At 42.6% G+C, this 136,536-nt stretch overlaps 1 protein-coding gene across 6 annotated transcripts; it reads left to right on the top strand.

Moving 5' to 3' along the window:
• Nucleotides 1-32,443: 32,443 nt before the first annotated feature.
• Nucleotides 32,444-132,653, top strand: cluha (clustered mitochondria (cluA/CLU1) homolog a). Of its 6 annotated transcripts, none has more exons than XM_063031653.1 (26): nucleotides 32,444-32,794; nucleotides 62,556-62,746; nucleotides 69,678-69,849; nucleotides 71,052-71,195; nucleotides 73,162-73,289; nucleotides 75,274-75,428; nucleotides 77,306-77,431; nucleotides 79,112-79,259; nucleotides 83,491-83,583; nucleotides 84,258-84,952; nucleotides 86,834-87,057; nucleotides 87,467-87,571; nucleotides 88,805-88,905; nucleotides 91,156-91,308; nucleotides 92,543-92,605; nucleotides 97,445-97,689; nucleotides 98,411-98,495; nucleotides 102,189-102,342; nucleotides 104,602-104,741; nucleotides 107,737-107,817; nucleotides 111,571-111,696; nucleotides 114,197-114,318; nucleotides 114,461-114,554; nucleotides 120,758-120,892; nucleotides 127,194-127,267; nucleotides 130,945-132,653. In XM_063031653.1, exons 1-26 carry the CDS (start codon nucleotides 32,701-32,703, stop codon nucleotides 131,114-131,116), a joined length of 4,020 nt encoding a protein of 1,339 aa, XP_062887723.1. In that variant the 5' UTR covers nucleotides 32,444-32,700; the 3' UTR covers nucleotides 131,117-132,653. The 6 variants fall into 6 exon arrangements, with proteins under 6 accessions (XP_062887723.1, XP_062887722.1, XP_062887724.1 ...); XM_063031652.1 differs by lacking the exon at nucleotides 32,444-32,794 and adding an exon at nucleotides 33,661-33,817; XM_063031654.1 differs by lacking the exon at nucleotides 32,444-32,794 and adding an exon at nucleotides 34,174-34,297.
• Nucleotides 132,654-136,536: the final 3,883 nt, after the last annotated feature.

Raw genomic sequence — 136,536 nt, 5'->3', positions numbered from 1 at the left:
GTGGTATTCACTGCTCACAGTGTAGAGTCGTCCACACTGGGAAGACCAAGAGTGCAGCAATCACTCCTGAAATAGAGGGCTGACAAGAGGGCCTGAAACAAAATCACAGTGAGCCGTGCGGCATATTGGTAATCGGTGTATTACTGTCACACGTGCAGAGGTACAGTGAAAAGCTTTGTTCTGCATGCCACTTTATTCCAAACGGCCTTTGTTGTTCATTTGTCATCAAGCACGACAAATCTTTGTACATACGAGTCCAAGATAGTGGCACGCCCAGGTGCCGCGGCCACACCGGCTCCAATTCACGGTGTACTAGATTGTCAGATATTTATCAGGAGAACCGTGTACTCAGGGCCCTTAGCATTGTCAATGATCCCTCCCGTCCATCCAACAATCTCTTTGACCCCCTACCAGCAGGCAGGAGGTACTGGTGTACTAAGGCCAGGAACTATTAGGATCCGAACAGCTCTTTCTCCCAGGCTGTGAGACTATTGAACCTCTTGCCACCACACAGGTGTCGTCTCTTATGAAGTGCCAGACGTGTAAACAGCTTACATTTTGGCTTGCATTGTAAATGCATCTTATTATTAGATAATTTATTTGTGGTAAATTGTGCGCTGCAGGTGAGTTACACGTACTGTATTGTGCACCTTGATTTGGAGAATTGCTGCTATTCAACATGTACACAATTGAATAACAATAAATTTGGATTTGACTAAAAACTGGATGTGTTCATCATGGTATTACAAAGGGGAAAGCAGTAACAGATAAACAGGATATATTGCTACCGTTACAGGAAAGTGCAGTGCAGGTAGACAAACAAAGGCGTAAGGGCCATGCGAGATCAGGAGTTTGTCTTTATCGGACAAGCAGTCGGTTCAAGACTCTCATAACAGTGGTAGAAAGGATGAAATTATTAGGACTTCATTCCCTGGCGTGCAGGAGAATAAGGGGAGATTTGATATACAAAATTTTGAGGGGTATAGATAGGGTAAATGCAAGCTGGCTTTTTCCACTGAGGGTGGGTGAGACTAGAACTAGAGGTCACGGGTTAAGGGTGAAAGGTGAAATGGTTAAGGGAAAGATGAGGGGGAACTTCTTCACTCAGAGGGTGATGAGAGTGTGGAACGAGCTACCAGCTGAAGTGGTGGATGCGAGTTTGATTTCAACATTTAAGAGGAATTTGGATAGGTACAATACTGTATAAAAGTCTTGGGCACATATATGTAGCTAGGGTACCTGAGACTTCTACACAGTACTGTAGTAATTTTATGTATTGCTCTGTAGTGCTGCTACAAAAAAATCCACAACAAATTTCATGACATATATGAGTGATAATAAACCTGATAGAACCATAGAACATTACAGCACAGAAACAGGCCCTTTGGCCCTTCTTGGCTGTGCCAAACCATTTTTCTGCCTAGTCCCACTGACCTGCACCTGGACCATATCCCTCCATACACCTCTCATCCATGTACCTGTCCAAGTTTTTCTTAAATGTTAAAAGTGAGCCCGCACTTACCACGTCATCTGGCAGCTCATTCCATATTCCACCACCCTCCGCATGAAGAAGCCCCTCCAATGTTCCCTTTAAACTTTTCCCCCCTCACCCCCAACCCATGTCCCCCAGTTTTTTTCTCCCCTTGCCTCAGTGGAAAAAGCCTGCCTGCATTCACCCTATCTATACCCATCATAATCTTATATACCTCTATCAAATCTCCCCTCATTCTTTTACACTCCAGGGAATAAAGTCCTAACCTATTCAACCTTTCTCTGTAACTGAGTTTCTCAAGTCCCGGCAACATCCTTGTAAACCTTCTCTGCACTCTTTCAACCTTATTAATATCCTTCCTGTAATTTGGTGACCAAAACTGCACACACATTTCGATAGGTACATGGATGAGAGATATATGAAGAGCCATGGTCCAGGCACAGGTCAATGGGGCTAGGCGGAATAATAGTTAGTCACAGACTGGATGGACAGAATGGCCTGTATCTGTGCTGTAGTGTTCTGTGACTCTGACTCTATGTCCTATGTTCAAAGTTCAAAGTAAATGTAAGTTGATTGTCAAAGTACATATATGAGGGGTGATTGATAGGTTTGTGGCCTAAGGTAGAAGGAGTTAATTTTTAGAAAACCTAGCGTGTTTGTTTTTCAACATATTTCCCTCCTACATTTACACACTTAGTCCAGCGGTCGTGGAGCATACGGATCCCTTCTTTGTAGAAGTGGTCCACGGCAGGGGTGATTGATTAGTTTGTGGCCTAGGGTAGAAGGAGATGAGTTATTAACTTCAAACTTTCTGCATTATCACTCAAAGAGCTGAACTGCACGTGCATGTAACGAGAGGTCCACAGCAGGGGTGATTGATAAGTTCGTGGCCCAAGGTAGAAGGAGATGAGTTATACAGCTCTCGTTACATGCACATGCAGTTCAACTCTTTGAGTGAAAATGCAGAAAGTTTAAAGTTAATAACTCATCTCCTTCTACCTTAGGCCACAAACCTATCAATCACCCCTGCTGTGGACCACCTGGAGGTCCAAGATGCCGACTTCTACAAAGAAGGGACCTATATGCTCCACGACCGCTGGACTAAGTGTGTAAATGTAGGAAAAATAAATGTGCCTAGGTTTTCTAAAACTGATTCCTTCTACCTTAGGCCATGAATTTATCAATCACCCCTGGTATGTGGCTATATACAAACCTAAGATTCAATTTTGTGATTCAATAAATTTATAGAATAGTAACCATAATAGAATCAATAAAAGACCACCCAATTAAAACGTTCAGCCAGAGTGCAAAAGACAACAAACTATGCAAATATAAAAAGAAGAAATAATAAATAAATGAATAAGCAATAAATATCAAGAACATGAGATGAAGAGTCCTTCAAAATGAGTCCTTCATAGGTTGTGGGAACATTTCAATGATGGGGCAAGTGAAGTTGAGTGAAGTTATCCCCTTTGGTTCAAGAGCTTGCCAGTTGAGGGGTAGCAACTGTTCCTGAACCTGGTGGTGTGAGCCCTGAAGCTCTTGAACCTTCTTCCTGAAGGCAGGTATATGTTGTTGTAGCGTGGATAAAATCACTGGAGAGACAGAGTCACTGGTAGATACAAAGCAGCTTCTTTATTCGACGTAACAAGGTACAGCAGGCATCTTACGGACGGAGACACTTTCGGTAGAAAGGTCTTCTAGCCCAATGTGGGCTCGATATTTATATGCTAAACACAAAGGCAATCGCTACTTAAAAAGTTATAGACAATGCTTCCTGTTGAAGCTACATACAAACATCACACCTTCAGACTTCATCCTTTCCTCCCGACGCCAACATGTCTGGGTTGGTATCCACAGCCTTTAGTTAAATCCACAATACATTTATTTGGCATTTTTACATGCTAACTTAGAAGACAATTAATATTTATAATGTATAGATAATACTGTCTTTGAAACTACAGCATCAGGTCGAACTACGGCACCAGAAGCATCTGGTAGTCACACCTTTTTAGGAAGCCCATTGTTGTGGACTCAATCCACAATACTTTGTCAAATAGAAGTCTGGTGGCCAAAGTCATTTAAGTGTAAACAAATCATCTACCCAAAAAAACTCACTCTAACATATGTATGTAGATATATGTGATGATGCTGTAAGAGAGGAAGCAAATAATTAGGATGTATGGCATTGAACAGAATTTCAGCCTTCATTGCAAAAGACGCAGAGTATAGAAGTCTGGAAGTGTTGGTACAACTCCACAGGATGGTGGTGAGACTGCACTTGCAATACTATGTAGAGTCCTGCTCTCGCAGTTAAGGAAAGGTGTGTTTGCATTGGAGGCAGTGCAATGAAAGTTCACTTGGTTGATTCTTGGGATGGAGGAGTCATATTCAGAAAAAGACTGAGAACTTTGGGCAGTGAGCATAGAAGAATTAAATCTTCTGTAGAATGAAACAAAATCTCTGACTGAGATTTATGAGATTACGGGAGTGTACACTGAGGCTATGTTTTTACCAGTGAAGGTATGGCTATGAGGCACAGTTTACGAATAAGGAGTCACCCATTTCAGATGGAGATGAGGAGGAATTTCCCCTCTAATAGGGTTGTGAACTATGCACATCTACATTCACACCTTTCTACAGATGTGCAGTAGAGAGCATCCCAGCATGTTGCATCACTGTATGGTGTGGAAACTGCACTGTGGTGGATAGAAAGACTCTACAACGGGTAGTCAGAATTGCTCAATGCATCACCACCCCAGCCTACCCACCATCAAGGACGTCTATACAAAAAGGTGCCGGGAAAAGGCCAGTAACATCCCAACCGTCCTGCTAATGAACTGTCTGTCCCACTCCCATCAGGGAGGAGGCTAGGTAACATCCACGCAAGGACCAGCAGACTCAAAAACAGTTGCTTTCCCTAGGCAGTAAGGCTGATCAACACCTCCACCCACTGACCCCACCACCACTACTTTAATACGAGGAATTCTGCAGATGCTGGAAATTCAAGCAACACACATCAAAGTTGCTAGTGAACACAGCAGGCCAGGCAGCGTCTCTAGGAAGAGGTACAGTCAACGTTTTGGGCCGAGACCCTTCATCAGGACTAACTGAAGGAAGAGCTAGTAAGAGATTTGAAAGTGGGAGGGGAGGGGGCCTGTCATCATTTCCTGTCAGTCACCTATATACAGACTCTGTAAGGGGTCACTTTATGGACAAACCCCGTTGCTGGGGCTTCAGGACTGGCTGTTGTTCGGCACGCCCAGGGTTTGGCCCAAGAGTCTGGCTCGAATTCGGAAGCCTAAGATCTCAGGGCTCTGGAGACGGGTGGACCGAGGGTTGGCGTAGCAGCAGGAGACCGGTGTGTCATCGGGGGAGTCGAGATATCTGCTGTGGGCCCGAAGACCCGGGATCTTTGCGATCTTCGGGCACAGGGCTTGAAAAAAGCGGCGTAATGGACTTTTAACATTGTAAACCAGCGAGTTGTTTGTGGTGCCTCCCCGCTTGCTGAGAAAATGGAGACACCTTTTTCTCCCTAATTAGGGAGAGGGAGAGCCTGTGGTATGTTGAATACCGGGTGTAACGCAAAGTCTTTGGGGCAACTGCAAGTCTGTGTCCTTGCTATTGCTTTGCGCACGCTTGAGTGCTCAGTGATGCTGCTGATGCTTGCTCTTTTTTTGCCAGTGGGAGGAGGGGTGGTTGTTGCTCACTGCCACTTACGCATGGGAGGGAGGGGAGCTGGGGGAGGGGACTTTGGGGTTCTTACGTTTATCTGTCGTTCATTCTTTGGGGCACTTCTCTGGTTTCGAGGATGTTTGCAAAGAAAAAGCATTTCAGGATGTATATTGTATACATTTCTCTGACGTGAAATTGTACCTTTGAACCTTTGAACTATTATTTCATTCTTTACACTTGCATTCTGGAAATGACATTGAACAATCTTGAATCTTGAATCCGTAATCCAGGTAGCAATTGAGGCAGAATCATTAAATACATTCAAAGTGGAGAATAAGAGACAAGTCAACAACAGGGGACTTGGGGAGAGTAGGAAAGTGGAATTGTGGGCAAAATTAGATCAGTCATGATGCCATTCAATGGTGGAACAAGCATGAAGGGGCAGAATGGCCCACTCCAGCTCCTCTTAATGTGAAGATACTTTCACCTCTGTTCTGGAGTCACGTTCCGGTAAGGAAGGCTGATTTCCTTTCCTGAGAGACTAGACTATAAAAGCAAGGATGTAATGCTGAGGGTTTATAAGGCATTTGTCAGACCGCACTTGGAATATCGTGAGCTGTTTTAGGCCCTTATCTAAGAAAGGATGTTTTGGCACTGGAGAGGGTCCAGACGAGGTTCACAAGAATTATCCCAGGAATAAAAGGGCTAATGTATGAGGAGCATTTGATGGCACTGGGCCTGTGCTCACTGGAGTTTAGAAGGATAAAGGGGGATCTCCGTGAAACCTAGACATATTGAAAAGCCTAGATAGAGTGGATGTGGAGAGAATGCTTCCAATAGTGGGAGAGTCAAGGACCAGAGGGCACAGCTTCAGAATAGAGGGACATCCCTTTAGAACGGAGGTGAGGAGGATTTCTTTAGCCAGAGGGTAGAGGATCTGTGGAATTCATTGCCACAGCTGGCTGTGGAGGCCAAGTCATTGTGTATATTTAGCTGGAGGTTGATAGGATCTTGATAAGTAAAGGTGTCAAAGGTTACAGGGAGAAGGCGGGAAAATGGGGTTGAGAAGGAAAATAAGTCAGCCATGATCGAGTGGCAGAGCAGACTTGATGGGCTGAATGGCCTAATTCTGCTCCTGTGGTCTTATGGTGTGAACCAGATGGGTATTTAGGACAATGTGACAGTTTAATGGTGACTGCTGTCTGTATGCCACTACAAGGATTTCAGTATAGAACGGGATAGAGTTGATGTTCCTATGTAGGAGGAAGTGCACAAGAAAAATGCTGATGAAGGGTCTCAGCCCGAAACATTGACTGTACTCTTTTCCACAGATGCTGCCTGGCTTGCTGGTTTCCTCCACCATTTTACGTGTATTGCTCGGATTTCCAGCATCGGCAGACTTTCTCATCTTCAAAAAAAATGCTGCCTGTCTCTCTGTGAGTTCTTTTCTGTAACAAAGCATGGTGCAATTTAACGTACCAGTGTCCTCGTCCAGCATCTCAATGTGAACGAAAGATAAAAATACTGAGACAAACCATGGGTTCAGTCAGGTTTAAGGACAAACACGTTATTACTGTCCAGGCATGTTTTCAACTTTGAGATTTAGTGCAGAGTTCAATATCTCAGATGATCAACATTTCGGAACTTTTTTTTCCCAGACTCCCAAAATAGTCTGTTCCTTCCTCTGGTAAGTTTAGCGAATTGTTCTGCATTTTCTCCTCCTCCAGACCAATCTTTTAAGCAAAAGAGATTCTGCAGAAATCCAGAGCCTGCTGCGGTCGGGTGCTTCCAATGGTGCTGCATCGGCAAGTTGGCAGCACTTGGAGGTTCATGGCATGAGATGATGAGCCTATCGGGACTTTGAGACTTTTTTTTACTGTGCCCATGGTCTGCTCTTTATCAAATTATGGTATTTCTTTGCACTGTTGTAACTATATGTTATAATTATGTGGTTTTGTCGGTTTTAGTCTTGGTTTGTCCTGTGTTTTCTTATGATATCATTCTGGAGGAACGTTGTGTCATTTTTTAATGCATGCATTTCTAAATGACAATAAACGAGGAATGAGTGTCCTCATAATCTAATCTAAAATAATCTAATGCACGCAAAATGCTGGAGGAGCTCTGCAGGCCAGGCAGCATCTATTTGAGAGAATAAAGAGTTAACATTTTGAGCCGAGACCCTTCATCAGGACTGAAAAGGAAGGGGGAAGCAGGTGGGGGAGGGAAAGGAGTATAACCTATTATGATCTTGCACCTTATTGTCTACCTGCACTGGACTTTCTCAATAGCTGTTGCACGTTATTCTAAGTTCTGTTATTGTTTTACCTTGTTCTACCTCAAAGCGCAGTGTATGAACAGTAGGTAAGACAAGCTTTTCACTGTATCTTGGTACATAGGATAATAATAGACCAATTCCAATTCCAAAGAACCGGGCATGCAAGGTTTTTAAGGAAGGCTTGTAAAGATAGTACAGATTTAGGAGAAAGGAGCCATGTAAGTTTGATATACCAAGGTCAGGTGCCAGGTACGGAGGGGCCAATGCACATGATCGGAAAAAGCTGCAGAGGGTTTAATCTCAGCTAGCTCCACCACGGGCACAAGCCTCCCCACCACTGAGGACACCTTCAAAAGGTAATGCCTCAAAAAGGTGACACCTATCATTCCCTATCACCCGGGTCATGCCCTCTCCTCAATACTACATAAGAAATAGGAGCTGGAGTCAGCCATCTGGCCTGTCGAGCCTACTCCGCCATTCAATAAGATCATGGCTGATCTGACCATGGACTCATCTCCACCTACCTGCCTTTTTCTTTCTTTCTTTGTTAATCTTTTTATTGATTTAAAAGGAACATAAATACAGACAAGAGGAGAATTATCTCAAATATATATATCAATAACAATACAAGCCAAGATTAAGAGAGACATTATCAAATTATACATGTTGTTAAGCTAGTATAAAATGTATAATAGAAAAAGGAAAACAGCAATTCTCTTATCAAGCAACACACACTCAAAGTTGCTGGTGAACGCAGCTTGAATTTCCAGCATCTGCAGAATTCCCATTGTTTGAATTCCCTTATCAGTTCATGAAGAAGAAAGGGAAAACTTTGAATTTTAAATGAAGAAAAAAAAACCCACTACACTACATAAAAAAAGAAACAAAAAAAAAGGGACTGGGCAGTCCATTTTGAGGGTACGACCAAAAAAAAAGAAAGACTTTCTGATCAAATCTAAAACTTCAAAAAAAAAGCCCTTAATTCCCCAACTGTGCAAACAACCTTGTCTTAACTATACTTACTGACGTAGCCTCCACTGTTTCATTGGGCAGAGAATTCCACAGATCCACCACTCTCTGGGAAAAAAGCAGTTCCTCCTCATCTCCATCCTAAATCTACTCTTTCAAATCTTGAGGCTATGCCCCATCAGGGAGGAGGTACAGGACCTGAAGACACACACTCAGCATTTTGGGAACAGCTTCTTCCCCTCTGCCATCAGATTTCTGAACAGTCCATGGACCCATAAATACTACCTCTCTACTTTTGCTTTCTTTTTGTGCTACATGTATATATTTTTATCGTAACTTATATTTTACATATTTCACTGTTCTGCTGCCGCAAAGCCACAAGACAACACATTTCATGACACACAGAACTGTGCAAAAATCTTAAGCACAGATAGGGTGCCTAAGACTCTTGCACAGTATTGTACTTGTCAACTTGGAGCAGAGACTGAGTTTGTAAAACTAGCGGGAGCAAAGGATGTTGGGAATGGCGAGGCTGGAGCGCCACGGGAGGGGTGCAGGACAGGTGGCAGAGAAGGAAGGCTGGGGCTGGGTGGGGGTCGCAGCGTGACGGTGGACAGACACACCCAGCCCTGAGGCGCCAGGCAAAAGGTCATTTGATTCCAGAAAACTGGTTTATTGATCATTACAGAACGTCTCACTGGTGCTTCCCGCTCCCTCCCCTCTCCTTTCCCCTTTTCCCAACCATGATTCCCCTCTCCCTGCCCCCTTCCCACTCTCAGTCCACAATCCAGACCCGTATCAGAATCAGGTTTATCACCACTCATATAAAGCATGAAATTAGTTTTTTTGGGAGGAGCAGCAGTACAGTGCAATACATAAAATTACTACGGTACCGTGCAAAAGTACTAGACTCTCTAGCTATATATATGTGCTTAAGAGTTTTGCACAGTTCTGTATGTCAGCGATAAGAAGCCTGATTCTGATTCTGATTCTCAGGGTGAGGAATAGCATGCCCTATCCAATGCATGTATGTCTTATAGGCATGAATCAAACTTATTGCAAAACGTGGGATTAATGTCCAAATAGTTATGCAAGAAGCCTTCACAGAATTATTGAATTGTTGCAACAGGGAAAGAACTCATTTGACTCATTGGGTTAAGGCCAGGTTAGCAGAGCAAACCAACATTCCCATTCATTTTACATACAATCAGTGCCTACTTTATTAGTACAACCTATACCTAATAAAGTGGCCATTGAGTGTATATTCGTTGTCTTCTGCTGCTGTAGCCCACGACCTTAAAGGTTTAATGTATTGTCTATTCAGAGATGCTCTTCCGCACACCACTGTTGTAACACATGGTTACTTGAGTTACTGTTGCCTTGCAGCAGGCTTGAACCAGTCTGGCCATTCTCCTCTGATGTTTCACATTAACGAGGCATTTTCACTCTCAGAACTGCTGCTCACTGGATGTTGTTGTGTCTTCTGCACCATCTTTTGTTAACTGTAGAGACTGATGTGTGTGAGGAACTCAGGAGATCAGCAGTTTCTGAGATACTCGAACCACCCCATCTGGCACCAATGTCATTCCATGGTCAAAGTAACTTGGATCACATTCCTTCCCCATTCTGATTTTTGGTCTGAACAACAACTCTTGACTATGACTGGATGTGTTTATGCATTGAGTTGCTGCCAGATGATTGGCTGATCAGATTTCTGCATTAACAAGCAAGTGTACCTAATAAAGTGGCCACTATATAGAAAGACTTAACATTTTCAAATGCACTGCTTTATAGATGGCACTCAGTACCCAATGACTCTGGAAGTGGAGTGGAAGGAGCAGGCAGTGTCATCTGATCCCTGATTCTGGAACCAGTCATCTGGATTGCACTTTGTACACTTTACCATAGAAGGGAATGAATGACCCACCTGACTCCTAGCTCAGACAGCACAACCAAACCCAACAGTGAGCATTACTACTCAGTACTTTATCAGTTTTCTTTGTTTTGAGTGAATGCTTACGTTCTCTAGGTCAAGCTGATAAAATGCGACTCAAGGTGATAGATCTTAAAGCATTTTATTAGGCTAAAGGACATTCAAGATTTGGGATTGTTTAATGTCATTTCCATTACACAGGTGTACAGGAGAATGAAATAATTGTTACTCTGCGTCAGATGCAGCTCAAAAAAAAACAAAATAAGATAAGGAACACAATAAATATAAATACATAACACAGCTTATATAGGTATACTATTTGTGTGTACATAAAATGTCTGTGCATAGGTGACTCTGACAGGCAATGATAAAGTGCTGTTATCGGGGTGGGGGAGATGTGGACAGGTAGGTCAGTGGGAGGAAGTGTTGATCAGCTTTAATGCTCGTGGAAAGTAACTGTTTTTGAGTCTGGTGGTCCTGACATGGATCCCACGTAGCCTCCTCCTTGATGGGAGTGGGACAAATAGTCCGTGAGCAGGGTGCATGGGATCCTTCATGATGTTACTGGCTCCTTTTGGTATCTATGCCCTTGGTGGTGGGCGGGCTGGTGCCAGTGATACGCTGGGCTGTTTTGACTATCCATTGTAGAGGCTTCCTCTCCACTGCAGCGCCATTTCCCTCCCAGGCAGCGACGCGGCATTCTAGGATGCTCTCTGCTGCACACCTGCAGAACGACGTGAGGATAAATGTGCGTAGTCTAGCTCCCTTCAGCCTCCTCAGAAAATAAATGTGTTGATAAGCTTTCCTGACTGTGTAAGAATGTGTTCTGGGAACATGAAAAGTTGTGCAAATTGTGTCCTCCCAGGAGTTTGAAACTGCGCACAATTTCCACTGCCTTGTCACCGATGTAAGGAGGGGTGTGAGTGGGGCGAGTTCTCCTGAAGTCAATAACCATCTCCTTTGCCTCGCTGACATTGAGGAAGAGGTTATTTGCCTGGAACCAGGCCTCGAGCTCTTCCACTGCCTCTCTGTAGGCCGTCTCATTGTTGCTGGTGATGAGCCCCACCATGGTCGTGTCACCGGTGAACTTGACAATGTGGTTGCTAGGGTGTTTGGCTGTGTAGCCATGTGTTAACAGAGTGTACAGCAGTGGGCTCAGAACACAGCCCTGGGGGGCACCCATGTTGAGGATGATGAGTGATGAGGAGGATGGAGCAGTTGTGCATCTTGATTATCTGAGGGCTGTAAGTTAGAAAGTCCAACACCCAGCTACACAGTGGTGTGTTTAGACCGGGGGGGAGGGGTTGAAGTTCGTTCGCCAATATCTTACATTAACTTGAGAAGGTGGGTGCAGGTTTAATTTCATGCGACAGAACTTACTGTCAGTGGTGAGCACTTCCACTGTTAGCCTCCGGTGAGAAATCCGGGACGTCCTGCAGAGAACCCCTTCTTCTGGGAACTTATGAAAACTAGAATTGGAATTAGGTTGATTATCGCTGACCCGTCACGAAAATTGTTAACGCAAGGGATTCTGCAGACGCGGGAAATCCAGAGCAAGCCACACAAAATGCAGGAGGAACTCGGTGGGTCCGATAGTATCTCTGGAGAGGAACAAAGAGTTGACATTTCAGGCTGAGGCCTTTCATCAGGACTGGAAAGGAACGAGGAAGAAGCCAGAATAAGAGGGTAGCGGAGAGGGAAAGAGTACAATCTGACAGGTGCTGGGTGAGGGGGAAGGTAGGTAAGTCCTGACGAAGGGTCTCGGCCCGAAACGTCGACCATACCTCTTCCTAGAGATGCTGCCTGGCCTGCTGCACTCACCAGCAACTTTGATGTGTGTTGCTTGAAATTCCAGCATCTGCAGATTTCCTCGTGTTAGGTTGAAATTTATTGTTTTTCAGCAGCAGTACAGGGCAACACATAATGCAAAATATTATAAGATACAATAAGAACTATTAAAGAATAAACAAACTGGTGCAAAAAGAGAGCAGGATAATGAAGTAGTGTTCATGGGTTCCTGGACACCGATGGCAGAGGGGAAGAAGCTGTTATTAAGGTGTTGAATATGTGCCTTCAGGCTCCTGTACCTCCTCTCTGATGGTGGTAAAGACAGGAGAGTATCTCCTGGTGGTGGGGTTCCATAATGATGAATGCCGCCTTTCTGAGGCATCGCCTTTGGCAGATGCCCTTAATGCCAGGGAGGCCAGTGCCTGTGAGGGAGCTGGCTGAGTTTACAACCCTCCAATCCTGTACACTGGTGTCTCCATAGCAATGATGTAACCAGTCAGAATGCTCTCCATGGTACATCTGTAGAAATTTGCCAAGACCAAATACCAAACATACCAAATCTCCTCAAACTCCTATTGAAATATAGCCACTGGCGAGCCTCCATCATAATCGCATCAATACGTTGTGCCCAAATTAGATTTTCAGAGATGTTGATAAGCAGGAACTGTCCAAAGGGGAGGGATTTTCCCCATGGCTAGATCTGTGCTTCGTAAGGGCCTTTCCCACCTTGAAAGGCCAAAGAGGAGAACCAATTGTTTAGAGCCGAATAAAGAGCCACCCACAAAATGGGAAAAAATTAACAGCTGATTAGTTACGCGTTTTTGCTTAAAACACTCAGAAACTTTCCAAAGCTGTTACGGTGCCAGATGAAGGCAATTTCACAATACAGCTTGTGCTGGCTCAACATCCAGGAATGCCATCAATTCCTCGAGCCCACTCATCTCTGCAGCTCTACAAGCTGTTCTCCCACAACTGCCTATTCCATTTTCCTTATAGGCCTGCCTATTTTTCTCCTCTCTTATTCACTCTTCCTTGGCTCAAAACTGCTCTGAACAAAACCACATCTTCCTCGCTTCCCTGGTGCCTTGGTCAAAATTTTAAAAAATTAGCCTGTGATCCTTTTAACTGCGATCTTTGAACTGGGCTTTGTTAACAACTGAGAAAACAGAGAATCTAGAACACAAGTTTCTGCAGGTGCTGGAAATCCAGAGCAACACACACAACATGCAGGAGGAGCTCAGCAGGTCAGGCAGCATCTTTGGAGAGGAAGAAAGAGTTGATGTTTTGGGCTGAGACTTTTCAATGGGACTGGAAAGAAAAGGGGGAAGGAGCCAGAGGAAGAAGGAGTAGTACAAAGTGATAAATAAAACCAGGGTGGGGGAGGGGGGGATGAAGTGAGAAGCTGGGAGGTGATAGATGGAAAAGGTAAAGGGCTGAAGAAGAAGGAAGCTGGTAGGAAGGAGAGTGGACCATGGGAGAACGGGAAGGAGGGGGGGCAGCAGGGGAAGGTGATAGGTAGTTGAGGAGAAAGGAAGGGGAAAGAGGGGACCCAGAATAGGGAATGGAAAAAGAGAGGAGGGGAGTGGGATTCTGCCAGGTATCAGAGTGCTCCCCACTCCCAGCTGGGTATAATAAGCCACACACAGAAACTCCCAACACATTTAATCCAAATTTCATGCAAAATGTTCTACCTCTGATATTTCAACAGTAACCTTAACTTCACTGCTAAGGGCTCCACAGTGGGACTTGAACTCATGAATTTTTGCCTCTGAGGTAAGAATCCTACCTACAAAATCCTGGCTTACACCGACCTAATGCTGTCTAAATCTATTAACAAGTTGAAACATCTAGTTACTGATTGAAGTTAGATCATACGGAACAAAAAAAATTGCACTATGTTTAACAAACTAAATGTACAACAGGCCAATCAATCTCTACAGCCCCTTTAAAAGACAGTTGGATATCTTCATGGATTGGAAAGATTTAGAAGGTTATTGAGCAGGGGTTGCCATCCCTTTTTATGCCATGGACCTGTGCCATTAACCAAGGGTCATGGACCCCTGTTACAGAGTAAATGTTGGCGAGTGGGACTGGATTGTTTGGTGCATTTTGGATAGCATGAACAAAAGATGGGCAAAAAGGCTATGTAACTCTCTAACTCTACAGCTCCATGAAGTGTGTTCTAAGATGCAGAGGAAGGTCAAATAGAGAATGCAATATAAGGCCTCTGATGGGGTGCATTCTGCATTACACTTCCATCCCTGTTGCTACTTGTTGTTATATTCTAGTTCTCCTGAAATGATCGCTGAATTCATTGTTCACATTGAATTATTTGCAGTTTTTTGTGTATGTTTTCATTCTAATTAAAGAAGTATTTTTCCCTCGTCCTCCCCTCTTCTTCTATTCCCACTCTGGCCTCTTACCTCCTCTCACCTGCCTATCACCTTCCCCTGAGTCCCCTTCTCCTTCGCTTTCTCCTACGATCCACTCTTCTCTCCTATCAGATTCCCTCTTCTCCAGCCCTTTACCTTTCCCACCCACCTGGCTTCACCTATCACTTTCTAGCTCTCCTCCTTCCCCTCCCTCCCACTTTTTTTATTCTTGCATCTTCCCCCTTCCTTCTCAGCCCTGAAGAAGTGTCTAGGCCCGAAATGCCGACTGTTTATTCATTTCCATAGATGCTGCCTGACCTGCTGAGTTCCTCCAGCGTTTTGTGTGTGTGTTGCTAAAGAAGTGCATTAACAAAAGCTGGGATTTGGGACTGGGAAAGAGCCTTCTGGTGTAACTCTTCATTTTCAAAGCCCTCTTTTGGAAGAGATACACAAAATGAATGTTGTTTCTTGTACACAGCTGTACATGGTTTGACTACAGAATCATGACAGATGTGGTGTGAATCTACCTTTGCCTAATATGGTTGCTGCCTGCCCCATGTCAGGTTAATTGTTTCAGTGTGACACAGTCTTCCTCTGGGAGCCTGGCTCTCGCACTTCAGCAAGAAGGACAGTCATGCTACACTCATACAATGGGTTTGCCAGCAGGCAAGCCCCTTTTGTTCCCAAATCTTCCCCCCCCCCCAACCCCCAGACCCATCAAAGCTTTCAGTGTGCTTGGGAGGCATTGACTATTGTACTTGAGCATGTTTAGGCAAAGGTTCATCAAAAATAGAAGCCCATAAAACAATGAAAATACTGATTGAAAACATTTCAAATGTTACGTTTCCAAAGCTAAAGTGCACAGCCAGGATCAAAATCAGAATCAGGTTTATCATCACTGACATCATGTTCGTCATGAAATGTGTTGCTCTGTGGCAGCAGTATGGCGTGAGACTTAAAAGAGTTGCTACAAGTTCCAACAAAAGAATAAATAAATAGCTGAAAAGAGAAATAGCAAAGAAGTATTCATGGATTCACGGACCGTTCAGAAATCTCATGGCGGAAGGGAAGAAGCTGTTCTTAAAGTACTGAGTGTACATCTTCAGTCCTCCTCCTGTACCTCCTCCTTGATGGTAAGTGAGAAGAGGCCAAGTCCTGGGTGATGAGGGCCCTTAATGACAGATGCCTCCTTTTCAGAGCCATTGCCTTTTCAAGGCGCCCTTCAGGGTGGGAGACTTGTGTCTGTGATGGAACTTGCAAGTCTACAGCCTTCTTCAGCCTCTTTTGATCTGGTGCATGAGAAGAACAGTTAAAATAATGGAAGATAACTTAAATAAATAATAGAAAATATAACATACTTACTTTTCTCCCACTCGCTGACTGGGCTCTGTGGTGAGGATTAATGCATTCAGGGTTTCAAGGGGGACAGATTTTCCAGCCTGAGCCCCCGACAGCGTAGGGGCTGAGGCAGACAACACTGCTGCTGGCTTAGATAGCATCAATGTTGAAAACCAAGACATCCTGCGGGGGTGAGATCCTGCATTAACGTCGGTGTTGGGAGATGAACCCTGTCCAATGAGCTGTGTGTTACTTTGGTGCCTTTGCTCACATTTCCATTTTCAAGCCTCTACAGTATTCCGCTGCCTTACACTTGAAGTACTGGTGTGAGCAATGCTTTACAGCACCAGCAAACAGCGATCGGAGTTCAATTCTCGCAACGGTCTGTAAGGTATTTGTACGTTCTCCACGTGACTACCACATTGCAAAAGGCACACAGGTTAGTAAATTGTAGACATATGTTGCTGTTGGATGCACGGCAATACCAGTACAGACTGTGTTGGCCATTGGTGGAAACAATGCGTTTCGTAGCATGTTTCAACATACTTGTGACAAAAGAAGCTAACCTCTATAAAATTGATCCATTGCTTTTGAAGAGCGTTGCTGTCCTCCTGAAAATAATATTAATAATCACCACTATGATTTTAACCACATGCCAGGGATAAGACTTTGAGTTGCATCATAGATTTCACTCTGTTTCTGGAAGAGGTCCCAGCTGCTTCCATCCCTGGGCATCTTTCCCAGTGGATCTTTCCAGCAGCTCCTATTAATCTGTGAACTTTGGTGTTTCACAAGCAAATAGTCCGTCCACCCGAGATCATGGGTGATATGGAAGGGGTTGTGTGTAACCTGCTGTCCTACCGGAAGGGAGGATGGGTTTGCATAAATAAATGGTCACTTGAATAGGCTCACGCTGACCAAGCTGATTGTATGTCAGATGTGGATCAGTATCTCAAACCAGTTCCTAATGAAGAAGTAGACTATAGCAGGGAAATGATTCTAACAAACAAACCCAAATCATTCATTTATCATTCTTGTTCTGTAAAAGTGTCACACTATCAATCATCAATGTGTCACAGAGAGCGCTGGCAACAAACGAACCCAGGTGAGGAGGAACAGCAGACTCTGACACGGATAGCGCCGGCAACGCCCAAACCCTGGTGCGGAGGAACGGCAAACTCCCATATAGAGACAGAACTAAGAGGTTGTACATGGGAATTCCTATAGAACACTGGTGGCACGACCGAGTGACTTCACGAGACAAATCATCCTCAACACAAGGGCCCCGTGATGAGCGCTAAATGGGTGTCTGCTTTAAATAATCACAGTACATGGAAAACCCTTGCCAGTCACAATTAACGACAAGATTAAACAGGAAGCACAACGGCTTAACGACTCTATTTAAGACAGCAATTAGTGAATACTAATTAGATGCTCAAGAAGCCCAACATTCTACTGTTCGTCGCAGAGGCCCACAGGGCCCACAACACCAGTGCCAGAGCAAGGAAAATAAGAGATATACAAGAATTGGAGAAAAGCGAGGATAGAACAATTTGGGTCAGATGTAGGTCACAAAAGACCCTGGCTGGGATTTAAACACATGAGAATTTAAAATGATAATATTGTTGGTATTAAGATGAAGTAATTTCTATTGTCATAGGTGATCATGGTCCCATAACCATTATTATTCTTTGACAAATTTTTCTACAGAAGTGGTTTGCCATCACCTTCTTCTGGACAGTGTCTTTACAAGACGGGTGATCCCAGCCATTACCAATACTCTTCAGAGATTGTCTGCCTGACATCAGTGGTTGCATAACCAGGACTTGTAATAGGCACCAGCTGCTCATATGACCATCACTGCTTAGTCCCATTGCTTCTCATGACCCTGATCAGGGGGCTAAGCAGGTGCTACACCTTGTCCAAGGGTGACCTGCAGGCTAGCGGAGGGACGAAGCACCTTACACCTCCTTTGGTAGAGACGTATCTCCACTCCACCTTGCTACACAACAAGGCACATAGTGATGATGATGGATTTCTATTGGATCATTCAAAATTCAAAATTGAATTCTTTTGTACAATTAAAACATATTATTGTTGTTTAACAGTACTGTTTAATTTGCAATTCATGTTTTTCATCTGTGTAATTAAGCACATTTTAATGTGATATTATAATGCAAATGTATTAATCAACACAACATATAAAATCCTCTTCCTTCACGTTTCAGTTATTTCTATATATTTACTTATTTAATTATTGAGATACAGCACGAAATAGGCCCTTCCGGCCCTTAGAGCCACGCTGCCCAGCAAACTCCCAACTTAACCCGAGCCTAAACATGAGACAATTCACAATGATTTATTAACCTACTAATCAGTACGTCTTTGGACTGTGGTAGGAAACTGGAGCACCTGGAGGAAACCCATGCGGTAATGAGGAGAATGTAAAAACTCCTTACAGACAGCAGTGGGAAAGTTATGCATAAACTTTTTAAAGTTCACATATCTTCTTCTCTATTTTGTGTTTTTGGTGTATTTTAAAATTTGCTTTACAGTTACTTGAGGATTTAACTAAATCCTTTTGAGTTTCAAAACTCCTGCGCACAAGTTGGGATGAAAAAAGATGTGAAAAGTGGAAAATGTCATCTTGGTGAAATAGATGAGGGAATTTCCCAGGAGGGATAATTTCTAGAGAGCCTACAAAATGGCTTTTTAGAGCGGCTTGTGGTTGAGCCCGCTAGGGGATCAACTATTCTGGATTGGGGGCTGTGCAATGAAGAATAGATTAGAGAGCTTAGGGTGAAAGAACCCTTATGGGAAAGTGACAATAATATGATCGAATTCACCCTAAAACTTGAGGAGAATCTGAAGTCAGATGTATCAGTATTACAGTGCAGTGAAGGAATTACAGAAGCATGAGAAAGGAGTTTACCAGAATTGATTAGAAAAGGATACTGGCAGGGATGACGGCAGAGCAATAGCTGGAATTTCTGGAAGGCAGAGGATATATACATCCCAAAGAGGAAGAAGTTTTCTAAAGGAAAGGTCACACAACTGTGGCTAACAAGAGAAGTCAAAGCCAACATAAAAGCCAAAGAAAGGGCATATAATACAGCAAAAATTAGTGGGATGTTCAAGGATTGGGAAGGTCTTAAAAACCAACAGAAGGCAACTAAAAAGTCATTAAGAAGGTAAAGATGGAATACAAAAGTAAACTAGCCAACAATATTAAAGAGCATACCAAAAGTTTCTTCAGATACATAAAGTGTAAAAGAGGCAACTGCAGATATTTGGATTGCTGGAAAATGATGCTGGAGAGGTAATAATGGGGGACAAGGAAATAGTGGACAAATTGAATAAGTATTTTGCATCAGTCTTCACTGCAGGAGACACTAGCAGTATGGTGGAAGTTCCAGGTGTCAGGGGGCATGAAGTGTCTCTTTACTAGAGAGAAGGTTCTTGGGAAACTAGAAGGTCTGAACGTAGATAGGTCACCTGGACCAGATGGTGTACACCCCAGGGTTCTGAGAGAGGAGATTGTGGAGGCATTAGTAATGATCTTTAGATTCTGGAAGGGTTCTGGAAAACTGAAACATGCAAATGTCACTCCACTCTTCAAGAAGGGGGAGAAGCAGAAGAAAGGAAACTATAGGCCAGTTAGTCTCATCTCAGTGGTTGGGAAGATGTTGTTGATTATTAAGGATGAGATCTCAGGGTACTTGGAGGCACATGATAAAATAGGCCGCAGTCAGCGTGGTTTCCTCACAGTAAATCTTACCTGACCTGCCAAGTCTGTTGCAATTCTTTGAAGAAATAACAAGCAGAATAGACAAAGGAGAATTGGTTGATGTTGTGTACTTGGATTTTCAGAAGACCTTTGACAAGGTGCCACACATGAGGCTGCTTAACAAGCTACGAGCAAGTGGTATTACAGGAAGGATTCTAGAACGGATAAAGCAGTGGCTGATAGGAAGGAGGCAAAAAGTGGAAAGGAGCCTTTTCTGGTTGGCTGCCTTTGACTAGTAGTGTTCCACAAGCGTCTGTGTTGAGACCAATTCTTCTTTCGTTATATGTCAATGATTTAAATTATGAAATTGATGGCTTTGTTGCAAAGTTTGCAGATGATATGAAGATAGGTGGAGGGGCAGGTAGTTTGGAGGAAGTAGAGAGGCTGTAGAAGGATTTAGACAGATTACGAGAATGAGCAATGTAATAAGCAGATGGAATACAGTATCAGGAAGTGTATGGTCGTGCACTTTGGTAGAAGAAATGAAAGGGCTGACTATTTTCTAAATGCAGAGAAAGTACAAAAAAACTTAGGTGCAAAGTGACTTGGGAGTCCTTGTGCATGGTTCCCTAAAGGTTAATTTGCAGGTTGATTCTGCAGTAAAGATGGCAAATGCAACATTAGCATTCATTTCAACAGGACTAGAATATAAAAACAAGGGTGTAATGTTGAGACTTTATAAAGCACTGGTGAGGCCTCACCTGGAGTATTGGGAGCAGTTTTGGGCCTCTTAACTTAGAAAGGATGCACTGAAACTGGAGAAGGTTCAAAGGAGGTTCACAGAAACTATTCCAGGAATGAACGGCTTGCCATATGAAGAGTGTTTGATGGCTCTGGGCCGGTATTCACTGGAATTCAGAAGAATGAGGGGTGACCTCATTGAAACCCATTGAGACTTGATAGAGTGGATGTGGAGAGGATATTTCCTATGGGGGGAGAGTCTAAGACCAGAGGAGACAGCCTCAAAATAGAGGGGCATCCTTTTAGAATGAAGATGAGTAGGAACCTATAGCCAGAGAGTGGTGAATCTGTGGAATTCTTTGCCACAGGCAGCTGTGGAGGCCAAGTCTTTATGTATAATTAAGGCAGAGTTTGGTAGATTCTTGATTGGTCAGGGCATGAAGGGATACAGGAAGAAGGCAGGAAATTGGGGGCTGAGAGAAAAATTGGATCAGCCATGATAAAATATCGAAGCAGACTCGATAACCTAGTTCTGCACCTATATCTTAAAGTCTTATGGTTTTATGGTTAATCTCTTCCCAGATTGTTCTGTTTCCTGCAGCACCTGACCAAAGGTCACAAATAGCCAAGTGTTCAGTTTCTCTAAATTATAATCCCTGAGCAGAGATTTCAAAAGATTTTGATTTCAATACTGCACTTTATCCCACTGTAAACACAAACAGAATGGAACTTTGTACTTCATCGTATGATTGTACCTTTTGTGTCTTAATAGTTAATACATTAAATGCTATATTGGTCTAACAGACTTGGGCACTGTATTTAACGTTGCACTATTGTAACACAATTGTCATTTGTTGGGAAAGCTGGAAGTTGGCCCCTTTCATTGTTTTGGAACTAGGAAGGAGTGAAACTTATTTTGGGCTGTAGTCATGGAGAATTGGCAAGAGTGCTTTACACTCAATGATTGAAGGGGAAAGCCAAATGGAGGGCAAAATGAACCAATGATTTGAGACTCTCTAACTCGTCTTTACGGCACGTGTTTATTTCAGTCTTCTATTCAAGGTCAAAGTGATGTTTAATTTTATGTGCACAATTACATCTAAGAACGGGTATAATGAGGCATTCTCACAGGCATAAAACATCATACACCCAGTAGCCACTTTATTAGGTACACCTGTACACCTGCTTGTTAATGTAAATATTTTACTAGCCAATCATGTGGCAGCAACTCAATGCATAAAAGCATGCGGACACGGTCAAGAGGTTCAGTTGTTGTTCAGACCAAATATCAGAATGCGGAAGAAATGTGATCTAAGTGACTGTTAGATGATTGTTGGTTCCATATAGCATGGGTTTGGGTATCTCAGAAAATGCTGATCTCCTGGGATTTTCATGCACAACGGGCTCTAGAATATCCAGAGAATGGTGCAAAAAAATTAAAAGCATCCAGTGAGCGGCAGCTTTGTGGGCAAAAATGCCTCCTTAATGAGAGCAGTCAGAGGAGAATGGCCAGATTGGGGCTGACAGGAAGGTGACAGTAACTCAAGTACCCACATGTTACAACAGTGGTGTGCAAAAGAGCTTCTCCGAATGCACAACATATCGGACCTTGAAGCGGATGGGCTACAACAGAAGAAGACCACGAAAATACCTTCAGTGGCCTCATTATTACGCAATATTTGCAAGAAAGAACAGGATTAGAACAAAGAAAGGTAATTCCATTTTAGTGCAAAGTGGTCATATTATTGCTGAAGTGTAGTGATTAAGGTCGTGCAGCCTCTTTCAAGAACCAAATAGTTGAAGAGAAGTAGATGTTCTTGAATCTGGTGGGACTCCAGGCTTCTGCACCCCTTGCCTGACAGTAGTAATGAGAAGATGGCACAGCCCATCTGGTGGGGATCTTTGATGATCGATGTTGCCTCCTTAAGGCAGCACATACTGTAGATACTACTGATGGTGAGGAGGGATGTGCCCGTGAGGTATTGCCGACTATTCTCTGCGTCCTGACATTCCTGTACATTCAAATTGACATGTCAGACCATGATGCAACTGGGCGACTTTCCACAGTACATCTATAGCAGTTTACTATACTGTTTGGTGACAAGCTGAACTTTCTTAAACTTCCTAGAAGTTAAGAATGCTGGACTGATCTTCCTGATGATTGCATCTATGTGCTGGGTTTAGAACAGAGAATGTGAAACTGCAGCAGTGCACATTTACACAGTTCCTGGTTGCTAAATTAAAAGGCGGGGTGGAGATACGCCTCTACCAAAGGAGGTGTAATGCGCTCCTTTCCTCCGCTAGCCTGCAGGTCACCCTTGGGCAAGGTGTACCACCTGCTCAGCCCCCTGATCAGGGCCATGTGAAGCCTTGGGAAGCAGCTGATGGATGGTCGTATGAGCCGCTGGTGCACATCACAAGACCTGGTTTTGTGACCACTGACACCAGACAGACAATCTCTGAAGAGTATTGATAATGAGTACTGAGTCTTGTAAAGACGCTGTCCAGAACAATCCAAACCACTTCTGCAGAAAAGATTGCCAAGACCATTCATGGTCGTGGGAAGACCATGATCACACACATAATACAACACAGTACATAACGAACAAACGAAAGCGGAAAGGGGGTAAGAAGAATACAGCACACACTTCCATGGTGCCAGATTGGTTCACTGGCTCATCAGATTGCATGTTCGAGCCCTGCTTCACGACTTAGCATCAGCAGTGCAATTCTAGGGGAGTGCTCCATGTCGGGGTGTGCTATCTTTCTGCTACGAGATTAAACTAAAATATCTGTTCCAGCCAAGGCAAAGACCTGACTGAAGCCTACTTGATGAGATAAAGAAAAAATTTAATAGTTTTTTTAAACCTAGGGTTCATGGATGCTCAGATGTCAAATATATTAAACGCTGAGATAATTTTTTTTGGCGCTGGAGGAATGAGCTAGAAATATGGATGAGTCATGCTGAAGGCGGAGCAGCATATTAAACTTAGTTGGGCCTCTCTGTAATATTTCTTATGATACAAAGAATAAGGTGTTTTCCTGGTCTTGTGAGAATATTTCTCAATTAATGGTGGATTAAGTTGCTAATGATCTCATTTGCTTGATTTAAAGATTTTTTAATGTGCACAGTAATATCAATAAACATCTGTTTAAACTAAATTATTTTGTTATGAAGTCTTTCAGTATACCTGCAGGGCATGGAAGGATCGGTAAATGTAAATTCCTTTTTTAGAGAGGTGGAATCCCAAACATTACCAGAATGCAAATCTACATGATCTACCTACACCCTCTAAAATTTATTGTCTTTTGCTAGGCTTCTATACTTCACTTATCAGGAAGATTTACATGTTAATTGTTGCTCAGCCTAAGGAAAGAGAAATTTGCAAGCAGACGTGAAACTAGTTAAACATTTGTGGAAGGACAAATCTGAATCCAGTTGCAGCAGAGAAGATCCCACTGTTGGATTGGGATGTAGAATTAAGTTTCAAAAGGTACATTTAATGTCAGAGAAATGTATACAATATACAACCCAGGTTTTTTTTTCTTCGCATTGTTATTTTCCTTGTAGTTCAACTTTCCTATGCTTGTTCGTATTTCTATATAATTAACTATGTAATTGTTCAATGAATTTTCCAGTAATTACAGGACAGTTGCTTCTGTAGTTTCTAGAAGTTTCTTACTTTTCTGCAGCAGGTGTCACATCACTTAAATCTGACAATTTTACAGGTTAATTGTTATCAGTGGAGTTTTGTTATTTCCAGTCTGAGTATGAGACGACCACAACTTCTTTTTCCTTTGTGTTTTCTTTGTTTTCACATCCTTACTGTCTTGTTTGTTTCCAGCTCTTGTAAGACTTGATAAAACGATCTTAAGCAGCGAGTTTTATAAGATCATAAGACATAGGAGCAGAATTAGGCCACCCCTGAATTTGCCATCAGAGACTGTCTACCTGTCGCATAACCAGGACTTGCGGCATGCACCATCTGCCTATACGGCCAGCCATCTCCTGCTCTCATGACTTCATGTGACCCTAATCGGGAGGCGAAGCAGGTGCCACATCTTGCCAAGGGCAACCTGCGTGTTAGTGGAGGAAAGGAGCGCCTTACACCACCTTTGGTAGAGATGTATCTCCACCCGGTCACCCCAAAGACTGTCTCTCATACAGATTATTGATAAAACTATCAGAAGCAACATGTTTTATGCCTCGTTCTTGACTTCTGAAAAACCACTGGATCACAAAATCATCAGGATCCAACACCAGCTGTAATTGAGAAGGTAGGCAGGGGACCTCTAATCTACTCTCCAACTGCAGAGGCAGCAAAACCCAAGGGCTTCTTAAAATGCATTTCAGCCACTCTCCTAAACAGGCCTCACAAATCTGCCTATGGGAAAGGGGAACACTGCTGAACTGGTATAACCATATAACCATATAACAATTACAGCACGGAAACAGGCCATCTCGGCCCTTCTAGTCCATGCCGAACTCTTACTCTCACCTAGTCCCACCGACCTGCACTTAGTCCATAACCCTCCATTCCTTTCCTGTCCATATAGCTGTCCAATTTAACTTTAAATGACAGCATCAAACCTGCCTCAACCACTTCTGCTGGAAGCTCATTCCACACAGCTACCACTCTCTGAGTAAAGAAGTTCCCCCTCATGTTACCCCTAAACTTTTGCCCTTTAACTCTCAACTCATGTCCTCTTGTTTGAATCTCCCCCATTCTCAATGGAAAAAGCCTATCTATGTCAAGTCTATCTATCCCCCTCATAATTTTAAATACCTCTATCAAGTCCCCCCTTAACCTTCTACGCTCCAAAGAATAAAGACCTAATTTGTTCAATCTTTCTCTGTAATTTAGGAGGTGAAACCCAGGCAACATTTTAGTAAATCTCCTCTGTATTCTCTCAATTTTATTGACATCTTTCCTATAATTCAGTGACCAGAACTGTACACAATATTCTGTATATTCTGGACTGCACTTAGATCTAGAAAACTGGTGCCACACTCCAATAATTTTCACCCTTTAGCTGTGAGAATATTAAAAATGATTTTACTTGTTAAGCAAAATGAGGCACTAATTTCAGGAAACAAATAGTTAAACTGTATTGTAATATGCGGGGCGTACTGATTGAATTAAATGCGCTTGGTAACTGTGACCCTGCTGTGCAATAAAGCATTTTAATGACTTTTAACTGGCCTTGTTCTACCAGGTGCCTTTCATGTTCAATAAGATTGATGAGACACCCACTGAGAAAGTTTGGATATCTGGTTTTCATTTTAGCAGGATGCATTTATAAGACCTTTGTTATGCTCTGCATAGTTAGATCTTGTCCTTAATATAAGATGCTAATAAGGGCCAGTAATGAACACCATAGCCCTCCTAAAGAAAAGTCCAAAAATTAATAATACTTCCCTATTCTATGCAGGATGGAAAATGAACTATTATAGATAAAAGAAATGCACTTTGGGTGTCTGAAACTATTTTGGACGGCCTTGGTTGATCCATACAACAGCTGGAATATCTATTTCAAAGACAGTGAACGGGGAGCACAAAAGTGGGCATGTATAAATATCTTATTGCTGGGATTTGCATCCCAGCTATTCACTTCACTTCATAATCACTGTTTTTAAGAGTCACCTACCTAGAGCTGAACATCAAAATCAGAATTAGGACTATTATCACTGACATAGGTTGTGAAATTCCTTGTTTTGCAGCAGCAGTATAGTGCAATACCTAAAAAAATACTGTAGTTACATTAAGAAATATTTTAAAAAATTATTAGTACAAAAAAAAAAGCAAAATCATGAGGTTCATGGGTTTCTGTTCACTGTTCAGAAGTCTGATGGCGGAGGGGAAGCAGCTGTTCCTAAAATGTAAAGTGTGTGTCTTCGTGCTCCTGTACCTCCTCCCTGATGGTAAAGTAATGAGAAGAGGGCATCGGGGCAGTGAGGATCTTTAATGATTGTGGCGTGGCCTTTTGAAGATGTCCTCGATGGAGGGGAGGCTAGTGCCCATGATGAAGCTGGCTGGGCTTACAGCCCTCGACAGCTTTTTACGATCCTGTGCAGTGGCTCCTCCGGACCAGACAGTGATGCAACCGGTTAGAATGCTCTCCACGGTACATCGGCAGAAATTCTCAGCAATTTTTACTCTTAATGAAGCTGAATGGAAACAGCTCCACACCAGAAGAGCCAGTTTTGTCTATCCTAGATCAACCGTTATCTTTGCACAACACATAATCCTTAGATATGTCATTAAATGAGCTCACATTAAGGACTCTTTATCTTAGTATGTTTTTGCTGCTTATCGCTATTTCTTTATACAGGTATTTGCACAGTTTGTTGTCTCCGCAGTCTGATTAATTCTTTCATTGATCCTGTTGTAGTTACTATTCTATAGGTTTGCTGAGTATGCCCGCAGGAAAATGAATCTGAGGTCTGTATACGGTGACATATACATACTTTGATGATAATATTTAGTTTGAACTTTTAAATGCTTCGATATGCAGGTCATTGAAGCTCAGATTTACTTGTAATAATGCATTGTTCTTGCTGATAGTTCCTCTCCCATAGCAAAATAACTCATTTTATAGGACGTTATTGTATATCTGATGGCTTCCCTCTTTCTAGCTCAGTTAAATAACGCAGCCTGCAAGTGGACCACGTATGAAGAAGCTTGTCCGGTGGAATACAATCAAGCAGTCAATAGTTAATAGTCAGTATTCAGTGCCGACGCTGTTCCTACAGTGGGGGATGATTGGCTAATATACCTGTCAATCAAGCCAGGGGTCCACATTGATGCAAAGCACAAAGATTAATTTTATGCACATAATCTAATCTAATCTAATAATTTGCACGTAATCACCCTCCATTCTGTGCATTTTTTGTTTCCTGGTGCAGTCAGTCGGCTTTTGTTGCTCTGGTTTCTATCAAGAAGTTTCTATCCTCTGTGCTTACACTGAATTTAGCACACACAGAATGCTGAAGGATCTCGGCAAGTTAGGCAGATTTCCAGCTTCTGCAGAATCTCATGCTTACAATAGTAACGCACGCAAAGCGCTGGAGGAATTCATTATGTCAGGCAGCATCCTGAGAGGGGAATAAACTGTCGATGTTTGGTCCAAGACGCAGGGGGGGAAGAGTACAAGCTGACAATTGATAGGTGAGGCCAGGTGAGGGGGGATTGAATTTCTACAGCATGGAGAACATCCTAGCTGGTTACATCACTGTCTGGTCTGGGGGTGCCGCTGCACAGGAACAGAAAAGCCTGCAGAGAGTCGTAAACTCAACAGCTCCATCATGGGTGCTAGCCTGCACATCACCGAGGATACCTTCAAAAGGCCGTGCCTCAAGAAGATGGCGTTCATCATTAAGGTGCCTCATTTCTCAGGACATGTCCTCTTCTCATTATTATTAATCAGGGTGGGGGAGGGAGAAAGAAACAAGAAGCAACTTGTACTCCTTCCCCTCCCCCAGCTTCTTATTCTGGCTTCTTCCCCCTTTTCTTTCCAATGCTGATGAAGGGTCTCGGCCTGAAATGTCCATCGTTTATTCCTGCCTGACCTGCTGAGTTCCTCCAGCAGTTTGTGTGTGCTACTCTGGATTTCCAGCATCTGTTGACTCTCTTGTGTTTGTGCTTAAAATATACTGTATTTTCAGAATGAATTGACTTTGTGGTTGATGAGTTTGTTTTCTGTGTGCTTGTGCACTTCGTACTCCATCAACATCTCGCTAAAAATAAAGACATTTTTGAGTATGCACACTCCAGTATAGCTCTGCCCAACAACTGATTCAAAGAGTATTAAAGAAAGAAACCACATGTTAGAGCACATAGCATATAGTAGCGCTAAAATTCAAATGTTTTGAAATTATTTTATAATTGTAAAACAGGAATTACTTTCTCACTGTTATTTGTGCTGAGGCTAAGTGAATGAATAGTTGTTTGCTTGAGTCTTCTTTGTAGGTCATTGATGAGAACGAGTCACCACAGTAACAGTATGTTCAAAGTTCAAAGTACAGTTATTAACAAAGTGCATATATGTCACCATATACATTTTCTTGAGGGCATACGCAATAAATCCAGTAACCATAATAGAATAATAACTATAATAGAATCAATGAAAGACAACTTCAGTGTTGAGTGTTCAACAAGACAACACTGTGCAAATACTAAAAGAAAATAATAATAATAATAGATAAATAAGCAATAAATATCAAAAACATGAGATGAATAGTCCTTGAAAGTGAGTCCATAGATTGTGGGAACATTTCAGTGATGGGGTGAGTGAAGTTATCCCCTTTGGTTCAAGATCCTGATGGCTGAGGGGTAATAACTGTTCCTGATCCTGGTGGTGTGAGTCCTGAGGCTCCTGCACCATCTTCGTGATGGCTGCAGCGAGAAAAGAGCATGTCCTGGGTGGTGGGATGACCCAGATGATGGATGCTGCTTTCCTGCGACAAAGCTCTGTGTAGATGTGTTCAATGGTACGGAGGGCTTTACCCATGATGGACTGGGCCATATCCTGTACTTTTTGTGGGATTTTCCATACCAGGCTGTGATGCAGCCAGTCAATATTCTCTCCACCACACATCTATAGAAGTTTGTGAACGTTTTAGATGTCATGCCAAGTCTTTGCAGACTCCTAAGGAAGCAGAGGTGCTGACATGCTTTCCGTGCGATTGCTGAGCCCACTACAGGTCCTCTGAAATGATAACACTGAGGAATTTAAGGCTATTGACCCTCTCCACCTCTGATCCCCTGATGAGGGATGGCGCATGGACTTTGAGTGAAATAAAGAACCTAATCTATGTGGCCTTCTATATATTGGCGAGACCCGACACAGACTGGGAGATCGTTTTGCTGAACACCTACGCTCTGTCCGCCAGAGAAAGCAGGATCTCCCAGTGGCCACACATTTTAATTCCACATTCCATTACCATTCTGATATGTCTATCCACGGCCTCCTCTACTGTAAAGATGAAGCCACACTCAGGTTGGAGGAACAACACCTTATATTCCGTCTGGGTAGCCTCCAACCTGATGGCATGAACATTGACTTCTCAAACTTCTGCTAATGCCCCACCTCCCCCTCATACCCCATTCGTTATTTATTTATATACACACATTCTTTTTCTCTTTCTCTCCTTTTTCTCCCTCTGTCCCTCTGACTATACCCCTTGCCCATCCTCTGGGTTTTCCCCCCTCCCCCTTTTCCTTCTCCCTGGGCCTCCTGTCCCATGATCCTCTCATATACCTTTTGCCGATCACCTGTCCAGCTCTTGGCTCCATCCCTCCCCCTCCTGTTTTCTCCTATTATTTTGGATCTCCCCTTCCCCCTCCCACTTTCAAATCTCTTATTAGCTCTTCCTTCAGTTAGTCCTGACGAAGGTCTCGGCCCGAAACGTCGACTGTACCTCTTCCTAGAGATGCTGCCTGGCCTGCTGCGTTCACCAGCAACTTTGATGTGTGTAACCTAATCTCTATTTCAGTTTCTGCTCTATGGCAAAAGGATAGAAACATAAAGACATCCAGGAACTATTTCTCTAAGTGAGTAGCAGGGACCTGACATTCTCTGAAATTATCATTCAAGATGCTGCTTTTTAAGGAGTCATACACTAATAATTATTAGTGTACAAAGGGATCATAGGAAATATTCAGATTTATTATCACTCATTCACCGAAACATCCAGTGAAATATGTTGCTTGCACCAACTTCCAACACAACCCAAGGACGTTCTGGGGGTCAGTCACCCCACATTCCAGAACCAACATAGCATGCCTACAATTTCAATAGAACAACACAAGTGACAACAAATACAGCAAAAAAAAACAAGCCCCTTGTCTCCCCTTCTCCCACACACACACAAGCAAGCCTCCAGCCCCAGGACAGGCAGCTTCCAGCCTCCGGTAGACTTGTGGTCTTGCAGACGTCAGGCGTCTGACTGTTATACATGCCGACCCAGGGCTTCGATCACTGGCCCTCGACTTCCTGCCTCACTGACTTGGCATTTGGCCTCTGGGCTTCGATCTTCGGTATTGACCCTACGACTTGCCAATGACATAACCCCAAGGCCCATCTGTGGAGGGAAACAGACCGTCGATGTTTCGGGTCCAGATCCTTCATCCAGACTGAAAGGGTGGAGTGGGCACAGGCATATCATAAGGGGGAGAGTTGGGGCAAGGTCTGGCAGTGAGTGATAGGTGGGTCGAAGTGAGTACGGGTGATTGGCAGATGGAGTCAGGTGGGGTGGAGCAAGCGACAGAGGCTGGGTGGTTTTCGTTAGGGAGGTGGCCCCCAAGGTAAATAAAAAATTACCCTCTTTAATTGCTTGCTGTACCTGAAGAATATCCTTGAGCAACTTGTGTATAAACACATCTAAGTTCCTCTGAATAAATAAAGCACCCAATCTCTCAGGATCTGACAGCACGATGGTTGGCGTAACGACTTATAGTGCAGGCGACCTGGGTTCAATTCCCATTGCTGCCTGTAAAGAGTTTGTACATTTTCCCTGTGACAGTGTGGGTTAACTCTGGGTCTAAAGTCTAAAGACGTGCTGGTTAGTGGGTTAGTTACGCATTGTAAATTGTCCCTTGATTCGGCTAGGGTTAAATTGGGGGTTTGCTGGGCAGCGTGGCTTGAAGGGCTGGTAGGGCCTATTCTGCACTGTATCTCAATAAAATAAAAAAAAAATTAAAAATCTGACAAACGCTCCCTCCGGTTTCATGTACATGCACCAAAGTGGATAACCTCACTTATTACCACATTCCCTTCACCGTGTTCTTGTTCACTCACTCGGTTTATCCATTGCCCCCTAAAGCCTCTTTACAATCTGCTCCAAGTTCACAATAACACAGAGTTTATTATCAACAATAAACTTAAAAATTTGACATTAAATTCTCCTCTGCCAAACTGTTGAGATAGATTATGAAAATCTGGGGCCCAAGCACTGATTCCTGCAGTACCCCACCTGTCACAGCCCACCAATTGGAGAATGATCCCTTTATTCCCACTCTTTAGCTTCTGTCCAATAAGGTCAGTGCAAGTCAGTACATTAGACGCAATTCTATGTGCCCTGCCCCATGCCTGGTACATTAGTATCTGAGAGTTTGGGGCCAAGGACAGGAGCCTGAGAGGCGGTTGGAGGTCTGTATTTGCAACGGTGAGAAAGGGGCTTGATTTGCTGTTGATGCTGTTTGTGCTGTTGTGTTGAGAATCTGGGAATGCTATGTCGAGTTCTGTGTTGTTTTGCTGAGCATTTTCAGCATGCTATGTTGGAACCAGAATGTGTAGTCACACTTACAGGCTGCCCCCTTCCACTGCACATCCTTGGGTCTGTTGGTTATTAAAACAAATAGTTTTACTGTATGTTTCAATGTACAAGTGATAAATAAGTCTGAAGTCTGAAGGGAATGATATGAGATAGCATCAGAACAATGCGTGTGGGACCTTCATAGTTGGTGTGCAATGAATGGGCTGTGCCATACTCCATAACTTCTTCCTAGTCGGGATAAAGGACACGTTAGGGGAGAACTTGCCAGTAATTGCATTCCAATGAACCCACTGGTCTTGTCCTTCAAAGGTGGTAGAGGTTGCAGGCTGGGGAGATGCCGCGTTTTCTCTTGGGAAGGGCAGATTTTGTAACCGTGTATTATGTAAAAAAATCTGAAGGCGCGGTGAGATCATTCAATTACGACAGTGTCTCAAATTACACAGTAGAGATTACATTTCCTGTGTCAAGTTTTGAAGTTTTATGACAAATTTCATTCACATTCTGGGGGGAAAAAAATCCCTGAACTTTTTTTTAACCTTATAGAATCCATTGAGCTAAACAGAGACAGGCAAAATAAGTGGCGTTTTGCACTAGAATTTAGAAACGATTCTTTTTCAACACAACACATAAACGTAAGTTGTATGTTATGTAAGTTAGAATATCGTGACGTACATTCATAATTTTATTTTGAACTCTGGAAATAATTAATCGGGGAAAAATTGTCATGACAAAAAACGTGTATTGAGTTAAAGTGCAGCCTTCGATTTTTTACCGCATAATATTTAGCCTGGAAGAGCAGGGCGCGTTGCAGTCGGAGCGGTTTCGAAGGCAGGCAGATTGAGAAATCCCGCCGGCGTTTGGGCACCTCTCGCCAGCCGTATAACAAGCGGGTCCGCCCACCCTCTTCCATTCGCCTTGGAGCCGGGTCGGAGGTTGGGGAGGGAGAGGGAGAGAGAGAGAGAGGGAGAAACCACGTGTGTTGGCAGCCGAGCCGGCGCCGTCCTTCCGTCCGCTGCTTCCCGGCCGTGCGGCTACCGACAGAGCGTGGTGTGTGGCGGGGGGTGGAAGAACTCAGCGGCTTGTGGCGAGCAGAGGCGGCCGATCCCAAGGCGATGGTGAGCAAGACGGACGAAACGTGCCCGGCGGCGGCGGCGGCGGACACCGGGGAGGGCAGCGAGCCGGGACGTGACATTAGAAGAGAGGCGGGTGAGTTAAAGGTCAAAGGGATATTACCCCCTCCGGCCCGGCTGAGTGACCGGGGGAAGGTGAGCGGAGGGAGTCATTTAAATCGCGCCCTCCCTGCCTGTGCAGGGTTCGCTCCTGGCCAAAGCCAATGTTTTATGTCTGTTTGTTATGAGATAGTGTGACCCACGCAGTGCAGTGTTAATTGAGGCTGGAGTGTTAACTTCATTATGAATGGGGTTAATGGGCTGAAGGAGGGCAACTCGTGGTGAATGGTTCTCCAGTGATCCTGAAGTTCAGACCGTGTGTGTGTTGGGGTTGGGAGACTTACCTGGGCATGGGGGGGTGGTGGGTTGGTAAGGGTTTCCCTGGGGTGGTGGGCAATGGGGGAAAGGTGGACTGTTGCTTTTTTTTTCCTGCCGGGGAGGTGGGCTGTGGGGGGGGTGGGATTGGCAGTTGTGGGTTTTGTTTGGGATGGTGGACAGTGGGAGGAGTGGTGGGCAATGGGGGGGAGGGATTGTCTCTTTCCCCCCTCCCCCGCCGCCGGGGAGGTGGGCAGTGGAAGGGATTGCCTGGGGAGATGGGCAGTTGTGGGTACTGGTTGGAGTGGTGGGCAATGGAGGGGTTTTAGCCTGCGGAAACGGACAGCTGGAGATTTTGCCCAGGGAGGTGGACAGTCGGAGGGGCTTTGCCCGGGGAGGTGGGAGTGGAGGGGCTTTGCCCGGGGAGGTTGGTTTCTGGATGTTGGATGAGGCGGGTGGGAGGGCAGCTGTTTTAATTGTGGCAGCGTTTTGTAGCGGGTCTCGGGGAAGGTGGGGAGGGGGCTTCTTGTACAGGAACGGGGATGATGGGTGCTGAGGGCGGCTGGGCTGCTGCGGGACCCTCGGAAAGTGCGGCATGACTGAATGGGTCGGGTGGGCAGCGGGACCCCCGCGGCACCCTCTCTGTTGCCGGCCCGGCGACCGTCTTTGCCGACCGCCGCTCCGCTGTGTGTGCCGGAGCCTGGTTATGATGCGTCCACCTTGTTTCACCCCTCTGCACCGCCCGGTGAGTGTGGGGCGATCCCGAGTCCGGGGAGGGTTGGGGACAACCTGTTACCCCGACCTCGGGCCGCCTGCTGAAGGTCACCTTCACCCCCGCTGCCTGCTTGGAGAGCGGCCCCGCAGCCTGGACCGGCAAGCCCCGGGCCTGGGGTCGGGCTGGAGGGTACCGGGAGGGGGGCTGCAGCCCCGGAGGGGAAGGTACACCCCCCACCCCTCTTGCATCTTTAAACTGCCCCCGTCTTCTCCCCCTCCCCCGCCAAATAAAACGTGACCCGGAAGCGAATGCTGGCTGGTTGCTGGGGGAAGCTGATGACGTAGGGGGGCGGGGTAAGGTCACAGCCGCCTGAGTGGAGCTGCTGTCACCTCCCCTGACCTGACCCAGTTGCCACCCTTCTGCCGGACAGACCCCCACAGGCATTGACCACCCCTCTGCCCCTCATGGATGCAGTTGGATGTCGCTGGTGCTGGGCTAAGGCAGTCCCTCGTGAGTCTGGACATCTCCCCGTTCCCCTGACCCCTTTTACCTGAACTTGACGCTAAACCTTTATAAATTTTCCTTTGTCCAACCCCCACTTCTGCGATGGTTCAAAGAAACATTTGCACTGGGTGATATTAGACTAGAGGACAAGATTTAGGTAGGTGTACTTCCCCTCTGTTTGCATCAGGCCCTGGAGGTGTGTTAAAGCTAGTCCTGCCTGTCTGTTCAGTGAGTTTGGGCAGTCCTTCATGGAATGCAGGGTGGGACAGTACAGAAACTGGCCCGCTGGCCATGATGTTGCACTAAACTAATTAATCCAATCCCTTCTATCTATGCCTCCATTCTCTGCACATTCATTTGCCCATCTAAGAGCCTCTTCAACACCTCTGTTGTAATTACCTCCATTATGATAGCACATTCCAGAGACCCCCCGCTCTGCTTTTGAACAATCTGCCTCTCCATATATGCTTGCCCTTTTACATTAGACATTTCATCTCTGGGGGAGAGAAAGCCACTGGCTGCTAGCTCTGTGCCTCTCATAATCTTAAATCTTTATAGAGATGAAGCCCCGATTTTTAAAGTTGTTCTGCTCTAGAACCCTTTTTTTAATAAACAACATAAAGTGAGTATATAAAGGCAGTAAACTTTTGTGTTATAGGGAGGATGCATGGCTGAGATCTGGGTTAAGATCCGTACCAACCTTTTGGTTAAAATCAAGACCCTTGGAAAGCATTCTAATAACAGTCCTGGTTGAACTTGGATACTGAGACTGGTTGTTGCAGCTCCTAATCGATTAATGGAACATAAAATTCCATTTCCATTTTTAATATCGCAATGTGTTTTATGGAATTGTAATTATTTGCAGTGAGGTGGCCTGTTTAAAATCATGTTTGAAAAGAAGCAGGTACTCAAGATTTAAATAGTGATTTAAAAAAAAAACTCGAGGCTTAGAGTAATCAAATCAAATGTTCCATGTTGAATATAGTGTAAAAGATGCAAGTTATATGAGATTGGTTTTATGCCTTGTTTAGGTGAAAGTATGTTCCTTTTATTAGGAATGACTCTGTAGCCGTCTATTGATTATTTCATTTTTAGGGCCACAAGTTTACCACATTTCTCTTCCCCTTTAATTTGGATGAAGATGTTTACAATATAAATATCTGTAGAAAGCATTTTTAAAACACCAATATTAACAAAACTCAAATTTAAAGATTCAGAGTGCATTTATTATCGAAATACGTGTAAATTATACAATCTTGAGATTTGTTTGCTTACACACAGTCACAAAGCAAGGAACACGAAAAACCCAATTAAAGAAAAAAATAAGACCAACACCTCAGTGCCCACAGAGAAAGAGGGGAAAGAAAACACAAAACCAACCATAAACGGTAGCAGTGAGCAACAACAGCATTCCAAACCAAATTGAGTCCTTGGGTCCAAATCCCTGGAGTAGGTCCAAAGTCTCTGTATTAACGGGGTAAATCACTGCAGAGTTCGCAGACACGAAGCACAGCAGCCAGGGGCAATCTCACAGCCTTAGCATCGCACAGAGAGAGAAGCCCCCAGACGATCTGGGCCAACGTTTAAATTCAGTCTGTCTTGTGGTTTTCTCACTTGGTGCTTCAAAGTAGAAATCAGGAACTTTGCCATTTTGTTCCTTCTGATTTGCTCCTTTGAAAGTCACAGTAGTGTGAAGCTCTGGCTAGACCAAATCTAAATTCTGACAAGTCCATCTATCAGCAATTGCATTGTTTACAAATACTGTATATAAAAAAAACACCAACAAAAACGCGCAGACAGATTATAATTTTTAAATATTTCTTTGCATGGATGTTCTAACCTGTTGAGTTTCTCCAGCATTCTGTGTGTGTGTGTGTTGCTTCAGATTGTACTTTTGCAGTTTTATTGTTAAACTGTACAGTACTGTACAGAAGTCATAGGCACATATAAATGAATGTAGCGACTCTTGCACAGTATGGTATTTGTCAACATGGAGCAGAGAGTGAGTTTTTAAATCTGGCGGGAGCAAAGGGATGTTGGTAATGGTGAGGGTGGAGCGCCTTTGGAGGGGTGTTGGACAGTTGGCAGAGAAGGAGTGCCGGGGGCAGTAGGTGGGATGAGTGCTCACATCCTGCCCTGAGACACCAAGCAAGGTCATTTGATTCAAACAATTGCTTCCCGCTCCCTCCCCTTCTCCCTTACCCTTTTCCCACGTCCTGCTCCCTTCCCACTGTCCACAACAGAGACTCTTATCAGAATCAGATTTATCATCACTCACCTGTCATGAAACATTTTTTTTTGTTGCAGCAGCAGTATAGTGCAATACATCAAATTACTACAGTACTATGCAATGGTCTTAGGCACGCTAGCTATTTTCTAAATAAATAATTCAAAAATTGGAGGTGCAAGGGGATTGGGAGTCCTTGTGCAGGATTCCCTAAAGGTTAATTTGCAGGTTGAGTTGGTGGTGAGAAAGGTAAATGAGATGTTAGCATTCATTTCAGACGACTTGAATATAAAAGCAAGGATGTAATTTTGAGACTTATAAAGCATTAGTGAGGCCTCACTTGGAGTATTATGAGCCCCTTATCTAAGAAAGGATGTGCTAACCTTGGAGAGGGTTCAGAGGAGGTTCACAGAAATGACTCCAGGATTGAAAGGCTTGTCATATGATGAGTGTTTGATAGCTCTGGGCCTCTGCTCACTGCCATTCAGAAGAGCAAGGGGTGACCTCATTGAAACTTATTGAATGTTGAAAGGCCTTGATAGAGTGGATATGAGAGGATGTTTCCTATGATGGGAGAATCTAAGACCAGAGGACACTGCCTCAGAATAGCAGGACATCCTTTTAGAGTGGCGATGAGGAATTTCTTTAGCCAGATAGTGGTGAATATGTGGAATTCATTCCCATAGGCAGCTGTGGAGGCTAAATCATTAGATATATTTAAGGCAGAGGTTGATGGGTTCTTGATTAGTCAGGTCAAGAAGGGATATGGGGAGAAGGTAGGAGATTCAAGTTGAGAAGGAAGATGGATCAGCCAAGATGAAATGGTGGCGCAGACTAGATGGGTCAAATGGCCTAATTCTGCTCCTTATGGTCTTGTGGTCTATTTATATGTGCCTAAGAGTTAAGGAATTTCAAGTCACATGCCAGTGATAATAAACCTGATTCTGAATTTTGTACAGTGCTGTAGTCCAAATTAAGAGGCAGATGGCTATGATCTTCACTAGGGACCTAAAAAAAATAATGACAGTACTTTCAGACATCGTCCTTTTTCATTAAGGGTATATTTCCGAAAATATATACCTCTGGTAATAAATTACTCTTAAATGTATGCTTTCAGCATGTACTATACATTCAAACAGCTAATGTACTATATTTATGTACATTATGTGTGGGCACGTGGCCAAGTGGTTAAGGCATTGGACTAGTGACCTGAAGGTCGTGAGTTGGAGCCCCAGCCGAGGCAACGTGTTGTGTCCTTGAGCAAGACACTTAATCACACATTGCTCTGCGACGACACTGGTGCCAAGCTGTATGGGTCCTAATGCTCTTCCCTTGGACAACATTGGTGTCATGGAGAGGGGAGACTTGCAGCATGGGCAACTGCCGGTCTTCCACACAACCTTGCCCAGGCTTGCACCCTGGAGAGTGAAGACTTTCCAGGAGCAGATCCATGGTCTCGCAAGACTAACGGATGCCTTAAATAAATTAAATTATGTACTATAGATTTATGTACTATAGACTTGGGTGTTCAGCAGTCATTAATTCCATCAATCAGTTGGTTACTTTATTCACTGAACTTTTCACTGCAAGCTTTTCCCTGAAACATCCACTTCATATAGCTCTTCATGTAGGTCTTTTCCATTTGGTCTGATGTCCTTTGCAGTTGTTGCATGGATCAGATTCTCTTCATGACTTTGAACAGATTAGATTACATAGTCTGGGTTTTGGTATCTCTTGTGTGTATTAAATAGTCTATCTAATAGCACCAAAAATAACTAATTATAAATACAACAATGCAGATTTTTTAACAACTGGGCATTATCAACTCAACTGTAAACCTTTGGTTATTTCAGAGATCTCTTCATTTACCTGTTTTTTAAAATTCCATATTGTGTTACACCCTGATCGCGTTCCCAATTTCTGAACCATGCTTTTCTCTTGACTTTTCCTTTGCTGTGGACCACTGTACTGCTCTCCCTTTGCGGGGGAGGGGGATAAATCTAATCAGAGTCGACAGTGAAAGGTATCGTTCATGTCAACGACCAAGGCAGTCTGAGGATGTGCTGGGGGCAGCCCGCAGGTATAGCCGCACTTCTGACTCCAACATAGCATGTGCATGATTTATTAACCCTAACCTGAGCATCTTTAGAATGTGGAAGAAACCAGGGCACCCGGAGGAAACCGACCAGTTCATGTGGAGAATGTGCAAACTCCTTAGAGAAGCAGTGGGAATTGAACTCCAGCCTTCTGATTGCTGGCACTGTAAAGCATTACAGTAACCGCTTTGCTACCGTGCATCCTAGACTCTATCTCTTCTAGTTTCTTTATGCTGTGGCTACAGTACACCGAGAGATCAAGATCTACTGCTTACCTAGGGCTTGATATTCTTTTGCCCTGGATTATCAATGAATTTGCCAGGCTTTACCGATCAGACGTGCATGGAAATCATGGTTCATGTTCTTGTTAAACTCTCGTTATTTAGTCAGTCTCTGGCTTTTGCCCCTAATATCCTTTGTCATCAGTCTATTTTGCATCCATTCCAGAAGTAATCCTAGATCTAATTCCTGTTTCAGGAGCTTTGATTTGTTTTGGAAGAATGTCACTAAACTAGAAAGGATGCAGAGAAGATTCACAAGGATGATAGCTGGACAGGAAGACTTGAGTTATATAGAGTTGCTTGAAAGACAGAGGTTATTTCATCTGGAACATCAGAGTCTGAAAGGGGACCTTATAGAAGTGTTTTAAATCAGTAAGAATGTAGATAATGTGGAGAGTCAGTCTTTTCTCTCTGGATAGGGGGTCTAAAACTAGAGAATGTAGATTTAAGGTGAGAGGGGAATGATTTAAGAGACCTGAGGAAACTTTTAAGTTCAAGTTTAATTGTCATTCAAACCATACATGAATACAGCCAAACAAAAGTGTTACTCCGGGGCCAAGGTGCAAAACACAGTACCAACAGTCACATACAGCATGACATATAAGACATCAGTAAAGTACAGTCAGACAGAAAGATGTAGGCCAATGCAGCTTGTTGTCTTCTGAGTGAACACTGGCAGCACCTCCTCCAGCTTGGATGCTGCACCATGCTGCCACTGGTGGAGCACAGTGACTCTGACGCCTCTCTCCTGGGCAGCTGTAAACAGACCCTGCGGCTTGAGACCTAGTCCTTGCTATAACCGAGGATACGTAGCTCCCCTGCCGTCCGCCAATAAATCAGTGAATCGGACTTGCAGCATTCTACATTAACAATGTCCACAGGGTCTTGCAATCACAAGAAAAGTGACTAAGATGATCACTCACGGTTAGACTGCACGCGATCTGCACCAAGTCCAGCTCCTTCAGTTTCTTTGCCAATGAGCAATTCGCTGATGGGGTGGACCTGCAGTACTTTAAGTTCTTGATGTCCAGCAATTGTTTAAAAAATAAAAGACAATAACACCTCTTGTTGACACCTTAGAAGCTGCTGTGGTCAAACGCGTCGCCATCTTACCAGAAATTCCACACAGTGGTCAATTCAAGGAATAAGCTGTCAAAACAAAACTGTACAGGCGGGTATAATAATCTTTAAAGGACATGGATGGGTATTTGGATGGTGAAGGTTTGGAGGGTTATGGGCCAAATACAAAGGGAACTAACTGGGATAGTCATATGCGTTGGGCTGATGGCCTGTTTTTGTACTGTGCAACTCTGACTGGGCTTCTCTCATCTACAACATGGTTATCTGCAATGCCTCTGATTTTCTCAGTAGGTGCTGTGCTTGTTCACGCCCGTCCTTCAGTGTGGTGAGTCCTGCTTGCCAAGTGTCTCCAAATCTGGCTGCTTCCTTGTGTCATTTATCTTGAAAATACTATTCACAACATGGATGATAACTGAAGGGCTTCTGCTTATTCTCAGCTATGTTCCCTTGGTGATCCACAGTCACTGGTTTAACACATTTAATATTCCTGACAACCTAAGATCCTAGGTCAAGTAAGGAACCAAGAATTCTAATGTCACCAGCACTCTTGAAGATTTGCTTGCGGTCAGCCTGCATCATTTTGTATGAAGGATTCTTGATAAACAGTGTCCTACACCACTCATTGGGCTGATCTTTCTGCCATATGCAATCTTCAGTTTCTAGATTATAGGGCAGGTTGAACTTGTATCTTCAGCAAATTCTACCTCTTCCCCACTCCTGACACCATTGTAAATTTCACTCTGAAGCATTGCCTTGATTGTACAAATCACATGGTTGGAAAATCTCAAGTAAAACCTCTTATTTTGCTGTCAATTCAATTGATGACAGCTCCAGTATTTCCCAAAGAGTAGCTGTGTGTCATTGGAAAGCTTCCACGTGCACTTGAAAGCTCAGTTTAATTTGGTCAATCATCTGATAGTGAAAACTTTCCTTTTTCCAAGGACATTAGTTCACCAGATATTTTCCTTTAGTTTAAGTTCCAAGTTTAATTGTCATTCAACCGTACATGAAAATACTGCAAAACGATAGTGTTACTCCTGAGCCAAGTTGCAAAACACAGTACCAACAGTTGCACGGCACAAGGCACATATAATTACGGTAGCGGTAAAACTGCCCAAGTTCCTGAGTGTGGTGGCCTGTAGATTGATGGTGTATGGGATGAATGTATTGGAGCCATGTTTCTGCAAGAGCAAGCATGCAGCAGTTCCTCATCTCACGCAAGTGCAGCCACAGACGAACAAATAATATCGCTTTCACATGATATGACTAATTCTATTTGAGTTCTCAGTCTCCCTTTTAATCCAAGAATTCTTTTACTTAAATTGTAGCTTCATTACCAGAAATCAAACTGGTAGTTCCTCTGGTCTAGCTAGTTTTGAAACTCTTGGCACACTTCTGGATGAGGAGCATTTGATGGCTCTGGGCATGTACTCACTGGAGTTAAGAATAATTAGGGGGAATCTCATTGAAATCTACTGAATACTGAAACTCTTAAGAGTGGATACGGAGAGGATGCTTCCTGTAGTGGGGGAGTTTAGGAGCAGATTGTACATCCTCAGAATAAGAGATGAGGAAGATCTTTAGCCAGAGGGTTGTGAATCTGCGTAATTCATTGCCACAGACAGCTGTGGAGGCAGTCATTGGTTATATTTAAAGTAGAGATTGGTGGGTTCTTGATTAGTAAGGATGTCAAATATTATGGGGAGCAGGCAGGAGAATGGCTTTGAGGGAGAGAAGATGAATCAGCCATAATCGGATGGTGGAACAGAATTGATGGGCTGAATGGCCTGGTTCTGCTTCTGTTTCTCGTGGTCTTGTGGAGCATCAGGAGCTGTTCTGATTCTTGCTGTTCTTGTATCCTCTGAGTGTTTTTCTCCGTACTAACCTGTCTCTGCACTGTCATCCACTCACTGGTTTCTGAAACTTTCATGTTTAAACCATTGTTTGTGCTCCAGGTATTTCAGCTAATTGGAGGTTTCTTGTGTACCTTCCAAGCCTGCCTGCCAGAGCACTCCTGAGAGTTTCTGGATCTCCTTGCTGCCCAATACTGTGATCCTTTCAAAAAAGAGTCTGAATCTGTCCAAAAGATTTAGTCTTTTCCCAAAATTTATAGTGCACAACGTTGTAGTTAGAATATGAAAGGCAGCTGATTCCAACTGTCCTTGTCCAACACTTAACAGTCCCTATCACCCAGGAATCAGTCTCCTATGAATGGGAGTGGTATCGTGATCCAGCAAAATGAGAGGTGAATGATGCATTTGAAGTAAACACCGTCGTGCATTACAGAATGACTTGATATGGTGTCTACACATTTATAGTAGTTACCTCAATCAACATTTGGCCTTTAAATGGATTAATAGTTAGGTGTTATAAATACCAGTGAATATTCCCATTTCAGCCTCTTCATTCCCAGACTTCATGTTATGTATGGTGCCCAGAGTTTGTATTCCGTTGACTTTGTCCCTTTATCTCCAAGGTATAGCAGGACTACCACCTCAATTGGCCTTTATCATCTCTTGAGGATTTGCATACTTGTGTAATGTGCCCAACCCTGTGGGACTTAACACTGAGCTATCTTGAATACCTTGAAGTTGAAGCTGTACCACAGCTGTGTTCAGAGAGCAACCTTGCTAAGCTGTCATCGTTCCACAGGTAATAGTTAACTGTCTTGAATGGGCATTCTGTGGTGAGGTGGCTCCCACACCATCTGTATCAAGGCTTCCTACACCAATGTGAGCCGTAGCTTTCTTGCTTCAGTACTCCTGCAGTTGACTGACCTCACATCAAGTCTGCTTGCGGCATTGATGTGACTCGCCCTTCTAGGAGAGAGCCATATCATCATGTAGTTTTGATTGGACCTCAGATTCTTGCTATGAGTGAAACTGTCTCGTGTTCTTCAGCACTCTCTCCATAGAGAGTGCACATTTCTTCAACCTTCAGGTTCCCAGACCTTAAATCCCACCCTCACTTTGAATTCTCAAAAGTTTGCAATAGAACCTGGTTAAAATGTGCCTTCAGGGTATACGCTGTCTTTGAATATCACATTAGTGATGCTGGTGCCAGCAGATTTACCAGCATTTCCTATGTTTCATACCCTACAGCCAGCAACAGTTTAGTTTTCTCCAAATGTTTCATCATATTGGAGAGGTTTTAAAGGGGATTCACAAAAGTGATGCTGGGATGGAAAGGCTTATCGTATGTTGAGTGTTTGATGACTCTGGGACGGTATTGGCTGGAATTCAGAGGAATGGGGTGGATCTCATTAAAACCTATCAAATGTTGAAAGGCCTTGATAGGATGGATGTGGAGAGGATGTTTCCTATGGTGGGTGAGTCTTAAGACCAGCGGACACAACCTCAGAATAGAGAGGCATCCAGTTAGAACAGAGATGAGGAGGAATTTCTTCAGCCAGAGAGTGGTGAATCTGTAGAATTCATTACCACAGGCAGGTGTGGAGGCCAAGTTACTGGGTATATTTAAGGCAGAGGTTGATAGACTCCCAATTAGTCAGGGCATGAAGAGATACAGGGAGAAGGGAAGAGATTGAGCTGAGAGGGAATTTCTCTGCAAATGGATCTTCAATTTACTCACTGGCAGACCACAGTTTGGATTAGCAACAAAATTTCTTCCATGCTCTCCATCAGCACAAGTGCACCATAGGGCTGTATGCTTTGCCCTCTGCTCTACTGTTTATACTTGTGATTGTGTGGCTAAGTATAGCTCTAACTATATTTAACTTTGCTGAGGACACCACTGTTATTGGCTGAATCAAAGATGGTGATGAATTGGCATATAGAGTTTGAAAATCTGGTTGAATAGTGCCACAACAACAAACTCTTAACTCAACGTCAGCAAAACCACAGAGCTGATTATCAGCCACAGGAGGAAGAGGCTGGCAGTCCATGAGCCAGAGGTGGAAAGGGTCGATCGTCCTTGGTCTTACCATGTCAGGAGATCTTTCCTGGGATCAGCATGTAAGTGTCGTCACAAAGAAGGCACAGCAGAACCTCTGCTTGCAAGTTTGTGTAGATTTGGCATGTCATCAAAAACTTTGACAAACTTCTATAGATGCACAGTGGAGAGCATCGTACCTGGTTGCTTCGAGGCTGGTATAGAAACAGCAATAACTGGAACAGAAAAGTTTACAGAATAAAGTGTACATGGCCCAGTCCATCACAGGCAAAGCTCTCCCCACCATTGAATACATTTACATGGAGCGCTGCCATAAGAAAGCAGCCTCTATCGTCAAAGAACCCATCCCGTCCCTGCCCCCCCAGCCATCCAGGCCTTGCTCTCTTCTCACTGCTACACTACTACCATTGAGCAGGACAGGAGCCTTGGGTCCCACACCACCAGGTTCAGGATCCCCAGAGCCATCAGGCTCCTGAACCAGCACAGTTAACTTCATTCACCACTGGTTCTGTGACCAGCAGTCACTTTCAAGGTCTCTTTACAACTTGTTCTCAGAATTATTTTATTTGCACAATTTATCTTTTGCACATTGGTTGTATGTCAGTCTTTCTCTCTGTATAGTTTTTCATAAATTCTATTGTATATCTTTTCCCCTGTAAATGCCTGCAAGAAAATGAATCTCGGGGTAGTATATGGTAACATTTTCATACTTTGATAATGAGTTTACTTTGAACTATTCCTTTGTTCATTACCAAGAACCCTCAATGATATAACTCCACACATTCCATTTTGCAACATGTGGCTAATTCTGCTTGTGCTTTAAATGACACATCCACTTCTTAGCTGTTGTGGCTCCATTTTGAGAAGCCTTGTCTGTAATTCCATAGACTAGATCAAGGAGCAGCATCCTTAACTCAATTCTAAGGCAGCAGTTCTGGCAAATAAAGGTACTACTATAAATAGAAGACAGATTCTCAGCTAACAGCAGTGTCACTTCATTTGATGCTAACCTTGCACAATAACGTGAGTCTTAATTATTCTTTTAGCCTAATAGCTTGAGACTGGATGGTAAGGAATTGTACGCATTGAATCCAATTGAGCTTGACACATTGAAATACTCAGAAGGTCAAACTTCTCTTGCCTCAGATGCTGCACCATGTTTGACATTATGTACTTGCTGTACTGATGGAAGGTCTTTGTGATGAAATGTTGGCCTCTTCCTGAAGCACTTGCTTTCTTTAGTTACTGTTGAACCTGTAGGTGTGTCAGTTCCTGGGAATGACAGGGTTAATGTATGAGGAGCATTTGTTGGCTCTAGGTCTGTACTCTCTGCAGTTTAGAAGAATGGGGGGGGGGGTGGTCTCATAGAAATCTATCAAATATTGAATGGCCTAGATAGAGTGGATATGGAGAGAATGTTTCCAAAGTGAGAGAGACCAGGACAAGAGGGCCTCAGAAAGACGGGCTTCCCTTTAGGACAGATAAGGAGGAATTTCTTTAGCCCAAGGGTGGTGATTCTGTGGAATTCATTGCTACAGATGGCTGTGCAGGCCAAGTCACTGGCTATATTTAAAGCAGAGATTGATAGGTTCTTAATTAGTAGGGGTATCAAAAATTACAGGGAATGCAGGAAAATGGGGTTCAGAGTGAACATAACTTGGCCTTGTTGGAATAGTAGAACAGACCTGATAGGGCAAATGACCTGATTCTGCTCCTATGTCTTATGGTCTGTATGCTCATTTAAAAATCAACATGCATTCAAGAGTTGGGATTAATATTCAGGGTTTTCTTGACTGCTGCATTGTCCACTAGCAACATTTGGTAATACAGCATGGTTGACCACTCTACAGGTGTTCCTCAGTAATGCTGATGGTTTTTGCAATTATTTTTTGTATTGGGATGTTGTACCCAGTGTCCAGTCTTGTGTCCGGATGGGCTGCTTTTCTTGCCCCAGTATTCTTTATACTTTTAGACTGTCTACTGAGGGAGTGGTTTCACTCTCTACCTTCAGGTGCTATCTTGGGAACTCTTAGGTCAGAAAGTCTACATCTTGTGTGGAGATGGATGAAGGTAGGACTTGGCTGTACTTGTGATGCCCTCCTCATGTAGGGAGATTACCAGCCCTCTTCATATTAAACACTTGAAAAGCTGTTCATGTGTTGGGCAACAGATGAGGAAAGGAGATGAGACAAACCAAATTCCATTCTGGGTAAGTTGATGTTAAGTTCTGAAGAAGGATTTTTATCATTTTTTTTAAACAGAACAATTAAAGTTGTTTGATATCTGGCTGATATTACTCTCTTAATCAACTGGACCAAGGAATTGATTAATCGCCCATTAATCTCAGCACTGTGCAATATACAGTACAAATGCATGCCTTGCTAGCTGAGAAACCTGTACTTTGCAGTCATCAAAGAAAGATATCAAAGATTGGGTTGGCTCTGGGGTGCGCATCTACAGGTGTCCTCTTTAAGGTTTAATGCTTCCTGCCTGTGAGGGTAGTGTGTGGGGTATTCACATCAAAGCACTGGTTGTGTGTTGATTGTATCTGCTGGGATTATACAGGTCTTAGTTGACAGGAGTGTCTGACTTTGTGCATGTGGCTGTGTGTGCAAGTGTCCTCCAGAAGGAGCTGTCATTTAAAATGTGAAAGTGGTGAGCACGGGTATGTTTTGTCATAGTACACTACAGAACAGATACAGTTCCTTTGGGCCATCTAGTCCATGCTGAATTGACCTGCATCCAGACCATAGTCCAACATATCCCTCCCATCCACATATCCATCCAAACCTCTTAAATGTTGAAATCAAATCCACATCCACCACTTCCACTGGCAGCTTGCTCCACGCCTTCACCACCTTCTGAGTAAAGTTCCCCCTTATGTTCCCGTAACCATCAATACAGTCGCAAGTTCCCAGCCATTGATTTTAGTGATTTTTGTGTTCAAACTCTACAAAGCAGCATCCATTATCAGGGACCCCCTCCCGGCCTGCTGTCCAGAACATGCTCTGTTCTCACTGCTGCCATCAGGAAGGAGGTACAAGAGCTTCAGGACTCGCACCACCAGGTTCAAAAACAGTTACTACCCCTCAACCATCAGGCTTTTGAACCAAAGAGGATAACTTCACTCAACTTTGCTTACCTTATCATTGAAATGTTCCCACAACTAATGTACTCGCTTTTAAGGACTCTTTATCTCATGTTCTCAATATTTATTATTTATTATTATTATTATTTCTACATTTTGTATTTGCACAGCTTGTTGTCTTCTGCACTCTGGTTGATCACCCTAGTTGGGTGATCCTTCATTGATTCTGTTATAGTTATTATTTCTATAGATTATTGAGTATGCCCACAAGAAAATGAATCTCGAGGTTGTAAATGGTGACATATATGTACTTTGTACTTTGAACATGAAGCTGTTTGGACCTTGCTCGTATTATAGTTGATTGTACTGTTTCAACTTAAAGTAATGGTACAACGAATCTGCTGAATAAATCTTGTTCAATGATCTGTAAGTAAATTTATGATTGCAAACTAATTTTCCTTCATATTCCATCTGGAAGATGTACACTATTATGGAGTGTTTCAGTGAAATAATTCATGTTGATTATCCAAGCTTGTATCATGATAAATGCTGAATTGTTTGAGGGTAACAAACTGCAGACTATCCCTACAGAACTACAGAATCCGTGTGCTGTTATATTATTTAATCCTTGTTCTCTTGTGAAGTATGTGCAATTAAAACTTCACTCTATGGTTCACTGACTTTCTTTGGTAACGTATACCACAACTGCCCTCACTTAGAAAATAGTTCTGCCAAACCTATTACCATACATCTTAAGTTTTAATTGGTCTTTGATATTTGAGTCTTTCACAGTTGTCGACAATTTGCCAGGATCGTTCTTTGTGAATTCCCTTGTAATAATATTCTTTAAAGAAACTAACCTGGTCTTTGACAGCCCTTCATCACGCACTGGATATGAATGACCTTTGTGGTTTCTGTAACAGTCCAAGGACAGTCATGTTGGGTGACCAGAACTGAACGCATTTCCTTCCATTTGCTCTCTTTCACTCTGAAATAAAACTCAGTAGCTTAACTGTGACCCAAAAAAAATCCCAGAATAATATATTATTTATAACTAGTTAGGACAAGGACAGCAACATGTCTAATTGGCTCAGTCCATAATAAATTTCCCTCCGTATCTCCAGAACCTCCTGCTATCTGTTATCTCTGTGATCCTCCAACACTGGCCTCTTGCTCAGCCTTGAATTAAGCTGCTAAGGTCTAACAACCAAGAATTCCATCCTACTAAATTTTATCTTCTGTAAAACAGCCTTTACTCAAACGTGGTTATTTGTCCTTGTATCTCCTTTTGATTTGGTATCTGATTCTGTTTGACATTGATCTTGTCAAGCATGTTGAACTGCTTTGTGGTGGTAAATGTTCTATACAATGTGGTTACTTTATTAGGTATGTGAGATACCTAATAAAGTGGGCACTGAGTATATGTTTATGATCTGCTGCTGCTGTAGCCTGTCCACTTCAAAGTTCAACGTACGTTCAGAGATGCTCTTCTGCACACCACTGTTGCAATGCATGGTGCATTGAATTACTGTTGCCTTCCTGTCAGCTTGAACTGGTTTTGGCATTCTTCGCTGACCTCTGTCATTAACAAGACACTTTTGCCCACAGAATTGCTGCTCACTGGATGTTTTTTTTGCACCATTCTCTGTAACCTCTGAAGCAGGGTTCCCGACCTTTTTTATTCGATGGACCCTTTGCTTAAAAGGTATTGGTCCATGGAGCCCAGGTTGGGAACCCCTGCTCTTGAGACTGTTGTGCATGGAAATACCAGCAAAATCAGCAATTTAATGAAAAACTTAAGCCACCCCGTCTGGCACCAACAATCATTTTACATTTCTTCTCCTTTCTGATGTTTGGTCTGAACAGCAACTGAACCTTTTGAGCATATCTGTATGCTTTTATGTAGCCACTTTAGTATGAAGGTAGGTTGGTGCTGCTAAGCAACAGCATACTGGTCACTCAGAGATGATCATCATAAATTGCATTGTACACCATGCAATATTTTCTCGTCAGCCTGCAATAGCAAGAACATTTATTCTGTTCTCCATTTTTTTAAAATTATAACCAAATGGCCTTTGGTGAATTTAAGATAAACATTGGCTTTATTTGTCACATGAACATTGAAACATACAGTGAAATACACCACACATCAAAGTTGCTAGTGAACGCAGCAGGCCAGGCATCATCTCTAGGAAGAGGTACAGTCGACATTTCGGGCCGAGACCCTTCGTCAGAACTAACTGAAAGAAGAGCTAGTAAGAGATTTGAAAGTGGGAAGGGGAGGAGGAGATCCGAAATGATAGAAGACAGGAGGGGGAGGGATGGAGCCAAGAGCTAGACAGGTGATTGACAAAAGGGATATGAGAGGATCATGGGACAGGAGGCCTAGGGAGAAAAAAAAGGGGGAGGGGGAAGCCCAGAGGATGGGCAAGGGGTATAGTGAGAGGGACAGAGAGAGAAAAAGAATGTGTGTGTATATAAAAAACGGATGGGGTACGAAGGGGAGGTGGGGCATTAGTGGAAGTTTGAGAAGTCAATGTTCATGCCATCAGGTTGGAGGCTACCCAGACCCCAGCTCCCCCTCATACCCCATTCATTATTTATATACACACATTCTTTTTCTCTCTCTCCTTTTTCTCCCTCTGTCCCTCTCACTGTACCCCTTGCCCATCCTCTGGGCTTTTTTTTTCCCCCTCTCCCTTTTTCTCCCTAGGACTCCTGTCCCATGATCCTCTCGTATCCCTTTTGCCAATCAACTATCCAGCTCTTGGCCCTTCTCGTCTTCCCCTATCATTTCGGATCTTCCTTCCCCACCCCCCCACTTTCAAATCTGTTACTATCTCTTCTTTCAGTTAGTCCTGACGAAGGGTCTCTTGTGTGTTGCTTGAAATTCCAGCATCTGCAAATTTCCTTGTGTTTGCAAGTTAAATGCACCGTTTGCATCAAGTTAAATCTTTGAGGATTGAGCATGGAACAATCACAAAGCAAGTGTTTGGAATGTGGGAGGGATCCAGAGCATCCAGAGGAAACGAGGTGGTCATGGGGAGAGCGTACACACTCCTTGCAGAACGCAGTGGGAAACAAATTGCAACTGGTGATCATTTACACTGTAAAGCAAATGCTATCGTGCTGCCCCAAAATGCTCTACCCATAGCAGGCACCGCTGAGATTCCAATGGGTAGAGCATTTTGGGATCTCCTGTTTACTAGACAGGCACTTTAACCAATAAACCACAGGGCCCGCTCCATAATTTGCAATTAAAGGTCAATATTATCAAATATTTGTGAAGGTAATTAAATAATATAATTTAGCTTCAAGTTGCTAATACATTGCAATCCAATTTGTGTATTTTACAAATATACATGTGAATTTATCCTTATTTTGCAATTCTCTGAACAGGATTATGAGTGCTAGATCACAAAAAATATCCAATTTTATAGAAGTCGATGTTATCTATTTTTATATGTATGCTAACAAAAGGCAGGTGTATTAGGTCACACGTATGAGCATAAATTTCTGTGTACTGCCTAAACTAGTGTGCTGAGTCATGCTCATAATCAGTGCTCGATAAGTTGTTGACCTATGCAAGGTAGGGGATTTAATGGGGTCAAATGCTTCTACTGGAATCGGAGATGGAAGGAGTAAGAAAAATCGGAAGTGACATCATCTGTACATTTATATCTTCCAGAAGCTAGCTGATTATGTAGAACTGGGTACCGTCAATACCTGTTGTAAAACTTGTAGAATGATGAGATTGGGAAGAGATAGGATACTTCATTTGTTACATTAAGCTGGCATGTTAAAATCCGTCATATCAATTGGAAGAATAAGCAAAACAACATTGTTGTCCTCTACCAGCCAGCATTAAGACCATAAGACATGGGAGCAGAGTAGGCCATTCAGCCTGTCAAATGTGCTCCACCATTCCATCATGGCTAATTTTATTATCCCTCTCAACTGCATTTCTGTCTTCTCCATGTACCTTTTGATGCCCTTACTAATGAAGAACATATCAACCTCTGTTTTAAATACTGTATACTCAGTGACTTGGTCTCCACAACTGCCTGTGGTAATGAATTCCATAGATTTCACTGTGCTCTGCCTAAATAAATTCCTTCTCATCTCTGTTCTAAAGGGATGTCCTTCTATTCTGAGGCCATGCCCTCTGGTCCCAGACTCTTCTACTACTCGAAAAAATCCACTGCCTGCTCAATCTATCCATTACGGCTCTTCCTGATGATTTCCTTGTTCACGTGCCCAACATCAGATACATGAAAGACTTATTCTGTTCCAAGTGCTATCCTGGAAAGACATGTCCAGATGGACAAAGGAAAGGATACAAGGATGTCCTCAGGGTCTCTTAGTATACATGCAACACCCTCAATGATTCCTGGGTTTTTCAGGATGGAAAAGGAACATTTCCAATGGTTGTCAGTCACATAGCCATGTGCCAGCATCGCAGAAGACCGATGTAGATGCTGGACAGAATGTACCACCTCACAAACAACTTACCTCCTTGTTCTGCTCAGCACCGTCGGCCTCATTGGCAGGATCTCCTAATGGTGTCCTAAGCTTCGAAGATGAATCCTCAGTCCCAGATGACCACCCAAGGAGGAGTCACCAGAGCAACACGTGGTGTTCTCCTGAGTCATCTAGAACAACAAGGCTGAAAATCTAGCTCTTGACAGATCAATACCAAAGGTTGGTACAGTGGCAGAATTGGCCAATGCTAGGATTCAGGAGATGGGCTACAAGAGTTCAGTACCCGTACTGATCCAGTGGCCTGTGGGTAAGGAAGGAGTGCAGGAGAGTCTGGGCCCTTTACTCCGTGGAGCATATGAGACGGAGGGATAATCTTACAAAGATACGTATATAAAATCATGAGAGGCATAGTTAGGGTGAGTGGTTTTCTTTTCCCCCCCCTCCCCCGAGCGTTGGTGAATGGAAATTAGAGGACATAGCTTTAAGGTTAGAGGTGAGGAAGGTTTAAAAAGAACTTGAGTTGCAACATCTTTTTTCTACACAGCAGTTCGTGGATATTTGGACCCAATTGCCAGAGGAAGTGGTTAGGTGGGTACATTAGATGTATCGAAAAAGTTTGTAGTGTTTTTAGTGATAAGGGCAAGTATACTTTATCTTGGTCAGCGTGGGTAGAAGGACCTTTTCCATGCTGTACAGCCCTATGTCCTACATGTAAAGTGCAAGAGAAGCAAGATACTGTAAACTGGAATGTGGTTTCAATCTGCTGTAGAGCAACAGGCCATCCTGCTCAGCTGAACACTGCTCAAAGGGGAGAGGACAATTGCCATTAAATTTTAGGTCCTATTTTAAGAATTTAATTTTTTAGAAAATATCAAATTTATTTTTGCATTGCTTAAAATGTCAAATGTAAGAAAGCAGCTATTTGAATGAGTTTTATGCTCTATTTGTTCAAATATATACTTTGTTTCAGCACCAATCCTTATTTACATGGTATGTATGTATTGACGTTAAATGTTCATGACATTTTTCACTCTGCAGTGTATTGCATTCAAAGATTTATTTAACCTATCACTGAGTCTTAATATGTGCCTAATAAATTACAGGGACTTGTGTGATAATGAAAATAAATCTGGTTGTTACCAGGACAAGCTCGTGTCTCCCTAAAGACCAGTTGAAGAAATATTTGTGCAGCATTACGTGGAGAAAAGATGGCAGTGTTCTGGACTGTGAGATCTACTTCGTCAGGGAATTGAGTTTGATTTCTGTTCCTTATCGGAATTAGTTCTTGAGCTTCCCCTAGGGGGTGAGGTTTGCTGTTCTCACTGGTGTGTGTGTAAGATGTAAGGATAATCTGGCTGTCTCTGGGCATATGAAAGAATGAAGCAGATCAGTTTTAATGTACACAGGCTGAATTACTTTGCAACAAACAAGTTGAACAAGTCGAAGTGTGTGTTAACCTCTTGCCTTTCCACCATGTTATGTACAATATTAATGTTTGCTCCTAAGTGTCGTCATTTTATTTGCTTTTTATAATCAGCAAACAAGATTGCACCAGACCTGAAATCTCAAACTTGCTGAATCTAGATCTTTGTTATTGAACATACAAGGGGTGATTGATAAGTTCGTGGCCTAGGATAGAAGGAGTCAATTTTAGAAAACCTAGCACACTTATTTTTCAACATAGGCCCCTCCTACATTTACACACTCAGTCCAGCGATTGTGGAGCATACGGATCCCTTCTTTGTAGAAGTTGGCATCTTGGACTTCCAGAAGTGGTCCACAGCAGGGGTGATTGATAACTTCGTGGCCTAAGGTAGAAGGAGATGGGTTATATGGCTCTCAGTGCATGCACGTGCAGTTCAACTCTTTGAGTGATTAACTTCAAAACTTTCTGCATAATAACTCATTTCCTTCTACCTTGGGCCACAAACTTATCAATCACCCCTCATATAACTGCTCTGTCATAGAATGCTACAACATAGAAACTGGCCCCTCAGTCCATCTACTCTGTGCCAAACTATTATGCTGTCTCATCCCATCAACCTGCACCCAGACCATAGCCCTTCGTGGCCCTCCCATTTATGCATCTATCCAAATTTCTCATAAATGCTAAAATCAAACCCGCGTCCACCACTTCCATTGGCATCTTGTTCCACACTCTCGCCACCCTCTGAGTGAAGAAGACGCCCTTCATATTCCCCTGTTGTTTAACTCGAGCCAGCAATTGATCTGGTGTTGAATGTATTGAGGCTCCGTATAAGAAGTCGTGCAGTCTGACTCAGTGTGGACACAAATGGAAGCTAGTGTGCGTGAGTGGCCCCCTAGTTACAGCTCCTGAAGAAACGGTGCCTTTGACATTTTCTCACAGCTGGTGCCAGCAGAAGCTTTGAACAGGGCTGTTTTGCATGGGTCTCACGCCACATGGCTGAGTGGCCTTTTTTTTCTATGAGATTGAGGTGACTTGGATCTTAGTAAATTACAGCAATCTTCCCTGGGCCGGGGAGTTTTTTTGTTAACGCTGCCGAACTATTGGCAGCTTTACAAGTGATGGCAACAATTTTGTTTTTGTTTTCATTTTCACAACATGCAAAGAGACGAGGTATTCTACGGGACCCGTGTCCTTGATGTCCGCTGTAGAAGTGTACCGACATGCGAGAGATCTGTTCAGAGGCATGTGGGTAGCTTGGCTGTCACAGCTGCTGAGAAGTTTTATTTTAGGTTGCTGGAAATATTCGGTAAGCTTTTTGTCTCGGTTCAGACCGACGCTGCCTTTGCCTGCTCTGCAAGCTCGAGGTGCAGGCTGCTGCTTGGAACAGGGTTCACTCTAAATCCTGTTCATTCGGAGCACATACCAAGTAGCTTTTCTGTGTTTTGCTTTTAATCTCGCTCCTCATCAGCAGCACTGCTAGTCTGTGAGTGAATGACTGGCCAGTCATGGGAAACAGCATTTTTGCTTGCTGCAGGCTTCTTACAGACTTGATATTGAGGCCACAGCATGAAGACCCTTGCACCGACTATTCTCCGCTGTTGTCTGCCTCTCAGGGAGAACGTTGCATTGCGTCGAATGATTTTGCCGCCCTGGATAAAACCGAGCCAGGGGAGCTGCCTTTACAAGGTTATCCTGACATTATCTTGAGCAGCAACTTTAGCCTGAAGCACAAAATGCCTTCAACTCTCAACTTCGCTGCCTTGAAGGACAGGTGTCCTGCTGGTGCTAAAGGAGACTTGGTTTTATCAGACCAGAAGGACAGTGGTTTGAATAGTGAAGTGTACTTGACAGCTTCGCAGTGCTTGCCTCCTACCTCAAACAACCTTTCCTCTGCCCTTGAAGAGATTGCGAAACAGGTGAAAGACCACGGCTGCCAGCCTCCAGTTTGGCATGCTCGAGGAAAGTCAGAGTACTCCAATTGCAGCGCAGACAACAGATTGTGTTGTGAAGAGGCTCCCCTGGAAAAAGCTGACACAACAGATGTGGGAGAGGGAATTATTGGCTTGGATTCATCAAGTGAATTATTGAGCTGTAACCAGGAGTGTGATTTCATGCAGAAAGGTGACAAACGTTTTGAATTTAAAACCAAAGCACCACCGAAGCACCTCTGCAGAGAGCAGGTCGCCAAAGCTTGCGATGATCATCCGGTAAAAGATGATGTTATTGGCTGCCTAGCTTGTCACTCACTAAAACAGGCCTCCCCTGTACTATTGACTCTTGCTGCGACGACTTGTTTCGAGGAAACAAGTTCGAGGAAAGAAGAAACGGTGAAAAGCCTGGTGGATTTGGCTCCAGAAACAAATGTCGGGAATGGAAAGCTGCCGGACCAGAAGGATGTGGAAATACCGTGTGCCAACCGGCTACCAGGCTCATTGGATTTCTCGGTTACCTCGGAAGATTATCAGGTTTCAAAGGGACTCTGCGAACAAGCAAATCTAAGAAAGCGCCGGAAGAGGAAGAGACTTCTGCACGCAGAGTCAGGTGGATATGAAGGAAGGGAGAAAGGAAAATCACAATAAAGATCTTTGATTAAAGCGGCCTGTTAATTATATGAATTCTGCATCTGTGACCAGCTGATGTGAGCTGCCAGCAGTAATTCTGGCCATGACCAATTATTCAGTGTGATATTTGACAGCTTTTAATTATTTTGTGATTGGATAGCACATTGTAACCTCTAGAGAACTGAATTCCTTTCTTATTCCCTGGCCAAATCATGCACAATTATTTTGTCCCTGATCCTGGTGTTAAAATGTTGGCATGAAATGGAATGAACAATGTACTTGCAACCCATCTTTAGCAATAATTACTTTGCAAAGATGGCTTAAGAGATGTCAGGAATAGGTGGGGAAACTCCCCGCCAGCCCTTTCGCACAACGAGCTGCACTGCTCAGCAACACACCTATCTAACTAGCCTAATCACAGGACATTTTACAATGACCAATTAAACCTCCTATCCGGTATGTCTGGACTATGGGAGGAAACTGGAGCACTTGAAAGGAAACCCATGTAGTCACGGGAAGACTATACAAACTCCTTACGACACAAATTGAACTCCAAACTCCAATGCCCCCAGCTATAACTGTGTTGCGCTAACCACGTGACACCCTTCTCTTCTCCACTGCTGCCTCCATGATCGGTATGTTGAAATCTAGCTTGATGGGGGGAGGATAATAGTCTTGCTAGTTCCCGAGTCCGCGGCTCCTTTTTAATTTATGCACTCAAAGGCCAGTTTTCATTAGTTGGCCTTGGCTGCTTTTGAAGTGGCTAGGCCATTTCTGTAGGAAGTCAAAGGCCATCCCTGTGGTAGTGATTTTGAAGCAGACGTCCTTCCACAAAAGGTACTAATGAACTGGAAACAACATACATCAAAGTTGCAGGTGAACGCAGCAGGCCAAGCAGCATCTGTAGGAAGAGGTGCAGTCGATGTTTCAGGCCGAGACCCTTCGTCAGGACTGCACCTCTTCCTACAGATGCTGCTTGGCCTGCTGTGTTCACCAGCAACTTTGATGTATGTTGCTTGAATTTTCAGCATTTGCAGAATTCCTGTTGTTTGCTAATGAACTGGATCAGTCTTTGCAGGTCTAGTTGTTTCATGGTCTGGTGTTAGTTCTAACTTTAAGGATGCATCTAGTGAAGTGAATTTGAATGCTTAGTTTTGTCTCTTCACAACATCGATGTAAGAAAAAGAGCAGAGGTCAGGCTATATGGCCTTTCAGGCCAGTTTCAGCATTTGTAAGCTTTTAGCCGGTCTGAACTTGGTCTCTACCCTACCCCTGTCTGAATGTTCCCTTTTATAGTTCAAAATATCAGTAGGATTGGAACTTCTTTCTCCTGGTCATCAGTCCAGGCCTTTGGATCAGAAGTCCAATAACTTAACTATGACCTCTTTGTACCCCTTGGATTGTGCCAATTGGGTTGGCTTTAGGAAATAGTCCATATTGTTTATAGAGGTTAGACTTTATTCCCTGGAGCACAGGAGAATGAGGGGAGATTTGTTGGAGGTATATAAAATTGAGAGGTATAGATAGAGTAAAAGCAAGCAGGCTTTTTCCACTGAGGCTGGATGAGACTAGAACTAGAGGTCATGAGTTAAGGGTGAAAGGTGAAATGTTTAAGGGGGGGCCATGAGGGGGAACTTCATGAGAGTGGTGTGTGTCTGGAATGGGTTGCCAGTGGAAGTGATGGGTGCAGGTTCGATTTTTAACAATTAAGAGATGTTTGGATATGTACATGGATGGTAGGGGTATGGAGTTCTACGGTCCAGGTGCAGCTCAATGGGAGTAGGCAGAATAATAGTTTAGCATGGAGTAGATGGGCCAAAGGGCCTTTTTCTGTGCTGTAGTACTCTAAGTCTTAAGATGCCTTGCATCACTAACATGTCCACACTAGCTCTGCTCAGCCCTTTTATTGTGGTCTCGTAATCTGAAGCATTTTGTGCACAGTCGGATCCTCAGTGACTTATTAATGTGAATAAATAAAAGGAGTTAATTTCTTGCAGTCATCAAATGGTTAATTCTGCATGAAATATTGAAGTGGCAATTAACCAAATGCTCTGCCATGAGTGAATTTTGTGTTGTTTGACTGCTGTTTCATTAGCCCAGAGAAGGATGCAGATGTCTGTGATAATGCATTCATTTCCCTTATCTTACCCCAAGATGGAAAAAGATAAATGTCATGTAGTCTCGGGCTTAATTTTCCCTGAAGCATCCTTAAAATGTTTGTGCAATGAAATATGTATAATTATCACAACTACCAAATAGTTCATCACCAAGATAATCATTTGGCTAATCTAGAATGTTAATTTGTCCCGTATTTAAAACACACTTCTGGACTCTTTCACCACTTGCCTGTCTTTTTTTTTAAAAAAATGCTTCTGTACGAATCATACTTCATTAAGTGTTACTAATCCAAGTTCATTTAACTATAATGGGAAACAGAAGTACCCTGTGCCCATTTTAGTAGTTACGGGAGATGCCTATTACAGTGAACACTGAGTATATTTCTGTATTTTCATGGTCTTGTGCTGCTGTAGTCTATCCACTTCAAGGTTCAGAGATGCCCTTCTGCACCCATTGTTGTAACTCATGGCTATTTGAGTTACTGTCGCCTTCCTGGCAGCTTGAACCATTCTCCTCTGACCTTTTATTAAGGCATTTTCACCTACAGAACTGCTGGATTTTGTTTTTCCACACTATGTAAACTCTAGAGACTGTTATACGTGAAAATCCCAGGAAATCTGCAGTTTCAGAGATACTCAGACATCCCTGTATGGCACCAATTGTTGTTCCATAGTCAAAGTCACTTAGATCACATTTCTTCCCCATTCTGATGTTTGGTCTGAACAACAACTGAACCTCTTGACCATGTCTGCATGCTTTTATGCACGAGTTGCTGGCACATGATTGGCTGATTAAATATTTGTGTTAATGAGCAGCTGTACCTAATAAAGTGGCCACTGAGTGTGTGCCAAAATGTGTAGGAATAGACATTCATTGTTTCTTGCTCTCCATTCCAGTATCTGTGGTCTCTTGTAACTCATTCGCCATGGACCAGTAGCTTTAAACTCTTAAGTGACTTGAATCACTTAAGTGTGGGAAAAACTGTGGGTGTACCTTGGGTTTCAGTTGTCTCGATTGCTGTATGTTTATGCATTTGCTGGTCATGTTAATCTTGATTCTTGCTGTCTTACTAATATTTCTGTATTTCCATGTTCTCATCTGCTTCTGTCATCTGAAGGGTAGCATAACATGTCCAGGTAATGTTGAGTGGAATCAGTAATGTGGATATACTTTATGTACTGGAAGAATGCTCTTCACTCCATTGACTAGGCTCCATTATGGGAAGGAGGTTTTCTGACATCCGTGCATCTTGCAAATTTCTATAGATGTACCCACCGTCTGGAATGGTGTTTCTACTGCACAGGATCGGAAAAGGTTGCAGAGGGTTGCAAACTCAGCCAATTCCACCGTGGGCACTAGCCTCCTCGGTATCCAGGACATCTGCAGAAGGCGATGCCTCAAAAAGATGGCATCCATCATCATGGATCTTCCCCCCCACCCACCCATCACCCAGGACACACCCCATGCTCAACATTTGAGGAACAGCTTTTTCCCCTCTGCCATTAGATTTATGAATGGACATTGAAGCCACCCATGAACCATACCTCACTATTTTGGCTCTCTTCTTGCAACACTTAATTAATTTTTTTTATCACAAGAAGAATTTTTTTTTCTATATTGCACTGTTCTGCAAAGGAACAAATTTCATGACATACGATATTAAACCTGATCCTGAAGTTCTGGTCATGGTATTATTGGAAGAATGTGGAGGCTTTGGTGAGGGTGCAGGTGAGGTTTACTTGGATTAGAGGTTGGACAGACTTGGATTGTTTTCTCCGGAGTAATGGAAGCTGTTGACAGATCTGATAGAGGTTTATAATATTATGAGAGGGCCAAACCAATGTACAGCAAGTGGATTGTGAGAGCAAGGCCCCACCATGTGTGATCTGATGAGATTGGGTAACTGAGTATTAGTAATCCGTATTGCTGGTGCCATGTTTCTCAATAACAAAATTTACTTCCCTTATTGAACAGTAGCCTGCTCCGTTTTTACCTTGGCCTGTTAGTTGGAATTGTGCAAGTGGAAACTTGACGTACCAGGTTCATTTTGCGTAAGCTTAGAGGTAATCCTGTCATCCAGTGTTTTTTTTTAAACAGAAGTTTACACACACCAGAAAGTCTTTGCCCAGCGTGGCAAATCACGCTGCACCATCTGTATGCTGCACTATTTCTCAATTATTTTGTGAAATCTTAAAAATTTTGGTAAGCTATTTGATCACAATAAATTTCAAACTAAGTTACAGAACTTAAATGATAGAAAAGTCAGACCTTCTGCTCACAATATTGTGCTGACCTCTTAACCTACTCCAAGATAAACCTGACCCTTTTCTCCCACATAGCCCTTCATTTTTCTATCATCTATGCGCTTATCTAAGCATCTCTCAGATGCCCTTAATTTATCTACCTCTACCACTACCCCTGGCAGTGCGTTCCTCGCACCCACCTCTCTCTAATTAAAAAAAGATAAACATACCTCTGACATTACTCCCTACGCTGTCTTTGGATGAATTTAAAATTATGCCCCCTCATATTAAACATTTCTTTTGTGTGATTGAAACTGTATTCAACTAGTAATATATTTAACAACATCTGTTTCACTTGGGAGAGCTGAAACTTGCTCTTCACTTGAGTTGATTTATTTTGTGGAGGTTTTTAAATCTTCCTTCCTCCACCCTGACTGTGTTTCTGAATTTAATTTAATTTCTGAATTCAAAGAATCATATGCACATTGTCTCTTCAACCCAATCTGTTTATACTCCAGGTGATTTTCCATTCAATCCCTCTATCCTTTGTCATCTAACTCTATTCCTATCTCCTTCATTTGTTTCCTCTTCAAAGGTTCATTTATTATCAAAATATGTATGCAGTACACAGCTGCGATTAGTCCTCTCCAGAGAGCCATGAGACCAAAAAAAACAGGGAAATCGTTGAAAGGAGAACATCAACCCCTGCCCTCACCCACACAAAAAAAAACAAAAACTCCCCTTCCAAGGAGATCAATAGATTTGCACTATCTTTCACAACTTGGATATATTAATACTGATTATTTTATGGTTTGGTACAGGAGCTAAGCATTTAGCAAAATGCTTTACATTGGCTTCAGTGTCTGTCACTGTCTGTAAGGAGCTTGTATCTTTATATGTATGGGTTTCTTCCAGGTGCTTCAATTTCCTCCCACATTCCAGAAATAAGACACATGGATTCGGGCTAGTAAGTTGCAGACATGCTACGTTGGTACCGGAAGCATGGTGACATTCACGGGCTGCCCCCAGCACACCCTTGGACCATTGGCCCTTGACACAAATGACGCATTTCAGTCTATTTTCAAAGAACATCTGGCAGAAAAAAACCTGATCGTTAAGCTTTGGCTAGTAATGCAGTGGGCTGGGCTAATAATCAGAGGTATAATGTCCCACTACAGCAACTGGGCACAGATAGCTTCTCTTAGAAGTAGGTTAAGCCTACCTTTCCCAGACTTTAGAAGAATGTGAAGTGACTTCATTAAAACATGATGCTTGGAAGGCAGGTTAGAATAATGTGGAAAAATTCCTTTTGGATGAAGGATTGTGTTTCAGAATAAGCAACTGCCTTTTTAATGAGTAGGGTGGATTCCCTTAATGGAGAAGGCCTGTGCGTAATTTTGTTTAACATGGGGAGGCTGATGCATGGGCAGCTACCACATGTTTGACAGGTCGGGGTCAGGGTTCGGTGGTGTGGAATGCAAGAAGACTGGGGACCCTTTCACTGCCCTTGTGATGTGCCATCTTCTGCCAGCTCCACTGCTGAGGTCTTAGTTGGATCACTCTTTGCCTGCAACCTTCCACTTGACCTTGCGTCCATGGATGACCATAGCAGGAGCTAAACTCTGAAGCAGGTGTTCAAGTAGGGTTGCCAACTTTCTTTCTTTCTTTCTTTCTTTCTCTCTCTCTCCCTCGTGATCTCGCTCTCTCTCATACAAGGGACAAAAGTAGCAGTCAAATATGGGACACTTGTGTTTACCCCGAGGAAAGACTACCATGACCATGAAGCCTAGCGTGGGCACCTGTGTGCGCATACATGACGTGTGTATGTGCGGATTTTTTTTCTACAAATTGGTTTTGGCTTAATCGTCCCGATTTTTTCTGTTACGTGAAACCACACTGTACCTACAATATTTCTACTTTATATAGGCTGTGTATTTATCATATCATTCCTGCTTTTACTATATGTTAGTGTTATTATAGCTTTTGTGTTACTTGGTATGATTTGGTAGGTTATTTCAAGTTCAACAGTGCGTGACAGGGAATGAGGAAAGGTGCAGCTGACTCGTATCGTTTCATATCGCCAAATCATATTGTTTCCTCGCGGCCCGGTAGCACATGCTTTGCTCGGTGGTTGGGGACCACTGTTTTAGATGCTATTAATCTCAGGAACTCACTAGCCTCTTCACCATGACAAGGTGACAATCTTCTGACAAGGACTATTTAGTAGTGTCCTCTTGCAGATAGTTACAACTCTGTGGAACTCTCTGCCTTAATTTTGTAGATTCTGAGTCACTGAACATGTTCAGGAAAGAATCTAAGAGTCAAGGGCCAAGGGTTAATGCAGGAGGCTGTTGAGGGAGAGTAATGTGTTACACGCACAAATGCATTTTGTGTGTGTTGCTCTGGATTCCCAGCATCTGTGGAATGTTTATAATGTGGTGTGTTGTTGTTGAATGTTCGAAGGGTTGCCAGACTATTTGCTGCTTCCAGTTCATAGAACATGATTTGAAGAAGAATCTTTCTCTTGCATTGGGTTGTTAATGGAATAATCAGGGGCATTTCATTCTCCTGAGAGCTGGACGGTCTTGATATATTCAAATGGTGTTAGAGACAAAGTCCTATTCTGCTATTGCAGTGATGAAGAGACCCACGGGCAAGTGATTATCATTCATTTGATAGTTTAGTCTAACTAATATGTTGGCTATTGGAGGTGTTGAGCGTGTTGTTTTTCTATTTTCTGTCTTTAGCACATTCTTCAGCCATGCCTTTAGTGAATGGAGACAGCGGACACAGCCATCCAGAGGCAGATAGCCACAATGAGAAAGGAGATGGTGAGACTCGTGCAGATGATGGGAATGAGCAAGAAGTCATCGTTATCCAGGATACAGGATTCACTGTTAAGATACATGCCCCGGGGATAGAACCATTCGATCTGCAGGTGAGTGTCATAGCAATCCAAAGTTCAGCTGGTTTTAAGGAAACCCAGTGGGTTTTATAAGCATCCTCAAACTATTCATACATAAAACTCATCCAAGGAGAAATTTGGTATTGGATAATTGTATTGAAAGGTGGAACAAGTTTGAAAGGCTGAATGGTCTTTTTTTGTGTGTAAGTGCCATTTAGCTCATAGTCATACTTTATTGATCCCAAGGGAAATTGGGTTTTGTTACAGTTGCACCAACCAAGAATAGAGTATAGATATAGCAATACAAAAGCATAAATAATTAAATAATATTATGTAAATTATGCCAGGAAATAAGTCCAGGACCAGCCTATTGGCTCAGGGTGTCTGACCCTCCAAGGGAGGAGTTGTAAAGTTTGAAGGCCACAGGCAGGAATGACACAGTGGTTTTTTTTGCCTTTTTCCTAAAATTTGTAAACTTCAAGGAGAGAAAGTAACACTCTGGAAACATAAAATAAACAGGACACTTCAGTAATGGGTACCAAACCTGTGCTCCTCTGTATAAAAATGATGGCGTTATTGTGTCAAATTTTCCTCCAAAAAGGGACTTCCATGTTCTTCACACTGGTTAGTCGATCTAGCATTTTAGATAGTTCCCTGAGCTCAATAATATCAATAAAACAGATTTAAGAATTTCACAGATCAGGGTGACAGACTTCGAAGGCAAGTTGAGGTTGTAATGGGAAAGTGGTAAACGGTGGATTTTTCAGGAAGCTCTTGAAGATGATAAACAAGATAAAGTTTTGGAAGCGAATTTGAATACCTGATGAAATGGCTAGTTGCTTTCTCACTGTCAAGATGCCCGAGGAAACCACACCACAGGAAATGTGAAGTTTATGGGAGGGGTGATTTTCAAACAGTTCTTAAGGATGTAGAATGAAGACTTTTGGAAAAGAATCGAAAGTGGTATGAGGGTGAAGTTTATGCACAGCAAGTGCTTGTGATCTGAAATGATTTGCTGGGGCAGATAACAGACTTGCTGAGCAGAATGATTGCCTTCAATGTTGTCATCTTTCTGATTCTACAATAAGAAATGAGAGCAGGAGAGCTCCTTACCCTTGACTAAACCTTATTCTTGCTGACTAGGTACTCAAATCTGAATTTTTACCAGGAGTGCTGTATCATCACCTTGAGACTCCCTTACTCTTCATTAATCATTCTCTTATCTATTTACTCAGCCGGTTTTCAAACCTTATCCTCTCAAAATGGGTGATTTACCTTTCTGCAGGGTACACTTCCATCTGCCACTGTTCAACAACTTAACTAGTTGGTGTCTTGGTTATTATCATGTGTTGTGTCATGTGACATGGGTGATCATGGTCTCATGACCATAATTGTTCTTGGCAAATTTCTCCTCTTAAGTGGTTTACCATTGCCACCTTCTGGACAGTATCTTTATAAAGGTGGGTGACCCCATCCATTATCAATACTCCTCAGAGATTGTCTGACATCGGTGGTCGCATAACCAGGACTTGAGGTATGCAGCAGCTGTTTGTATGACCATCCACCACCTACTCTCATGGCTTCACATGATTGGAGGGGCTGAGCAGCTGCTACACCTTGCCCAAGGGTGACCTGCAGGCTAGCGAAGGAGCACCTTACACCTCCTTTGGTAGAGAAGTATCTCCACCCCGCCACCATGCCTCTGTTCTACCACTCATAATAATATACATTTTGACTTGGCTTTGTTTCAGCAACAAATATGTATAGGTTACATTCAGTCTCCTTATTTAAGATTGAAATAAGTTTTATATAGTTAAGGGCCAAACACTGGTTCTTTCCACCCTTCATCAATTACATGCTACCAAGTTGCAAATAACCTGTTTATTCATAGTCTTTATTTTTTAAAAACCTTCTCAATCTATGCTAATATCTTGCCCTGGTTTAGGAGTCATTAACCGATTTCCTTTTGAGTAAAAATTCTAACACTGCTGCTGAATCTGTGATCAGCCAACCTAGTAGGTTCTTTGGTGAAAACCACAGATTCTGAGGTCACATCTTTTCTAATCCTGTCCCACAGCACCTCCAGCTGCTTCTGTTTTAGAAGGTTCTTGTGGTAAGCTTCCACATACCTGGCCTGAATGTACGTTCGGTCTGTTTTTTTTATTTTTGCAGTGTTACTAAGCTCTTAAGTACGTTTAGGGAAGTGGTAATGATCGTGCAAGCTTTGAGTCGAACCTTGGTATTTTCTGCTTTCAGTAAGCAAGTGCATACTTAAGTGAGGGCTCATGGAACATTCCTAGCTGCACTTGTGATGAAGTCCGCAACAAGTGTTGGGAATAGATGCGGCACTTGCAGACTTTAAGGTTAACTCTTTCAGAGTTGAATCTGTTGGGATTAGTTAGCGACCATAAGGTCTAAATCAACGTAATTCATTTTCTGATTTCTTCCACCTCTGGAATGCCAAGGAAGGACAGCTGGCATCATTCTGACTCGGACGGCAATTATAACTGCTTTAGATGCCATGTGTGCAAATGTAATAATGGCTGAGTTGGCTCCCAGGATTTCCCAGCTGGAAGCTACTACGAGGGGCTGGAAGCAGGGTTAGTAAGGGAAGTGAGTGCAGACAGTGTCGACGTGGAACGCTGCTGGGTTTCATTTGAGGAGCAGCTGTACTGCAACAGTGTTTCCCAGCTGAGGGCCTTCAATGTCACCTTGGTTTAAATCATTCTAATTTTCATAGTCAATGAACCAAGCTCCACCTACAGCCCATGACTACCATATATAGCCACGGCTCCGTTCGTGTCACCAGGTCCAGGCTGACACCCCAAGCACTACGGAGGGAGTGCTTCTGTCTGCGGTATCTTCCTTTGAGACGAGGAAAGCCTGTCTGTTCTTTTGAATGGAAGCAAAAGACTTGATACCACTGATCTGAAGAAGAGCAGGGAGTCATGTTTGTTTACCTTAGCATGGAGATTCTCAACCTGGGGTCCACAGAGCCCTTGCTTAATGGTGTTGGTCCATGGTATAAAGAAGATTTATACCATGGAATTCCTGCCTTAGCATCAGTTTAAAAAAAAAAGTAATGTCTTTGTCACTGCTCTTTGTAGTGAAAATAGCTTCTATAACATTATTGATAGGGGTACAAGAATAATTCCTCCATTATATCCTACTGTTATAATGTAGGAATGTCATGTTTGCTATATTATGACATTGACTTCTTTGGCCATGAAGTACATTGTTACTTGCAGATTTTTCACTATTTTGATGATTGTTGGGGGCAACTTGCGAGCAGACTACAGCTGCTTTTAGACTCTAAAGTGCAGCTTCTTTCATTTGCCCGGTGGCCCAGCTCACTGAATGGTATCAGACGTAAACAAAAGAAAAGTGTCAAAATAAAATTGAGAAATGTGAATTTCTCATGGAAGGTGGAGTGTGAACTTGGGCCCTTTGGCCCCTGATGTTGTGCTAACTCTTTAACCTACTCCTATTCCCAAGATCAATCTGACACTTCCATCCACATAACCCTCTATTTTCTTTTCATCCATGTACCCATCTAAAAGTCTGTTAAATGTCCCTAATGTACCTACCTCTACCACCACCACCCCCGGCAGTGCGTTCCATATACCTAAGCTCTGTGTAAAATAAAATAAAAACCTGCCCCTGACATCCCCTTTATCCCAGTACAGTAAAGTTATGTTCCCTTGTATTAGCCATAGCTGTGGGAATAACATTCCAGATCCCCTTCAGATGGCAGAAGGAGGTCTGTGATTAGGTGGACAGCAGGAGATGACTAAGTACCAAAATGGCGAATGACAAGGCTAAATGAACTATAATTAAAGTAAAGAAAGGATCGTTTGGATGGGATATACAGCAGAGTTATTAGAGTTAGGGGCAGGTGATAGTGGTGAGGACACACAAACACACAAACCTCCACTGCTTCCCAGTGAAAAGGTGTGGTAAGCTTCTGGGAGCGATGGAAAGAAGAGAGGCTTATCAGCCACACACCAATTCAGTGATGGTTTCCATGGCTGTCTTAAGACACGGGGCCATTCAGCCCACCAAGTTTGCTCTGCCAGTAAATCATCGCAACCCCATTCTCCTGCCTTCTCCCCCTGACCTTTGACACCCTTACTAATCAAGATCCTGCCAACCTCTGCTTTAAATATACCCAGTGACTTGACCACCACTGCTGTCTGGCAATGAATTCCACAGATTCACCACCCTCTCACTAAAGAAATTCCTCCTCATCTCTTTTCTAAAGGGACATCCTTCTATTCTGAGGCTGCATCCTCTGATCCTAGACTCTCCCACTGTAGGAAACATCCACTCCATTCTATCTAGGTCTCTCAATATTCGATAGGTTTCAATTTAAGTCTGTGTTCCCACAATCAAACTTGAGATTTGTCTCCCTACAAAACAAAGAAACCCAATAGAACCCATTTTTAAAAAAAGACTGCCAAACACTCAATGTGCAGACAGAAAAGAAGCAAATCATGCAAGTAATAAAAGTAAGCAAATCGTATTCAGACCTGCAGTGGGATGTGTGTTCATCACAGGGTCCAGAGGTGATATTGATCAGCGTACTGAGTACTCAATTTACAGGCTAGGGTTAGCAGTATCCTCTTTGTTTGTCATTGCTTTAACACAAGACCAATTGGAAAAAGGAAGCAAAAATGTTATGAAATAAGGAGGAAGAAAAGGTTAATTTTTAAGCTTCAGTCGAGCACCCTTGTAGGAATTCGAGGAGCTTACCCATGTATAAACTTTGAAAGTGGCAGGTTTTTCTCAATGGTTGATTTGTTGTCAAAAATGATAGTTAATAGTCATAGTTGTACTTTATTGATCCCGGGGGAAATTGGTTTTCATTGCAGTTGCACCATAAATAATAAATAGTCATAGAACCATAAATAGTTAAATAGTAATATGTAAATTATGCCAGTAAATTATGAAATAAGTCCAGGACTAGCCTATCGGCACAGGGTGTCTGACCCTCCAAGGGAGGAGTTGTAAAGTTTGGTGGCCACAGGCAGGAATGACTTCCTATGACGCTCTGTGTTGCATCTCGGTGGAATGAGTCTCTGGCTGAATGTACTCCTGTGCCCACCCAGTACATTATGTAGTGGATGGGAGACATTGTCCAAGATGGCATGCAACTTAGACAGCATCCTCTTTTCAGACACCACCGTTAGAGAGTCCAGTTCCATCCCCACAACATCACTGGCCTTGCGAATGAGTTTGTTGATTCTGTTGGTGTCTGCTACCCTCAGCCTGCTGCCCCAGCACACAACAGCAAACATGATCGCACTGGCCACCACAGACTCGTAGAACATCCTCAGCATCGTCTGACAGATGTTAAAGGACTTCAGTCTCCTCAGGAAGTAGAGACGACTCTGACCCTTCTTGCAGACAGCCTCAGTGTTCTTTGACCAGTCCAGTTTATTGTCAATTCGTATCCCCAGGTATTTGTAATCCTCCACCATGTCCACACTGACCCTCTGGATGGAAACAGGGGTCACCTGTACCTTAGCTCTCCTCGGGTCTATCACCAGCTCCTTAGTCTTTTTCACATTAAGCTGCAGATAATTCTGCTCACACCATGTGACAAAGTTTCCTACCGTAGCCCTGTACTCAACCTCATCTCCCTTGCTGATGCATCCTACTATGGCAGAGTCATCCGAAAACTTCTGAAGATGACAAGACTCTGTGCAGTAGTTGAAGTCCGAGGTGTAAATGCTGAAGAGAAAGGGAGACAAGACAGTCCCCTGTGGAGCCCCAGTGCTGCTGATCACTCTGTCGGACACAGTGTTGCAAGCACACGTACTGTGGTCTGCCAGTCAGGTAATCAAGAATCCATGACACCAGGGGAGCATCCACCTGCATCGCTGTCAGCTTCTCCCCCAGCAGAGCAGGGCAGATGGTGTTGAATGCACTGGAGAAGTCAAAAAACATGACCCTCACAGTGCTCGCTGGCTTGTCCAGGTGGGCGTAGACACGGTTCAGCAGGTAGACAATGGCATCCTCAACTCCTAGTAGGGGCTGGTAGGCGAACTGGAGGGGATCTAAGTGTGGCCTGGCCATAGGCCGGAGCAGCTCCAGAACAACAGGTAATTTCAATTCTTGGAATTAACACTGCCACTCAAAGATCCTTCAAGACCTTAGCCAGTTTTGGCCTCCAAGAATTTCTCAATATCCTGACGGGGTGGATGTAGAGTGGGTGCTTCCTCCAGAATTTAAACTTTAAATATTCTGAGTCACCTACAAGCAATGGGGGCAAGGTAACTGCAGGTCAAATGGGAAAGTCAAGTTGAGACAGCTTTCAGAGCATTCATGATATTAAATTGTAGAGTTGACTTGAGGGCAAGACATTTATTGCTAGTCCTGGCTTGTATGATCTTGTTGTAATTCTGATTTTCAATACTCAAAAGTACATGTATGTCACCATATACAACCCTGAGATATATTCTCTTACGCAAATTCAAGAAAAACATTGGAATCAGTGCTATTGATTACTGTCTGTCATTGGTGAATGGGGTGTGGCCAAAACCTCTCTATTTCTCCCTCTGTGCCACTCTGTCACTCTACTGATAAATTTTTAAACCTGCCTCAGGTTAAGCTTTGAAAATCAGAAAAAAAACAGACATTATTAATCTGAAATACAAGCGGGAAATGCTAAGAACACTCAGCAAGTCAGGCAGCATTCGTGGAGGGAAAACAAATCAAAGACTTCTCATTGAAATTTGGGAAGAAGAGAAAACAAACTTACTGAAAAATTAACTCTTTATTTTTACCAATAATGCTACCTAACCTGCCAAGTGTTTCCACCATTTTCCTGGTTTTATATTAATTTCAATTTATGTTGGATAGTGTATTTATTTCACTCCATGGCCACTTTTTTTAAAAAAAAAGAGTCCCTGTATCAAACAAAACTTCTTGTATTTCCTAATTTGTTTTGTTTTGGGCATAGGTTTCTCCTCAGGAGATGGTGCAGGAGATCCATCAAGTTCTTATGGACAGAGAGGATACTTGTCATCGGACCTGCTTCTCTCTGCAGCTGGATGGAAATGTTCTGGACAACTTCTCTGAGCTCAAGTCAATTGAAGGCCTACAAGAAGGCTCTAATCTGAAAGTGGTGGAAGGTATTGACTTGGCATACCATACCATACAGTGTATTAATGTTAACTTTAGGATCAGGCAGAACTAGGTATATCAGCTGGGAATTAAACAAAATTTGTCAGGAAATCTGAGCTTGAGTCCTATTATGTTGGCATCATAAGCACTGCTGTCAGTTGTTCAAGTTGCACTGTGAACATTGCCTTCTGGTCTTGGTGGATGCACGTGAAGAGGGGGGGATTGTTGAGAAAAGGTGGGAGAAATGTGGATATTTCAGTTTGGAAAGAAGGCAGTTAAGAACTAGTTACAAAATCATTTTTCTGAAAATATTTCAAATCAAGGGGCCTGTATTGTGCTGTAGGTTTTCTATGTTTCAGACTTCAAAAGATTAAAATCGGTATTGAAGCATATTGGTTAAGGCTGTTCCTGTTTTGGTCTTGACATTGATTCAGAGTTGAGAGTTCAAATTCACCAGTGTATTCAGGAAAACTAAATGTAAATAATCTGGAGAAATAAAACAAGGTTTATCACTTATAACAATATATGTGAAGCCATAATTATAGCTTCCTTAGTCAGATACTAAGTGCTGGAGAAACTCATCAGTTCTGGTGAAGGGTCTCGGCTCAAAAAGTTGACTCTTTAATCCTCTCCATAGATGCTACGTGACTTGCTGAGTTCTTGCAGCATTTTGTGCATGTCACTCTGAATTTCCAGCATCTGGAGAATCTCTTCTGTTTACGCTTCGTTAGTAAATCTTCAGAGACAAAATACAATGTCTTGCTATGTATGTGAAACCATATGGGTGGGTCTAGTAACTGCCAACTGAGTTCAGGGGCAGTTAGGTGTGATCAGTAAATGTGAATGTTGAAGAATAAGTTAATTTTCGAGTAAGATGAGGAACACTTAAACAATAAGCAGCTAAACTGAGTAGCTCGCTGGGATTTAGAAACTTAATAAAATGGGCTGAACACACAAAGTTGCTGGTGAACGCAGCAGGCCAGGAGCATTTCTAGGAAGAGGTACAGTTGACGTTTCAGGCCAAGACCCTTCGTCACGTTCACCAGCAACTTTGTGTGTTGCTTGAATTTCCACCATCTGCAGAATTCCTCGTGTTTGCGGTTTTAAAATGGGCTGAACAGGTTTTTCATTCTGTTTTGAGTTGTGTTGAAGAACAGCTGAAGTGGAGCAGATTAGTCATTCTATTTTTGTTGCATGTGCGTTTTCTAAGAACCTTACACAGTCCGGGAAGCCCGAATACATGTGCGGCATATCAGAGACCTTCTAAAGAGCTTGGATCCATCTGATTCCTACAATGGTGTGGACTGCAATTCCTTATCATTCCTGAGCACATTCACCGAGGGGGATTTGGGAGGTAAGAAATTGGACGGTGGTGTGGATAGGTAGTGGACTGTGAAACAAAGAAGTATATTCTTAAAGGCTTTGACGAGGTCCTGCTCCCAGCAGAGCATGACTTTGTTTGTCATAGCTTGACTTGCTAGTTACTCTTAGCAGGCTGTAGATGTTACTTTAATGTATATCTAGAACCTATCCCTATACAATTTGTAAAGTAGACAGGAAGTGTTTATAGAAAATAAACTGTGATATTAGATGTACACTTTTACAGGGTCTGGTTGGTTTAGAGAAATCTTCCAGAGGGCAACATGAAAGATTGTTAGAACTTCAGAGATATTTCATTAGGCAGCTGAAGGTGGTCTTAAAACCGTAAGACCCAGAAGAGAATCGGGCAGTTTGGCCAATCGAGTGTACTCTGCCATTCTTTCATGGCTGGCCTTGCTATCCCTTTCAACTCCATTTTCCTGCCGTCCTCATAACCTTTGACATCCTGACTATCAACCTCCATTTTAAATATATCCATTCACTTGGCCTCCACAGCCGTGTGTGACAATGAATTTCACAGATTCTCCACCCTCTGTATAAAGAAATTTCTCCTCATCTCTCTTGTGAATGGATATCCCTCTCTTCAGAATCAAAATCAGAATCCTTTATTATCGCCAAGTATGTGGACACATACAGGGAATTTGATGCCCTGAGCTCTCGCTGTACAGAATCAAAAATCAAACAAAACAATAGTGCAAATAATTGTGAACTATATACAATGAGATATACCTGTATATGTATAAGTGGACTTGGTTCATAATAAACTAAAATTCATACTGGCATACGGAAAGAAACTGTTCTTGTACCTATTTGTCCTGAGGCAGTGCCCTCTGACGCTAGACCATCCACTATAGGAAACATCCACTCGTATTTGGTAGGTTACAATGAGATTTCCTTCCCTTTTTTTTTCCCCCTCCCCCACCATTTTTTTAAAAAAGCTGCCATGAGTACAGGCCCAAAGCCATCAAATTCTACTCGTACGTTAAGCATTTCATTCCTGGGATCATTCTCGCGAACCTCCTACAACCCTCTCCAAAGTCAGCACATCCTTTCTTAAGGGGCCCAAAACTCTGATCAATGCCTTATAAAGCCTCAGCATCACATCTTTCCTTTTATATTCTAATCCTTTTGAAATGAATGCTGACATCACATTTGCCTTCCTTCCCACCAACTCAGCCTTCAAGTTAACTGCTGGAGAATCCTGTGGATTAAAAATGTTAAAAGAGAGCGGGGTGGATGATGCGAAGGCTCCCCTTCATTGCCCAGTGTAGCCATTGCCACCCCTCTCAACTGGTGGGCGAGTATGAGGGTGTGTGTTTATTACTGCTGGGGACTTGAACAGCAGCTGCCTGTCTAGTGTATGAATAATTGTCACTTGAAGGACTGCATTTGGAGCAGTCCACAAGCAGATGCCCTGGGGAAAGAAGAAAATAGTCAGTAATTTTTAACTCTGGTTATTAAACTGTGCTTTATTAAAGCTAATGGAATTCCACAATCTGGTTGTTTTTGCAATTTACAATGGCGGACCTTGCAGTCGGCGGGAATCTTTCATTTCCGTGCGGATTGAGCTGTGACGGTTGTGTGATTGCTCTTCACGAAGTGGGGGTGGGAATAGTCAGCACTGACTAGTGTTGTTCAGCTGTACAGATGTTTGATTTCTACACTGATCGTCTGGCAGTTGATGTTTGATAGAGTTTGACAGCTGTGACGGGAGCTTTGGTTTCAAGAGGTGGTGGGTGACAAAGGAGTCATAACTGCAAGTAAATTGTATAATAAAGTGCCTGATTTTTTAGCTACAAATTTCGTCTCAATATAAACCTTGTCCATCATTTGTGTTCTGCTGAAGTCTGAGAACACTGCTAAAAAGTGATTTTATCACTTCTAATCAAAAGCAATAAATTCACCCATTTTATTTTAGTTTTGAAAACTTTTTTTTAAAGAGAGTGGAAAGCGTAAAAGGAAAGGTTCTGAATTAGAGCAAATAGACTGCACGCCTCCAGAACACATCCTCCCTGGCAGCAAGGAGCGCCCTTTGCTCTTCCTCCAGCCACAGACCAAGGATGCAAAGGTAAGCTGAACATGCTGTCAATGCTGAAAAGTGGGAACTTGAAAGCAGTCAAGGGCGAATACACCCAGCACAGCTGGCAGCATCAGTGGACAGGAGGTAGTGTTTCAGTTCAACAACTTCTTGATCAATGTACAAAAAGTATTTGCCTTGAGGTTGTGCTGGCGATGTATTATTATGTGAATGTGAGCCATTGAGGTTGTTGCTCGTATGTGTTGTGCTACTGGGCAGTGCTGGAAACTGTCAGTCCAGCATCACTTGTGTTTGGTGTCTGCCACTGGCCTTTGTTTTAGATGCGTGCAGCATAGCTGTAGTGTTACCTTGTGAGTAGTCTAAAGGGTCGAGGCGACACGGTAGCGTTGTGATTAACACAGCACTTTACAGTATCAGTGATTCGGGTTCAATTCCCGCCACTGCCTGTAAGGAATTTGTATGTTCTCCCCATGACTGTGTGGGTTTCCTCTGGGTGCTACTGTTTCCTTCCACAGTCCAAAGACCTATCGATTGGTAGGATAATTGTTCATTGCAAATTGTCCCATGATTAGGCTAGAGTTAAATCGGGGGTTGCTGGCCAGCTTGGCTTGAAGGGCATCTTCCACACTGTATCTCAATCGATTAACAATAATGGTTTCAAGTCTTTGTGAATCTGAATTTTCAGTGAAAGAAATAAAACGTTTGCCATAAACTCCTAGCGCCAGGATGTCCTTTTAGGGAAGGAAATATTTGCATTAGCACAGCTTGTTGTTCATTGATCCTGTTCACAGTTACTGTTGTATAGATTTGCTAAGTATGCCCACAGAAAAAGAATCTCAGGGTTTTATGTAGCGATATATACATACTCTGATAAATTTTGTGTTGAACTTTAAATTAGCTAAAGTAATTTTTAACCTAGTCGAATATCCAACGTGCGGATGAATTCACCAGTGGAATTTGTTACTTTAGGTAAAATGTTTAGCAATAAGTGCTGGGTTGGGAGGGTTCAAATTGATTATAGATTGCGTAACAAACTGCGCCAGCATACACGGCAGTGGGTGGCAATTTAGTGGCACCCTGTTCTGGATTTGCCATAGACATTAAACACTGAATGCCACAAAGGCTGTGGGGCTCAACAGCATCCCAGCTGGGTTCCAGATGAGAAAAGGTGCTTTAATATGCTTGCAACACTGACATCTATCCATTGTCCAGCTATGCCCTTTTCACAAAAAAAGCCACTCAAATCCAGTCTGACCAATTACCGCCCAGGCATCAGCAAAGTGATGAGCAACTGATATCACGAGTGCAATCAAGTTGCACGCATTCTCTAAGAACTTCCTCACTGATGTCTAGTTTGGATTACCTCTTGGACCACTCAGCTTTGGGTCTTATCAGAGCCTTGTTGGAAACGTGGAGCAGGGAGCCGAATGCCAAAGGGTGAGGTGTGAATGGTGGCTACTATTGACATCATGGCGTCACTTGACCAAGTGTGACATTAAGGAACCCTGAAGTTAATGGACATCGAGGGGAAAACACTGCAGTGGTTGTATGTATAGTGTTAGATTCTCTTATTTTCTGATCCTTGGGGTTCTTCCAGAAGTCAAAAGTGGCGAGCAGTCTTAATTCCAAGATTTGTTTACTTTAGGGTACAAGCAAACAGGAGTAGTGAGCTAAGAAACAGTGCTAAGGGGTGTAAAACAAAGAAGTAAAGAAGGTGATGTTTCTGAAGATTCTATCACTTTGAGATGAAGAAAATTCCTTAGATATTGATAAATTGGTTAATAGGCTACATAATTAAAGACAATTACATCACATGGGTAATGTGCTAATATTTAACAATGAAAAATGAGCAAGATGATAAACTGTTAGTTTAACTGCTATACCGCTTTCTGCCAGTGAGTATAAAAAAGACATGAGTTTGTTAAAAGAACAAAGTATTATTAGAAAACAAAACAATGGTTTCCAACAATAGCTTTGCATGGTTTTAATTCCCTCTATTCCTCCTATTCCACAGCCTCTGCAGTGCCTGAAAGTGTTGACCATGAGTGGCTGGAACCCTCCTCCTGGTAACCGCAAGATGCATGGTGACCTGATGTACCTGTATGTGGTAACTGTGGAAGATCGTCATGTTAGCATTACTGCTTCAACACGGGGTTTTTACACAAATCAGTAAGTATTGCGTGCCTTTGTATTGTGAATTTCCTTTCTCTGCTTTCCCGCACACTCTGCTTCAGGATGGGAGATGTGGTCTTTCTCAAGATCATAAGTGCAATTAGAAGCTTTGTCCGAGGGGAACTTGGGAAGCACGTGGAGAGGGTGATGCTATTGTGGAAGAAATATTTTGCTGGAACTCAAGCTTGGTGGTCATGCACCTTGTGTACTTCCTCCTATATCCTCTGGTTCTGAGTTAAAGGAACAATTATTAATGGCACTTTTCATATAGTTGAAATTTAACGTGGTTTCAGTAAAAGCGAATGAATTTGTGGAAGTTTCCCACATTGAATATTTTAGCTACTGCAGATATAGTGAGCCTGTTCACTGAAACCAGGAGTCCTTTGCAGTGCACCTAATTCCTGCAGAGTTGAAGCCTCACCAAAGTCAATGCCGGCAGCTACAAGTTTGATCTTGCACGTACTAGCATATGTCAGCAGTTGTGTATATTAAATATGTTGACTGATCCATCGGGGAGGCACTATATTGGTTGTTTAACACCATCCTATCTACATTTCTGAACCTGCCTCTGATGGAGTGAAATAGTCCAGCAGTCTACACTCGCATATACTGTGAGGCATGTAATGGTTGCTCTGTTACAAACACTCACTAATTTCTGCATATTTGCTCCGTCTCTTATGACCTGCCTCTTGCACACAGTCTGGCATAGGGGTGTCAGTCCTTTGAGAGCGTTTGCCCAAATAGGAGATAAACTTCTGGAGAAAAATAAACTTATTTTGCATTCCTTGTTAATTTTGAACAGATTATCATTGATTAATGAATTAGTTACATTAATTTTAGACTTTTAAAGGGAAAAGGTATGCCCGTTGCTTATTTATGCCTACTTTTTGTTTGGCTATTAATAAAAGTATAACAGGGACGGATTGAAATAAATAAATCATTTTAGAAAACCTGTTCAAAATTAATAACTTTTTAAAGACAATTGGAAAAAAATGACAATTTCTAAATGGTATTGTTATTGTCCAATAATAGTTTATTATCTAATACTGATGTGTGCATTAGATCTGCAAGGATTTCAAAACATCATCCAACATCATATGTTCTCTCATCCATCTAGCTGGCACAAGCTGGCGTGAGACGTTTCATGTGAAAGCATCTCGCTGCTCTTGGGTTGTAAAAAAAAAAGTATATATCATTTGCTGCTTCATTTGGCTGTAAAGATGATCATTATGTATCTTTATTATGGGCGAGGTTTTTTTGTGCAAGTCATCTTGGGTACACGTACCATAGCTTCCTTGCCCCACCCTCCCCTGGCCCTAGCCCCTAATAAATGATGAAAAGATTGTGTTTTTACACCCACTGCTTCCATTCTGTGACATAATATTAGCGATTATTAATAATGTAAGCAACTGTAGCCCTACTTTTGTATAATGAGAATTGTTAGTGAAGCCTTTGTACATCTTTATTGCGAGGTGAGTGTAGGAGGGTCATTTCCATTCATTTGTATGTGAACTGCACAATTTCGTGCTGCAGTCTGCTGTGGAAATGAATAAAATGACGGTCAGGGAGAGGTCATTTGGAAAAAGATAAATCACTTAGTGCATGCACAACACAGGCATGATCCCTTGAAGAAAACTTGGGATTCCTATCTCAGTTGGTAGTACTTTCCACCTTTTTAGAGGTGGTATCTTTCAGGTAAGACTTCAATCAGGACATATACAAGACTCTTTCTGAAAGAAAGATATGAAGGCTTGTAAGTCTAGGTCTTCATCCTTTGGTATGAATTGTGTGATGATTGTGGTGGATATAATTTAAAGTGATCATAAAGAATGTTGCTATTAGTTATTTTTTGATGATTTGTCTACTTGCAACAGGTCTACAGCCTACAGCTTCAACCCCAAGCCAGCAAACCCCAGCTTTCTTAGCCATTCCCTGGTGGAATTGTTAAGTCAGATCAGTCCTACTTTCAAAAAGAATTTTGCTACCTTGCAAAAGAAGAGGTGAGAGTTGCACTTGTACATGATAACTTTTCTGTTTTACGGTTATGTATTGGGACCTTTTAGCATTGTTACCCAATAATAAATTGTGGGTGCTTGCTGTGCAGAGATTATAATGGAATTGTCTTGAATGTGTTTTTTCTTTTAATGTGTATTTTAGAAGGGAATAAAGCTGGTGGTCACAACTCAACCCAAGTTGTTTGACTCAACAAACATGATAGTAAAGCAATTCTAATTTGCAATGTCATTGCCACATTCACTGATCCGTTTCCTTTACAGATCCTGTCTAGGCTGTAATTAGAGGGTGAGACTGGGATTATTGCCTTGAAGTTAGCAGCTAATAAAAGCACTTAACAACAGAGTTGCTGTACATGGGGGTGGAAATGGGATTCACAACTTTGTGCGTGGCAAAACTGAACGCAGACACAAGGACATGATGATGGACCAGTGCAGAGTATTGATTTGGCCATGAGGAGTACAATGTACAGTTCTACAGTTCTTTGAATGCCATTGTACTGCAAGTGGAATAGTTTAGACGGTTAGATTAGACTGCATCCACATTTCCGAAACCTCAAGCTAGTGGGCAGATTTAAATCATCTGCAGTCACCAGAACCTCAGTAGATTCATAGGGCCTATAGGGTCCAGTCAAGTTGAGTTTAGTTTGTCTCTGGCCCCTGACAGTCCTTGCTTTCCCAAGCAGAGAGCTGATTGAGCCAAATTTCCTCCCTCAGGACTCGGGCAGTGAGATGTAACCAGTACTCGATGGTGATAGAGCTTTGTTCCTGGAACACCTATAGCCTTTGACAGGAAACCTGGCTGAAGATGGAATCTCATCTTCTGCCCAACAATGTCATTTTTTAAAATGTCTCATATGACACATTTATAAAAACTATCAAAATTGCTTTAAATGATTCAAGAAATCGAAATCATGCTAAAGCATTTGGAAGTAATAATTTAAAATAAGTTTTTAGAAAAGACTGGTTGATAGGTCATAGAGGTGGATTTGCCAGCATAAAACTGGGGAATCTCAGCAGGTGTGGCTCTGCTTCTGGACTGCATAAAGTCCGGTGCTGGAGTAGACTGACAGATGTGCCATGATCACTGGGTCCACATAATTTCAGGATTCCCTTACCTGTGTGTGACAGAATCTTGACAGTTCACATTCCAACTGTTGGCCTCAGCCAGCATCATTCAATTTTTAGTCCTGTGCAGAGCTGGAAATAAACCTACTTAATACCACGTACAGTCGATGCTTTGGGCCAAGACCCTTCATCAGGGCTGGGAAATCAAGAAGGGGAAAAGCCAGAAGAAGTGGGCGGGAGGGAAAGTACAAGTTGGTAGGTAATAGGTGAGGGGGAAGGTGGGTTCTGATGGAAAAGTCATTCCTGATGAGTGTCAGCCGAAACATCGACTGCTTATTCCTCTTAGATGCTGTCTGACCTGCTGAGTTCCTCCAGCATTTTGTGTTGCTTTGGATATCCAGCATCTGCAGATTCTTTTGAGTTTGCTATTCATTAGCACTATCTGTGCATTGAGAATTAACTGCTTTACTGCAATAGATTGCATATGGAGTCATATTATCTTGAGACGCACACAGTTGCTACTCATTGTGGAGCTGTGTGGGGCTGGATATGAAGTAGTAAAATACTGGCTGACTGACCTGTGCACCAATTGATCTGTAGGGTCCAGCGGCACCCGTTTGAGAGGATAGCAACTCCGTTCCAGGTGTACAGTTGGACTGCACCTGCAGTGGAACACGCCATGGACTGTGTCCGTGCAGAAGATGCATACACTTCACGCTTGGGATATGAAGAGCACATACCAGGCCAGGTATTCCTGAGTAGTTTCATAATCAGTGCACCAGACAGCACAAAATGTAGCAACCAGCTTGCTCCATTATTAGCTTCCACTCCTAATTGTCCATCCCAATCTATTTCATTGCAGTCAGGTACTATGGACAGCCTGATTAGAACACAAATTGTCCAGAAGCTGCTCACCTTCACTTTTTTTTGATTGAAGGTACTCCCATGATGTTATAGATGAGGAATTCCAGGATTGTTACTCAGCAGCGATTGGGAATCAGTAATATATTTCAAAGTTAGCTTGGTGTTTGACTCCAAAGATGTTTTGCTCTCATTTGCCCATAGCTCTGATCTCAAAATGGAAGAGGTCAATAATTTGTTGAGGTGGTATTAAAGTAGCCTTGATGACCTGATGCAGTGCAATTTGTAACAGCTACTAGGCATCAGATGTGGATGAGGTGACAGGATGGTTCTGTCAATGGTCTTGAGCTTGAACTTTGAAGGTTTTAAAGGTTTAAAGATTAGTTTTATTTATCGCATGTTATAACTGAAAGAAGTCACCAGAGAGATGTAGCTGGTAGATGTTAAAGTCTTTATTTGTGACAACAACAAGCTGACAGCCTTTGAAATCACGGGAGACTCCCACGCCTAAAATTACACAACATTTTTATATGTTGAAGAACAAAGGTCAATTTCTAGTTACAATGCCCTCATAATGCTGCTTTTGAATTGCATGTAAATTTTCAAATGCCTGAATCTTCCCACCAGTGGACTTAAAATTAGTTAATTACTGTGGTCTCGAAGTTGTATTCATGCAATGGGGTGTTGATTGCATTCATGCATATGCAGACATCTCAAGTCAATTGGATATTTCCTGTTCCAAGCTGCATTTCGCACCAGAGCTGCATTTTATATTTAATGTACAATCCATAGTTGGATCTGAAGGTTATATTTGCTGTATTGCATCTCCAAAATATGCCCTATCAAGCTATGTTGCATCTCTCAAATATGGCCTAACAACATGTACATGAAGCAAACTGTGAAATACGTCGTTTGTATCAAATAAAACCTGAGGATTGTGCTGGGCAGCCCACGTGTGTTGCCACACCTCCAGCACCAATATAGCAAGTACACAACTCACTCTAACCGTATGTCTTTGGAATGTGGAAAGAAACTGGAGCACTTGGAGGAAACCCACACAGTCACGGGGAGAACGTACAAACTCCTTGCAGGCGGTGAAGGGAATCAAACCCTCATCACTGTAAAGTGATGTGTTAGCTACTATATTATTATCTTGCTGGTACAGCTGGAGTAGAAGTCTACCTAGCAAATGGGACATTTGCCATCTCCAATGGGATCCCGCCACCAAGCACATCTTCTCTTCGCCACCCCCCCATCCCCACACCTGCACTTTCGGCTTTCCACAGGGATCATTCCCTACACGACTCCCTTGTTCGTTTGTCCCACCCACTGATCTAACTCCTGGCACTTATCCTTGCAAGCGGAACCTGCCCCTACACCACCTCCCTCACTACCATTCAGGGCCCCAAATAGTCTTTCCAGGTGAGGCAACACTTGAGTCTGTTGAGTTTTGTGCTGTGTCCGGTGCTCCAGTGTGGCCTCCTGTATATCAGTGAGACCCGACATAGATTGGGAGACCATTTCGCTGAGCACTTGCCTTTGTCTGCCAGAAGAAACAGGATCTCCCAGTGGCCACCCATTTTAATTCCACTTCCCATTCCCCTTCTGATATGGCCTCCTACACTGTCGCGATGAGGCTACACTTGGGTTGGAGGAACAACACCTTGTATTCTGTCTGGGCAGCCTCCAACCTAATGGCATGAACATCGATTTCTCAAACTTCTGGCAATGGCCCCCTGCCCTCTCCTTCACCTGTCCCCGTCCCCTTTTCCCTCTCTCACCTTATCTCCTTGCCCTCCATTGCCTTCCTCTGGTTCTCCACCCCATTTTCTTTCATCCATGGCCTTCTATCGCCACCTATCAGACTTCCCCCTTCTCCAGCCCTGTATCTCTTTCACCAATCAACCTCACAGCTATTTACTTATCCCTCCCCCCACCTTTTAAATCTACTCATCTTTTGTTCTCCAGTCCCTGCTGAAAGGTCTCGGCCCGAAAATTCGACTGTACTTTTTTTTTCCCCCATAGATGCTGCCTGGCCTGCTGAGGTCTTCCAGCATTTTGTGAGTGTTGCATTTCATCACGTGTCTGATTTGTGGCCCATTGTTGCTGTTGAAGCTCAGGAAGGCCACCATCTCTGGGATCTATGTCGCCTGTCCTGCTCTTATTAGTAGTTAGTCTGGTTAGGGTTCTGGTCAACAGTAAAGTTAATAGCAAAGCCATCAATCCCCATGTGTTGATGGTAATACTTGTGTACCTCCAAGAGAGGTGATTAGGAATTGGTTGAAAATGGCCATTCCAGCAACATGTAGAATAAATGTTGTTTGCCATTATCAGCTCAGGGCAGATGGATTGCTTAATTTTCTAAAAGGACTTGTGAACAGAACTGAACACTGCTGAAGAAGATGGTGTCCGGAATAATGCACAGAAGGGCTTGTGTTGTGCTGGGATCAGTGATTTTTTTTTCCCCCTACCAGCAGTGAAGAGTTTTCATTGGTTCCCACTAACCTCAGATATAAAAGGTCTCCCAGTTCAAGCATAATTATTCTCACCTCTCTTTTACCCCTATTTGTACCTAGATTGTAATGAATTCCAGAGCAGGCAAAATCCAAATTGGGCATCTGGGAGATATTGGTGCTCCAATGACCACTTTACATTTGAAATATATCCAGTCAGAATTTTTGATTATCATTTTGACTTGGAAGCAAAGAATAACAATGTATTGCAGTATTCACTGTGGGTTGTGCAGCAAGCCCCCAGTTTTGCTCACTGTTTGGTTTGAGTTAGTATTTTCAGCTGGAGTGGCCCCAAGGCAGCATGGGATTGGGGCAAGGTGCCACCTGCTACAAATGTCAGCCTTCCCATTTCTGAGTCAGGTGATTGTGGGATTGAACACACAATCTAAATTGACATTTCAACAAAGCATTGTTGAATTTCTTATTCATAAGCTGCTAAACACTGGTAAATTAAAATACCAAAGTTCAAAGTAAAAATATATGTACATGTCACCATGTGCTGCCCTGAGATTCATTTTCTTGCAGGCATTTACAAGAAAATAACAATATGCAATAGAATATATGGAAAAACTATACACAAAGACACAACCAATGCACAAATTTTGCAAATAAGAACAAATAAATAAAAATACTGAGAACGTGAGTTGTAGAGTCTTTGAAAGTGTGTCCATACGTTGTGGAATCTGTTCAGAGTTGAGGTGAGTGAAGTTATCCATGCTGATCAGGAACCTTGTGATTGTAGGATAATAACTGTTCCTAAACCTGGTGGTGTGGGACTTAAGGCTCCTGGACCTCCTGCCTGATGGTGGTAGTGACAAAGGGGCATGGCCTGGATGGTTGCTGCAGAGAGAGTTCATGATGCATGATGTTTTCTTGAGGTAGCTCTCCTTGTAAATATGCTCAATAGTGGGGTTGGCTTTGCCTGTGATGGACTGAACTGTCCCCACTACTTTCTGTAGAAAGTATTTTTTGGTCTCCTGTCCATCGGTTCTCTCTCAACCATGTGTTTGGTTATTTGCAAATTAATTGCTCACTTTTGATTATAAAAAGAATTCAATTTAAAAAGTAGTGTATTCATTTGTAAACTTGTACATGCAGAGGATGTGATGAAGTGCTACATAAATGTGCGCACTTTGCTTTAAGTATTTGTTAGGGATTGCAGCCAGTTCTCTGTCAGCCTTTGTCTGATTTGTTGTTAAGATCAGGGAATCAATACAAGAGGACACGGCTTTAAGGTAAGAGGTGGCAAGTTCAAGGGGGATATTAGAGGAAGGTTTTTCACTCAGTGGTTGGTGCATGGAATGCACTGCCCGAGTCAGTGGTGGAGGCAGATACACTCGTGAAGTTTAAGAGACAACTAGACAGGTATATGGAGGAATTTAAGGTGGGGGGGGGGTTATATGGGAGGCAGGGTCGGCACAACATTGTGGGCCAAAGGGCCTGTAATGTGCTGTACTGTTCTATGAATCAGTGGTTACATAACTTGAACTGCATTATTAACTCAAGTAATTTAACTTAAAAGTGGAATTCAGTGTTAAAAAAAACACACAATTGAAATATTGTCCTTGTAAGTGTATCTTTCCCATTTGTCCTGTATGTTTGCAGACAAGGGATTGGAATGAAGAACTGCAAACTACCCGGGAGCTCCCCCGCAAGAACCTTCCAGATAGACTTCTCCGTGAACGTGCTATCTTCAAGGTAAAATGCAATCGATCTGCATTCTCATTTATAGTCATGTAATTGTCTGCACTGTTATGCATTTCCTCTGGTCTTATTCTAGATGTCAGATTATTTTGATATTTGACAGCATTTGAGTAATTTTCCCCCTCTGTGCCTGCTGTTCAGACTAATGGAAACAAAGTAATTTGTGTATCATGATAATAGCCCTGGGGTTTCTTTCTGTCATACTTGATATCCATCATCGTAGAGCTGGCTGAGGGTCCAGACTTTTGTCTGCCTCTGGATACAATCCAGCAAGGTAGGATTGAAATTGACAGAGAGATTGCTCTCTCTTGCTATGTCTGGGTACCCCTACTGCCAGTCATAAAGCAGCCGAGCTCTGAGAGTTGGAAAAACAATTGTGGACCCAGTATATCATATTGATGTACTGCATTTCACTTGGTCCAGTCATTAAATATCAGTATTTGTAGGTAATCTGAGTAATTTGCATCGTGCCCTTGTTCTGACCTCCTGCATGATGGTCTCCCAGGTGTTTTTTGTTTATTTCCGTGCAGTTAGAAGAGACTGGTATCTCATCAGTCCCCGGAGCTGAGAGAATGCTATGCAAGCCATGCCATCTGGTCTGTGCGATGTGCACGCCCCGCTCTAGTGACAGCTCTAAGATTTACTCCCTTGCATTTGTCTTTCAAAAGGTGCACAGTGACTTTGCTGCAGCTGCGACCCGAGGAGCAATGGCGGTGATTGACGGCAACGTCATGGCCATCAATCCGGGTGAAGAAACCAAAATGCAGATGTTCATTTGGAACAACATCTTCTTCAGCCTGGGCTTTGACGTCCGTGACCACTACAAGGACTTGGGTGGAGACAATGCGGCCTACGTGGCTCCCACCAATGACCTGAATGGCGTTCGGGCCTACAATGCAGTTGATGTGGAAGGACTTTACACACTCGGGACCGTGGTCGTGGACTATAGAGGATACAGGGTGACTGCGCAGTCGATCATTCCTGGAATTCTGGAACGAGAGCAGGAGCAGAGTGTTATATATGGGTCCATAGACTTTGGCAAAACAGTTGTATCTCACTCCAAGTACCTGGAGTTGTTGGAGAAGACAGCTAGGCCTCTGAAGATCCAGAAGCACAAAGTACTGAATGATAAGAACGAGGAAGTGGAGCTGTGTTCCTCCGTTGAGTGCAAAGGGATTATTGGGAATGACAGTCGCCATTACATCCTGGACTTGCTGCGTACCTTCCCACCAGACTTGAACTTCCTCCCTGTGGAAGGTGAAGAACTCCCAGAGGAATGCATGAAGATGGGCTTTCCGAAGGAACACCGGCACAGGCTGTCCTGTCTTAGACAGGAGCTCATTGAAGCCTTTGTTGAGCACAGGTAAACTTGGAAGTGTAAACTATGTTGCAGTGGAGATGAGTGGCTGTTAAGAGATATTACTAGGGTGGGGTTGTCCGTTTGGGGCAGTGCCACAGGAAGGGTCAATTTTGGTTCTGCCTCCTCAGTAGCAACTAAATCTGATTTTACTTGATGCATCCCACAAACCGTAATTCCCAAAATCCCATCACCCTCAAAGCATAAAGAGAGCAAACTGGAGCTTCTCTCTCTTCGTATATATGCACCCCACTGCTTTCTACTGGCTGTTGTTAAGGCTGAGAGCTGAATGATTTGAGAGGAGATTCGGAGTAGATTCATAGAGGAAGAAATCTCTGAGTGTAGATATATGCTGTACAATCTGACAATAGATATTTAGTTGTTTTAAGTTTAAGCTGTTCCTTTTCATTACACGATTTAATACCTGTCATTTGAACATAAGACAGTAGAGCGCAGTACAAGCCCATTGGCCCACATTGTTGTGCTGATCTTTTAACCCACTCCAGGATCAATCTAACCCTTCTCTCTACACAGTCCTTCATTTTTCTTCATCCATGTGCCTACCCAAGAGTCTCTACCCCTGGCAGCATATTCCATGCATCCACCACTGTCTGTGTCGGGGGGGGGGGGGGGGAAACTGCCTCTGACATCCCTCCTGTACTTTCTTCTAATCACCTTAAAATTATACCCCCTCTTATTAGCCATTTCTGCCCTGGAGAAATGGGTCTAGCTGTCAACTAGATCTACGCCTTTTATGATCTTGTACATTTCAATCAAGTGATTTCAAGTGTTAACTTTGCTCCAAAGGGAAAAGCCCCAGCTCACTCAACCTATCCTGCTGTGCTCTTTAATCCAGGCAGCATCCTGGTAAATATCCTCTGCATCCTCTCTTAAAGCTTTCACATCTTTCCTATAATGAGGCAACCAGAATTGAACACAATACATCAAGAGGGTGTTATATTAAAATTGCCAAATTTGGCTGCAATGTGCTTTTCATTTGAAGAGTCATGTAGCCAATGTGTTGTGTCACTATAGACCACCAGCATTTATCTTCACTGGCTTTTTCACAAAAGTTCCAACCCTATATTTCTGATGAACCAAGCTCTTACAATGAATTTGTTAGATTCTGGGAAGTGTGAAGGGGTGAGTGTTTTTTGATTGCCTCTCTGTAGTGCATGGCAGTGACTTTCACTGTAAAGTACATGACTTTATGGTCTTTCTGTGATTTGGTGGTTCCCATATGAAGTTTAATTGAGTTGAAGGAGAGCAATCTGTAACACAAATTAACTCACAGACTAAATGACAAATTTTTACTGTATATGATTGTTTTGCTAAGACATACACAGAAAAAACAGAAAATGACCAGGAGTTTGGGGTTAGGAAGGACTGTGGGTCCTTGTATCCTTGTAAAATTTATTGTTTTATCAGCTTGACTCTGTAAGGTCACAAAGCTTTGAAAATAGATTTTTTACCTTTTAAAATTTGTATATGGAAATTGATGTAGGAAATGCTTTCAGCTTGTGTGTAAACTTTGTCATAACTGACCTAAGTGTGCATAATCTGGCATCATTACCTTTTTAGACATTTTTGGACCATTTTCACCACTCTCCTTTCACTCGGTGTTTACCATTATAAATGGCTCTTAAAATAAACTATTTACACATACTACATTAGCTATTACAATGTATAGTAGTTGCAAGATTCAGACACTGGGTGCCTTTTGTTACCTAAATCCCTTGTGAATCTATTATTTGTGTGATACAAATCTATTATGTGTTCATTAACACATTGTCCATCGTTGGGGTCTAATCATTAATGATCAATACTTCAGTCCGAGCTTTTGGAGTTTAGTTTTCTGGTGTATAACTTCCCATCTGCTCCTCCCAGGTATCTTGTCTTCATGAAACTGGCTGCCTTGCAGCTAATGCAACAAAAGGCCAGCAAGCAAGAGAAGGATTGTCCCACCGTGACGGAGAATGGTAGCTCGTGCACCATTGAAGCCACGGAAATCAGCAAGACAATGTCTGAAGATGGTAAGGCTGAGGAAAACCTTTCGGAATTAGATCAAGCTAGAAATCTTGCAGAATCCATTGCATCAGAGGATGGAACAGGTACTTTGTTGGAAGCTGTCCTGTTGAACAGCTGTGATCTAATGGGTTTGCTGGTGCTCTAATCAGGATGCCATTGATTGCTTTCAACACGAATCCTTCATATCATATGTGCGGTTGACTCCTGGATTTTTTCCTCCTGTCTGTAATTCAATCTACATTTTGTTTAAAGTCTAACATCTCAGGCTTGTTAGAAGACCTTTGAATAAATCTGAATGTTGACCCTCCATAATATACTTAACCACTCACTTTGATTTTTTTCTGTGTATCCTTTCTGCTTGTAATTTTCTTAGATGCATGTTTGATTTTAAAGGTGGCTGATTCGGTGCATTTGTATTGGACACTTTGCAGCCTTTCTTTTGATGTGTGTTGGTTTTGAAAACATCTGACATTTTGTCTTTAATGCTCACAGTTGACCCAAAGAGTAAGGAAGTCATTCTGAATGCCTGCAAAGCAGTCGGATCTGTCAGCAGCACGTCCTTTGATATCCGCTTCAACCCAGACATATTTTCACCAGGTTTGTAAAACCTACAACACACCTTAGCCTTGCATTGCCTTTCTGGGATAAGGCAGTTCTGACAGCTGTGATCTTATACCAGGAAGCACTGTATTGCCAGATTTATTTCAACATCCTCCTGTCAAAAATATAGAAGACATCTTTGTCACTTGCACCAATTAAAAGTCTATAGTTAATTAGACTAGGGCTTGTCATTTGAGTCATTAATTTACACGTCGGTGTTGAAAAATCTATTGAAATATGTCCATATCTATTTCTGTAATGTTAATGATTTTTGGAGTTGATGGAAGAAACCAGCTCTTTGATGCTGTTAGGTGTTAAATCGATGTATCCATGGGGAGAAAAGTCTGGGATTTTGACTAATAAAATAAACTCTCAGTGGTTACTTTTAGGTATAAGAGTGGGGAACCTGGTGTTATTTTTTGCTGCTGTTGCTCATCAACTTCAAAGTTTGATGTGTTGTGCTCTTCTGCATGCCAATGTTGTAACATGTGGTTATTCCCATCAGCTTCGACAAGTTTGGCTATTCTTCTCTGACTTCTCTCATTAGCAAGGCATTTTCGCCCACATGACTGCTGCTGACTGGATTTTTTTTTTTTTGGAGTTTTTTTTTATTTTGCACCATTCCCTGTAAACTCCAGAGACTGTTGTGCGTGAAAATCCTAGGAAGTCAGCAGTTTCTGAGATGCTCAAACTACCCCATCTGGCACCAACGATCATTCCACAGTCAAAGTCACTTGGATCACATTTCTTTCCCCATTCTGATGTTTGGTCTGAACAGTATTTGAACCTCTTGACCATGTCTGTATGCTTTTATGGATTGAGTTGCTGCCATACCATTGGCTGATAAGTTACTAGCATTAATGAGCAGATGTAAAGGTGTTTACTGAGTGTACATAAATTGTAGGATGTTTTATTATTTGGAATTACGTGATTACAAGAATTTGAACAGTAGCATAAGAATTAAATTGGTTTATTTGAGACCGTTCTGTAAAGCTGAACAAAATTGTTGCTATTAATTTTAATGATCCAGAGTGAAGCCTGTATTTTTGAAACCACATGGTATAGTAGGTGACGTTCAGGGCAAAGGATCAAGCTTAGTGTTGTAGCAGTAATGAGTGCTGCAGAGATGTAAGGTGCTGTGCCCCGCATTCCTCACGCCCTGTCACCCTGCCTGCTGCAGGTATGTTTCACCTGGGGTGTTTCATCTTGACAATATTCTGTTTGTTGCAGGTGTTCGTTTCCATGACACCAGCAGCGACGAACTCCAGAAACAGAAGCAATTGGTGAAAGACGCCGCAGCCTTCCTGCTCTCCTGCCAGATTCCAACGCTGGTAAGCACTGAATGTGGTGTTGCTATCACATCCTGCTGGCCAGAACCCTCTCAGTCAACCATGTGTACAGCAAAGCACCTACTTCCTCTTCAGTACCATGTTATAAATTTAATCTAATTCGATGACTTGTTCTTGTGCGATTCTGGCTAGTATTGTTCCATGGTAGAAGTATGCTCGAGTTTTCACAGAGAACATAAATAATTCCTTTCGTTAATAGAACGGTTGTAGCATACGTGGCTGTTTGGCCGATTGAAACGCTGCAAGTCTTTTCCTTTTGGAAAATTGAGATTCCTTTTGAACACCACAATTGAATCTGCTTCCTTAACTCCTGGGAGCGATTTCAGACCCTAACCACTTACTTGTACACGTGTTTTTAAACAATAATAATTCCTCACGATCAAGAGAAAATCTGAAGATGCTGGAAATCTAAGCAACACACACAAAATGCTGGAGAAACTCAGCAGGCCAGGCAGCACCTATGGAAAAGAGTACAGTCAACATTTCGGGCCTCTGGTTCTTCTACTAAACCCATCATTCTATAATCCTTGGTTCCCCAACCACGCCAACATTCGAAGCAGTCTCTCTCTCACGCTCCTGTGCTGACCACCTTGTGTTTTAAATGAGATCTCCAGCAACCCCATTTGTTTTGAGGAAACCAGGCCCAGTTTCTCTAGCGTAAAACCCATGTGGTCACCTCAGACATTGCTTTCTGTACCTTTGCTATATCTCTTCTAAAGAGTAAGTACACTGCCTGAAACACTTCTTCAAATGTGCCGCCTTTGCTTTTCTAGTCTCTGTTTATAAAGACCAGGATTCTATTTACTTCAACTGCCTTCTCAGTCTGTTCTGCCACTGACAACAAATTATGTACATACACCCAAGATATTTCCCCTTTCAGAATTGTGCATTGTAGCTTATTGCTTCTGGGAGTAACTCAGGAAAATGTGAAGCTTGGGGTGGGTTGGGTTGTTCCCCAATTTTGGCAACCCATTTGCAAATGTTTCGTTACTATACGAGGAGCATCCTCCGAATGCTTGGCTCCTTTATACACTTATCAATTAGTTGATTGGACATCATCACAGAAACCCGTCCTGACATCGCAGTTGAGTTTCCGTAATGATGATGACCAATCAGCTAATTGATAAGTATAGAAAGGCCAAACATTCGGACGACACACACTACAAATGAACAGCGGACTGCTGATGTCTCATAACGGTGATGAAACGTTTACAAGTGAATTATATTGCTTCTTCTCAAACTTCCTATCAAAAGGTAATATTTCATATGGTCATGTCTGTCCATTTCACATGTCTCTCTCTTTGCAGTCCATTGCCATTCTTACAGTTCACTATGCCACAATTTTTACATTGTAAGTTTGGCAATTCTGTCATGTACTTCAAAGTCCAAGGCATTAAAATGCATTAACAACAAAGTAGCAGTCTCAATGTCCACCTCTTAAGAACTTAATTCTATACTTCACCACTCCTCCACGATCTAAAAATCAAACCTTTTTCCTGTCACTTAGCCAGTTTTCTCTCTATGCTACTATTAACCTCCACAGATGAAAACTATTGTAGTAAGTGGCACCTCATCAAATTGCCTTTTGGGTGGTGGGGTGGAGATGTGTCTCTACCAAAGGAGCTGCAAGGCGCTCCTTCCCTCTGCCAGCCTCCAGGTCACACCTGGGCCAGGTTTAGCACCTGCTTAGGACCCTCTCCCCACTGAATCAGAGTCACATGAAGCTATGGGAGCAGGTGGTGGATGGTCGTATGAGCACCTGGTGCACGTCACAAGTCCTGGTTATGCGGCTACTGACGCCAGGCAGGCAACCTCTGATGTGTATTGATAATGGCTGGGGTCAGCCATCTTGTAAAGACACTGCCCAGAAGAAAGCAACGGCTAACTGCTTCTGTATGGGGGGGGGGGGGGTGGACTTGCCAGGAACCACCATGGTCTTGGAAAGACCATGATCACCCACATCATACAACACGACACATAATGAACAAACGAGAATTGGGAAACCAGATGGAAATGTATTGAATGACATAAGTGAATTTTTGAATTGGGACTGCTAATTATTGGCTGGTACTTGAGGGTTTTATTGACTGAGATAAGCATGTACAAAATGCCTCTCAATGTGTATTTGTAATTTTGATTCCTTGTGGAGCTTACAAATTGCTCTTCAATATGTTGACCTTCTCGGTTGTGCTTCCTGTGCCAGGAGGAGTAAAAGTGTGTCTTTCTTTACAGATAAAAGACTGCGTCGATCATACTGTGCTTCCAATGGACGGTGCCACCTTAGCAGAAGCCATGCATCAGCGAGGCATCAACATCCGTTACATGGCCAAGATAGTGGAGTTTGTTTCAAAGAGTCAAGCAAGGCAACAGTTAGACCATATCTATGTACGTTCATTTTGGCTATTACTTGGTTTAACAACACTATAATACTAAAGAAATTCATAAAAACAGTTTACTTAATCAGAAATCATTATCTAAAAATTAAACTAGGTATGACACATTTGCTATCCTAGACTGCTGATCTTGTAGAGGTGTATAAAATTGAGGGGCATAGACAGGGTGGATGCACACACTCTAGTATTTTTCCCTGGGAGGCTCTGTAGGAGCATAGCAGTTAGCGTGCTGCTGTTATGGCTTGGGACATCAGAGTTCAATTCCGGCGTCTTCTGTAAGCATCTTTCTATGTTCCTTCCCATGTGTACGTGGGTTTCCTCTGGGCTCGTCAGTTTCCTCCCACTGAATGGGTTAATTGGTCATTGTAAATTGTCCTGTGAGTAGACTAGGGTTAAATGGCTGTGTGGCTGGGTGACGCCGCTTGGTAGGCCGGGAGGGCCTGTTCCACACAATACATCCAAATGAAATTAAATAACTCAAGAACTTGAGCGACCAAGGGGCAACTCTTTGCACACAATGGATGGTAAGTTAGTGGAATGACCTGCCTGAGGAAGTGATTAAGGCAGAAACAATAACAGCTTTTGGAAAACAGGTGAGCATGTATGTAGATAGGAAAGGTTTAGAACAGGGGTTCCCAACCTGGGTCCATAGACCCCTCCATTAATGGTAGAGGTCCATGGCATAAAAAAGGTTGGGAACCCCTGTTTTAGCAGGATATGAACCAGTCACGGGTAAATGAAACTAGCTTGGATGGGCATTTTGTTCACAAGGACCCAGTTGACCTGTTTGTGAGCTGTATGACTGAAGTGTCAAAGGCTGAATCCTGTCACAGCAACTGAGGAAATTCCATTCAAGAAATTAAAGAAATCTGGAGTTTGAAAGCAATTAATTCAAATTCTGAAACTTAAACATACCAGGGTGTTGTTAAAGCACAGCTGATTCATTAAGAAAGGAAATTTGCTGTGCTTCCAGGTTTTGGCCTATTTTAAAACTCCAGCCTCTCCACAATGCAGTTGTCTCATTACTGTCCCCTTTAATGGTACAGCAAGCTGTTCAATAATGAGGGAAAAGCAATAACTAGATAGCTGCCCCACATGCTGGGACCTAATACCTTTAATTAAAAAAAAAAAACAGCAATCTGTAGTTAAACACAATTATTCAACTTGGTATTCGAAACAAAATTAAGCATTTCTATTGACACATTTAATTTTTGTTTTACCACTAGAAACTTGGAGTGACTGAATTAATCACCCGATCAGCTAAACATATCTTCAAAATATATCTTCAGGTAAGTGAAAGAAATGGGAATATGAATTTGAACCAAATGGTAGGGTGATAACGAGCAGCAGCAACGCAATGAAAGCATCACTATTTAGGAACGCTGTTTGTAGATGGGTCTGGAGGCTGGGAAAGAAGATGTAAAATGTGAAGATTGGAAAGGCATGGCAGCACAGCGGCTAGCATAATGCAATTATAGAGCTGGCAGTAAGATTGGGGATAAATCCTTCCACTGTCTTTAGGGAGTTTGTGTGTTCTCCCTGTGACCATGTGGGTTTCCTCTGGGTGCCCTGGTTTCCTCTACATTCCAAAGATGTACGAGTTGGGGTTAGTGATTTGTGGGCGTGCTATGATGGCCCCAAAAGCACAGTGACACTTGTGGACTGCCTGGCACAATTCTCACTGATTTGATGCAAACGACTTCTTTCACTGTATGTTTCAATGTGCATGTGACAAATAAAGCTGACCTTTCTTTCATCTTGTGTCACTGAAGAGTTGGCACAGGAGTATCAATCAGAAAGGCCCTCTTTTGGCCAATATTTCTGATTGAACGCAATTTAATAGCAAGTGCGTTTTTTACTTGACACACTTGTGTTACTTTATTTCTTCCTCCCATTTACCCTCTGTGTTCCTAAATTGTACCACTCCCCGCAGTCAAGCTCCGTTTGAGGAGTTTACTTCATCTTTCCTAATGCCTTGCTGTCAAAGTTCAATGTAAATTTATCAAAAGTACGTATATCTGACCATATACTACCATTGAGATTAATTTTCTTGCAGGCATTTACAGTAGATACAAAGAAACACAACAGAATCAGTGAAAAATTACACACAAGCAAAACCAGACAAACGGCCAATGTGCGAAAGATGACAAACGGCGCATATATGGATTCTAGTTAATTGGGACTAATGCATTTTGGCCCAATTAGCCGAACCTTCATAGAAATAGTTAAAAAAGACAAACTGAGTAGCAAATTATGTATTTAAATGAAATACAGAACATATTAGAACACTACTAAAAGTACTACAGTACTATAAAACTGAGTTCCTAATAGTTATTGACAGAGGAATTCATTCATTGTACGCAATGAACAAAATCAGTGCAGGCACCTAATGTAGATAATGGACTGCCTTCAGAAAATGCTTTTGACAATTGCATCCCCCAAATCTTCATTTTCATTGTAACATTCAAAATGATGAAAGGTATATCGAAAGACACATTCTTTGCCAGATTCTGGCAATCTGAAGTCTGAATGCTTGAAATTACATTGAGCAAAACAGGAATTATCTTACTGCTTATTTCTTGCCAACTTTCTGTGACGAAAGTCACTATTTGGATTGCAAACTGGCACTATTTTAAAAACTGATTGCTCTAAGCACAGTGTAGCGTCCATGAAAGTGCATGTGACTCATACTAGTTAGAAACTGTTCACCAAGTCTCCTGCCCCAACTGAGCAGCTGAGTGTTCCAAATAAACAAAGGAAATCCCAGTAAATTTCTCAATTTGTTTTTGTTCTTTGAGTTGTCCCATATAAATGGGTGCCCCAGCTAACCAATGGTCAAATTAACTGCAATCTACTGTAATAGTAAGTAATAAATAATATGGAAAACATGAGTTGTGGAGCCCTTGAAAGTGAGTCCATAGGTTGTGGAATCAGTTCAGTGAGGTGAGTGAAGTTATCCATGCTGGTTCAGGAGTCCGATGGCTGAAGTGTAATAACTGCTTCTGAACCTGGTGCTGTGGGGCCTAAGGCTTCTGTACCTCCTTGCTGATGGCAGTAGTGAGAAGAGAGCATGAAGGTCCTTGATGGATGCTGCTTTCTTGTGACAGCGCTCATTGCAGATGTGCTCATGTTTCTGTAGTAGTCATGTTGCTGAAGCAGAAGAGCAACAGGTGTATTTTCTTCATTTGTGGGTCGTCTGTGTCATCAGGAGGGCCGGTATTTCAATGCCCGCCCCTAACTGCCTTGACAAAAGTGGTGTTGAGCTGGATAGCTGACAGCAGAAGTCCCCAAGTGAAGGTACTCCTGTGTTGCTTTAGGTGAGGAGCTCCAGGAGTCTGACCCAGCAACAGTAAACAGAAAAGCCACTGCTGCTTCTGAAGGCTCCAACATCCACAGTTCAGCTTTGTCAGCAGAAGTGCAAACATTTCCTGAAATGATTACTCACATTGCCTCTATCTATTGATGCGCCACTATTTTTGCAGCAGAGAAAAGCACAAGGACGCTTTTACATGTGCACTTGTCTGTTACGGCTATATAATGTGTCCATAACAGTAATGGAGTGTCCTCTATAATGCCATTAGACTTGCTTTCCTAATACAAGTGATAATTGCATCTTCCCTACTACAGCTTTACCAAGTCCTTTTCTGTCAAATGTATAATGGAGGCTATTTGGAAGTAATTAGGTGTTGCATTTAAGCAGTTTAGAGATAGTAGAGATGTATTTGCTCTGTGGTGCTGAGGCTTGTGTGAAAGTTTATTGCAATTATGAATTCTACATTAGCTGTTAGATTTCAGTTTATAGAATTAATTCCATCTTGAACTGCGCGTTTATCCTTATTCGTAAGACATAAGGGCAGAATTGGGCCATTCAGCCCATTGAGTTAACTCTACCATTCCATCATGGCTGATTTATCATACCTGTCAACCCCTGCCTCCTCTTTGACTTTTCCGTTAGTAACAATCAAGAGACATAACTAGATCTGAATCAACTGCATGATTGGGCAGACAATCTGAATCTTTCGAACCAGCAGCTGCTCCTCTGCCATCTGTCCCACGCTGCTCCTGGGGCACTCTACAACATCCTTTGGTTTCGCCAGATTTACCAGCTCGCTCTCCACTCCACATTGATAAATGCAGTACTGTGCAAAAGTCTTCGGCACTCTAGCTACATAAGACTTTGCACAGTACTGTTGTAAAGTTGTTAAAGCTGTTTTTCCTCTTCACATTAAAAATAAGACCATAGGACATAGAAGCAGAATTAAGCCATTCAGCCCATTGAGTCTGCTGATTCCATCATGGTGATTTATTATCTCTCTCTCTCAACCCCATTCTCCTGCCTTTTCATACCCTTCGACACCCTGACTAATCAAGAACCTATCAACCTCTGCTTTAAATATACCCAACAACTTGGCCTCCACAGCTGTCTGGCAATGAATTCCACAGATTCACCACCCTATATTCACTGACGTAGAATCCTAAGATTTGAAAACTTTTGAATGATTTACAGATGACACTTGATCCATGCACATATTGAAATTATTAGTAAAAATAAGATTGGCATACTCAACACTAATAGAAGTTGAGTGTGGCAAGCTATTTTCCATAGATTGACTCAACCAAAGGAATTGTGTGCTAAAAAGAATGTCACAAATTTTGTCCACTAAGGACTTCTATTATTTAAGTAGTTTCAGTCATCTGAGAAAGCAAATGGCATATTGGTGTTTTTTGCTGGAGGGATTGGAGTTTTTAAAATAGAGAAGGATTGTTACAATTAAACATGACTGAATGAGTTTGCATACTGTACAATTTTGGTCTCGTTGTTTAAGAAAAGATGTACAGATATTAGAGGCAGTTCCTGACAGATTCACCAGCTACTTGCTGGGATGAGAGGAAAAATCAAAACTGCTGGAGGAATTCAGGACAAGCAGGAGGCAAGGAGACAGTTGACATGTTGTCTTGACCTCAGATATTGACCATCCCTTCGCCTCCGCAGATGCTGTTTGATCTATTAAGTTCCTGCATCAATTTCTATTTGCTTCAGATTCCAGCATCTGTAATATCTTGTCTCGCGGGATGAGAGGATTGTCCTATCACAAGTAGTTTTAAAACAAAATAGAATCAGGAGGCTGTGTGACTGAATTGGTGTTAAGGTACTTCCACTAGGGGGAGAGTCTTCAACAAGGGAGCACAGTGATATGGTACAGGGTAGTAATTTAGAACTGTAAAGTGTAGGAATTTCTTCTGTCAAAGGGTGATGAAACTCTGGAGTTCTCTGCTCCTGATGGTTGTGGAAGCTAGATGGCTGGGGGTATTTAAAGAGAAAGTGGATGCATTTTAGGAAGGTTGGGGGAAGGGGTGTAATTCACGGGACTGGCACAGGAGTTGAGGCCTGGGGAAGATCAGCCATGGTTGTACTGAATGGGGTGAGCATTGAAAGGTCAGGTAGCTACTCCTGCTCCTAGTTTGAAGCTTGGGTAATATAATTCCAGAATGCTTTTTTTCCCAAACTACTGTTTTAGTGTTGAATATTTTCCCTCTTATTTTGTTTATCTTTCACAGAAGGTTACATGTGTGCACAATGAGAGGGAGCAAACAAAATCATGCGGCTATCACCAGACCAGAACACACTGATAGCTAGCTGGTGGGTTGTGAGCCCACTTATTTGAATGGGCTTGTTGACTTTCTTTTAAAAGTCAAACTTGGGTGCGATTTTCTCTTATTTAATTAATGTCTACCCATAATAGTTTTGCTTAAAAATGCAGATTATGCAGGTGCTGGAAATCCAGAGTAACATGCACAAAATTATGGAGGAACTCAGCAGGGCAGGCAGCATCTGTGGAGAGGAATAAACAGCTGACGTTTCAGGCTGAGACCCTTCATGAGGACTGATGAAGGATTTTGGTCTGAAAGGTCAGCTGTTTATTCCTCCCCAGAGATGCTGCCTGGGCTTCTGAGTTCCTCCCATTAGTTTGTGTGTGTATTGCCATAGTTTTCCTTGTAGTGGTCCTCCTAGAGTAGTACTGTCCCTCCCTGTAGGCTTGATGGCCCATGTGGTTTTTGACTGGCAGTCCACTCTATAAGATGCTTTTAAAAGTTTTAACTAATTTTCCATCCTTTTATTTACTCAGGGTGTGGAGCTGTCTGGTCTGTCTGTCGCCATAAGCCATTTCCTCAACTGCTTCCTCAGCTCCTTCCCAAACCCCATTGCTCACCTCCCGACTGATGAACTGGTCTCGAAGAAAAGGAGGAACAAGAGGAAACCCCGGCATCTCGGAAATGCTGATAACACAGCCTGGGCGAGCACCACCCCACAAGAGCTGTGGAAGAACATCAGTAATGAGACCAAGAGTTACTTTGACTTCAGTATAGATTGGTATGGATACTGAATCGTTGTGTTGGAGTTGAGGGGCTGAAGTCTACATGCTGTGAAATGGCACACTAAACTTCAGTACCATATATGGCATTTACTACTTCATATTTGTTTCTTTGGTCTTCTGTCCTTTCTCAGAGAAATAATTTTCTGCCTTGGGGTGGCATTGAAGGGCACTGTTCTGTAAAATGTGTCCAAGGTTGAACCTGTACAGTTGAGGGTCAGTGGGCTGTGGTGGATATGCGGACTTCTTTCTGAATCAGGCTTTATCATCATTGACTACCGCTCAATGATCATTAGAGTTTGAGGCAGTTAAGGTCCTCTCTTACGATGGCCGGGCAGGGCTATACTTGCAGAGCAGAAAGTTGAACTCCCACATTCCTGTTCCTGGCAGCAGGATGGCCAAAGGTTCTATCATTGGCCTTGCATTTGGGAGAAGAGCCATAACCTATGGGCTTGCACTTGTCTCATCCTTCACTTCTATCTTGAGTTGAAGAAAGATGCACTGAAGTGGTAAAGATTTTGGCAAAATGTCAACAAGTATAAGCCTGTGCCTTATATATCATAGTAAATCTAGCATAACATCTATTGTATTTGGAGTCAACCGCCTGTGTAAAGCGATAAACTGAACTGTCTGATGTACTTGGTGAATTGCTGATAGGAATTAATTAGGCTCCTAATAGAAAATTCTTTGCCTATTAATTTTTGTTTCTCTTTTATTTAGTGAGAGTGTGGATCAGGTGGTAGAGAAATATGGCCTACAGAAAATTAGTCTTTTGAGGGAGATCTGTGTGAAGTCAGGTATACAGGTAAGATAATGAGTTTATATGGCTATTTGGTGCCTGTGCCATCTCAGAGCTATCCAGTTAGAACAATTTCTCCACAAGTGTCCCCTAACCTTACAAGTATTTCCTTTTCAGTCTGATAATGGTTGTTTGTTTTTTTTTAATATTACCTTTGAAGTAATTTCTGCCAGCTTTATGTTCAGGTCATTATGGCCCCTGCCATGTCCTCTTCAGCCAATGCTTCCAAAGAAACTACTGGCTAATAAGCATAAACACATTCTGCAGATGCTGGAAATCCAGAACAGCAGAGCCCTCTTGGTTAAGTCTCCCTATAGTGAGAGAGAATCCCAAGGGCTTCTATAGGTATATTAAAAGCAAAAGGATAACAAAGGACAAAATTGGTTCTCTTGAAGGTCAGTGTGATTATCTATGCATGGAGCTGAAAGAGATGGGAAATCTAAAATATATTTTTTGGACTGCTGTTTAGTTGGGAGACGGACACAGCATCTATAGAACTGAGGCAACAGGAGTGAGGTCATGGACAGTATCTGGATTACAGAAGAGGGGGTGCTCGCCATCTTGAGGCAACTTTGGGTGGATAACTCCCCAGGGCCTTTCGAGGTGTTTCCTCAGACCTTGTGGGAGGCTAGTGCAGAAATTGCAGGGACTCCGGCAAAAATGTTTAAAGCCAAATACTGGAGGACTGAAGGGAGCAAATGTTGTTCAAGAAAGGCTCTAAGAATGAGCCAGGAAATCAAAGGCAGACATTAGTTGTGACTAAATCATTGAAAAGTATTCTAAGGATCAACATGTGTCAGTATTTGGATCGACAGGGCCTGTTAGGGATAATCAACATGGCTTAAAGAGTCATACATCATGTCTAACTAATCTTTTTTTCTGACGAGGTTACAAAGAAGGTTGAAGGAAAGGCAGTGGACATTGTCAGAGGCATTATTAAAATCCATGTAGACAAAGTTCCACATACGAGGCTGTCTGGAAGATTCAGTTGCTTGGTTTTCAGGATGAAGTCGCTAATGGATTCAGCATGGCTTCACAGGAGAAGCTACAGAATGGTAGCAGGTGGTTGCCTCTCTGACGGGGCCTTTGACCAGTGGTTTGCTGCAGTGATTGGATTGTCTTCTAAATCATTAATGATTTAGATTATAATGTAAGCTGGATCAGTAAATTTGCAGATGAAACCATGATTGGGGTCATACATATTCGGCAGTGAGGGAAACTTGCAGCGTGATCTGAACCAGCTGGAAAAATGGCCAGTGGAAGTAAGTGCAGTCAAGTGTGAGGTCTGGCACTTTAGCAGGACAAACCTGGATAGGAATTACACAGTAAATGATACAGCAAAGGGGTATGCAGTAGAACAAAGGGACCTGTGCTTTAGTACTCTATGACTACCAGATTTTTGTACTCTTATGATCAAAGGTAACATGAGGCTCAACTTGATTTCAATACAGTTTCAAAGCTACAATTATGTACTTACATATTTGGAGACCGGCAATGCTTCCCTGAGTTACATATTGTAAAGAGGAATCAGGTTCTCAGGTTTGGTAAGTGAGACAGAAGACACTGACTATGAATAAGCTTGTAAATAAACGATTAACAAACAGTAAGTGATTTGACCAAGTTACACAAACTACAAAACTAAATATTGAACAGATACTTAGTGAAGAGTGCACATGGGCCTTCTAAGTCTCGAGCAAACTTTCCCAATAGTTCTTGCAGCACTGCTTGCGACCCTCAGTATGAAATAGACCCTGGGGACAAAGGAAAGCGCCCTGTGCTCTGTTAGGAGCACTGGTTGTTTACAAAGCCACCCTTGTAACTTCAAACTGATTACTCCTGCAGTTTACATTTACCTAGTCTTGCCTATCATTTGCTAACTTGTATTCCTTCCCTTTCTCCATCTCCTTATTCCAGCTTCTCCTTTCCGGTCCTGATGAAGGGTTTCAACCTGAAACGTTAACTGTTTCTTTCATTCCATAGCTGCTGTGTTCACCTAGCATTTTGTGTGTGTCAGGAACTGAAGGCTGGCTGGTTCTGATTTTGAATTTGTCTGCTATGTTGCATTACTCCTAAATTGCTATAAGGTTAGTACAGATCTGAGGACTGCACTACGATTAAATGTGAGGCATGGACCAAATACAGCATTGTTTCTCTCCGCATTTAACAAATCCCAACCCCTATCTGTTCTCCATTGCTTTTGCCAAAGTCCTTTAATCCAAGCCCTCTGGTTATTGATTCCCTTGTCAATGGAAAGAGCTTCTCATCTTCTCTATCACAACGTTTTATCAATTTGATACCTCTGTTGAATCTCCCTTTGACGTTCTCTCTGAGGGGAATAATCTCAGCTTCAGTGTCTGTATGCAACTGTATCTGTTGATTATCATTCTAGCACTCTCTCCAAAGCCTCGACATCCATCTGTGGGTTCCAGCCGGGTCAAACCAGTGACTTGTACAGGTTGGGCTCAATGGTATGTATGGAGAGGGCAGTCTGGTTCAAGGGCACGTGCAAGAATTTAAATGTACTTGCATTAGGAAGGGTACCTGTGTGTATCAGTACCACGAGGGGTCTGAGATGGTTCTTTGCGTCCCTGCTTTCCTTCCCCTCCCCCCTTCACCACAAATCTTAGGCAACCCCGCTGTTAGTTTTACCGAGAATTAGATCGATGTGATCGAAAGTTAAATTATTTTGGTGGAAATTTGCGCTACTAATGTGTACAAACATTCACCAGCCTTTAAGTTGGACCTTGTGGTAAATACACTATCCAACGTCAGCTACGCTGGTCTGGTATGGGATCTAACTGGCACCAAGTTCAATAAGTGGTCCTTACTGAAAGAAAGAATAACAAAATTGTCTCTAGTTGTTCAGTAAGGAGTCATCAGTTTGTGTAGAGATAGAAAGCCTGCTGCAGGAACTCAGTTTGTGTTGAGATGGAGAGTCTGCTGCAAGAACTCAGTGGGTCAGGCAGAATCTGTGAGATGAAAGGAGTCATGAATGTTTTGGGTCAAAACCCTACATCGGTCACCTTCCAGAAGAAGTGTAACAACATCATCCTGCTGGCCCTAGATGTGGAAATATATCTCATTGGTCTCCAGTGGTGACTGATGACAAGAAAACACTGGGATCAGATAGTTAGGAATTAGTACATTATTGATCTTGTATCAGGAAAGCAGAGAAAGAGGATTAAAGGGAAATTGCTGTAAAGTAAATGTAGAGTAGTTATATAAAAAATATATTCAAGTAGTTGCAAAAGTTGTTATGCAGAGCCCACTTGGGATCATCCAGGTTGTAAACTGTATTTGGAGTTACATGAGGGACAAATGAGCACTAGCATCTTCTACTGGGGAGTATTTTTAAACCTTGCAATCTTAGTGAATAATAACAGAAAAGTTCAGTACAGGACAGGTCCTTTGGCCCACAATGTTGTGCCAAGCCAATTAAATGGCTAACTAAACTGATTTCTGCCTATACAAAGTCCATATCCTTTAATTTTCCTCATATTCACATGCCTACAAACTGGTATTTTTAAAAGAAAAAAGCAGCCTGGGATCACTCAGCAGTCTGTATTGAAAGAGAATAGTTGACATTTCACATCAGAAACCCTTTGTCAGTACTGGAGCTGGTGTCTTTTTAAAACCTTTTCCTGCACTCTGACCCTGGCTTGCTGCAATTTGTTAATGAACACGATTTTGGTTTTGTAGATTTTACTCAAGGAATACAACTTCGACAGCCGGCACCGACCAACTTTCACAGAGGAAGACATCCTCAATATCTTCCCAGTCGTCAAGCATGTGAATCCCAAGGCATCTGATGCCTTCCATTTCTTCCAAAGTGGGCAAGCTAAAGTTCAACAAGGTGCAGTATCCATAAGGCAGGATCTGCATAGGCACTGTAGGAGTGATACTTTCAATTGATCTCCATTTCCTATTTATGTGTAGACATCAAAGTTCAAGGAAAATTTATTGTCGAAGTATGTATACCATATACAACCTAGAGATTCATTTTCTTGCAGGTACCCATAGGAAAATAAAGAAATATAATAGAAAACATGAAAAACCACACATAACAAAAGACTGACAAACGTAGCCACACGTAACAGAGACCAACAAACATCAAAACTGAAGTACTAAACAGAGGGGACAATATACTGCTGTGATACCGAGTCAGTGGATTATGCAAAGGCAGATATTTACCATGTCACTGATGAGCGCTGGTTTCCCATTTTACCAATAGCAACCAGTTTGGTCAGTAATCTTCCAGACACTGAAACGTCATGCTTAATCTGTTAATTAGCATGATGGCACACAGGGTGTGGTGATTATAAATCAGTTTGTTTCGTGTTCCCCAACTGTCACTCTGGCGCAGTGCCACAATGGAGGTTTGTTTTAATTATTTGGCAAGCTCTTGGCCTCAGCTGTGTTATCCAAGAGAGGCAGAGCATCCCACTCCGTAGAACAGAGAGGAAGTTAACCTTGTGATTGCTATTAAGAGCAGAAGGCAGTGAGCAGGCTCCTTGTATGGCTGCTCAGCTGGGTGCTGGTGCCATCTTTGTGTGGAAGGACTAGACAATATTGCATTTCAAACCCCATCGCTATGTTCAGCCTTTAAGATGATGAAAAAGAAACCAGTTAGTCCTGTGAAAGTAGATGGAAGATCCTGGTGCTCATTGTACAGTTTCATCATGTTACAATATGGGGAGTGTAACATTGTTGTCTCAGTTAGAAGATAGTAATCTAAACAATTGGAAATTATTATGTATAGTTTTTCATTCTATTGTATTTCATTGTTTTCCTTTAAATGCCTGCAAGAAAATGAATCTCAAGGTTAGAATATGGTGACATATGCATACTTTGATAATAAATTTACTTTGAGCTTTGAATTTTTCCTTTCATTAAATTAATTGACTATGAAATCTTTGATTTTAATTGGCTGAAAAACAGCTCTGGGGTTATGTCAATTGAAGCAGGAGCTAGAATTTCAAATTTAAAATCTATGGTGTTTAAAGGCAAGTACATTGATCCATGCATATATACTAATGACCATTTGTAAAGTTGTATAGCACATGCAAAAAGGAATCCATTTGATAAACCCCCAGTACCTCAAGGCTCTTGTCACATAAGTGATAGAGAGCTAAGAACTACACTGACATGAAGATAATCCGTAATACTGGACCAGAAGTGGAAGTATCATTTGAACATTTGATATCAAATTTCCTCTCGGTGCTTAACTTTTACTAAATCGTCACAGGAAATAAATGGCTATCTTTGTTTTTGCATCTTTAGTTACTGGTTTTGATGCTGTGTTGAAGAATTTAGATACCTTGTCTCCAGCATAGTTGTAAGAAAAACCTTGAGAGAATCTCTAAAAGACAGTTTTAAGTAGTCAGAGAAAAGGTATTTTCACTTCCATTTAACTACCAACTTTAGGATAACATATCTTGAGTTACCAGCATAAGTTGACTTCTGATTAGGGTAGTTGGGAAGAAGTTTAGATTGGTGGGGTGCTGATTTAAATAATGATCAGTAATGTTGGCCATGAAACAATTGGACTATTGAAAAACTGACATTCTACAGGGAAGAGAACCTACTGCCATTTCCCTGTTCAGAACGTGAGACTCTAGATCTGCTGCATGCAAACTAGTTACTCTGAAATGGTAAGCTACTTGAACCTAGCAAACCTCAGTCCAAGAGCAAGTAGGGACAGGCAGTAAATTCATTGCCACAGATGACTTTGGAGGCCAAGAGATTAAAACTAAGGTTTAAGGGTTCTTGATTAGTCAGGATGTCAAAGGTTATGGGGAGAAGGCAAGAGAATAGGGTTAAGAGGGATAATAAATCAGCCATGATTGGATGGTGAAACAGACAAAGTGGCCTAATTCTGCTCCTACATCTTATAGTTTTAAGACCTAAACTATAAGAACCTAAAACGAAAACATGGAAACAGGGTTAGTATTTCAGGATGGCAATATGTCACTAATATGTCATTGGGATTTCAAGCATTTTCGTGGTTTTTTTTTATTTTCGGCATGGGTCTTTCTGGATGTTGACTTGGGCTGATTTGAGTGAATGTCGCAAAATCTATGCAGAAATTTGATGTAAATATCTGTCTTTACAGGGTTCTTGAAAGAAGGCTGTGAGCTCATCAATGAGGCCTTAAATCTTTTCAACAATGTGTATGGTGCAATGCATGTGGAAATCTGTGCTTGCCTTCGGCTCCTAGCTCGGCTAAATTACATCATGGGTGATTATAATGAGGTACGTCTTTCAGCGACTTGTAGCTGCATATAGTGGGGAATAAACTAGCTATTCCAAGTATAGGAAATTGCTTAAACTTCAGCCACCTGGCATAGCAGTATAAACCTGGGCATCTGCTCTCCTTACTAACCTACTATCCTGGTTCACCTTGTGGCAGGAATGAATACAATTGCACTTACACTTAGCATATTGTTAAAATGTCGTCATGTTGTGAATGTTGGAGAAACAAATTTAGGAAATAGTTGTTGAAGAGAAAGATGTTTAGGAGGGATTCAGAAGAAGGGGTTTAGAGTGGATATTCCAACAACTAGCTCCTGGATGGTGGGGCATGGGGCTTGTAGATTAATACAACAACTTGTCCGTCTCAACCAATGTGCCCACCCAAACTAGTCCCATTTAGCCTACGTCCCTCTAAACCTTTTCTCTTCATATACTTATCCAAATGTCTCTTTAATGTCCTTATTATACCTGCTTCAACTGCTTTCTTTGACATTTTGTTCCATGAAGAAGTTGCCCCTTGAGTCTCTTTTTAATTTGTTTCCTTCTCACATTTAACCTATGCTCTCTAATTTTTGAATCCCTTTCTCTGGGCAAGGCCCTATGCATTCATCCTATCCAACCCCTTGTGATTTTATACCTTATCTCTATAAGGTCACCCCTCAGTCTCCTATGCTGCAAGGTATAAATCCCTAGGCAGCCTAACATCCCTCTAACTCAGTCCCTCTAGTCCTGGTAATGTTCTGGTAATGTTCTTGTAAATCTTCTTTGCACTCTATCTAGTTTATACATCATTTAAACCAAGCTACAAAACTGAATTGCACAACACATTATTGTTTTAGTTATAAGACCATAAGATGTAGGAGCAGAATTAGGCCTTTTGGCCCCTTGAGTCTGTTCTACCATTTCATCATGGCTGGTTCAATTTTCCTCTGCTCTAATCTCTCGCCTTCTCCCGTATCCCTTCGTGCCCTGACCAATCAAGAATCTGTCAATCTCTGCCTGAAATATACATAAAGACTTGGCCTCTACAGCAGCCTGTGGCAAAGAATTCCACAGATTCACCACTCGCTGGCAAAAGAAATTCTTCCTCATCTTTGCTCTAAAACGCTGCCCATCTATTCTGAGGTTGTGTCCTCTGGTCTTAGACTCTCCCACATAGGAAACGTCCTCTCTTCATTCACTCTATCAGGGTCTTTCACCATTTGATAGGTTTCAATGAGGTCACCCCTCATTCTTCTGAATTCTAGTGAGTATAGACCCAGAGCCATCAAACGCACTTCATATGACAGAGCCATTCAATCCTGAAATCATTTTGGTGAACCTCCTTTGAACTTTCTCCAGTTTCAGCCCATCCTTCCTAAGATGGGGCCCAAACCTGCTCTCAATACTCCAAATAAGGCCTCACCAGTGCTTTATAAAGTTTCAACATTACATCCTTGCTTTTATATTCAGGTCCTCTTGAAATGAATACTAACATTGCATTTGCCATCCTCACCACAGACTCAACCTGCAAATTAACCTTCAGAGAATCATTCACAAGGATCGCCAAGTCCCTTTGCATCTTAGTTTTTTGTTTTCTCTCCATTTAAAAGATGATTAATCCTTTCATTTCTTCTACCAAAGTGCATGACCATACACTTCCCTACACTGTATTCCATCTGCCATTTCTTTGCCCATTCTCCTAATCTTAGTCCTTCTGTAACCTCTACTTCCTCAAAACTACCTGCCCCTCCACCTATCTTCATATCGTCTGCAAACTTTGTAGGGCACATCTTTACTACTGTTTGGGGGTCTGTATACAACTTCCATCAGGGTCTTCTTATCCTTGTAGTTCCTTAGCTCTATCCACAATGATTCAACACCACTTTCTGTCCCTCTGTAACCTCTTTGCCTTGGACATTATGCTCCCAACTATAACCTTTCAATCATGATTCAGTAATGCCTAATGTCATGCCTGTCAATCTGCACCCCCCCCCCCCATTCCCTTCTCAGTCACGGAGGCAGGCTCAGTGCCAGAGAACTGACCACTGTGGTTTTCCCTCGTTAGGTCATTTCACCCTCGCTCCCTTGCTCCCCCCTCCCCCGGCAGTATCCAAAGTGATATATCTGTTGTTGAGGGGCTGGCCACACGGGTACTCTGCACTGGCTCCTTAACTCCTTTCCTCTTTCTGACTCTCACCCAGTTTCCTGTGTCCTACACCTTGGGTATAACTACCTCCCTGTATGTCCCATCACCCCTCCAGTCCCGAATGATCTGGAGTTCATCCAGTTCCAGCTCCAATTCCTAAATAAACTTTGAGAAACTGCAGCTGGATAACTTCTCGCAGTTGTAGTCGTCAGGGGCACTGGAGGTTTCCTGCCTTCCCACATCCTGCAAGAGAAGCATTTCACTATCCTGCCTGTCATCCCTACTGTCCTAGATGAACAGGTATAAAGAGAAGGAAAACAATTGAGCTTTTCTTTCCTTTGCTTTCTCTAAGTGAAGCTCTCTTCATTGAAGCCTCTAAGAGCTAAAGCCTTGAGATCACCTCTCTAGTTATGTCCGTTCAGACAACAGTCTCTGCACTTGCCCCTTCCTTTAATTTGCTCTTGCTAATCAATCCCAGGTGGCAATTGGTCACTGGTCAAAGCTCTGTTACGCTGCTGCGACCTGCTCCTGCCTTTTATCCTCGGGCAGTGGACCTGATTGAAATCCCCTCCTCTCCAAACTTCCAATATCCAGATTGGCCACTAGTCAAAGCTCTGAGACTTATGCAAGATATTGTCATTATTTCTGGTTTTGTCTTGTTTCAAATTGATGTGCTAATGAGAAATCTATTTGCCAGTTGAGTGAGCATTCAGTTATGTGTCGGAGAATTGTGGCTATAGTGTTAAGACCACATCTCCAATTCTTCCCTGCAACTGGGCCCTTATTGGTTTGCCTTGTACATTTTTATAGTGGACTGTATTTGCAGCTTGTAATTTTAGTTCTTTGTGTTTATTGTTTTTAATTAAGGCTCTAAACAACCAGCAGAAGGCAGTGCTGATGAGCGAAAGAGCACTGGGTGTGGATCATCCCAACACAATCCAGGAATATGTAAGTAATCATATTTTAAAATCTAAGAGTTGCTAATGCAGCCATGTTGCTTTCATTGCTGTAACCACCATCTCCAAATCGATCTGCAGAGGTATTTTGGGAGTGTAATCAATCTGTTAAATTAGTGCAGTAGATGCATTGACTGTCCAGTTTCAATATTGTCAGTGTGGCCATGTTGTAGTTTCGGATGCTGGTGGCTATTCTGGTATCAAGGATCAACTTTGTTTGCCATATACAGTACATTTGTATGTACAGTGGATTTGGTTAATTAGGACAATCAGGACCAATACATTTGGCCCCAGTTAGCCAAAGTTTGATGGAAATAGTTAAAAAGGTATAAAAAAGACAAACTACCATTTAACTGAGTTAAGTTGTGTATTTAAATGAAATGCAGAACAAATTAGAGCTCTACTAGTACTACTACAGTAATATAAAACTATTTGTTCCTAATAATTAACAACGAAAGACGAAGGGTCTCGGCCTGAAACGTCGACTGTACCTCTTCCTAGAGATGCTGCCTGGCCTGCTGCGTTCACCAGCAACTTTGATGTGCGTTGCTTGAAGTAGTGAAATTCATTGATTTTTCACTCCTGGCTGTTTCTGGTATCTCCAGTCCTGAATGATTGAAACTGCGGTGAACAAAACGGTTCTGAATTGTCTTGCTGCTCCTTTCTCACCAACTATCAGTGATAAAATTTACTGGTTTTTTGAACACACACAATGGATGTAATTAACTGTTCACTCTATGCACAGTATAATGTCTAACAACCGTGCAACTGCATGTGACTTGCGCTAATTAGAAACTGTTAGCAACAGTGTCCTGTCCCAATTAAACAGCATAGTGCCCGAAATTAACAAAGGGAATCCCAGCTACTTTCTCAATTAGATTTTGCTCTAAGAGTTGTCCCAAATAAGCAGCTGTCTGAAATAACTGATGAATCAATTAACCAGAATTGACTGTATGAGGAACTAGCAACATGCAACAAAAAAACAACAACATTCAACAATTATAAAGTATTATAAATAAAGTTTGGACGTCGAGGCTTTGGAGGGAGTGCAGAAGAGCTTCATCAGGATGCTGCCTGGATTAGAGGGCATGTGCTATAATGAGAAGTTGGACAAAGAGTTGTTTTCACTGGAGTGGTGCAGGCTGAGGGGAGATCTGATAGAGATTTATAATTTAGGAAAGGCATGGACAGAGTAGACAGACAGTATTTTTCCTGAGGTTGAAATGTCTAATACCAGATGCCATGCGTTTAAGGGTGAGAGGGGGTAATTTCAAAGGAAATGTGGAGGCCAGGTATTTTACACGGGTAGGTGCCTGAAGTGCACTCTCTGGGGCAGTGGCAGCGTCAGATACAGGGACCTTTCAGAGACCTTTAGATAAGGGAAATGGAGGGATATGGACATTGTGTAGGCACTTAGATGGCTATTTGATCACTAATTTAATTGGTCCAGCACAACATTGTGGGCTGTTCTGTGTCTAAGTTAGAAGTCAAAGTACGGATATGGGATAAAATGTGAATGTCGCAGTTAAGTATGAAATTTATTGGCATGGAGATTATAGTAGTGTCTATTTTACCAAAGCTTGAGTGGTGAATGGTAGTATATCTAAAAATTATATTCTCCATTCCTTGTTCATCTTGTGTTAACTGAGCCGTGGATTGATCATTTTAAATACCATCATCGAGCCTGCTTTATTTGCATCCATAATGTACAGGTATTTTACAGGTTAGGAAGTGAAAAGCAGACAGCAAAGCTATGAAGCAGAACAAGGGGGGGTTTATCACTGATGGTGCAGCCTGTCTCAAGATGGGCTGTATCATAATTTTTCCCCAAAGTATCAGGGGTCACACACAGACACACCCCCAAAATAAAATAATGAGTTATCAAACTATATTTTAGTTTGTATTTTGGAATATAAAAATATTATATTTTATAATTACTTCTGAGCAATAAGTGGCTGAAGTAACAATCATTTAAGTGGAATTATAGGCGTTTAAGTATTTTCCATTTGTAGTGTACTGGTTAGTAAGAATTTAAATTCACTACAAATTGAAAAGCGTGCTGCTCTGCTCAGCAAGTTAAAGTGTGTAAACTCTGTTTCCTCATGTGCAAAAATAAAAAAAGATTGCCATCTGAATTCATTCTTCCACGTCAGCTGGATTTGGATGAAAGCTCAGGGCTAAATACTTTTAGCATGGTGCGTTGCCCATTCAATTATTGAAAATAATTCCAACAATGTTTAACAACATTTCTCTGGGGATCAGCTATCATTATAGAATACAATAGCCATGTACGGACACCTACTCCACAATCTCATGATAGATGTCTTAAGGGTATACTTTCAGTGGCCAGTTTATTAGCTACCTCCTGTACCTTAGAAAGTGGCCAGTGAGTGTACACTCATAGTCTGCTGTTGCTGTAGTCCATCCACTTCAAGGTTTGACATATTGTATGTTCAGGGGTCCTCTCTGCATGTCACTGTTGTAACATGTGGTTATTTGAGTTAATGTTGCCTTCCTGTCAGCTTGAACCAGTCTGGCTATTCACTTCTGACCTCAAAGTGTTTTATTTTACAGAACTGCCACTCACTGAATATTTATTTTGTTTGTTTGCACCATTCTCTGTAAACTCTAGAGACTGTTGAGTGTGAAAACCCCAGATCAGCTGTTTCTGAGATATTCAAGCCACCTCTTCTGGCACCAACAATCATTCCACAGTCAAAGTCACTTGGACCAAATTTCTTTCCCATTCTGATGTTTGGTCTGAACAACAACTGAAATGCTTTTATGCATTGAGTTGCTGCCACTTGATTGGCTGATTGGATATTTGTATTAATAAGCAGGTGTATAAGTATACCTAATAAACTGGCCACTGAGTAAATTTTTCAAATATCTGTCTTTACTGTAATTTTACATTTCAAAAGTGCAACTAGCTGTTTTATGTCTCAGAATTTCTTCTAGTCTAAAGATAATTAACTCCATGCTCATCCTCTACTACCTCAACCAAGTGATAATTATTTATGTTTAAAGCGCTGAATTCAATCACTCTTGCCCTCACATCCTCCTACAATGTCCGTTCTCCTGCCCATGATTTCCACTCTGCAGACCACTGCAGGAACAGTTCCCATTAATTTTTCTGTTCAGTGATTCAGAGAACTCTTCCATTTCCATTTGTGTAATACAGTTTCCTCATTTATTTTTTTAAAAAGTATAGATCTTCCAAAAACACTCAGATGGTTAGAATGCTTAAGTTGTTAGCTGCACTTCCCTGGTGTAAAGCAGTAGGAGAGTTTCTGACCTGTTTGGTTTAATTACTTTGACTAATGCAAGAAAAAATGGTTTGTACATGTGCATCACGCCCCAGCATATTGATCTGTTGTGACCTTTGGGCTGTCTCTTTGCCAAAGTTGACTGCTATCTGGAAGGATGCCATTGCCTAACTTCCAAGGTGCCTTAGGAGCAAGAGGAGAGCATTTAACCTCGAGTTGACACTGGCATTGATAGGAGTAGACATCACTGTTAACACAGTGGTCCAAATGCCATATTATGACATTCAGCACTCACCCCTTTCTGCCCACTGACCATAGTGACAGGATAATGCAAGCCAATCCCAAAAAGAGACTGCAAATGGAAGGGCATCATTGAGGGGTTTTTGTTTTAAAATATTCTATCACTGCTGCTTAAAAATGGCTCAAAATATCCTCAGGTTGCATTTTGTCAAACCGGTTTTGTTTCTTTTGTTTTACAGATGCACCTTGCCTTGTACTGCTTTGCTAATGGCCAGTTGTCAACCGCCTTAAAATTACTGTATCGATCTCGCTACCTCCTGATCCTGGTGTATGGTGAGGATCACCCGGAAATGGCTCTGCTGGACGTGAGTATCTGCATGTTAGACAATTCCAGCCCAGCTGCTGATGTGTCACTGAAGAGGGAATAAAGACGAGCAAGCCTTGAAATAGAGCCTTATTGTTTTTGGAATCACTCATGTTCTAGGTATTGATTATAGGGTTCCAGATAGATCAGAAGATCTGTCTACAGTTTCAAAAGTTCTGCAGCATTTTGCTAAGTATTGATTGCAGGCTTACTACTTTGTTTCTCATCCTTACTAAGTCTAAGTCGTATCTTTCCCCTCGCAAACTTCTGACCTTCCTTTTGGATTTTTCTTTCTTCTCAGAATTTGGGCAATTATTTTGCCAGCAGTAACCTCTTCCAGTTTTCTTCACATTAACTCTGAAGTTGTCTGCTGATCAACCCTTAAGCATGGTTGCTCTGCACGATCTGCAGTTTTATCTAATCTCCAATACTGCGGAGCATAATTTGCACACAGCTAAATACGGGAAAGTCCTGAAATGACGAAGTCTTTGATGCCACATCGTGCAGGCTACCAATCCCAGCCCTGGCTGAGGGGGACCATTTGTAACTCCAAATGTTGTGCTTGACATGGAGTTCAATATCACCCATTTACAAAATGGTGTATGATAACACATCCACTTGAATGATAAACCTACCTGGTCCTCGTGTCTGTACCTGTCTCGGTTCATATCTATGAAATCCTAACATACCATTGTTATCTGTCCACTTAACTATCCTAACAGGTGCCTTGCAGCCCTCTGGGTGCTCCATTAAAAAAGGCTCATTTGACCCTTGTCTTGTTTACCCATCTGAGTATTGAACTCTGCTCAAAAAACAGTGTCTATCATATCTGCCGATGACAGGAAACGTGTGCAGGAAAGTTTTTAAAGTGGAAGAGCCATTGGGAGTCCAGGTCCAGTGGTATTTGTCATCATAATAGGGTCTTCCTTGGTTGCTGTGGATAATCATAACATCTGCGGCCTGTCATGCCCTTCGGTCTCCACAGAGGTAAGCAGAGCTGCCTTTCTGGCCGTCGGATCTCACTGTAGATCTCATCCACCCAGTCCACTGGGGCTTTCTTCACATGCTGGGACAGGCATGTCCCGATCTCACCAGGGTATGAAGCCCTCCAGCTACCCTCATGTGATTTAGCCCGCCTGTCGAAGCAGTGTACTGTGGTGTAGCTGCTGTCACATGCAAAACGTATACTGACTGGTTACATCACTGCTTGGTATGGAATCAATGCCCTTGAATGGAAAATCTCACAAAGTACTGGATACAGTCCATTCCATCACAGGTAAAGCCCTCCCCACCATTGAGCACATCTACATGGCACTGTCATGGGAAATCGTCCTTAAATAATCAAGGACCCCTACCACCCAGGCCATGCTCTCTTCTCGCTACTGCCATCAGGGAAAAGATTCAGGAGCCTCAGGACCCACACTACCAGATTCAGGGACAGTTATTACCACTGAACCATCAGGCTCTTGAACCAGAGGAGATAACTTCATTCACCCCATCACTGAACTGTCTCCACAATGTATGGGCTCACTTTCAAGGACTCCATCACATGTTCTCAATATTTATTGCTTATTTATTATTATTATTTTCCATTTGCACATTTGTTTATCTGTCCTGTTGGGTTCAGTCTTTCATTGGCTCTGTTGTTTTTCTTGGACTTGCTGTGTATGCCTGCAAGGAAACGTATCTCAGGGTTGTATACGGTGATATATATGTACTTCGAAAATAAATTTACTTTCAATTTGGAGCCACAGGTGATAGCTGTATACCACAAAAAATAACTGATATTTAATCATCTTTTTAAAATTATTTTTAAGTTCTTCAATGATCTTATCCCCGACCTGCAAAACAGTTCACTCCTAGTTCTGTCCATCTGATTTTTAATCCCTCCTACAATGGTGGCTATGATTTCTGCCTGCTGTGGCTCTGAGCTCAGCAGTTCCCTATTTCAAACTATTCATTGTCAGGCAGATATCTTCCTGAGGCTCTTTGTTAAGTTTTGCACCCTCTTTGTTTTTCTGGCAATAATGCTTTTGTTCTGGGACATCCCAGTATTAATTTTGTGAAGCTGAGTTATAAATATTGGCCAGGATAGCAGATTCAGATTTATTCCAAAACATACGGTTAAATACAACATTTGCATTAGCAACCAATACAACCCAAGGATGTGCTGGGAGCAGCCCACAAGCATCACCATGTATTCCGACACCAACGTAGCATGCCCAGGAAACAGAACACAATAAGCAAGGAAACAATGGCAAAGTGTGTTCCTCGCTCCCACCCACAGCAGCATAGTATCATTTGCATCCACCTGGGAATAGTCGGGGCCTGGATTTTACAAGCCCATTCAATTGAGTGATGCACTAAAGACCAAATTAAGACAGACCTTATAATATTTCCACTCAGAGAAATAATGCCTCAGACTTGTGCAACAAACACTTAATCCTACTCTAACTTACAAATGCATTTGATATATACGTTTACTTTTGTTTCTGTTGCAGAGTAATATTGGTCTTGTGTTACATGGTGTTATGGAATATGACCTTGCCCTAAGGTTTCTGGAGAGTGCGCTGGCTATCAATGGAAAATATCACGGAACAAAATCTCTCAAAGTTGCCTTGAGGTAATAAATTATTAGTTATCTTCTGCTTTAAAAATTGAATCCTTTTCCTTTCATAATTGTGAAAACTATTTTAAGAATAATCTAAGAATGAAATTGTTTTGTTTTCTTTCCCCTCTCTTTTTCCCTCCCCCACTGCTCGTAGCCACCATCTGGTAGCACGTGTTTATGAGAGCAAAGCAGAGTTTCGATCAGCGCTACAGCACGAGAAAGATGGTTATACCATCTACAAAAACCAGGTCAGTCTTGCAGTTTCAGTGTGATCTACACATCTCATTTGCACCTTGTCACTGTCTGGCTTGGTGTTAATTATGCCATCTGCAGTCTATGTTTGCAGTGCACTCAAACCGAAGGAATATCTGTATTATTACCACTAGAATGTGTTAGATCCACAGGGTTTTCTATTTGTTTTTAAATTAATTTCTCTAGCTTTTTGGGTTTCCCTTTCACATAGTCAATAAATTTCCCCCGGGCTTGCCTTAATGTTGCAGTCTCGTCCCTCTTCCCTGCTAGTGATCCCATGATCAGCTGATTTGTATGCAGTTTTTCAGTGAATCGGTTTCTCTTTGGTTTCTGTTGCTTTCCCATCTCCTTTACACTCAGCGGCCACTCTATTAGGTACACATCATTAATGCAAATATCTAATTATGTGGCACCAACTCAATGCATAAAAGCATGCAGACATGGTCAAGAGGTTCAATTGTTCAGACCAGACATCGGAATGGGGAAGAAATACTACCTAAGTGTCTTTGACCATGCAGTGATTGTTGATGCCAAACAGAATGGTGTGTGTGAATCAGAAACTGCTGATCTGGGACTTCCATGCACAACAGCGTCCCGAGTTTACAGAGAATAGTGCGAGGAAACAACATTCAGTGAATGGCGGTTCTGTGGGTGAATGCACCTCGTTAATAAGAGGGGTCAGAGGAGGATAGCCGAACTGGTTCAAGCTGACAGGAAGGTGACAGTAACTCGTATAGCCATTTGTTACAACAGTGGTGTGCAGAAGAGCATCTGTGAGCGCCCAACACATTGAACCTTGAAGTGGATTGGCTAGAGCAGCGGAAGACCACGAACACGCTCAGTGGCCACTTTATTAGGTACAGGAGGCTGCCTTTTAGATAGGTGATGGGACACTGAATAGGTACATCAACATGATTATAATGTGCATGGAGCTGGTTTGGCTGAGTGGACCAGTAAAGGTGGCTGTGGTTTATCCAGTTAAATAATGTCAGACACGTACATTGTTTTTTTTTCCCCTGCTTTTGGTTGGGATGACATTATCAGTGTCACACAGTCAGGGTGGTGCCTCAAGATAAGGCATCTTTTATTATGTCTGAGGACTGACTGTGCAGAAAGCTGTTTCGTTGCATCAATGTTAACATGCCTGGACTAGAAAACTAGAGTCTTAGACAAATGATTAGAGTTTAAAATCCCACCACTACAGCTGGAGAAATTGGGAAAAATTCTCTAAAAATCAAAGAAAATTTTAAAAACCAGCAAAATATTTGGTAACGAGGACCACAATATCTGCATTTTATTGTAAAATCACCCAAGCCTTTTAAGAAGGGTTTCTGCTATGTGTACTTTACTCTGAAGTAGCCTACCCAGCCTGTCAGTTTAATTAGCACTGGTCCTGTCATAGATTGGAATTAAAATAACTTTGAGACATCAGAGAGACTGGAGTTTGGACCAACAAGCGATCTAGGTGCGGGGGAAGGGAATTGTTTTGGGTTAGAATTACGGTAGATTGCTGTAACACATTGAACTATCATTGTTAGGGATTACTATGCATTGTGGCTGTTTATTTTAAAGAGTTTGCATGTGTTTAAACATGCTTCAGTGCTCTTATTGGATGTATTACTTTGGAAATTAATTGCCTCAATTTGTTCCTTTGAATGAGGTAGATTATACAATAAAATGCTATTCTTGTGGTTGACAGCATTTAAGACAGCTGTTAACCAAATTTAAAATCCTCATTCCTAGGCAAAGATTTCAACACCCACTAGAGCCATTTAGAGGAAGTCCAAATTTATTGTTATTTTCAAGGCATTATTTTGTAGGAACTGATTTGCATTCTAGTTTTTTTTCTTCAGGGTTTAAGTTCAGCCAGAGTGGAGAGTCAAATAGATGGATTTTGAATCTCCCTGTGATGCAGACTTGCCTGATCAGTGTTTGTTTAATCAGCATCCAGCATTTTTCAGATCCACGTACACGCCTCTCCTGCGTTAATGCTATTTTAAGTGAGCACTTGGGGGGGGGGGTGAAATTGACATGGTTACAAACAGAACAAAATAGAATGCAAACCAGAGAACAAAGAACTGAGGTGAAGATCGAGAGAAATGGTACAAAATCAGTGTGAAGAGTGTAATGGGATTAACTGACTGTCTGTTCACATTTCACGTGCTCATGGACTCATTATGTTCAAATATACACTGTGGCTACTCTATTAGGTAACTCCTGTAGCTAATAAAGTGGCCACCGCATGTGTGTCCATGGTTTGCTGCTGCTGCTGTAGTCATCCACTTCAAGGTTTGACGTGTTGTGCGTTCAGAGATGTGTTTTTTGCACACTACTGTTGTAACATGGTTGTTTAGGATAATGTTGTCTTCCTGTCAGCTTGAACCAGTCTGACTATTCTCCTCTGACCTCTCTCATTGAAAGGGCATTTTCACACACAAAATTACAGCTCAGTGGATGTTCTTTTTGTTTTTTCAACCAATCTCTGTAAACTCTAGAGATTGTTGTGCATGAAGATGTCAGATCAACATTTTCTGAGATGCTCAAACCGGCCTGTGTGGCACCAACAATCTTTTCACAGCTAAGGTCATTTAGATCACATTTCTTCCCCATTCCAATGTTTGGTCTGAACAACATCTGAACCTCTTGACCTTGTCAGCATGCTTTTATGCACTGATTTGCTGCTGCATGATTGGCTGATTTGATAATTGTTAAGATCAGGTCTTCCTACAGAAGTGGCCACTGAGTGTACTTGCATACCAAACCCAAATTAACCTGCAATGTGGAAGTGCATGCCCAATTATTTTGAAGGTCTGAAATATTGTGAATTGTGCAAAATGGTAGGGTTCTGTATTGTGTACTAGGTATCTCTAAAGTGGATCTACCTGTGTATAACAAAGCCTCAACAGAAATGTATTAATAATAATGTTTCAAGTTTGCTGTCAGCTCTGAGAAGAGACAAGAATTTGAAAGTGTATGCAATCCTTTTAAAATTAATTATCCTGTAAATACTTAATGTGCTTTTATCCGCCTCTTTTAATTTCTGATACAAACAAAACACGCCTGATCTACAATCTAAGTGGCAAAGTGTTAACATTTTGCACCGGGTATAATGATATAACAGCCATTTTCCCTCACTACAACACTCCCACACAGTGCTGCAGTCTTCACATTCAAACTGCAGTGAACTGTGCTGGTGAGACTATTGGCATTAATGGAGGAGTGTTTTCTATTCCTGGCAGTGCTTCCGAACATGGGCACAATTTCAAAAGCACTGTTTCTCTGCAAACAAGCCAATCACATCATAATAATTATTGCCACTCCTCCTCGTGACTTGTGTTAGCACTGCCAAATTAAGAATTGGCTTCCTTGTTGTAGAGCTGCCAGTCTGCCTTTTCAGCTGAAGAGCCTTTCACAGATGGGTTAACAGTGTCTCAGTAAGCGGTGTGATGCCTCGAGTAATGACTGGTTGGTCTCACTAGTGAGATTGTCCGTGATTAGGATTAGAGTGGCTTGGCTGAAAGGGCCCATTCCTCGCTGTATCTCAATACATAAAATTCCTGGTCTTTTTAGAAAACGGACCTGGATTCTGGCTTAATTTTAATTATTGCACTGTACTGAGAAACACTGGAGCATGTAGAGGGTATGGGGTGCGAGGGGAGGAATTTGGTGGGAACTAGAGGGGCGATTTATTTTGCACTGAGTGTGGTGTGTTTGTGGAGTGGGCTGCCAGAGGAGGTGGCTTGGGGCAAGTACAATGGGCAGCTTCTGAGGGTGAGTTAGACAGATGCACAGATTGGAAATGTTTTAAAGGCTGTGGACCAAATACTGGTGAATGGGACTAGCTTGGATGGGGCATCATGGTTAGAATAGTCTAGCTGAACCAAAGGGCCTGTTTCTATGCAGTATAATGCCTTGACTGTTCTCTGTCTCGTGCTCTGGCCAGCTGAGTAGAGCAGTTGTGAAGCAAGACTGCCAAAGGACCACATTAGGGTTTCCTTCAGTAGCTTCATGGGTTAACACCCAGTAACACAGCACATCTAGGAAGATCCAGTTTGTGTATCTCAACAACAGTATGAGGCCTCTGTAGGTCAAGGTCATCACAGATGTTGCTTCCCAACTGTCTAGGTACACAAACTAGGACAGTACAATATAGAGAGCAAACTGCCTATGTAGCAAGCTCCCCCTCTCCACGCATCTGATGAACCCAAAGGAATGGCAGAGATTGATACAGTTCGGCACCAGCAGCGTTGCAGGAGTTGCCAGTCAACGTTGAACTCGATGTAGGGCTGCCTCAGGGACTCTAACTCTGGATTTTTCCCTCGGGGTTTACTCCCGAAGCCTTCCCCATGAGTGAGTATGGCTGCAAGGCAGCGGAGGTTTGAGATCAGAGTTTTCCTTCTCCATCTCAATAGCAGTTTTATTCATATGGTACATCCAAGGTAGTAGTAAAATGTCCCATGGTAGGATCAGGGATATGTGACCTGGGTTAAACAGGATGTCATAGGATAACCTGTTGCCTTTGTCTTGAAGTTGGACAGAAGGTTACTGAATATTTCCACTGAGCTTGGATAATCATAGCCAATGGAGAAAGTAAGGTTCCTAAGGTCGACAGCAACAAGTCACCTGGCATCTCCTGTTGGTGATCCAGAAAGGGGTTTACGTCGACAGAAATTTGACATGTAGGTTAAAAGTTTTGAGGCTCTTAAAGAGAAGAGTCTCCACTAGTGGGTATTGCACAAGTGACTGACTTCAAGAGAGAAAAGAAATTGAGACATTCATAATATCTACAACATCTGCTCGAAGTATCATTTAATTTTTTAAAAAATTCAATGCATTGTGAAATGTGTTTGGAAGAGAGAAACACACGGGTAATTTGGGTGATCTGCATTCCACATGGGGTATCTCTTTCAAATAAATGGGATTTTTTTTCCCTGGCTCGCCTGATGCTTAAGGGTTCTGTGTAATTATCACATACATAAGCAAGGTGATGTGGAAACCGTGAGATGCAATTATTTTCACCAGCAGCTCATCACCTTGGCTAATTCTTCAATTTGAATTGGGCAAGAGAACCTGGCTTATTACCAAGTCATGTTTTTTTTTTCTTGTGCAGGATTTTGAATATTTGCATTAATCTGTAACTATTTTCCCAAGTCACTCCACAAAAGCATCAATTTACAAAATCTTCCCTGTGAGTGTTTTGTTTAAATATGATAAACTCATTTGCATCAGCCCAAGTTGCATTTATTTGTGGTTGACATGGACACAAAGGGCCAAGTGGCCAACTCTGCCATAAATCTGTATGATTTCCCCACCAGTTTAATGCCCGGCACTGATTCGAGTTGGTTATCTGGATGCTTACAATAAGACTTCTCTATGTTGTTGCACCCTCTGATCCACAGGAAGTGGACATCACTGACAAACTAGTATTTATCGTCTGTTTTTTAGCTGCCTTCTGAACTGCCTCTTTGCTGTTCAGAGGGCAGCTAAGATTGAACCACGTTAGTGGGACTGGAGTTACCTATAGTCCTTTGTCCCTTCGTCAGGTAAGGATGACACATTTCCTAATGACAAACTAGTCATCTCATGGCTGAGATGCACAAGATCCTGAAGGAACTCAGCAAGTCAGACAGCATCTATGGAGGGGAATAAAGGGTCGACGTTTTGGGCTGAGACTATTCTTCAACTTGTCTAGTGGATTGCTACTGAAACTTCTAATTCCAATTTATTTAGTTGCTTCAGTTTAAATTCCTCTAGCTAAAGAAATTTCTCATCTCTGTTCTACGGGGGTGTCCTTGTATTTTGAGACTGTACCTAAATTTCTCCCCCCCCCCAATAAGAAACATGCTCTCCACATCAAATTTCACATCACATGCTGATGATGATAAATCTGATTCTGACATCCACTTTATCTAGGCCTTTCAATATTCAATAGGTTTCAACGCCAGTCATTCTTCTAAACTCCACTGAGTACAGGCCCCTAGCCATCAAATACTTCTCGTATGTTGACCCTTTCAATACTGAGATTATTTTTGTGAACCTCTTCTGAAAATCCAGGCCTCTGGATAGTGGTTCACTAATTTACACACAATGTACTGTCATGTCTACACTAATTCTCACAAGCGGTAATGACTAAAATGTTAACTGCAGTTCAACAGGTCAAATTCCTCATTGATTCCTTTTCCTACCTCTCTCTTCCCAGCTGGGTGAGAATCATGAAAAAACCAAAGAAAGCTCGGAGTATTTAAAATACCTCACGCAGCAAGCTGTAGCCCTCCAGCGTACCATGAACGAGATTTACAAGAACGGATCAAATGCCAGTATTCTTCCACTCAAGGTAAGTCTGGTGTCATCCAGAAAGCAGGCCTGATGAGAGCTTTTCTTGCTATGAACTACTAGATTAGCGATTCTCTAAATGATAAAGCAGTTAACTATATATTATGCATGTGTTGACCAGTAACATCAGATACAGTTTAGTCCAGGGGTTTCCAAACTTTTTAATGTCATGGACCAATACCATTATGCAAGTATTCCCAGGTTGGGAGCCCCTGATTTACTGGTGTCCTTTCAATGTGGAAACTAGTATCTTATTTAATTTGTTGTACTTTGTCCAATACTCTGCGCATCTTGGCCATGGCTTTCTGATCAGAATCAGATTTCTGAGAATCAGAATCAGATTTATTATCAGGAGATTCTGGAAATGCTGGAAATCTTGTGCAACAAGCAGAAAATGCTGGAGGACCACTCAGCAGGTCAGGCAGCATCTATGGAGGGATGTCTTGATGAAGAATTTTGGCTAAAACATTAACTATTTATTTCCCTCTGTTGATACTGCCTGACCTGTGGAGTCCCTCCGTCACTTTGTATCTGTTGCTTAGATTCATTATCATTGACACATGACGTGAAATTTGTTGAAGTGGATTATCAAAAGGGAATAATACACAATGTCAACTAGATCCCCTCATCATATGTAAGGGTGAGCATTTGGTCCGTCACTGCTTATCCATCCCGGAAGTGTGACTGGCGTAGTTGCAGTTTGGTATCCTATCCACTCCTAGACTGTTGTAAGCTTTGTACTGCTCACAAAGGCATCTCAGAACATAGAACAGAGGTATAATTAACTAAATTGTATAGCACAGTAGAGGTCCATTGAGCCATGGTGCTGTGCCAACCTTTTAGCTCGCTCTAAGATCGATCTAACCTTTCCCTCTGACGTAGCCCTCCATTTTTCTACTATCCATGTGCCCAAGAGTCTCTTGAATCTCCCTAATGTATCTGCCTCTGCCACCACCCCTTGCAGGGTGTTCCATGCACCTCGCCAGTCTCTATTTATTTAAAACTACCTCTGACATCCCCTATACTTCCCATCAGTCACCTTAAAATTGTTATCTTGTATTAGCCATTTCCATTCTAGGTAAAAGAATCTGTCTGTCCACTATATCATTTTGTACACCTCTATCAAATCACCTCTTTTCCTTCAAAGAAAAAGCCCTAGCTCGCACCATCTGTCCTCACAAAACATGCTGTCTAATTCAGGCAGCATCCTGGTAAACCTCCCCTGCACCCTCTTTAAAGCTTCCGCATCCTCCTTATAATGAGATGACCAGAACTGAACACAATAAAATCTACTTCCTTGATGTCAATTGCAAAACGTGTGTGTACGAGGGAGAGAGAGAGAGTGTGTGTGTGTTTTTTCAGAATGAATTTATTTTCCAAATGGAAACTGTTGAACTGCCCCATTCTACATCCCATTCTGGCCTAATAAGACACTGTTAGCTTAAGAATTATTTTTAAAGATAAAATTATTTTTATTTACAGCATCCTCAGGGGGGAAGTTTCCTCCTTTCACAGCTAAATAATTGCACACACCCAAGTCCCTTGTCCTCTTGTTTCTGAGGGTGAACAGCTTTTTCCACTTGCTCTGAAAATCTTAGTCCTCTAAGAAATGACCAGCTCTATTTGTCACCAAGAGTCAGCAAACCCTGAGATTGACACCAAAATGTTTCCAATCTGGTGGGATTGTGACATCAAAAACACTAGCCATTCTGTACTGATTTGAGGTAATTGAAAATCCACATTTCCTGGCTTTGTACCATAGGTTAATTGGCACCAACTTCAGGAAAACTACTACTATTATTTGAAGCCCTTCCTAATATTGATGTCAAGTAGTTAATCCTATCTGGATTATGCAGCTTTACAGAGATTGTGTCATTACCAACATCCGTAGTTAATTCTCAGTTAGAGAGACCTAATTTTAATGTTCTGGCTCAGGCAGAGAGAGTGGTGTTTGGACGAGGAGCAGAAGCTTCTGGCTGCTACTCGAGCTTTTGGGTCAGTTCTGAAGGCCCACTCTCCCAACCTGTACAAGGAGACATAAGAGACTGCAGATGCTGGCATCTGAAGCAACGAGCAATCTGCTGGTGGGACTCAGGTTGAGTAGAATCTGCAGGGAGGAATTGTTGACGAGGAGGACAGTCCCTTCTCCCGCCACACCCCACAGATGCTGCTTAACCAGCTGAGTTTCTCCCAGCAGATGGTTCTTGCTGCATGTACAATTAGATTAAATGCAGGGGAAGAGGCCTCTGCTTCTAATCCTGCACTAAAGATCACAAATCAAAATAATCTTCTTGTGTAAAACGTAACTTTAAGACATAGCAACACACATAAAAGTTGCTGGTGAACACAGCAGGCCAGACAGCATCTCTAGGAAGAGGTACAGTTGACATTTTAAGACATAAATTTTTTATGTTCCCCTTACTTTTCCAGTAAAAATTTCTGTCATTTGGTAAAGGTGACATTTCTGTAAAAACGCTATAGAACTTCTTTCAAAACAGAAGTTGCTTTTCTGAATGTTTTTTGACTCCTAGAAAACATTTCCATGAATTCTGGGAACCAGGAGTGTATCTGGGCTGAGCAGTTTGAATGGGATTTGACTGTGGGGAGCAATGTGGCTGATTTTTGAATCTGTCCTTGTCTGATGTATGTGTTCACATTGTGGCAGGGTTTTGCACTGGTTAGTTGTTTTATTTCTCCCCTCTTCATCTCCATGATTTTACCTCCTCCCCCATTCAGCCTGTAGGTGTGTGTGTGTGTCAGTTCTGGTGTCTCTGCCTACGCTGTGCTGTGATCAGCCAATTCTGCCTGTAGTCACACAGCACACTAAGCAGTTTAACATCTCCAACCAGGTTAATGTGCTTGTCAGCAGATCTGTCTGGGGAGAGGTTGTGAGAATTTACAGCCGCCTGCCTTGCATTCTCTTGCAGATAAATATGAAGCCTAGCTTGTAGTGGAGGTGTTTTTGATGGAGGAGTTGACCTCACCATCAGAATCAGGTTTACTATCACTAACATATCTTGTGAAATTTGTAGTTTTGTGGCAGCAATATAGTGCAATACATAAAATATACTGTAAATTATACATATACCCACATGCACATACTGTATGTGTGTTAAAATTAAATAAGAACATAAAGAGGAAAAATAGTGAGATAATAGTCATGGGTTCATGGTCTGTTCAGAAATATGAATGTGGAGGGGAAGAAGTTGTTCCTAAAGTGTGTGGCCTCAGGCTCCTGTGCCTCCTCTCTGGGCATATCCTGGTGTTTACAGACCACACCCCCTCCCCATCCCCCCCAAACATCGGTAACCCTATTACAAAGATCCCTGATAGTCCAAAAAAAATAATAGCTTCCATTTTCTGAGGTCCCGTAATGTTTCAGGTACAAATTATTGTTGATTTTTATTAGAGCTATTATTTATTAGGAACTTCTTAGTGTACCCCAGCCAGCAGCTGCCTGGAACAGATCATGTTGGAGCTCTGTGGTACACCCGGGTCACAAGCTAACACATGGAGCTTGACATTTAATTCCCTTGATAGGATTACTGCTTTCCTTAAAGACATTTGAGCCAGCATTAAAACATCTCTACAGCCTAAGGAACAGACGAGTGTTTATGATGGTGGCAGAAATCAGATACTGTGGCAGCTCACTGGCAAATGTTTTCATGCGTTGTCTGGCTCAGTTATTCCTCTTGTGATTGTATTAACTGGGTTTGTTCACTGATCCTTACTTAAAGCAGGTCTCTGTCCCGCTGTTTTCATCATTGGGCAAGAATTTTTTGAGCAAAGATCTGCCAAAAGTGCTCTCTTCATTTGAATCTTTTGCTTATTCAATTCTGTGATCTTGGGTTAATTGTCCTTAGATATATCAATGATCAGGATTCACAGTGAGATAATTCAACAACAGTGTGGTTTTAGTATTAACCAGACAGTTTCCCTCGTATCTCTTCCCCCCCCCACCCCCCAGTCAATAGTATCACTTTTACTGTGGAGCTTGAGGTTGCCATAACAACAGAATGGTTTCCCTGTGCTTTGAGCAGAAGCCAGAGGGAGAGAGATACAAGGTTCATCAGCTAGGGAGACCCAGGTGTGACTGGCAGACATTTGTCTCCTGCTCCCATATTGCAAAGGCTATTGGTCGCTCTTGCCTCTCTGATAGGAATGATTTCTGTATCTAATAGATTGTGTACCTGCTCTGAGCAGCCTAATTCAATTTGTTCCCTTCTGTGTGCAGCTACTTCAGCAAATTAAAGTTGTATGTCGAGGTTGTGGATTGACTCTCGGAATGATTACAGCTCTCAAGGCCACTTTGGCCTACTAAGGCCATGAATGTTCGGGTAGCTCCTCTCCCCAAAGCCTGCTAATACTCTTCTCGGATAGTCCGAGCTGCCTTTTGAACACTACAATTGAATTTGCCTCCACTATCAGCTCCAGCAGTGTATCCCATGACCCAACCACTTGCTGTGTTTTCTCAGTGGGGTGGAGGGGGCCGAATTCCTTTCAGTGCCTTTTAGAATACAGAACTGTACAGGCCCCTCGACCCAAAATGTTGTGTTAAGCTGTTAACCTACTCTAAAATCAATTTAACCCTTCCCTCTCACTTAGCTCTATTTTCTATTGTCCATGTCCCTATCTGCAAGGGCGGCTAAGACTTTTGCACGGTATGGTATTTGTACAGAGGGTGGAGCACTGCGGTAAGGGTGTGGGACAGGTGGCAGAGAAGGAGTGCCAGGAGTAGGGGTTGGCACAGGTGCAGATACACCCAGCCCTGAGATGCCAGGCAAGGCCATTTGATTCCAAACAATTGATCATTGCCAAATGTCTTTCTAGTGCTTCTCCCTGCCTCCTTCCCTCCCTCCCCTCTCCCTGCCCCCTTCCCACCCTCAGTCCAGAATAGAGACCCATATCAGAATCAGGTTTATCATCTCTCACGTGTCATGAATTTTGTTTTTTACTGCGGCAACAGTACAGTGCAAAACATAAAATTATAATACTCTGCAAAGTCTTATCTACCCTGTATGTGTGACTAAGACTTTTGCACAGTACTGTAAACCTCTTAAATGTCCCACCATTCTCTGTAAAATAAATTACTTCTGACATATCCCATATACTTCCCTCCAGTCATGTTAAAATTATGCCCTCTTGCATTAGTGACTTCTGCCTTTGGGAAAACGTGCTGGCTGTCCACTCAATCTGTGCCTCACCTTCATTCTGTGTCTGCGAGTTCTTCACCCGTTCCTCCTCCTGTGGTTTTAAATTCCTCTGTTTGGTTCCTCTTGCAGCCTCCTCTGCGCTGAGGGGAGCTGGCCTATTTCCTCCAATCTAATCGTATAACCAGAATCCCCTCCCCTCTCCTTCCATCGTTCTGATGAATCCCTTCAGCAACCTCTCCAAAGTCACCACATCTTTCCAGAAGTGCTGCTGGGAGCCTGACACGAAGCTGCAGTTGTAGTTGTGGCTGGATCAGACTCGGTTTATCATCACTGGCATGGAGAATACAGAACAATACAACACAGTCCTCTCACACTCACACGGCCCTTCATCTTATTCATCCATGTGCCTGGCTGTGAGTCTCTTAATGTATCTGCCTGTTAACACCACCCCTGGCAGTTGGTTCCACACTCCCACCACTCTGTGGTTTTTTTAAAAAAAAAACCTCTTACATTACCACCTCCCCCCATACTTTACTCCAATCATCTTAAAATTATGTCCTCTGTATACATTGTGAAATTTGTCGTCAACAAAATCTGATGGCATAGGGGTAGAAGCTGTTCCTAAAATATTGAGTGTGCATCTGCAGGCTCTGTACCTTCTCCCTGATGTCAGTAATAAGAAGCAGGCAGGTCCCGGATGGTTGGGGTCCATGTGATGGATGCTGCCTATTTGAGGCCGTGGCTCCTGTGGATGTCCTCTGGTGGATGTGTGTTGTGTCTGTGATAATTGGCTGAGTTTACACCCTTTGTAGCCTCTTTTGATGCAGCTCATCGAAACCTCCAGACCAGGCAGAATGCTCTCCACCATACATCTGTAGAAATCTGACAGAAACCAACCTGCTTTTGGATGCAGGGGCTCTCCGCAACTTGGTGTAGTCACAGTTACAGCCTGGGTTATCGTTTTGCTTGTAGGGAGAGTTTCAATCCTCACTAGCCCATTCCCAAACATTTCAAGATGGACCAGGTTTTCCAAGCGGGGTTCAACTCGCACACCTCCCTCCCCTGGTCGTGTAGCAGAGCACAGTTTGTGGCATTGTTGATTTACTGAAATGTGCTTCAAAACCACTAATTATCTTTTGTCTCCACCAGTTCACAGCTCCCAGCATGTCAAGTGTTTTAGAGCAGCTCAACGTTATAAACGGGATTCTCTTCATTCCCCTCAGGTAAGGATCTAGTGCTAAATTAGCTGCTTCAGAGACCTGGCTTCAGCCCCGACCTCTCATGTTGTCTGTCTGAAGCTTGCGTGTTCTCACTGTGACTGCACAAGTTTCCCCAGATGTTCCACTTTCCTCCCATGTCCCAGACACTGAAGCTTGCAGACCAGTGGGCAATGTGCAGAATTTCCCATATCTGTGGGAAATTTATGGGATTGTGGGGAGAATGAAAGTAGGATTGAGGTGAACATTTACTTGACAGTATGGGGTTTGTGGGCCAAAGGGCCTGTTTCCTTGCTATCCACCAAGTCGGTTCTAGCATATGTAAAGTAATCCCTTCAATTTTGCTTCTCCACTCGTTTCCCATTGCCAGCTCAGAATTCTTTCCCAGATATATATAATTTTTTTAATTGTACAGCACAGTACAGGCCCTTCAGCCCACAATGTTGTGCTGACCCTCAAACCCTGCCTCCCATATAAACCTCCCCCCCCACCTTAAATTCCTCCATTTACCTGTCTAGTAGTATCTTAAATTTCACTAGTGTATCTGCCTCCACCACTGACTCAGGCAGGTATTCCATGCACCAACCACTCTGAGTTTTAAAAAAAAAGCACCTTCCTCTAATATCCCCCTTGAACTTCCCACCCCTTACCTTAAAGCCATGTCCTCTCGTATTGAGCAGTGGTGCCCTGGGGAAGAGGCGCTGGCTATCCACTCTTTCTATTCCTCTTAATATCTTGTACACCTCTATCATGTCTCCTCTCATTCTCCTTCTCTCCAAAGAGTAAAGCCCTAGCTCCCTTAATCTCTGATCATAATCCATACTGTCTAAACCAGGCAGCGTCCTGGTAAATCTCCTCTGTACCCTTTCCAATGCTTCCACATCCTTCCTATAGTGAGGCGACCAGAACTGGACACAGTATGTGGCCTAACCAGAGTTTTATAGAGCTGCATCATTACATCGCGACTCTTAAACTCTATCCCTTGTCTTATGAAAGCTAATACCCCATAAGCTTTCTTAACTACCCTATCTACCTGTGAGGCAACTTTCAGGGATCTATGGACATGTACCCCCAGATCCCTCTGCTCCTCCACTCTATCAAGTTTCCTGCCATTTACTTTGTACTCTGCCTTGGAGTTTGTCCTTCCAAAGTGTACCACCTCACACTTCTCCGGGTTGAACTCCATCTGCCACTTCTCTGCCCACTTCTGCAACCTATCAATGTCTCTCTGCAATTTTCGACAATCCGCTACACTGTCTATAACACCACCAACCTTTGTGTCATCTGCAAACTTGCCAACCCAGCCCTCTACCCCCACATCCAGGTCATTAATAAAAATCATGAAAAGTAGAGGTCCCAGAACCGATCCTTGTGGGACACCACTAGTCACAATCCTCCAATCTGAATGTACTCCCTCCACCACCACCCTCTGCCTTCTGCAGGCAAGCCAATTCTGAATCCACCTGGCCAAATTTCCCTGGATCCCATGCCTTCTGACTTTCTGAATAAGCCTACCGTGTGGAACCTTGTCAAATGCCTTACTAAAATCCATATAGATCACATCCACTGCACTACCCTCATCTATATGCCTGGTCAACTCCTCAAAGAACTCTTATCAGGCTTCATATTAGACACAATCTGCCCTTCACAAAGCCATGCTGACTGTCCCTGATCAGACCATGATTCTCTAAATGCCCATAGATCCTATCTCTAAGAATCTTTTCCAACAGCTTTCCCACCACAGACGTAAGGCTCACTGGTCTATAATTAACCGGACTATCCCTACTACCTCTTTTGAACAAGGGGACGACATTTGCCTCCTTCCAGTCCTCCAGTACCATTCCCGTAGACAACGAGGACATAAAGATCCTAGCTGGAGGCTCAGCAATCTCTTCCCTTGCCTCGTGGAGCAGCCTGGGGAATATTCCGTCAGGCCCCGGGGACTTATCCGTCCTAATGTATTTTAACAACTCCAACACCTCCTCTCCCTTAATATCAACATGCTCCAGAGCATCAACCTCACTCATATTGTCCTCATCGTCATCAAGTTCCCTCTCATTGGTGAATACCGAAGAGAAGTATTCATTGAGGACCTCGCTCACTTCCACAGCCTCCAGGCACATCTTCCCACCTTTATCTCTAATTGGTCCTACCTTCACTCCAGTCATCCTTTTGTTCTTCACATAATTGAAGAATGCCTTGGGGTTTTCCTTTACCCTACTCGCCAAGGCCTTCTCATGCCCCCTTCTTGCTCTTCTCAGCCCCTTCTTAAGCTCCTTTCTTGCTAACCTATGTTCCTCAATAGACCCATCTGATCCTTGCTTCCTAAACCTCATGTATGCTGCCTTCTTCCACCTGACTAGATTTTCCACTTCACTTGTCACCCATGGTTCCTTCACCCTACCATTCTTTATCTTCCTCACTGGGACAAATTTATCCGTAACGTCCTGCAAGAGATCTCTAAACATTGACCACATGTCCATAGTACATTTCCCTGCAAAAACATCATCCCAATTCACACCTTCAAGTTCTAGCCTTGTCGCCTCATAGTTTGCCCTTCCCCCAATTAAAAATTTTCCTGTCCTCTCTGATTCTATCCTTTTCCATGATAATGCTGAAGTCCAGGGAGCTGTGGTCACAGTCCCCCAGATGCTCACCCACTGAGATTTGTGACCTGACCCAGTTTGTTACCTAATACTAGATCTAGTATGGCATTCCCCCGAGTCGGCCTGTCAACATACTGTGACAGGAATCCGTCCTGGACACACTTAACAAACTCTGCCCCATCTAAACCCTTGGAACTAATCAGGTGCCAATCAATATTAGGGAAGTTAAAGTCACCAATGATAACAACCCTGTTATTTTTGCACCTTTCCAAAATCTGCCTCCCAATCTGCTCCTCTGTATCTCTGCTGCTACCAGGGGGCCTATAGAATACCCCCAGTAGAGTAACTGCTCCCTTCCTGTTCCTGACTTCCACTCATACTGACTCAAAAGAGGATCCTGATACACTACCCACCCTTTCTGTAGCTGTAATAGTATCCCTGACCAGTAATGCCACCCTCCTCCCCTTTTACCCTCCTCTCTATCCCTTTTAAAGCACTGAAATCCAGGAATATTGAGAATCCTTTCCTGCCCTGGTGCCAGCCAAGTCTCTCATGTATCCAAGCTCTCAGTTCATTACCTTTGTTCCTGATGCTTCTTGCATTGAAGTACACGCACTTTAGCCCTTCTACCTTCCTACCTTTACACCCTTTATTCTGCTTTTTCCTCAAAGCCTCGCTATATGTTAGATCTGGCTTTACTCCATGCACTTCTTTCACTGCTCCATCGCTCCGGGTCCCATCCCCCTTGCAAATTAGTTTAAACCCTCCCGAACCATGCTAGCAAACCTACCTGCAAGGATATTGCTCCCCCTCGAGTTCAGGTGCAACCCATCCAATCTGAACAGGTCCCACCTTCCCCAGAAGAGATCCCAATGATCCAAAAATCTAAAACCCGGCCCCTTGCACCAACTCCTCAGCCATGCATTCGGCTGCCATCTCCTCCAATTCTTACTATCACGTAGCACTGGCAGCATATTCTGTTTGAAAGGCATCGTTTGATTGTGTCGGGTTGGGGTGCTGGCTCCCTGTCCTCCCCACTTTGAAGAACGTTTGCTTGCACGAGCATTTGCTTTACAGCCAGAAGGAACTAGAGAGCCTGAAAGCCGAGGTCCACCGACGGCAGCAGCTGCAAGAGGCGGGCAAGAGAGCCAAGCAGGAGGACCCCACCCAGGAGAAAGGGACTGAACCAAATCACGAGGAGGAGAGCCAACCGATTACCGAACCGTCCGCAGAACAGGCTTCGGCATAAAAGGGTATCTTTCCGGAACCTTCTGGAGTCTAAGGCCTGTGTTGACCTCTGTGCTGCGGGCTGGAGGAGACTTTGTGGCAATAAGTGCTGTGTCTCGAGTGCACAACCAAAAAATGCACTGGTACTATTAATGTGTTGCATTTAGTGTTTTTGGAAAAGAAAAAGAAATTAAAATCCTGCCAATAGCAGATCTGAATAATATCAAAGCCTTAGCAGTGGCAGCAACTGCACAATGAGTTTTCTAAAAAAAAACTATATTTAAAAAAAAATGCTAGATGTTTGGAAACTGTCACTTGTAAAGTTATACAACTCGCTTGTACAGTCAGTAAAACAATCAGCCATTTGTAAAGTACATGTGTAATAATCTGAAAAACTGTACATATAACAAATTCCAATTGAATGAACCTTGATTTACTTAAATACTCAGGTCATTATGTTGTACAAGGGCACCAAATGAAAAAAAAAATTGAGACTTTGATATTCAGAACCAACTTTTTCTGTTCAGTTTTACAACTGTTAAATGACTATTGCTGCTTTCCCAGCTAGTCCAGCAAACAGCCATAAATCTGATCTAAAACCTGTACAGGGCAGTGGAAAGACGATGCTGTGACTCTCCCCTCTCTCCCCACCCCCCCCCGCCCCAAATCTTTCATCTTGATTTTCCCATTCAATTCTTTTTCGAAGGCTGGTGTCTTTTATATCCCAAAAGCTGCCCAAAGGATTTCAAACATGTTGCAAACAGGATTGTTTTCTCTGGGAGTGCTCCCCTCCAAACTCAAATTGGAGAAGTGTCTTTAAAACTAATGAATAATAATTAGAATCAATCTGTACTTGTTTTTTTTTGTATCGCGCTGTGACATGTTTCAAAGCTGAGTGTCTGAGGGATGGTGGGATTTTCTTACTACATGTGGTGAAGCCACTTGCATCTAAAGTGCTGATGTTGCACGGTGAACTCACGGGGAAAGCTTTCATTTTCCAGTGATGACTGTGACCAAGAGAAATGGTCCTCCTATTTTTTAAAGTTAAAATCCCTTGAACAATGTATGTATGTTGTGGTACTGATGATGCAAAGATACATTTATGAAGAGAAATAAGTGCTATATAGTATATTCTCAAATTGTATAATCGTATTTCATGTGATGTGATTATGAAATCATTACACAGTAACTGCCTCTCATTAAGAATGTGTAATAAGTGTTGGAGTAAGATCATTTTCTTTTTATCTGGGTAACCATGTGATTGTCTAAAAGTTGCTTCCCGAACTATAGTCTGGGTGTATCTGATCAATGCAAAATCATTTTTATTGCTGCACTCTTCCCCCACTGACAGTCAACGTTATGCTAGTAGCTTTCAGATTTTTCTCGCACGTTGGTGACGCCTATGAAGCGATGGGGCTGGGACTGTGTGTCAGTGTGTGGTAATTTGGCAAATCCGTGTAGGAAGCGACAGACGCTGAGGGGGAATCTTCAATGCAAAGCAACTTGTTCTTAAATTATTTCAATTCACCGCAAATTATTGAATAAATGATGAACAAGAATGTGTTTGTTGTTTACCTGTTCACCAATTACAAAGAAACGGGTGTTCTTTTTAGAACCTCTCATCTTGCTTCTTAAACTTTGCTACACATTTTGCTTGTCGTCTCTTAAAAGCCAACATAAATGTTTAATGTTTGTGATTACTACTTTTACTTTTAAACTTTCCTTTAAATCAGGAAGCTTCTTAATCTACACTTCAGATTATCAAGTATGTAAAATGTACTGCTGCTAGCTTTCCACTGCACAGTGCTCAATTCACCCCCTCTTCCCCTCCCCCTTGTATTTACAATGTAAACGGCATTATAAAAAGTTGTTCGGAGTTTACAGGGCAATGAGTGTGGTACTAGAGAGGGATGAGGGTGTCTAACTAGAATATCTGATCAATTGATTGTTTCGGGGAAGAATCTTTTAAGATGGTGTGAAGATTTTGTTTTAATAGCTCTACAGCTCTTTACAGAAGGGAGCTTTCCGAAAAGGCCGTTTGCAGGCTGGGTGGTTTCCACAAAGATTTTTTTTTGCTGCCCACTTCTTTGTCCCATAGTCATAGTAGACTGCAGCCAATTTCAGTCAGTCAGAGTAATTGTGTGTTTAAAATAATTACAAGTGATTGCTGCTATTTTACAAACGTGTTGCTGAGAATTCCCTTAGGGAATTTTCCTCCTTTTTCCATTCGATTGCTGCTCTGAGGACTGAACACAGCTTTACAAACATCCTACACATTCGAGAGGTTTTGTGGGAGTCAGGTACAAGTGCTCTGGGGTGCACTGGTTCCTAAAACCTGTTCAGCCAAATGAATGCTGAACAGACCTGAATATACTCTAACAGCTTATTTCTTGCCTCAACTGAGTTACCCAAGGGTGACTTCCTTTTTCAATCAACTTTTTATTTAAAATTTTAGATTTTGACATAACTTGTATGTAAACCATAAAACATTTGGAATTCAGCCATTTGGTCCATCAACTCTGCTTCATTACGGCTGATCAATTATCCCTCTCAACCCCGTTCTCCTGCCTTCTCCCTGTAACCCTTGACACCCTTACTAATCAATAACACCAACTTTTGCTCTAACCGTACCCAATAACTTGGCCTCCAGAGCTGCCTGTGGCATTGAATTCCACAGACTCAACCACCCCCGGCTGGAGAAGCTTCTCATCACTGTTCTAAAGGGACGTCTTTGCATTCTAATGTAATGCCCTTTAGTCCTAGACTCTCCCACTGTAGGGAAACAACCTGTAGTATTGGCAAATGTGGGAAAGGAATCACGACATGCTGGGTGATTTGGGGAGGGGAGGATTCCAGAGCAGGGACAACGAGCTGCTAAACCAAATCCCAGACCTGGGCGTTTTCCCTGGCAATCTGCAGGTGATTTTTTTTTTAAACGCAGGTTCTGCCTCGCTTACAATGGAGGATCAAATCTGGATTTGGTCAGCTGCAAAAGCAAAGCTTGTCCTTTATCCTAGATCCAGACTTGCAGCTTTCCCCAGGTCTAACAATTGCATGTGATCATGACCAAACATTTGCACGGTGGGAGAAAAACCTCAATGAAACGTTAATAACAGATTTAATTAGAACTTTAAAAATAGAAACCCAAATCAGTTTTAAGTGCCCAAGTGGGTGGCTTGCTTAACAAGATTCTTGTAATTTTTCAGTGCATTGTGGGAAGTGACAGGGGCCCTATTCAAGAAGCCCCCTGTCTGTATATCCATAATTTTGGTGCATACAAGTGAAAATTGAATGTGGCACAACCAAAAGAAACTTAAACCTGATGGTTGATCTGAAATGATCCTCCTTGGTATGAAGGCAAAATGCTGTGATAGCAAGGGTATTAATATGTCAATAAAGCATGGCTTCTGTACCATTTGCCATTCTTCCCCACAAGCCAAGTGGAATCATGTTTTCAAATATCAGGGGCTATATTATTTAGCTGTTTAAATAAGCCTGTCTTTTGTGGTGTTCAAGGATTCTGCTTGTATAATACAAATTAAAACTTCATTGGTTATTTAAAAACATGGGAAGGAATGACTTGCACTTTATTAAGTAGAGGAGGGACATTATAAGTGGTGACTAAGTATCTATTCATGCTCCTACTGCTGTGTGGCCCATCATCTTCAAGGTTCAACATGTGCATTCAGAGATGCTCTTCTGCACATCATTATTGTAACGTGTGGTTATCTGAGTTACTGTTGCCTTCCTGTCAGCTTGAATCAGTCTGGCCGTTCCCCTCTGGCATTTTCACCCACAGAGCTGTTACTCATTGGGTGGTTTTTTTTTGTTTTTTTTTTGCACACCATTCTTTGTAAGTTCTGGAGACTGTCCTGTGTGAAAATCCCAGGAGGTCAGTATCTGAGATACTCAAACTACCCCATCTGGCGCCAACAATCATTCCACGCTCAAAGTCCCTTGGGTCACATTTCTTTCCCCTATTTTGATGTTTCATTTGGACAACAATTGAGCCTCTTGACCATGTCTGCATGCTTTTATGCATTGAGTGGCTTATTAGATATTTGCATTAATGAGTTGGTGTACCTAATAAAGTGGCCACTGAGTGTAAATGCAACTCATAGAAAAATGTGCCATGTTTCTTGGCTACTATTTGGTCAGTGTGAAAAGGAATGCTGCATTATTTAACCCTAACTGCATCTGTGGTTGCATAACCACTCTCCGCTTTTAAAAATGTATGAGTTTTGGAGTGTTACCTCGTGCTGTGGCAGACTAGCGTCTCTATTTTTGTACTTGTTGCTCTTTGTCACCAAGTTTCTGACGTGTAGTAGCTCATGTTGTAAAACAAGCAGTCTAAAAGTCTCTTGTGAGCTGTCAAAGTCTGTCCCGATCCTTGTGGCCCTTTAGGCCGGTGCTTATGCCGGTTTCTGTGGCGTGAAGCGACTGAGAGTACGAGACTCTTTCCCCCCCCCCCCCCAGGATAGGACACCAGTCTATCGCGAGGTTAAGCCCCCAGCATTTGCTGGTACCCATTTTCAGCTGGGTGGACTGGAGCATTGTGTGGTTAAGTGTCTTGCTCAAAGACACGACACGCTGCCTTGGCCGAGACTCAAACCCACGACCTTCAGATCATGAGCTCAGTGCCCTAACTACTTGACCACGTGCCACACTTTCTTGTGAACTGTACCCCAGGCATTTTCTTACAGCTAATAACTTCCAATCCCCTTGGGCTGGATTGAATAACATTTAATGATTGTGTGATTCTTCTGCCCTTCTTCCTGATATTCAGCTCCACTCCCAGACTGATAAATTTTTGTTACACCCTGTCAAGGCCAATTGCCCTGCATATGCTCCCCTGCGGCAGAGAATTCTGTTGCATTGCGCACAATTATTCACACACAATTCATCATTATCATTTGTCATTTGACTGAATGATAGGAAAAGGATGTGGGGAATTAGAGGACAGGCCAGAGTTTTAACTCTCTGCTTTGCGTTTGAAGGATATGGTATATCCGCAGACTGGGCTGAGACGTCTAGCCATGTGTCAGGCCAGCAGACTGGTGTGGTCGAGAGTTGGTACCTGCACCCAACCCCTCTTTTTCTCCACCCCCCCCCCCACCCCACCAAGGGTCAGTGAGCTGTCAGCAGGTTCCAGAGTTGATTATTGAGGTCTGATGCCTCCCTGGGTTCATGCATCAGTGAGACAGTCAAAGCCTGGTGTTTGGGGTCCTGCCTTTGGCAAGTGAGGTGTTCAAGATCACCTAGTCCTGGGGTCAATGCTGAGGACTGTGGCCTGAGGGTCAAACTAGAAGTTCAGAAATCGAGGCTCAATGACCATGGCCCCAGGTCTGTGAATTTCTTCTAGTCCACTGGGGTTTTCAAAGACCTAACGTGTCTATCCATGACCGGATCCAAGTCCACTGGAGGCTGAAGAAGGCGGCTTGT

Source organism: Mobula hypostoma, chromosome 23 (assembly GCF_963921235.1).
Source record: "Mobula hypostoma chromosome 23, sMobHyp1.1, whole genome shotgun sequence".
In the NCBI taxonomy this organism is placed as follows: Eukaryota; Metazoa; Chordata; class Chondrichthyes; order Myliobatiformes; family Myliobatidae; genus Mobula; species Mobula hypostoma.
Note: the sequence above shows the minus strand (reverse complement) of the source record. Positions and strands in the feature narration are given on the sequence as shown.

What these genes read in the sequence shown, in the direction of transcription:
- cluha (XM_063031650.1), top strand. Translation starts at nt 54,392, where the DNA reads ATGGGAAACAGCATTTTTGCTTGCTGCAGGCTTCTTACAGACTTGATA. An exon ending in TCTCTCAAAGTTGCCTTGAG is followed by an intron (nt 114,319 to 114,460) that starts GTAATAAATTAT and finishes CACTGCTCGTAG; the next exon opens with CCACCATCTGGTAGCACGTG. An exon ending in ATACCATCTACAAAAACCAG is followed by an intron (nt 114,555 to 120,757) that starts GTCAGTCTTGCA and finishes CTCTCTTCCCAG; the next exon opens with CTGGGTGAGAATCATGAAAA.